This window comes from Saccopteryx bilineata, chromosome 5 (genome assembly GCF_036850765.1).
Source record: "Saccopteryx bilineata isolate mSacBil1 chromosome 5, mSacBil1_pri_phased_curated, whole genome shotgun sequence".
In the NCBI taxonomy this organism is placed as follows: Eukaryota; Metazoa; Chordata; class Mammalia; order Chiroptera; family Emballonuridae; genus Saccopteryx; species Saccopteryx bilineata.
The window spans coordinates 240,022,956-240,144,851 of record NC_089494.1 but is presented as its reverse complement, the minus strand read 5'-3'; the positions used below and the strand labels follow the sequence as shown (position 1 = coordinate 240,144,851).

The 121,896-nt window shown below is 39.8% G+C and overlaps 1 protein-coding gene and 1 long non-coding RNA gene across 5 annotated transcripts; one reads left to right on the top strand and one right to left on the bottom strand.

Annotated features, from left to right (window-relative positions):
- Positions 1 to 7,257: 7,257 nt before the first annotated feature.
- DTHD1 (death domain containing 1) lies at positions 7,258 to 65,495 on the top strand. 4 transcript variants are annotated; one of them, XM_066232440.1, is made up of 10 exons: positions 7,258 to 7,631; positions 9,619 to 10,237; positions 14,217 to 14,547; positions 17,854 to 17,970; positions 19,057 to 19,301; positions 34,599 to 34,763; positions 36,470 to 36,759; positions 42,290 to 42,534; positions 59,503 to 59,560; positions 64,016 to 65,495. In XM_066232440.1, the coding sequence occupies exons 1-10, from the start codon at positions 7,361 to 7,363 to the stop codon at positions 64,321 to 64,323; spliced, it is 2,649 nt and encodes an 882-aa protein (XP_066088537.1). In that variant the 5' UTR covers positions 7,258 to 7,360; the 3' UTR covers positions 64,324 to 65,495. The 4 variants fall into 4 exon arrangements, with proteins under 4 accessions (XP_066088537.1, XP_066088536.1, XP_066088539.1 ...); XM_066232439.1 differs by having other exon boundaries at positions 17,791 to 17,970; XM_066232442.1 differs by lacking the exon at positions 34,599 to 34,763 and having other exon boundaries at positions 17,791 to 17,970.
- Positions 65,496 to 68,010: 2,515 nt separating this feature from the next.
- On the bottom strand, positions 68,011 to 70,882 carry LOC136306144 (uncharacterized). The gene is made up of 3 exons (XR_010725611.1): positions 70,555 to 70,882; positions 70,360 to 70,469; positions 68,011 to 70,152 (listed from the first exon to the last, which is right to left on the bottom strand). It is a non-coding gene; the product is annotated as an uncharacterized lncRNA (long non-coding RNA).
- Positions 70,883 to 121,896: the final 51,014 nt, after the last annotated feature.

Below are 121,896 nucleotides of genomic sequence, written 5' to 3'. Positions count from 1 at the left end.
TAGAGTTCAATTTTTAAAACCTGTTTTTTAAAAATGCAAGACATTTGTGACTTTTGTAAGATGACTAGAAATTTGAACCCTGCCCAAGTATTTGATGATGTGAAGAAATTTTTTAAATTACATTTTTAGGAGACTAGTATGAGGAGTATTGTAAAAGAACATGTGGACTGTTTATTATATTTCATTATTGTCTTAATCATCAAACATTGGTTAACTGTCTGCTATATCCAGAACTCTGTGCTCCAGAGGAATTATTTGATATTGGGCCATAACTAGGTGGTAATTATTATATCTCTTTTTGAAGATTATACCCAGGCCATTTGACAACTTAAAAAAATGGGTTTTTTTATTATTTTTTTTTTAGATAGAGAGAAAGAGAAAGAGAGGGGAGAAGCGGGAAGCATCAACTTGTAGTCATTGCTTCCCATATGTGCCTCGATAAGGCAAGCCCAGGGTTTCGAACTAGTGACCGCAGCGTTCCAGGTAGACACTTTATCCATTGTGCCACCAGAGGTCAGGCCCCATTTGATGACTTTTAATTTTTTATTCTTGGATACTTGCCACCAAATTCCAAGCATTTTCAAGTGATAAATTACTCCTTATAAAGTTAATAGATTATGTGCTAGCTGTTCTGAAGTAACCTACATGATGTGAATATGTTGTGTCAATTTTAATATCTTCACCAAGGGACCTGTAGTAAGTGTTGAACATTTTGCCATAGTTCTTTCTTTTCTCTCTCTCTTTTTTTCCTTTTTCCTTCTTTCTTTTCAGAGAAAGGGAGAGAGGGGAAGAGAAAGAGAAGGAGGGAGGAAGGGGTGGGGAGAGAAGTATCAACTTGTTGCTCTACTTAGCTATGTATCCCACTGATTACATCTCGTACATGTGTTAACCAGGGATTGAACCAGCTCCCTCAGTTTGAGCCAGTGACCTGGGATCAAGCCAGTGACCTTGGCTTTCTAAGTGGAGACCTCGGTGCAACAGGTCAACCATCCAGCCACTGCGCCACCACCAGTTGGGCCATAGTTCTTTTTTAATATGTGTGTTTAGTCTGTATCAAGGTACGTAATACATGTATAGTGTTTTTAAAGAATCAAATATCAACAGATCCTTATTCTTTGATCTCCTCCCAACCCAAATACCCAAGTATCTGTCAGTCCCCTCCAGCCAAAGGTGCCAGGAACACAGCTACAATTGAACAGGATGGGCCTATTATGCAATTCAATGAGGAAAAATTTAAACTATGGGAAGCCATGAGGCATCTCAGTTAAAGAGTGTTAACTTATTACAGGACTGAACTTTGGTTGTGTGACTTTTGGGAAAGTTTTTTGCTCTGGATTGGATGCTGTTTAAAAGTGGAGATAATTATATGATAATCTCAAGAAATTGTAAATATGAGAGGGCTAGACTAGAAAGATTCTAAAGCTATGTTTGGTAAAAAGCATCCTTCATATGTATAGCTAGAACAGGAAGATATTCGGTAGTTGGAGGCTTGGACAGTGCTCAACTTTTATCTGTGTTCAGATGTAATTATAGAACGGTCTTCATTTTGCCTTGATCGATCATGGTCACTGAGTGACCTTGTCTGATGATGATGTTCTGTGAAATCTTTACATTTAGCAGGAGGACACTGGACTAGCTCCCAGAGGTGGGGAGTATCAATCACATGCAGTTGTTTAGCAGTTTCTCCTGACACCTACCTCCAGATTCCTAAATAATAAATAATAGTTTCTCTGTGTTTTTAAACATTTGACTTCCTACTGTTGAAATGAGCTTGTTGCTCTCATATCCATACTATTACCCCTGTACCCATCCTGGTAATAAACTTACACCACTAGTTTTAGTAAAAGTAATTACAGTATTTTTGTTATTATGGCTATGTAAATATTATGCATAGCAAGCCTAGTATACTATGATTATATAGCTTTTCCTTTAGAATTTAGTTCATCAGTTGTCTCACTTTATTGCATTTGCTCAGTTATCAATAATTCTTCCTAGAAATTGGTAATAGAATGGCAAAAGTCCTTGAAATGGTTAAGTAGCAGGTAGTTCTTCAGTCCTCCTGGGCCACTCAGATGACTGCTGTCATCTGGACCAGAGCTTTCAAGGCCCATGACATTGTTGTCACCTGGGACTTCCGTTTAGGTGTCTGATTTGCGTCTCTTCTTCACTGGATCTTTTATTTCCCAACTCTTTCTCTTGTGTTATTTTGTTGCTCTGTCAGGGTATATCCCTTAATGACTTCTTATACAAAGACACACAGGAGGCCCCTGTTTTGATATTTGCATACCTGAAAATGCCTTTTTTTCTCACTGCACAGTTGAAGGAGACTAAAGGGGAACTAGAATTCTAAATTAGAAAGAGATTTTTCTCAGAATATTGAAATCATAACTCTATTTTTTTCTAAGTCTTAGTGTTGTTGAGAAATCTAATACCTTCTGATTTAAATGTGATTTCCCCCCCTCTTTTTGGAAGGCTATTAGGATTTTTGTCCTTATTTTGAATATTCATGACACTATGACCAGCTATACTGTTCTTTTTCTCTTTGCATGTATTGTCGTAGGCCTTTTTAGTCTGGGACTTCAGGTCCGTCCATTCCAGGAAACCTTGTAATACTTTTTTTTTTTTTTTATAATTTCTTTCTTTTTTTTCTCTCTCTCTCTAGGACTCATATTAGTTGAGCATCTGGACTGAATTGTCAATACTATTAAGCTTTTTTCCTATTATCTCTTTGTCTTTTTGTTGGACCTCCTGGGAGATTTCCTTAACTGCTTCTTCCTACCCTTATACTAGTTTTAAAAAAAATTATGTTGTCATATTTTAATTACTGTGAGCTCTTTTTTATGGTCTGAAAGATTCTTTTTTTTTTTTTTTAAAAAAAAAAGAGAATGATTTTTTTAATTACTTTTTTTTTAGATTTTATTTATTTATTTTAGAGAGAGGTGGAAAAGGGGAAGAAGCTGGAAGCATCAACTCATAGTAGTTGCTTCCTATATGTGTTTTGACTGGAGAAGCCCATGGTTTTAAACAGGCAACCGCAGCATTTCAGGTTGACACTCTATTGCACCAATCACAGGTCAGACTAAGAATGTTGATTATAGCAGGACCAGGTGGTGGTGCAGTGGATAGAGCATTGGGCTGGGAAATGGAGGACCCAGATTCAAAACCCCAAAGTTGCTGGCTTAAGTATGGTCTCACCAGCTTTAGTGTAGGCTTACTAGCTTGAGCGCGGGGTCCCTGCCTTGAGGATGGAATCACAGACATGATCCCATGGTCACTGGCTTGAGCTCATAGGTTGCTGACTTAAAGCCCAAGGTCACTCGCTTTAGCCCAACATTGCCGGCTTGAGCAAGGGGTCACTTGGTCTGCTGTAGCCCCCACCTCCAGGTCAAGGCACATATGAGAAGGCAATCAATGAACAACTAAGGTGCCACAACGAAGAACTGATGCTTCTCATCTCTCTCCCCTTCTGTCTGTCTGTCCCTATCTGTCCCTCTCTCTGACTCTCTCTCTCTCTGTGTTAAGAAAAAAAAAAAAAGGAATGTTGATTATAGATTTATATGATATTTTCTTTTCTTCCTTTTGTTGGCTCTACTTTTTTTTTCAAGTCCTTTATTTGTGTTTCTTTACTCTCTAGCATTATATTAGAGGCGATCTCAAATGTCTGACCTCCTTAACTATTATACTGAAAAGTGAGATATTATCTTTGGAAGCTTTATGTACTTCGATTGAGCTTATGACAAGGGCTTGATTCACTGTCCATGATTGGGCTAGGGCAGGGCTTTTTGGGGTGGGGAACAGCGGGAGGAACACTAAACAGGTCACTACCAATAGGTTTTTCTCTTCTGGTGTAGAGTTAGTTACTCTAGAGAAGAAACCTCACATATTTTGCCTGAGATGTTAAACAAGTAACTATGCTACTTACTTGAATTTTGTCTTTACTCATTTTTTTACTTTTTAACATCAAGAAGAATGATTGTCTTTTCAACCACACAAAGTATGAGTATCAATGATCATAATAACTAGCAGCCATTAGCACTTGAAGGTGCTAATCAAATGTTGAACCCATCAAGATAAATTTTTGCAGTTAACTTCTGTGGGTATCACAAATCTTGACTGCAAATGTCAGTTCTTTCCGTGGTTAGTGACATCAGTTAATTGAAAAACAAGATGCAGGAACCTGCAGATGCTTGTTTTAACAAGTTAATGCAACGTAGCTTGTGCAAGATCTCATTTTGCAAATGTTACCATGTTCTTGGGAAGCCAGAGAGAGAACAAATTTAGACTTGAGGAAAACAAATGTTAATGAGGCTAAGGAGAAATATTTTGGTCCCCCCTCCCCGGCCCTGAGAAAGAATTTTCCTACATATCAAAAGGAAAAAAAAAAGTGCATTGGTCCAGTGATTTAGCATTACATTTTTTTCATAATTAAGTACTTAAAATGTACATAATGTACATTCTCCATTGATCTTGTCCACTTTTGGGGACTCCTGCACCTCCTACTTGCTGATGACAGTCAAATATGCCTATATGATTTTTCTTCTAAATTTCTAGCACATTTCATAAAACTTTCCTGAGTTATCACGAATTCAACAAATCAGAAATCAATCAAATGATGCAGTTGTTGAGGCCCTGGCCAGTTGGCTCAGTGGTAGAGTGTCGGCCTGGCGTGCAGGAGTCCTGGGTTTGATTCCTGGCCCGGGCACACAGGAGAAGAACCCATCTGCTTTTCCACCCCTCCCCCTATCCTTCCTCTCTGTCTCTCTCTTCCCCTCCCACAGCCAAGGCTCCATTGGAGTAAAATTGGTCCGGGCGCTGAAGATGGCTCTGTGGACTCTGCCTCAGGCGCTAGAATGGCTGTGATTGCAGCAGAGTGACGCCCCAGAGGGGCAGAACATCAACCCTGGTGGGCATGCCGGGTGGATCCTGGTCGGGCGCATGCAGGAGTCTGTCTGACTGCCTCCCCGTTTCCAACTTAAGAAGAAAAAAAAATTATGTAGTTGTTGAGCCTAAGGTTTCTCCTAAATTCCCCAACTCAATTAGTTGTTTTACCATCTGTCCAGTCACCTCAACTGAAAGTTTTAGTCATTGCCCACTACCAAGCACAGTCCTTGCACCAGCCGCCAGTAACTATTTGTCAGACAAATGAATAGCTGATGGTCCACGCTTTCCGTTCATCTCCCTCTCACTGATGACTCAGCAGGTTCTGTCCCCTCTCTCCTTCCAATCCGCTCTCTGTGCATCTCCTTCCCTGGTCTGTACTGTTACTGTTCTATGCAGGCCCCCCCGGCTCTTCACTCTTAACCATCTTAATCATCCCCATCCTTCCAGCAAAGGTCTGGCCATGTTTTAACTTGGTTCAAAAATACTTAGTTTCTCTTCTCTGTCGGCAAAAACGGAATCCCCACTCCTCTTCTTGACTCCCTGTAATTACTATACCCTTCCCTTGCCGCTTCCCTGACTCACTGACTGAACCCTCCTCCAAAGCCACCGGTGCTTGATCACTCTGTGTCATTTCACGCCTCCCTGCCTTCGAGCGTGTCATTTCCCACGCTGGGATGTTTCTTCCCTCCACTGTTAGCAGACTCAAATCCTGGTCATGCTTTAGCTCCTAATGCACATATCTCCCAGGCCTCCAATTAGTCCTCAAAGCTTTTGTAGTACTGTTTATTCATACTTCTGCTCTAGCGTTCAACACCGTCTGAGCTGTATTTTAATAATTGGTTCATGCGTCAGCCTCTCTTCAAAGTCCTAACAAATTCTAGGCCCAGCAAATTAGCTATACTAAATGACATAGAACATTTTTCAAACTGGTATAGAATAAAAACCATGTATACATTATTATTGAGAATCACAAATGTTTCAGGAGTTAAAAGAAAAAAAATTAAATTAAACCAGAGTCTTTTGCGTTGAGCAGAGGCTAAAAAGTATTAAAACAAAGTGAGTCATGATGTGATATGGACTCCTCCCATGACTCATTCATCTCAGCGAACTGAATGAATCGGGTCGCTGCAAAACTAGATTTCTCCTGGAGAATGCGCCCATGCTCACACATTAGCCACCCCTCCACACATTGCTCCTTCCCTTCGCTTTCACACTCTTCCCACCACAAGCCGCCTGGCAGTATTTAGACCGGTGGTGGCATGCATCCTTTATTCTTATTCACTAGGTTTGTGTTTCCCCATCCTGGTCTTCCAGATGTCACGAGTGTGGCTTCAAAAACACCAGGAATTCAGACGAGGTGACGAGGTGACGAGGTGATGCAACGCCTGGGGGAGGGAAGCGTTCCTGCCCCCCTTCACAAAACGTTCATTCCGTTCCAGTGCCTGGGACAGAACAGGAGCCTTCTGGAACGCTCTGCCCTCCTCCTGGCTCTGTGTTCTCCCTGATAGAAGAAGGGGTTGGAAAGGAGGCAGCCGGCCCTGCTGGGTTCCTCTGCAAACCCCATGTTCTTCTGGCATCAAGTCTTGCATTGCAATAATAATAATATGCCAACAGAGGGGCTGCGGTGGAGAGACCGTGCTGTATCTACACTTTAATTCTACATGGTAGTTCGGAGAAAGCCACTTTTCAGGTTGGCTTTCTTTGAGTGAAGGGGGATTTTATCCAATTAGGGGGAAATTATCAGAGAGTAAAGAAGCCAAGTCCAAGTACCTTATCTCAACCTGATTGCCGACGTGCCATGTAAGAAGGTACTAATTAACCTTACCTATCCAATGGTAACAGACCCTGCCCCAGCAAAGGGATACTTTTAACTCTGTATTATTTAAAAATTATAAACACATGCTACTTATAACCATAAAGACCCCGCAAGTAATCATATCCATGTTCAACATCTTATAGCCAATCTCATTTCATCTATACACAGCTCCAGCACTCTCAGATTATTCTGAAGAAATTCAAACACCATATTATTTCATTCCTGACTAAATTTTTAAGTATCACATAGGAATGTCATTAGTGGTACTGTTCACACAAGTTACCTTTGATAATAAACTTCTCGTCTTACCACGGAATCGGTATTTTGTTCCCTAGAAACTTGAAAATCCCGTGGGACCTCCATAGTGCCCTGTGTAAAACTTACCTGCGCAATAGGATGGTGTGAGCTCGCCCTGGCCCTGTGGTTAATCTGTTCTGTACACAATGACACCCAGGGTGCAGGAACGCCCCTCCTTTGGTCACCTAGTAACTTTTCACTGGTCAACAAGAAGCTGAATAAACTATTATGTTGCGGGAAAGTGCTTGGCTAGCAGACTTGGATCCTCTCCTAGATTTTAGGAGAAACAACCATCGCCAAGTTGGAATTTGCTAAACCTTTAGGCTTTGCTGGCAGGAAAGAGGCATTCCACTCTTGGGACATAAAATGGATACAGAAGATATGGGCTCAGGTAAACTAGGCCAAACATTGAAGCAGATTTGGAGACAAAACCTGATGCTGACGCAGGCACTGCTGGGCCATGAGCAGTGTGGAGGGGCTGGCGGGGCCCCCTGGGCAGCCACGGTGGTCTTCCTGGGTCAGGAGCTCAGCGGGGCCCTGCGTCAGCTCCTGGAGCTCACTGCCGGCACCCTGCGCTCCACCTGCCAGCAGCTGCACGCCCTGCTCGGCCAGGGGCACCTGTGCACCTGGACACAAGGCAAGTGTTTCTCTCATTCTCTCTTTCTCTAAGAACTCTTGATTGGGTGGCCACTCTGAGAGCGGTCAGGGAACACACAAAGGAGGCGATGGCAGAGTCTCTGTGCATAAGGAACAAATGACCTAATAGGGCAAAGATGAGACAAACACACTCATGCCAGGGAAATTGAGGCCATTTCCACTAGAAACATAAAAATAACGTGTGCCAAGGCTTCAGAACAGACAGGACCCCCTTTTTAGAGTAAGGATACAGGACTTCTGCTAAATAAATGTGATCTTTCGATGGAAGCTGAAGGAATGAATTGGATGGGTGCAGCCAGACATTGTGGAACTTAAAAGAGCATTCCAGGCAGAGGTATTATCTGCAGGGTCCCAGACTTAGAGGTAAGAAAATATCAGCTTACTTTGAGCCAGAACAAGCAGTCTTTCTATATTGGAAAATGATATTCTATTTTTAGACTTATTTGAATTTGAACTTATGAGTTGCACTAAAGACTAGAAAAACTAGGGTGAGCTGGGATATGGAATCAGACCCCCCTCACACAGACACACACACACACACACACACACACACACACACGAGTTCAGGTTCTCGGGGACAGGCCCAGTCATGAATGCTGAGAACACAGCACAAGGGAAACATGTTGCCTACTGAACATGATCTTAGACAACAGCTACTCTGGATAAGAAGGTGGGTGGCATTATGAACCCCAGTTCTAAATAATACAGTATCAAGGCACAAGGGCAGGTCTTATTAATCAGTAATCTAAGGCAGATAATTTTAAGAAATTTCATCTAGAGGGCAGTTAGCAAGCGTCTGGAAAAGCTGTCCAAAGACAGCAGACCCAGAGACCATCAGCTGGAACTCCCAGCCAGGATTCAAATCTCTGCAGTGAACTCAGTGTGCTCCTAGGCACCATATGAAGGCAAATAGTTATTCATAGGAAATGATAAGGACTCAGTTATCAGAACAGAAGGTCAAAAATAAACACAGATGCAAGACAGAAAAACAAGTTGTCAGAATTGGAGCCCAAAGTTAAGTCCAGACTAGTGAAAGGATGATTTATTGATGATTCTAAAAACACTGAGCTACGGGGCCTTAAATATCATAGTTCAGGCTTCAGAATTGAATTCTGAGGACTGGGGCATGGTTAAGCCCGCAAGACGGGCTCAGGTGACCTAAGCTGTGAGGAGAGGAGGAATGAGTAAGAGAATGGTAAGAAACGGAGATGAAGTGAGAGATGATTATGTCACATCAGATCATGGTGAGAGTCTACACTAGAGTGAAGAGGCTTCTTGCTTCTATTTAGTAGTTTTTCAGTAGCTGCTGCAGTTTCTAGTCAGAGAATCAGCATAATTAGAGATATTCTTTGAAAAACTCATCTGAAAATTGTCAGTGATCATAAGCTCAGCAGGGGAAATAGTGTAAACCTGATCCAATTCTCCTAACAGCAAACAAAATACTCCATCTAGCATCCACACCAGCAGAATAATGTTCTTAAGGTATGTCTATCCAAGTCTCATCTATAGTGCTGTGCTAAATTTTAGGCAAATAATTATAAATGGATATATGATAAACTATCATACATTGAAAGGAGAAAGAACAAGTCTCAAAATCACACCCAGTAAGGAATGACTAAGGGAGACGCTGACTTCAATTAAACAGTCTTATGGGGAGGTTGGAATATCTGTCTTCAAATATTCAAAGAATTTTCACAAGCAGAAAAGATTTAATTTACCTTTTTTTTTTTTTTACTGCATTAAGAAGCAATTTGTCCCCAATTCCCACACGTGTTAAAAGAATGACAGTTGTACAAATGACTTTACCGTCAGGAGGGAGATTGGTTTAAATGCCCACTAAGGACCTTGGCAGGCTTCTAAGGTTATCTTGTCATATACCTCGGTACATGTCAGCGGAGAAATATAATCTGGTTGAGTTTTGTATTTATTCTTTTTCTGTGTCTGTCTCTGTGTGTGTTTGTGCGTAGAAATGGTTACTTTCATAGACTGCCTCATGAAAATAAATGAATCTTTGGGGAGCACTGCTACACTTCTAAAGAAAGAAGAAAAGCAGATGTGTATTTTATGCGGCGTGCGTGATGAATGTGCTCCCCGGCAGACAATGTCTGCCATTCAGGATATCAAAGCAACAGACATTGCTGCCAGAGGGGAACAAAATGTCATAGAAACAGCTACTGTTTCTCTCGCCAATGGTGAGGGAGGTCATTACACAAACCAGGACCAGTTAAAGGAAAATGAAACGCACACAAGTTTGGAATCCAGGGAAAAAGAAAACAACACATCATTGAATGAAGATGTAACAGGGCAAGAAGAGTCCCAGGACAAAATGTTCTCAGATGATGCAGAAAATGGAGATGATAAACAAATAGAACACGGGACGACGGTGGAGACCACGAATGGCAACAGGCAGGAGATGCCTGACATCATCCAGACGACAGAAAGAGAAATTCAAGAGAGCTCAGAAGAGCAGAGAGGAGAGACGACCACATCCTCGATAACATGTGAGATGGCCGATAACTATGTGCATGGTCTTCTCCCCAGTGACTCAGAGAGTCTAAAGCAAAAAAGTAACATAATGGAGAAGGAGTAAGTAAATCCAATCAATGTGAAAGAGGCTTAGATACGCCTATGTGTGTGTGCGTTTCTGAAGTTAATATTCATAGTATTCATACATGAATCAAGTTTCATATATCCATTTCAAATCTCCAAAAGAAATTGTGGATCAGTAATTCAGTTTAAGTTACTCTTACAGAATTCTATATGGCCACTATTACTGTTTCTTAGAGCTTTAGGAAACAAATGTTTTAAATGCTTCTTTAAAGGAGAAAGGAATTGACTCTATGACAAAGTAGTTAAAATATATTATTGTCCAGGATAGGGACATGTAAAATCACTTTTTTTTTTCAAGTATAAAAAAGAAAAAATCGGGAGGCTGCAAAGTGTTCAAAATTTAGAAGAGAATTGTCCAACCTCAAGTTTATTTTATTTACATTAAGTAAATTCTGAGATTTATTTTATTTATAAATAATCATGAGTTCTCATCCCGTATTTATAGAACTCTAAGGGGATTATGGATAAGTTTTGGGAAAGTCTTACAATTGACTGTATATTTTCATACCTACTTACTCTCCCTGGTCCAGAGCTTTCATTGGATTCTCAAAGAAACTGTGACTTCAAAAAGTTTGAAAGACTGATCTTTTTTTAATAAATTACCTCATCTCTGCATTATAAGTGGGTAATTATCCCTATTTGTTCAAATAAAATATTCACAAGCCATATCTCCCAGCAAAAGCACCCTTAGAAAACAATGGAGAATAGAGAAAGAAATCATTGTTCTGGGAGTTAGACAGACTTACATTTTATCTCCTATTTTATTACAAACTAGTTCTCTGACTGGACATCTTGCTTTATTACTGAGCCCTGTTTTCTTCTTCATAGAAATTGTATATGCTTTCTGGGATGACTCGGTCAAGTCAAATGAGAAAATCATGCAAAGGGCCTAGCACCCTGCCACTTGGCAGAAGTTCACACTTAGCTACATGTTAGTGTGCTCACTGATTTCACCCCCAACAACCCTCACTTTCTTCCCCACACACCAACCTTCACTTATCCCCTCCCTGCCACGGTGTGTGATGCTCTTTAGGACAACACCACAAATGCATCTATGATCACATTTTGCTCCGTTTGACTTCAGCCATTTCATTTATAGAAGAGGTTGAGGTAGTTTATCTGGGAGGACCCTCCAGGTCTGAAAATACAATAAATTCTGTGGGTGCCCCAGAAGTACATGCAATGTATGAAAGACCTCCACGGTTTGAAAGAATTGCCGCCCCTGCAAAAGAACTACTGAAGTAGTCAGAAAGGGCTGCCAGTTTCACTTGAGAAAAACATGAATGCCTCGGATTCTCACATTCAGAAATGACTCAAAGCATCGCGAGTGAGTCATCCCTGAATCACTCCCTCTCACACCTCCTTTAGGTGTTTCCTAGTTACTGGTTTCCTCTTCGAGGCCTCCGGACCAATTGTGCTTGGCTAGCATATTTAAGAAGACTATTCTTTGCAACCCCTTAGGCTGGGAGGCCATCAAGCCACATAAAAGATGAGTGTCATAAACAAAAGCTAGCTCAAAATCTGTTGTGAATCCTCCCTAAATAGCTTTTTGAAAAAAGCCTTTCTCTTCTGGTGCAGTTGTCCTAGTGTGTACAGACTCAAAGGGAAGCAAAACTAAAATAAACCCATGTGATTATTTTAGCGGCTGGACCTGATCTATTCAATTAGGGTCAGGGCAATGGAAGCATTTACAGTTCTCCTCATCCTACTTAGTCTGTCGTTTGTAAGATCGTACAGAGATGGTTCCCAGGGCACAGAAGAGGGTCATTCTTGAAGTCATTGTTCAGAAGTCAAGTTCTTCATTCTTTTGCTGGGTTTCTTTTTTTTTTCATTTTATTTATTTTTATTTTAATTTATTGTGTTTACATAGATTCAAGTGTCCCATCAAATATATCTCCCTTCCCCCCACCCATGGTCCCCTTGATACCCCCTTAGCGCCCTCCCCCAGCGCCCTCCCCCTCCCTTCCAGGATTTGCTGTCCTGCTCTCTTTGTCTCTGTGTTATGTATACATAATTTCACTACTCCCTTTCCCCTCTCTGACCCCATCCTCTCTTCTTCCCTTTTCCCTCTGGTCCCTTTGACTGCGCCGCTGCTTCTATTCCGTTCCTTAGTTCACATGGTTCATCGATTCCTTGAAGTCATTCTTGAAGGCTGAGTTATGGTGTCCTGTACTAGAAAATTGTAGGGTGGTGGGCAAGGGGAAAGGTCACGTGATACACCAGGACCGGGAACTTGGCTAGAACCATCCCTTTGGAAAAAAAGCGACTGTCCATCAGCCAGTGAGATTTCACCACGTTATATTAGCTCGACAACCCTAGAGACCCTTTAAATATCTCCCACTTGGGTCACCCTATGCGACTTCCCTGGCCTCTGTGCTCAGGGCCAGGGAACCTTGTTGGGCGGGAAGCACTCTGTACTCAATAAAGCCTTTACTATTCCACACTCAGTGGCTATGGCCCCTTCCTTCTTCCTCCGTGGGGAAAAATACCTTACAAAAATGTTTATCATTTTCTGAATTACCATAATCACCATTATCAGAGAATATCTATACCAATGGGCTGGGTCACTTTCTACTCCTTCTAACTTATGAGTTCAAAATTATAAATATAAATAAATGATCCTCTCTGCAATTTCAACATATTTTTTTAGATTTCTATATTAAAGTGAACTATAAAGTTCAAGTTACTAATAACTGAAAAATAAAGACCTGATAATTTAAAAAATGGTTACTAATGCTGTATTTCATAAAGCTTCTCTAATTTCTCTTTGACATTGTCTATATTGCAATCATTTCACTGGCATAAAATGAGAAGTAGCAAGAAGAGGAGTAACTCAAGCTGGCAATTTTAATGTGGAGATCTAACATTTATAAGAAGTTTAAATATTTTTATCTCATTTAGTCTCCACACTATTGTGGATTAGATATTAGTTTTAGTATGTAATGCATAAAAAAATCAGGCCTTTGGAATGATTTGAGAAAGTATAATATTATATTAGGCAGTTTGAGCTTTTATGTTAATGATAGATTCAATTATTGACTCTACAACTTACCATCAGTGTAATCTTCAGCAAGTTAAAAATTTTAAAGCTCAGTTTACTGATCTGTAGAATGGTGACGATCTACCTGCTTGATCCCATAGAGTGAGGATTAAGTGGAGTAATGTACAGCCTAAAGCCTGGCCTATAGAAAGAGCTAAAACATTATCTATTTTAATAATTATTATTGATGTTTAAGGTCAAATAAATGGCAAGTGACTGATCTCAAATTTGAATTCAAATCTATAGGACTAAAATCTTTGGCAGAAGTGACCGTATACAGAGCAGGGGTAACACGAGTAATTAGAATAAGCTCTAGGTCAAATACGCTTTTGGACTGATTATTTGGGGATTGTAAATATTCTGTTTCCAATTACCTTGGTCAGTCATAAGTTCACCACACTTTTGTACCTTTCTCAGTTTTTCTTAAAAAAATGGAATTAACATCATCACTTGATCTAATGTGTTTAGACAATTCTACTACCAGATATATATTTGCTCCTCTCATAATTTAATAAACTATTAAGGTTTTAGTACTTGGTTTATTAAGAGAATTCAGCAATCTTCAAATTCATGTTGTGATGTGAACAAAACTGAGGAATGAATCAATCAATAATAGTAATAACAATATTAACATCTAACATATATAATACTGTGTTCTGGGCACAGATTTTTAGTTCCTCAGCATATTCTCACAGCCTTCCTATGAAATTGGTTATCATTTTATTACCATGTTATAGTTGAGGAAACTGAGGCACAGAGAGGTTGAGTATATTGTCCAAGGTAACAGAGTCAGTAAGTGGGAGAACTGAGATTCGCATGAAGACGATGTGAGCCTTGAACTTAGACTTCTATGTATTTAACCATTTAATACATAAATCAAATATTTGCAAAAATTATGTCATTTTCCCTCTGCAGGTATCTGGATGTGCTGAGTGATGATACAGGCCCTCAAGTGTCTTGTTACATCACGGCACCATCGTACCTTCTACAACATCTAGAATGCCGAATAACTAATAGCATGAGTTCTTTAATATTGAGTGATAATGAAGAGTTGGTCAGCAATGTCATCACTGTGGAGTGCTCAGATATGGAAAAGAAAATTCCATTTCCAATATGCATTGCAATTCCATTTACTGCACGTTACAGGGGAAGTTACAAAGACATCATGGTGAAAGTGTGTGATATAAACCTTCATTCAAGTTACCTAACCCCAAGTTCCCTGGAAGGAATGAGAGGCAGTTACACGGTTGGTAAACCATTGGCTTCCTCTACACTTGTTGATCAACTCTTAAGAATTGCTTCGACTACCAAATTGTAGTACAGATATAATTACTCATTGGTAACAAATGAAATGGTTGATAGATTTATCCTAGTACACTCACTTTTTTTTTTTTTTTGCCAGCCACAGAGATTAAAGAACAGAAATTATTGGCCAGATTTAAGGATTGAGAACTTGGGTTTAAGACACAGCAAATTTTATATTTTCACCTGGGAAACAGAAGCAACACCATGGCATATTTAGACTAGCTTTAGGCCAACATTTTTTTATTGTGATGGACCTCTGCAAAATTTAAGAATATTGGGATCCCCAGATGATAGTAGCTTTATTTTTATCATTTATGGGCTTGGAAAATACATTAAAAAGAACAACTGTGCATGTGTATGTATGCCTTGAGATAGTTATTAAGTCTATGAATCATGTCTAGTCCATTCATGGAGGACAGTGTAGGTGGCTGTTAGGATGTGAGTACTGAAGGATTCAAATGTGGTTCCTGTACTTTCTTGCCAGATGAACTTTGGCAAATTATGTAACCTTGCTAGACTCAGTTTCTTCATCTGAAAATGAACAAATAATAGTGTCAACTTGGTAGGGTCATTAGTATAAAATCAGAAAATACTATACACTTATGAATATAAATGAAAGCCTAAAAACACATATTAAGAGTTAAAAACAATCATTTTCCCAGGGTACACTTTACTGTAGAACTCCAGTACAGCTGTGGTCACAGATCTATATATTTTGAGGAAAGAATATACATAATTATCAAATGTAGCATAGATTTGATGGGAATGAAGGTTTAAGGTTCTTCTGTGGGCCACTGAATTTACTTTGAAACAATTTAAATACTTATATTTTAGCTTTATGTAAACTGTCAATATTTGAAGAGAAAGGCAGGGAATATGAGAAAATTCCATGCATACAACAAATTTTTTGCTATACATCTCTTTTTTTTCTGGGTTAGTCTGTTTTAAGTTACAAATAAGACTATATAGTTAAATATGAAAGCTAAGCCTGTTCTAATTATTTATTCCAATTCATGCAAATAATGCATTTTATATTTAGTCTGAGAAGGCTGTAAGTATAACAACTCTTGACTGGGGCTTTTTAATATTGGCCGTTCTGTCTGACTGTTGTAAAAGCAAGAAATTGCTCGGGCACATGTGTTTTTCACAAAATAGATTCACAAGACATTTAGCAGATGAATAATTAAAACAAAAGAGAGAGAGATGAGAGAGAGAGAGAGAGAGAGAGAGAGAGAATGTGAGAACCATTATCCACTGGAAAAAATAAAGGCATCTACTCTTATCTCTATAGTATTCCAATGGTTGTTACCCCTATTTTCAGTTTAAGACCATTTAAATTCTCGATTTTTAAAAAAAAATTTTATGTTGCTCATAAGACATTAAGAATGCTAATTCTGGAGTCAGAAAAACCAGCATCAGAACCCTGTTCATGACTACCCTTGATAAAAGCCCTTCCTGTTCCCTAGCAGCTGCCGAATATGTTTGACGTGCAGGACAACCAGCCCTGGTTCCCAAAACACCTTCCTTTCTTACGTCTCTTCATTTTGCCTCAAGCCAATTAGGAACAGTCATCATGTCCTGAATTTTACCACTGACAGATTCATGCAGTGATATTGTGAAATCTTTTCCTTAGTCAGTTTCCAAATGATAGATTATTTTGCATTGTGATCATCCCTGAAGTGTCTGTGTGTGTGTCTGCACGATTATCCACTCATGACAGGGCGGAGCCGGCTGGTGTTCAGGAAAGCCTGAATAGATCAAATTATTTCTCAGTCTTCCTTCTCATTTTAAGCTTTGGTTATTATCTGGGTCAATCATTTTTTTTTCCATTTATATACACTTCCTTTTTGTGTGGTGAAAGAAAAGCTCAAACATGTGCCTGCATACATATATATTATAAGTTTAAAAGTCACTATATTAAACACTATATTAAAAAAAGAAACACAGCCTGACCAGGTGGTGGCACAGTGGATAGAGTGTCACACTGGGATGTGGAGGACCCAGGTTCAAGACCCTGAGGTCGCCAGCTTGAGTGCGGGCTCATCTGGCTTGAGCAAAGCTCATCAGCTTGAGCCCAAGGTTGCTGGCTCGAACAAGGGGTCACTTGGTCTGCTGTAGCCTCCTGGTCAAAGCACATATGAGAAAGAATATACGAACAACTAAGGTGCTGAAATGAAGAATTGATGCTTCTCATCTCTCTCCCTTTCTGTCTGTCTGTCCCTATCTGTCCCTCTCTCTGACTCTCTCTCTCTGTCACAAAAAACAACTACAAAAAAACACAAACGTGTTTCTTTGTAGTAACTGTTCCTATTGCATGGGCAATGGTAGTAGAGAAAATGACTTTACTAAGAGATGATGAACTGTCAGAGGAAGAACATGCTCACAATTTAGGCGCTGTAGTGCGTATGTAAATTACCCAGTGAAATCTCCCTCTTTGAACTTCCTGCAGCAGAACTGAATCTTCTGGTTGGAGGCCAATATTTAAAGTCCATTCTGGCTAACAAGAGGAGAACAGGATTCCAGAAGTAATTCATATTTGTTAAAAGTGCTGAATGTGATTTAATGCCTATGTGGAAGCTAATGAACAAAACGAACAAGCAAAGTACAGACTCAGAGAGAGAATGCAGTCTGACAGCTGTCAAGGGTGGAAGCAGGGGGGCTGGGTGCGGGATGAAGGGAATGAGCAAAAAAGGGAAAGAGTAAACACTCATGGTCATGGACAACAGTGTGTGGTTTCTGGTGGGAGGGGAATGAGGGAGGTAGAAAAGGGGAAGCGGGATAAATGGTAATCAGTGGAGACTTGATTCGAGTGGTGAACACACAATCCTGTGTACAGATGTTGTGGAACCGTGCACCTGAAACCTGTATACTTTTGTATACCCAGTATCACCCCAATAAATTCAATAAAAAGGACAAACTACTGAATGTAATGGCCCATTATACATATACATGCTCTTTTTGGAATTTACTTTGTATTTTAAAATAATTGATTTTTTTTCTTTTCTATCAGGTAGCTCAAAATGGAGAGACTCCTAATTACCTTGGCTCTGTTGTGGGAGAATACAGGGACAGCGTATACAGTAGATAGTTTTTCACAGCCACAGAAAACCATCTGTGTACACTGTGTACTCCCAGAACAGAGCTGTGTTGATGTCCTTGTCTTAATGTCCTTCCATCCATATAGGGGACCTTTGCCGAAGTCAAAGTTTACAAGTTGGGCATCTTTTTGGTTGTGTCTTGTTTAAAGAGAGAGTCCTTCACAGTAACCAAGAAAGGCCTCACTCTCAAGCCCAGCATGGACTCCCGAATATCCGTGCATTGCCCTCCAGGAGTCTTCAGCTCACCAGTGCTTGTGCAATTAAAGGTAAATATTAAGCATTGGTGGTTTCCTTCTCATAGATTTTGTGGGTCATCAAACATGGCCCTAAAAGATGAAAAGGTACAAGTATTTAACAGAACAGTAAATGAATTCTTCTCTGATACTTTTAACAACCTAACCTATAGCACCGTGAGTAATAAAGCGATGAGTTGGAGCATACCGAATCTCATTTCAGGACTCTTCGCTTTATGTGAAAGGTTTTTCTAGCTAAGTTTTGTGTTGTTTTGTTTATGGCATTTGTTAACCAAGACATATGTTGAGTAGGATGAAAATGATGCTAGACATTGGACATTCATATGGTTCAAGATTTCCACTTGAGAGGTCAAAAAGAGGCTAGTCAAATAAAATATTTAAACAGTTGAAAATCTGGTTATATTTAATTATAAAATAGTCCTTTTGGGGGAAGGAATTTTTAAAGAATTCGATATATATCTGAACACTATTGGCCAGGTGAATAACGATGTATCAATGTACATGTCGGAAGACATATGTATATCCACAGGGTTCCCATCCTTCTGGCCTCAAGTCTCCCCTATGTGCTTCTGTTTCTTCCCAGGTAAAGAAGGAAAGTTGGGGGTGGGGACACACTATGGATAATTATTTCTATAAATATTCTTCAGAAACTTTGAAATTTTGCAATTATGTTAGCTATTTTTATTATTAGCCACTTTAATGTGAGAGGAAACACTGAAGTAAATAATAGTCTTGTTTTTCTAGTTTCCGTGGATCACTTGATCTAACCATAATTTTAATTAGAAAAATACGTAAAACATCTATTTTGTTTTCTAGGTCATTTTGTTGCCTACCATTAAGAGAGTTTCTCAGTTATTTATAACAAAGGACAGGGAACCTAGATTTAGAAAGACTGTAAAAGAGATGAAGAGCTGTGTGTGCTCTTTTATAAATTAATGCCGTGTTGATTCGGCCAACAATGTATTGAGAAATGTATTAAAACTATGATCCTTCAAATATTCAGAAAATTGGTTTAGAAACGTGCTGATACTTTGCATATCTTGCAATTAAAGTAAATATATATATATATTTTTTTGTTTTGTTTTGTTCTTTGGTTAGGTCCAACCAGTTGACCCATCTCTGGTGGCAAACCTGAAAACACAGCAGGATGCTTCCTACGCCGTCCTCTCCACCACCCCTCTGGTTCATGTCCAGCTCCCATCCACACATCCTTTCCAGAAGCCAGTCACTGTATTTCTACCTTGTTCTCCACACACTGAGAAAAGGAATTTGGGGCCTGCAATTGACCATAGAAGAACAGCTAGTACCATAACAAAAAGGATCGTACCTTTATATTTCAACCGGTGAGTTGGATCCTAATATCTCTAACTGATGTCATGGTAAACAAAGAAACTTGAGTGATTAAAAAGCACAATCAGATGTCCTATATTTAAATATCAATATTAAGATATTATGAAATAAAATGTGGATCTACAAAGGGTAATGATTTTAGTTGTAGTGGGCATAAAAGTATGCTATATGATACAACTGATACCAAAGAGGCAAAATTAATCCTGGCTTTCAAAGAATTTATGATATGGTTCCTTACAAAGTTGTGGTATGGAAATTTATTTTCTGTACTTAAGTGTGTTCTGTTAGTGGAGGAAAAAGATTAAACTGACCTCTTTCAACACATTACATTTGAGTCTGTATTTGTCATATAGGTGAATTCCTTCCTCTCTGAATGTTTAGAATTAAACAAAATCCCTACCAATAAGACATATATATACATATGTGTGCATATATATATATATATATATATATATATATATAGAGAGAGAGAGAGAGAGAGAGAGAGAGAGTTACCAGCCAGAAATAAAATTGGAAATGAAATGGTAACAACAAATAGGGTATACTGAATACAGTATGACAAGGTGGGATGAAAAGGGACCAAGGTGTGGTAAGAAATTATTTGAAGTGATGTAATTTAATAATTATAGGTACCATTAAAGAAGAAACCAAAAACAGCCATACAAGAAGAATTAATCAAAGACATAATGGACCTTAATTTTCTGATGTGAAAACCTTGAGTTAGAAAGTACTGAATGATTACTAAATAAAACTTATAGAAAAAACCATACTTAGACAAAACATAAAAAATTGAACTGTCTGTTTAAATAAAATGTAATTTTATCAGTATCCGTTCAGAAGAAGCACTTTAAGTAAGAAGAAATAATATCAGTCTAGCCTCATTCTCAATTTTTGCCACACTAAATACCAAAGGTAAAAGGACTAAAATCTTCAAAGTCTTGATGATGTTATATGTTAGGGTTATCACCCAACAATGGAGTTTTCTCTTTTTCTTATTAAATAGGGATCACAAAGTTGTACTACTCACATGTTCTTAACAAAATAAATAAATAGATAAAATTAATGAGCTGATATGATAAAGTAAAATTTAAGAGTTTTTTTAAAAATCTGGTATTGAATATAAATAATATAAAATCAAAAAGCAAAAATTTTATATAGCAAAGAGATAACAGAGAGAAAACAAGAAAATAGCCTGGTGACATTAGAGAAAATATGACATAAATAATATCAATTATATTATTAAATATAAATGAGTTAAATGTAATTTATTGATCATAATCTTTAATATTTTATATTCTGTATTTGGGATAATTTCCTTATATTTATTATATGACTTACCCACCAGTTTTTTAAACTGTTTATTTCAATTATTATAAATTCTCATTTCTAAAAGGCTACTGCTAAATTTTAAACTCTTTCTTTCCCAAGTTCCTCTGTTTTATTTTGTTTTTTCATTCGGCTTTCTATGTCTTTTCTCATTTCTTTAGTCATTGAAAATATGTTCATTTTATGATCACATCCAGATTACTTTATCATCTATTAGCATCATGATTATCTACAATAGTATGGTGTTATCTAGTACATTGTCTATCATGCTAATTCTGTTCTATCTTACACTTAGAAATTCATTTCCAAGTATTGGTTCTAATTTTTGATCAGATCAACTTTTCTTCACCACTCCCTCCCACCCAGAGCAGCTTTTGTGTGCCTCTTTGTTGATTACTTGCATTAGTGTTCAAAAAGACTTCAGTTCCTTTTGTTGTTTCTCATTTCATGGACAGTGCTGCCCTTTGGGATTCCAGTTTCATGACTTAGTTCCAGCTATCAGCTGAAGGCTGTATCTGATGTGCCTGAATATATGTTAAGTGCCAGCCCCACACACCTGGTGTGTGTGTGCGTGGTTCATAGGGTGGAGGAGGCTGACAAAGGTGGGAATATCCATAGAAACAGTTCTTTATGTTTCTGAGGAAGAGAAGAACATTCTAGCTTTTTGCGATTCTTTTCTACTCATCTCCACATCTAGGAGATTCCCCCCCCCCCTTAGATTTTTTTAGTTCTTCCAATGTGTGTGTGTGTGACATTTTGTTTAGCTTTCTTATGTAGTGTGAAAATGGCCATTTACCATCAATTCAATTTGTCAAAAAGTGCCAATTCTTTTTTCTTCTCTATTTCTTTGCCTTAGTACATCATCTCTCATCTAAAAAATTTCTTTTCTACCGTGTTTACCTGTCGTTCATTTTGTAAGTGACAGCTCAACTCTTTCCTCATCTGGCAAGATCTCTACACTCTCCAGGAGGGGCCTGTGCTCTTCGCTGCCAGCCCCATTCTTTGTGCACATCCACATCAGGCCATAGGAGTAGCAAGTTCTTTTTTTGTTTATCATCACTCAGCACAAGTATAACATAGTAGGTACTCAAAACATGTTAGGTGACCTCAAGAAATTATATATAAATTTTTAGAAATGTAAGTTGTATTATTAATTCCTCTATACTTTCGACAAAGCCAAATTGATGTAATATGCTCTATTATTATTAGTGCTAGATATGGCAAATGCATTTTCCCCATCCAGTAGAGCATGAAACAATCAAATGAGAATCTTTATCACTGTTTATGTTACACGCTCTCCTTCATGGGAAACATTGCTTTCGCCAGTGGAACATTTTTTATGGAAATAGAAATACAGTGAAGTAAACCATGCCTCATAATATAAAAAAGATAAAAACTAGTTGAGGCAAACACACAGTCTGACTATGAAAATTAAAGGTCTTCATTGCGGTACATTCCTGCATGTCTGAATGATGTCTGGAGAGAAGATGGAAGTCATTTAACTGTGAACTTGAGAAGATTTCCTGATAGTAACAAAAGGGGAAATTTATTAAATAAAAACATTCTACATTCTACAAGAAATATTTTAGTTAGATGAAAAAAGCAGCTCATGAAAAATAGTCCTTTCTATGTAATGCTATTGATTTGGGGGTTATTTTATTCTACTGTAACTTGTGAGTCACACAAAAAATATTTGTAAAATATGTGTCCAATTACATAATAATAAAATGGATAAACTGGTAAAGATATCACATAACTTAGGAAATTGGATATTATATATATAATTGCATCTCCTAACTTACGCCTCCCCTGTTCCATCTCCAGCCTCACTATGTCATTGCTCTTCATCCATACCAAGAGTTAACCAGTATTTAGAAATTTTGAATGGTTCTCTTGCTTATATTGATTTTACTTTTATTGCATATATTTTTATTGATCTCTATACAATGTCTTGTTTAAATTTGTACTTCATGAAAGTGAAAATAGTGTCTATTATGTACTGTATTATGGCCTTCCTTTTTCAGTTATAGTTCTGTGTATCCACTTTCATTTCTATATAATATTCTATTGAATAACTACATATATTATTGATCACATTTCCTATTGAGAACTATTTGGGTTCTTTCTTTTTTTTTTTTTTGCTAATACAAATAGTGCTGTTGTAACTATTCTTGATTTGAAGTATATTTAAGCAAGTACTTCTTTAGAGTAAATACCTAGAAAACTCATTGTTGAGTCATTGGGTACATACATGTTTGACTTTATAAGTTTTACAAACTGGTGGAACTAAATTACAATCTCTTACCATTGCTCCTCATCTTCTCCAGTCTTGTGTAGTGTCAGATATTATCACTTTGAAAATCTAATAGATGTGAAATGGATCTCATGTGGTTTTAATCCACACTGTTCTGATTACAATGAAAATGTCATCTTTCATAATTTCTTTTGTTAGACATTGCTGTTTTCTTATATCTGAAATATGTTATTTTCTTTGCTCATTTTGAATTTTTTTTACCTTGTTTAGTAGCATGTCCTGTATTCTGAATGCTAATCCTTTGTCAGTTTGTAGCCTTTATTTTCATATTTATATGTCAAATTTATTGTATTTTCTTTGAAGATTAGTGCTTTTTGTCTTAGTGCTATAATTTTCTACCTCCTGAAATTATAAAAATATATATCTTTATTATCATATATTTTTAAAGGTTTGAATTTTGTATGTCTTCAATTCATCTGAAATGGATTTTTACATACAGTGTAATGTCGGAATTTTTTTTTATGTGGATAACAGTTTCCCAGCATTGCTACTGAAAGTTTCTTTCTTTTTCTAACAATCTGTAATGCTTCTTCTGTCATGAGGGATACACGTGTTAACTAACTTTATTGTGGTAGTCATTTCACAATAAATACACTGTCAAATCATAACATTGTAGACCTTAAACTTATTCAGTGTTATATGTCAATTAATATTGATTAATCTTAAATTGTAAAAAATTGATCTTTATATCATTAAGAACTTCTGATTTTAAGTTACCAAAAACAAAACAAAACAAAACAAAACAAAAAAAAAAAACGGAGATGACGTCAGAGTAATGGCGGAGTAGGAAGCGATACCGATAAATCTCCCCCAAAACTCAACAAGATCTTCAACCAGAAACAGAAAAACCTATACTTGGAGCCTCCAGATGCTTTGCAATACACCCGAAGGTATGGTCGAGTGAAAAATTGGCTAAATATATAACAAAACCCCGAAGGAAATAGAAAGTAAGAAATGCTCCGCCTTCCTCACTAACCTAAACAGGGCGGCTTTCTCTGGTAACTGTGAATATAGAAACTGAGGTGGGCAAAGGGGGTGAATACATCCAGGCCGCACACAAACGGCCGAACCAGGCTGTGGCACGAAGATCCTAGCCGAGGAAAAACTGATCCTGTGGCAAGCCGGGCAATACAAGCTAACACTCGCGCCAAACCCAAACAAAGACAGACAAGCGGGGCAGCCATTTTACCCGTTCTCCTGGTTGGTGCGCAGTTAGTGGGCGAGAGATTTCTTCCTAAGCCCCCGAAGTGGGTGTCCGTGTTACCCCACAGAGAGGCAGGGTCAGAGGCCTTTCTGTGGGCCAAAAGCAGAATCTCTGGGCAGCCCCAGCGCCCTGGGAAAGCCGCGCACGGGAGGGAACAAGAACTAATTCCAATGGTGGAAATTTTCCGTGCTGGTGAGGGTTTCACTCAGAGGGAAACGCGGCCGGCCTCATATCCCTGTGTGCACGCAGATAGGAAGTGAGCGATTCCTCCGAGTGCCTCGGCAGTGCGCGCCCGTGTTATCGCACAGAGGGGCAGAGTCAGGGGCCTTTGTGTGGGCAAAAGCGGAATCTCGGGCCGCCCCAGCACCTTGCAAAAGCCGCGCACGGGGACGGAGCGAGAGCGAATTCCAACGCTGCAACTTTTCCATGCGGTTGGGGGTTTCACTCAGAGCATGAGACTGCTGGCCGGATATCCTGGTCTGCGCGTGCAGATAGTGAATGAGAGTTTCCTCCAAGTGCCCAGGAAGTGGGCGCCCGCCTGTGTTATCGGACAGAGTGGCAGAGCCAGAGGTCTTTGAGTGGGCGGAAACCCCGCCTGATTATGCTAGCAGCTCTGACTGACTGAGCCTTACCCAGAGCCCTGTGCTGAGTGGGAATAGAGTGGGGAGTTGCCAGCTCTTTGAACCTCTTACTATCTAGGCAGAGGCAGCAGCAACCCCATAGCTGGATTATCAGGCTACTAATTGAGGAAGGAAAGACTAGGAGAAAGGCTCCAGGAACACGGACTCTCTCACTGTTGGAGCCTATAAATTCTAATGAGCCTTGACTCCCAACGAGACTAAAGCACAATACATGACATTGCCATAGAGACTTATCAACTGCAAACCTCTACCTGAGCGTGCCAAAGGGGCAGAACCTGGGGTACAGAGTCACCGACCAGGAAGAGGGAGAGAAAAGAAAAAGCAAGAAGATAACCTCTCAAAATCAAGAATAATCTGCTGACTTTATAACCTATCCCATTTTATTATATTTGTTCGTTTGTTTCTCTTATCTTCATTCTTGATACTTTTTTTCCTCCTCCAATTTGGCCGATTAACTCTCTGCTGGTCTTACTCTCTCCTCTCCTTGAACTACACTACCCATAAGTGTTACATCTCCCATTATCTTTTTTCTCCTCTTCCTTTCTCTCTATGAGGGTTGCACTCCAAAACCCTTAACTCTCTCTCTCTCCTTTCTTTTTTCTTCTTTTAGTGGTTCCTTCTTTTTTTCTCTCTCTCTCTTTCTTTTCTCCCTCTATATTAGTTTCTTCCTTTCTCCTTTACATCACCTCTCATTCAAACCTCAATAACAAACAATTTATCTTATCTGGGACTCAAACTTATGTTTGTGGCATTTTGGGGTTTTTTTTACTTCACCTTTTTAACTCACTAGCAGTGCTCCCATCCCTGGCTTTCCATTTTATCTAGTTCTTGTTCCACTAAATACAATAGTATTTTTTTAATTTGTCCCCCCATTTTTCTGTTTTCCTCTTATTCCTCTCATCATAACTCTTAGACAACCAACACCTAAAAGTAAATCATTTTATTCTTGACCCAAATTTTTTCCTTATTTGCTTTTTGTGGGTCCATACCACCCCCCTTTTTTTTTTTGCCCCTTTATTACTTTCCCCCAATTCAGGCCCTCCACCACAGGCATTGTTTGTTATAATTCACAGTTCACCACAAGATTTTCTCAAGAAAAAGGGGAGAGGAGAGGAAAAAAGGAGGGAAGGAATAATTTCCTTTTTTTAAAAATCATTATTTTATTTTATTTTTATTTCATTATTAATTTTTTTTAAAAAAAAACAACTCTTTTTGAATTTTTATTTTTTTAACTTTTTATTCTTTATTAAATCTCATTAATACTATCAACAAAACCACCCTCAGATGCCATTAAGGAAGAGAAAATCGAATATCATGGATACAAAAGAAAGAGAGGTAACACAGCTAGATGAGGAAAAATCTATGGAGAAAAAATTTAATATATTGGAAACCTTGGAGCTAAATGACAGAGAATTCAAGATAGAAATTCTAAAAATCCTCCGAGATATACAAGAAAACACAGAAAGGCAATTTAGGGAGCTCAGAAAACAACTCAAAGAACACAAAGAATATATGTCCAAAGAAATTGAAACTATAAAAACAAATCAAACACAGATGAAAAACTCAATTCACGAGCTGAAAAACGAAGTAACAAGCTTAGCTAATAGAACAGGTCAGATAGAAGAGAGGATTAGTGAAATATAAGACAAGCAACTTGAGGCACAACAGAGAGAAGAAGAAAGAGACTCAAAAATTAAAAAAAATGAGATAGCCCTACAAGAATTATCTGACTCCATCAAAAAGAATAACATAAGAATAATAGGTATATCAGAGGGAGAAGAGAGAGAAAACGGAATGGAGAACATACTCAAACAAATAATAGATGAGAACTTCCCAAGCCTGTGGAAAGAACTAAAGCCCCAAATTCAAGAAGCAAACAGAACACTGAGTTTTCTTAACCCCAACAAACCTACTCCAAGGCATATCATAATGAAATTGACACAAACCAACAGCAAAGAAAAAATTCTCAAGGCAGCCAGGGAAAAGAAGAATACAACATATAAAGGAAGGCCCATTAGATTATCATCAGATTTCTCAGCAGAAACTCTACAAGCTAGAAGACAGTGGACCCCAATATTTAAAGTCCTGAAAGAGAGGAACTTTCAGCCACGAATACTATACCCATCAAAGCTATCCTTCAAATATGAAGGAGAAATAAAAACATTCACAGATACAGAAAAGATGAGGGAATTTATCATCAGAAAACCCCCACTCCAGGAATTACTAAAGGGGGTTCTCCAATCAGATACAAAGAACAAAAAAAAAACAGAGCCACAAGTAAAAGCTCCAAGAAGAACACAATAAAACCAAATTTAAACTGTGACAACAACAAAAAGAAAGAGGGGGAGAAGATGGAGGTTAACAGTAGCAAAGGACGATGGAGTGCAAAAGTACTCACAAAATAGTTCGCTACAATGAACAGGGTAGGGACCCTTTTCATTACTTAAAGGTAACCACCATTGAAAAAACCACCACAGAAGCACATGAGATAAAAAAAAATAGCAACAGAGGAAAGATGTATGGAATACAACCAAATAAAAACAAAAGATAGAAAAATGAAAGAGAAGGATCAAACAAGACACAAAACTAACAGAAAGCAGGATATAAAATGGCAATAGGGAACTCACAAGTATCAATAATTACACTAAATGTAAACGGATTAAACTCACCAATAAAAAGGCACAGAGTAGCAGAATGGATTAAAAAAGAAAATCCAACTGTATGCTGCCTACAGGAAACTCATCTAAGTAACAAGGATAAAAACAAATTCAAAGTGAAAGGCTGGAAAACAATACTCCAAGCAAATAACATCCAAAAAAAAGCAGGTGTAGCAATACTCATATCGGATAATGCTGACTACAAGACAGGAAAAGTACTCAGAGATAAAAATGGCCATTTCATAATGGCTAAGGGGACACTGAATCAAGAAGACATAACAATTCTTAATATATATGCACCAAACCAAGGAGCACCAAAATATATAAGACAGCTACTTATTGATCTTAAAACAAAAACTAACAAAAATACAATCATACTTGGAGACCTCAATAAACCGCTGACGGCTCTAGATCGGTCATCCAAACAGAGAATCAACAAAGACATAGTGGCCTTAAACAAAACACTAGAGCACCTGGATATGATAGACATCTACAGGACATTTCATCCCAAAGTGACTGAGTATACATTTTTCTCCAGTGTACATGGATCATTCTCAAGAATTGACCATATGTTGGGCCACAAAAACAACATCAGCAAATTCAGAAAAATTGAAGTTGTACCAAGCATATTTTCTGATCATAAAGCCTTGAAACTAGAATTCAACTGCAAAAAAGAGGAAAAAAATCCCACAAAAATGTGGAAACTAAACAACATACTTTTAAAAAATGAATGGGTCAAAGAAGAAATAAGTGCAGAGATCAAAAGATATATACAGACTAATGAAAATGACAATACGACATATCAGAATCTATGGGATGCAGCAAAAGCAGTGATAAGAGGGAAGTTCATATCACTTCAGGCATATATGAACAAACAAGAGAGAGCCCAAGTGAACCACTTAACTTCCCACCTTAAGGAACTAGAAAAAGAAGAACAAAGACAACCCAAAACTAGCCGAAGAAAGGAGATAATAAAAATCAGAGCAGAAATAAATGAATTAGAGAACAGAAAAACTATAGAAAAAATTAATAGAACAAGGAGCTGGTTCTTTGAAAAGATCAACAAAATTGACAAACCCTTAGCAAGACTTACCAAGGAAAAAAGAGAAAGAACTCATATAAACAAAATCCAAAATGAAAGAGGGGAAATCACCACGGACACCGTAGATATACAAAGAATTATTGTAGAATACTATGAAAAACTTTATGCCACTAAATTCAACAACCTAGAAGAAATGGATAAATTCCTAGAACAATACAACTTTCCTAGACTGAGTCAAGAAGAAGCAGAAAGCCTAAACAGACCTATCAGTAGAGAAGAAATAGAAAAAACTATTAAAAACCTCCCCAAAAATAAAAGTCCAGGCCCTGACGGCTATACCAGCGAATTTTATCAAACATTCAAAGAAGACTTGGTTCCTATTCTACTCAAAGTCTTCCAAAAAATTGAAGAAGAAGCAATACTTCCAAACACATTTTATGAGGCCAACATAACCCTCATACCAAAACCAGGCAAGGATGGCACAAAAAAAGAAAACTACAGACCAATATCTCTAATGAATACAGATGCTAAAATACTAAACAAAATACTAGCAAATCGAATACAACAACATATTAAAAAAATAATACATCATGATCAAGTGGGATTCATCCCAGAATCTCAAGGATGGTTCAACATACGTAAAACGGTTAATGTAATACACCATATCAACAAAACAAAGAACAAAAACCACATGATCTTATCAATAGACGCAGAAAAGGCTTTCGATAAAATACAACACAATTTTATGTTTAAGACTCTCAACAAAATGGGTATAGAAGGAAAATATCTCAACATGATAAAGGCCATATATGATAAACCATCAGCTAACATCATATTAAATGGCACTAAACTGAAGGCTTTCCCCCTTAAATCAGGAACAAGACAGGGTTGTCCACTCTCTCCACTCTTATTTAATGTGGTACTAGAGGTTCTAGCCAGAGCAATCAGACAAGACAAAGAAATAAAAGGCATCCATATCGGAAAAGAAGAAGTAAAGGTATCACTTTTTGCAGATGATATGATCCTATACATCGAAAACCCCAAAGAATCCACAAAAAGTCTACTAGAAACAATAAGCCAATACAGTAAGGTCGCAGGATACAAAATTAACATACAGAAGTCAATAGCCTTTCTATATGCCAACAATGAAACAACTGAGAAGGAACTCAAAAGAATAATCCCCTTCACGATTGCAACAAAAAAAATAAAATACTTAGGAATAAACATAACAAAGAATGTAAAGGACTTATATAATGAAAACTATAAACCATTTTTAAGGGAAATTGAAAAAGATATAATGAGATGGAAGAATATACCTTGTTCTTGGCTAGGAAGAATAAATATAATCAAGATGGCTATATTACCCAAAGCAATATACAAATTTAATGCAATTCCCATCAAAATTCCAATGACACTTTTTAAAGAAATAGAGCAAAAAATCATCAGATTTATATGGAACTATAAAAAACCCCGAATAGCCAAAGCAATCCTAAAGAAAAAGAATGAAGCTGGGGGCATTACAATACCTGACTTCAAACTATATTATAGGGCCACGACAATCAAAACAGCATGGTATTGGCAGAAAAATAGACACTCAGACCAATGGAACAGAATAGAAAGTCCAGAAATAAAACCACATATATATAGTCAAATAATTTTTGATAAATGGGCCAAGAACACACAATGGAGAAAAGAAAGCCTCTTCAATAAATGGTGCTGGGAAAACTGGAAAGCCACATGCAAAAGAATGAAACTGGACTACAGTCTCTCCCCCTGTACAAAAATTAACTCAAAATGGATCAAAGATCTAAACATAAGACCTGAAACAATTAAGTACATAGAAGAAGACATAGGTACTCAACTCATGGACCTGGGTTTTAAAGAGCATTTTATGAATTTGACTCCAATGGCAAGAGAAGTGAAGGCAAAAATTAATGAATGGGACTACATCAGACTAAGAAGTTTTTGCTCAGCAAGAGAAATTGATAACAAAATAAACAGAAAGCCAACTAAATGGGAAATGATATTTTCAAACAACAGCTCAGATAAGGGCCTAATATCCAAAATATACAAAGAACTCATAAAACTCAACAACAAACAAACAAACAATCCCATAAAAAAATGGGAAGAGGATATGAACAGACACTTCTCCCAGGAAGAAATACAAATGGCCAACAGATATATGAAAAGATGCTCATCTTCTTTAGCTATTAGAGAAATGCAAATCAAAACGGCAATGAGATACCACCTCACACCTGTTCGATTAGCTATTATTAGCAAGACAGGTAATAGCAAATGTTGGAGAGGCTGTGGAGAAAAAGGAACCCTCATCCACTGTTGGTGGGAATGTAAAGTAGTACAACCATTATGGAAGAAAGTATGGTGGTTCCTCAAAAAACTGAAAATAGAACTACCTTATGACCCAGCAATCCCTCTACTGGGTATATACCCCCAAAACTCAGAAACATTGATACATAAAGATACATGCAGCCCCATGTTTATTGCAGCATTGTTCACAGTGGCCAGGACATGGAAACAACCAAAAAGCCTGTCAATAGATGACTGGATAAAGAAGATGTGGCACATATACACTATGGAATACTACTCAGCCATAAGAAATGATGATATCGGAACATTTACAGCAAAATGGTGGGAACTTGATAACATGATATGAAGCGAAATAAGTAAATCAGAAAAAACCAGGAACTGCATTATTCCATACGTAGGTGGGACATAAAAGTGAAACTGAGAGACATTGATAAGGGTGTGGTGGTTACGGGGGGGAGGGGGGAATGGGAGAGGGAAAGGGGGAGGGGGAGGGGCACAGAGAGAACAAGATAGAGGGTGACGGAGGACAATCTGACTTTGGGTGATGGGTATGCAACATGATTGAACGACAAGATACCCTGGACTTGTTATCTTTGAATATATGTATCCTGATTTATTGATGTCACCCCATTAAAAAAATAAAATTATTAAAAAAAAAAAAAAACCCAAATCCAGCGATGTTTAAAAATGGAATTCTTTGTTGCATATGACTTAACTCTCTGGGGACATATTTGTCTTTATATATTTCTTGCACCAGCGTGAACCTAGTCTCTCACTTCTCGGTCTTCCTCTTACCAATTCCATTTGCTCTCATGCTCATGGCTCATGCTGCAATGTACTGCATCTTCATAATTCCAAGATTAGTGGAAAAGAGGAAGTTCTTTTCCCCAAAAACTAATATAAAGACCTAGAGAGTTACTCTAATTCTAAATCCCATCAGTTCACAAACCCATTGGTGAACAGACCACTGGGACTTCAAGGAAGATGTACTATACAGGTCAGGTTAGCCTAGGTAGGGCATGGCCCCAAAAACCTAGTATCCCAAGGGCTTTGGAATAACAGCCTTTATGTCTCACACAAACTATGTGGCCATCAAAGGCATACTGCTGCTTCCTTTTTTAAAATTATTTTATTTAGTCATTGGAGGAGAGGCAGAGACAGACTCTTGCATGCATCCCAACCAGGATCCACCGGCAAGCCCGCTAGGGGGTGATGTTCTGCCCAGCTGAGCAACCGGATGGCATTTTTATTTTTTAGCACCTAAAGCCATTTTTTTAACACCTGAGGTGGAGGCCATGGAGCCATCCTCAGCGCTTGGGGCCAACTCATTCCAATCGAGCCATGGCTGCAGGAGTGGGGGCAGAGAAGGGAGAGAGAGTATGAGGGGAGGGGTAGAGAAGCAGATGGGCGCTTCTCCTGTGTGCCCTGGCTGGTAACACAGAACATCCACAGGAGCAGGCTGCTTCTTGATCATCCTCACTCCCGGACTTGCTGTAGAGGCCAACCACTGTGGCTTTCATGATGGCAGCAGTAAGAGTTTGGATAGACCCATATTAGCAGTTAAATGCTTGCTTCACCTCATGGTGAAATATATTTTCTTTGCTCACTATTCATTAACCAGATCTAGTCACAAGCCCCACTCTCAACTACTGGTTCAAGGAAGTGCAACTGTATCACATACTTAGAATGGGGTAAAATTTGATTTTTTGGCAAAGAGCATTAATAAATGCCAAATGTATTATTTGGCTCAAGTTATTTACCTGTAGGCCTGGGAGTAGAGTCGGTTCTACTGACTACAGTTGAGAATGTGTAAGTCTCCACAAAAAATTTAGTCTATTGGTAGAAAAATATAAGAGTTGCTATCAGAAAACAGACAAGCAATATTACATTTAATTTAGTCAGTTTCTAGTAAATGACCAAAGTTTTGGGTTCTGTATGAGCATATCTTATCTTCTCGTATTAATAAATTATTAACTTCAAGAGTTTTACACCAGAAGCACAAAACTGAACATGGTTTTCCCCCATCCTGATTTTACTCTGGTTGGTCTCCTGAAGGAATCAACACAGTCTAAAGTTTTTAGAGTGGGCATTTTAAATCTAGTTCAGTTGCTAATTTATAGGTCACAGACAGCTCAGCTTGTGACACTAAGGTGGCTTTCAACTCATAACTAATTCTATTAAAAAATAAAGATGTGTGAATCACACTTAGGTTTTCATTTTTAGCACCTAGCTAGAATGATGCTGTTCCCTTGTGGGTTGCAGCATCCTGGATTTTTGTTTTCTGGGTTTTTTTTCCCTGCAAAATGTTCAGTATCACGGTTTTTTCTTCCTTTAGTTGTGAGGAACAGATATCCATTTAAGTGAATTCAAGAAGAGAGGACTGTTGTAAGTCTGCAACAGGCAATCTATGCTTTCTCCATCTCTAGGGCTACATTAATAATTTTCATCTTCATTTTTTCCATTCTCTTTTGTTTTACCTGCCCAATTTTATTATTTTTTTTTAGAAACTGAGAGACAATCAGAAAGAGGGATAGACAGGGACAGACAGACAGGAACGGAGAGATGAGAAGCATCAGTCATCAGTTTTTGTTGCAACACCTTAGTTGTTCATTGATTGCCTTGACCGCGGGCCTTCAGCAGACCGAGTAACCCCTTGCTCAAGTCAGCGACCTTGGGTCCAAGCTGGTGAGTTTTTCTCAAACCAGATGAGCCCACGCTCAAGCTGGAGACCTCGGGGTCTCGAACCTGGGTCCTCCACGTCCCAGTCTGACGCTCTATCCACTGCACCACTGCCTGGTCAGGCTTATTTTCTTTCTTAATGATCTTTCTGCTTATCCACTGCATGGCCCAGGGCACTGCATCCAGAGTACAATGACTAGTTACAATCTCTGGGCCTTTTACTTAGTCACATTCCAAAGAAAAAGAATCAAATTAATTGGCTGCCGGAAATTGGTCTACTGTTAGTCAAATAAGCTTGGGGGTGGGGGGAGAGTATCCCATGGTACATACAACTGCTTCCTTCACGGCTTTTGGGTGGGATCAATTAAGCAAGAAAGAGAATTGTACAAGAAAGCTAATTGGCTATGTTTGCTGTAGGAATTAGGATGCAAATATTAATAGCACTTATGGTTACAATTATAAACACTTTAAATATTAACTTATTTAATCCTAAAGTGCAGATACTATGATTAATCTTGTATTATAGATAAGAAAACTGAGATGCAGAGAGATTAAAACCTCGCCTATGGCCATGCAGTTGTTAAGAAGGAGAGTCACCCAAGATTTGAAAGTAGGAGCCTTGTTCCCAAGTCTGTAGTCTTACCCATTATGCAACACTACTGCTCTTGGCTATCCTAAAGCATCCACATTGACATCAGAGAGTTTATTAATGCTCTGGGGGTATTTCTTCAATTCTTTTGTCAGTAGGAAAATGCTTCTCATTCTCCAAAGCTCATCTCCAATATCAGTACTTTCACTTTGAGAGCTTCTTTGAGCACCTTCCTTCTGCTGCTATACCACCGTGTACATCCCCTTAATTACCACAGGGATTATCTTGTCCTGTAATTGAATAACATTGTAATACTGTGAGATTCTGTAGTGCAAGGGTGACATATTTCTTATCTTTGTATTCCTGATGCATAGCATAATTAGTGGCACATGCTATATACTTAATGAATTGTTATTAAATTATTCACTTAATGAAAAATGTAAGTGCATTAAATTATTTATGCTATACAATTTTTTTAAAATCAATTTCTCTTCTGCTATGATTACATAGGACAAAAAGTGCTTCCATAAGGAAACCTGGGAACAATGCTTGTGAATCTTTCAAATTACTGGGATTCAGAAGCCGAGACAGTGGTTGGTTTGGGCTTGATGATGTTGTGGTGCGAACCGTGCAGAATGGCTTGATATCATTTGAATTGTGTGAACACTTAGAGAGGTAATGCTATAGTAAACCATACAAGTTGATAAAATTATACCCTGATGAGTTATTACTGGTGTTTATAGAAACGGGATCGTAGGATTACATTTTTATTTTTCAGATAGGAATATGAATAGTCCCTCAGGGTGTATTTAAAATGCAGACCAGAACTGACATGAATATACTATCTCTAATTTCATTTCTAATAACTTAATAACTGCTTTTGGAAACCACTCATAACTTAGATTTATTTTTTACAAGTTTCTTCTAACTCCAAAATAGTTTTAAAATAGCACCCTCATTTCTGAAATTCCATGACGATCCTAATTAACTGTTCGTATTATGCTCATCTCATAACTATGTAGATATAAACTGAATGTGTTATTTCAGTGTCCTCATTTTGCATTCTCATTTCCATGTTTTCTAGACAGCTTATTACGAGAGGAGTTCTAGACAGTTTTAAGGTTCAGGAGGAGTAGACATTCACAAAGAGAGGGCGATCAGAGGTGGAAGGGTGGTCTTTGTTTCATAATGGAACATCGTGTATCTACGATTGTCTTGATTCAGGTTCCTGGAAAAAGAGCCTAAGATGTAATGCAAGTAATTTATTGAAAGATGGCCTTTAGGTGAACCCTGAAAGGGAGTGAAAGATGCTGGGAGGGCAAGGGAAGCAGCTGGGAACATCTACGGCTTCCGCTGAAGTTTCGCATCAGCCTGATACCTCGGCAGGGCTCTGCGGTGTGAATGCCAAGGCGTCTGGCTTCACAGCCCAGCCCGTCCTTGTCTGTGGGCATGGCAATGCCCTGGAGTGCGGGCTCCTGCTGGGCAGTTATCTAGAGAAGACTTGGGGGACAGGTGGTCCCAACAAGGCAAGGAGTCAGTATTAAATTAATGGGCTGCCAAAATCAAGTATCAAAAACTGGGAGACTTAAATAACAGAAATTTATTGTCTCTCAGGTCTGGACACTAGAAGTTCAAAATCAAGGTGTGGTTAGCAAGGTTCATTCCCTCTGAGTCTGTGGTGAAAGTGTTTGTTCTAAGGCTTTCTTTGTGGCTTGTAGATTGCTGTTGCTATGATCACCTGGTAGTCTCTCTGTACGCACATCTCTGTGCCCAAATTTCCCCTCTTTATGACACCAGTCGTAGCGGGTTGGGGCCCACCCTAATGACCTCACACTAACTTCACCTCTGTAAAGATCCTATCTCCAAATAAGGTCACACTGTGAGGTACTGGTATTAGGACTTCAACACATGGACTTGGGTAGAGAGGACGCAATTCAACCCCATCACAGGATTCTTCATAACCATCCTTAGCACAGATGACAGAAAATACTTCAACCCCCAGTTAATCATGATATGCCATCATAGTCTGTGTCTTCTTGCTCATCAATGGGTTATTTTGATCACCATTCCCTTCTATATTTTGAAGTAATACTCTTTAGTGATGCTCATTAAAATATAATTTAAAATACACTGCCATAGTTAGAGCCAAGCCAAGACTACAAAATTTCTTTAAGAATTTCTGTTCTAGAATTTGGTTTGATCTGAGCTGATTTCCTGACTGCCAAGAGTTTCGTAAAAGCCATTCGGGCATCTAACTAGTTGGTCATCAGAATGCCTGATTTGAAAGGAAATGGAGGATAGTGGCTTTCTTGATATTATTAGTTCTCGATGGTCTTTTCGAGACTGTTTCCCTTAGGTCTTGCCTCTGCTCTTCCATGCAGGTTCATTGTGCTCCACTTGTCTTCCATGGTGGACAACAGCTATTTGGTTTCTTTTGTGAAATCTTTGGAGGAAGCCATGCTCAGCACCAGCGCCTGCGTTGTACTGTATTACCAGAAAGACAAGCCGCACAGAGCAGTTATTTTAGTGGTGCCTTCTAAAGACTTGAGCCAGGTGCTTAGGAGTCTGCGCTCGGAAGCTGTCAGTGGTCCTCCAGAGCCGTCTCGCCATTTCCAAGTGAGAGAAGGAGAACAGCTGCTGTTAAGGTTTACTGGAAACATATTTGCTTCAAGTAAGTATAAAGACTTCAGAAGGAGTTTGTTAACTTTTATTACTAAGGAAAACCTCTGAGGACGGGGGGGAGGGCTTTTGAAAAGCAAGAAGAGAAAGAGACTTACCTACTTCTTTCTTCCCGGTCTCCCTCTTTGCGTTGAAGGGGAGGCCTATTCCTTTGTGGGTGGACTCTAAGCGATACTCTTATGGAAAGTCTGCTCTGTATTTACTGTCTGATTCTGTGGTTGGATCCTCTCTTTCCTGCGTCAAAGCGGTAGCCTCCTATATACTTCCCTGCTTCCACTATTAGTCACGGGAAATCTATTTCCATATAGTAACAACAGTGATTTCTTAAAAATATGACTAGTATGGTATTACTCTCCTGATTAAACTCTTATAATTACCTCCTTTTCTACTTAAAACCGTCACCAAAGTCTTGTTGTAAACAAACAATCTAGACGAGGGTCAGTGGACTCCTAAGAGACGTGTAGATAGAACTATACTTCAGTACAATGGCCTTATTTATAATTCCGTTTACTTCATCTTGTATAGTTAGAAGACTGCTCTGAGAAGGAATAAACAGGCCTCACTGAGCTCCACAAGGATCCACAACACGAACGCGGTCGTGGAGCTCTGATCCGGGTAGAACAGCCCTGCTTCCTTCTCATCCCTGTATTGATCTTGTGCTTTTTGTTTCCATTATAAATCTTACCACAACTTGGAATTATCGTCCTTATCTATCTGTTTATTTATGTTTCATTCATATGCTCATGTTCTTCACCAGAATGTATATTTCGTGAGGGCAATGGCTGTGTTTTCTTGCTGTTTACCCAAGTCTAGAATAGCACCTGCTACATCAAAGGCCATCGATAAATGTGACGATGCTGAGAAAAACAGGGCGAGCGAATCTGAAGGCGGGCAGGAGAGCTGGGAGAAGGGAGGGAATACACGAGAAAGAAGAGAGGAAAGGAAATGAGAAGAAAGCGAAGAAGAAGACAAAGGAGAACACAGCTAAGTGAGAGAAGAGAGAAAAAGATTTGGGGGGAGCTGCCATTATAGCAATTTCCTTTTTATTCACTCAACCCTTTCCCTTCTCTAGCTCCTTTCTTTGAGGTGAGATAGAATCTAACAGTATGTATATGAAGATGAGGTGTGAGGGAGAATGTGGGTGGCTCTATGGGGATTTCTGGACCAGGAGTCTTGCAATAGACTTGATGTTAATAGTCTCGGTTCATTTATAAATGAATATAGATCCCATTTCTATTTAATGATGTCCATTTTCTCTCGGCTTCTGGAGATTACTGCCAGCCCCACGGGCGCCTTGTCGCTGCAGACACGCCACAGCAGCTTGCCGCGGAGGCTGCCCTTTTCCTGGTGTCTCTGAAGTAAGTGAGACCGAAACTGTTCCAGTTTGAAGCGTCTCTTCCACTTTCACATTCAGAGTCTCAGCTCGTTGAGTCAGGCGACAGGACTTAGTGAGTGAGCGTCAGGAGAGGATGTCAGGAGAGAAAGGGAAGGGAGAGGAGAGGGAGGAAGGAAGGGTGGAAGAGACCCTTTCCTACTTGGCTGCTGGAGCAGAAACCATGGTGTCCACCCTGGGACAATCTCTCTGAGAAGAGATAGTCAAAAACTGGAAGTGTCCCACCCAAATGAATGATGCAAATGACTTTCCTGTAATCCTTGGGACAGCAGCTGTGTTTACTGACTCTCCTAACCAGCAGTGAGTTACTGTGCTTACAGGCAGCAGTGGTGAGTGTACAGTTGCTTGTAATGGGAGGGGGCACATGCTAAAGTAAGAATGCCTGAAAACAGCTGGCGAGGGAACAATTTCCCCGAATAAGGAACTGAGAAGAACTCATCTTCACTCAAGGAAAGTGAGTCAGGCAGGATGCCAGGATCATTTCTGCTTTGCCTTTCCTAGAAACCTGTGCTCAACTCTGGGGCCTCACTGGGGTTTTTCTCCATGTAAAGGGAGCAAGGAGTAAAGATTGATACTCATCCTTGCAGCAGGGCCTGGGTCCTTTCTGTGAATCTCAGACATGATGTCGAAGGCTGTCTGCCTGCAGGTTTTTCTCCCCACCCATCCCCTCCCCACTTGCAATTGTCTCCGACTGTACCTTCATATCTCACCTGGATGAATGTTCAGAGAGGCCTTCCCTATCTTTCTTGATTATGTCAGTCCTTATTTGTCTCCTTCAGAGCCTACGTGCTTCACTTTCGTGGACCTTGCCATAGATACAATCTTCTATTTATTCATTTAATTGTTTGACCATTGACAGTTTCTCTGACTATAGGCTCGTGGAGGGAGGGTCTGTCTTGTTGGCAAGCAACACTCAATCCCAGCACTTCGGGTGGTGCCTGAAAGCTGGAAGGACTTTACTGAGTATTTGTTGGAGAATGAAGACAAAACCTTGGGAAAGGACTTACCATAATAGCATTGTGAGATCAAGTGTTTACAATTTTAATAAATTTAGATGATGGCTCTCTGAGAAATGTCAAAATCTCTACATTCATTACATAGAGTAGAGATGATTCCTTTGAGTGAGGACAAAGGGACAAGGACTTTATTTCTAGCTCTAAGAGAAAAAAGGTACTCTTCTCTTGGTTTTTATATTGACCTTGGCATTTTTCTGGATACAAGATAAAGTATGCTTTCATTATCTAGGTCAGAGCTGTTAATTCAACACTTGAGCTTTTTATTGAATAACATGAAAACCCCCAGTGCTTACAAAATCCAGAAAGTCCTGGGAAATGGGCAAAGTTTTATATGATGATACTAACATCGCACGTATCACCTAGTAATGCCCGAAAGAGGTCTGTGTGTGCCAAAGGTGCCCCAAGTGCCCCTTTGTCCCAGGGAAGGAACTTTCTCAGATACATAGGTAAGATGTTAAAACAACTGCCTTTGCTTTCAGTCAACCAAACGTCCCTTTCCTATATATGATATATTGTATTCTGTGGGGAGAGACAGAGAAGGAGCAAGCAACTGACTAAAACATCCAGTCTAACAACGTGAATAGTACTGTACAGGAGAATCAAGCAAGGACAGGATAGAGGGTCTCAGAGGCAATGCCGGAGTGGACATTTTAAATAGACTTATCAGGGAAGAACTTTCGGAGAAGGGGGCCTTTAAACGGAGACGAAGGGGGGAAAATAAAATAGAGATAAGAGAGCAGGCCATAACCCCATCTCAGGAAAATGTGCTTTAGGGAGAAAGGTTACAGTCACGAAAGAACTGAGGCAGACACATGCCGGGGGATGTCTGAGGACCTGCAAGGAAGGTGCAGAGGCTGGGTGAGGGGGTGCAGGAGGAAGTCAGAGCAGATGAGGTGGATACTGATCAGGCCTTGAAGTCCTTTGCAAGGACGTTGCTTTTTATTCTAAGTGATGTAGGGAGCCAGGAAATGTGTGGACAGAGGAGTCATGTGATCTGAGTTAGATTATAAGTGTGTTGAGAATAGATTGTGTAAGGCAAGTGGAGAAGTAGGGAGACTGGTTCGTCAGTCAGTGTGATAAACCATGTGAAGAATGACGAAGGTTTTGGGGCAGAGGTGGTGCAGATGGGAGGGAATACAGAGATACTCTGAGCCGGTGCTTCTCACAGGACTCTTCCGGCTCCCCAAATTCCTAGCTTCACCTCCTTGTCTTCCTTTCCTAAGCATTTCTAGGTCATCAGTGAAAAATATTCTAATACCCATGAATGACAAGAAATGTATTGCTATTAGAAATATCTAATAACCTATAAATGATGAATAAATTGTAAATAGTGCAATTTCTTTATGCTATACTTGTTTTTTTATTACTTTTGGGGGACAAGGGAATCTTCAGAATAGGGTGTCATGTCTTGACAACAGTGAAATTCTAACTTTTAAGAAATCTACATGCTTTCTATGTGTAACACTAAGATCATACTACTTATTACTAGTAAATACTCAGCAACTTCATTCCTATTTTACATATTCATGTGACTCTTAGAGATTTGCATCACAGATCTTTATTTTTGAAAGTTAACTGGCAATAGGAGGTAGATCAGTTTTAGATATAAATTAAACCAATGTAGATCTCACTCTGTTTTGTTCAAGTAGCCAAGTTGTCTCTAAAATACAGGCTTACGCAAAGGGACGTATTCCTACACCTGTCACAACCCAGAGTGACTCTGATTCTAGGTTTCATTGTACTTCAGAAATTTATCAAAACAACCTTTGAGCAGTCGCAGTAGGGACAGGAGTATTGGTGTTGCTTCCAGCTCTCACCGAACTCCTACTTCTCTGGGCAAAATGGGCAGTCAGTCATCTTTCAGGCAGCTAGGGGCTGAAGGAAGTTGCAATTTAAATAGAAAACTTTCTTATTAACATTTCTCTAAAAAATTTAAGTGGGTTGTTGTTGTTTTTTTTTTGTCATACAAACATTCTGCTTCTTATTACATGCTGTCATTTATCGAGCACTTATTATATGCAGGGCTTTGTGTCAAAGGCTTTATCCATATTATCTTGCTTTCTTCCCAGAACAAACCTAGAAGGTAAGTTACATTTCTCCTGTTTCATAGATGAGAATGGTAAGTAAAGTGCTCAGAGGCATGGAAGAACTGGTAAATATTACAGTGTGAATAAGCAGCAGAGGCTGGACTTGGAGCTATATCTTCATGTCAGAAACATATTATAGCTGCTACGTTATACCTCCCTTTTCAGTTTTGCTAAGGGCTATGCAGACACGCCTTGGGGAGCACAGTTGTGTCTGTTTTACTATTGCTGTGACAAAGTAAAATCTCCGGATTGTCATGGTAAAACCCCTATGGGTGAAAGGTTATGTTTACCAAAGCTTCATTATTTCCAGTTGGGAGGACACATCATTGTTTTGGGGGGAATTCACCAGGTTTAAATAGAAACTCCAGTAACATGAATCCAGTAACTATTTCCTTTAGAAATTCCAGAATAGCACTGACTACTTCTGAGACTGTAGAAATATATATTTTCTGTCTGCAATACCCAACAACACAGCTACTAGAGAAATCTGGCTAGTGAACATTTGAAACGGGGTTAGAAGTGACTAAGGAAGTGAATTTTAATTTTAATTAATTTTAACTTTAATTTAAAAACTGTATGTTGCTAGCGGCACTCACAGAGGAGAGTGCAGGTCTAGAATGTCATTATGAGGTCATGATAGTGTTCAATATTATGATATAGTTAGGGGAAAGCGAAAAATAATTCCAGAAAAGTGAAAATAATTTTTAAACACAAAAAGAGCTGAACATGTCCCATAGATTCCTGTTATAGCAAAATGAAATGGAATAGAAAAAGAAAAGGAAAGACTACTAGCTATAGAAGCAGCCAGACCAGTTGGTCATTATAGGTGAGAAACCCTTAGAGTGATCTGCACAGTCTCAGGGCCTATTGCTGCTGCTTTGTCAGGATGTGTTTTGACAAGGAGCAATGACACCAAAAAAAAGCTTTAATTACATTAAAAATTGTATGATTATTTGGATTTTTAAAAATTAAGACCAAGTAGCATATCTTAATAGTAACAAATGCATTCTACTTACTTCCCTGTAGGCAACGGGAAGGATTATGGAAAAGACTACAAGCTTATTTTCCACTTACAAAAAAAACCCAGGCTGGAACTCCAACTCAAGGAGGTGGATGAATTCGGGAACTACAGCTGCTCTCATTATAAGGGCACCATTGTGGTTTATAAAGTACCTAAAGGAAAGGCAGCCCACAAGTTGGATCAATCGCTCATACTTAATGAGAACCATTTTCAGTTGCCAGTTTGCAAATTACCATTGAGATTGCCAAAGGTGAGTTATTTTACTTCCCTCGTTACCATATTTTGTTAATTCTTTACAATGCTCTACCACAATAGAAACTTTGGGCATATGGTAGTTGAAGTGAAAAGGAAAGGTGGCAATAGAGTTGACAATGAAGGAGTGGGTAGCTACACTTTCAGAGTGGCAGAATACATATCAGGTCCACTTCCATATCAAATTTCTAACAGAAACAATTCAAGTTGATTTGATCCCGACAGCACATTGTTAATGACTATAGGACTAATGTCATCCATTTTCTGTAACTGCATCTGAGTGACTAGATCATTTATGAAAACATTGAATATATTTTAGAGCAAAACTCTTTGAGGAAAAATTGTGTGGTGAGCAGGAAAATGACATCAAATATTTTCATCAAGGATTTCCAAATCCTGCACACTGGTTTTGAGCGTTAATTAGCCTTATTTAAAATTCTATAATTGACCCCAGCTGGTTGGCTCATTGGATAGAGCGTCAGCCCAGCATGCAGACATCCTGGGCTTGATCCCCAGTCAGGGCACAGATGAGAAGTGACCATCTGTTTCTCTCTGTCTCCCTCTCCCCTTTCTTTCTCTCTTCCCCTCCCACAGCCAGTGGCTCAGTTGGTTTGAGCATCGGCCCCAGACGGGGTTTGCTGAGTGGGTCCTGGTTGGGGTGCCTGCGGGAGTCTGCCTCTCTATCTCCCCTCCTCCCACTTAAAAAAATTATTATCGGGACAGTATGATCAAATTGTTTTTCCTAACATATCAAACAACACATAATTTTATTGCCGTATATATTATTTCTTTTAGTGACCCATGACTTAATATTTCTAAATTACATTATTAATGAAAAAATAACTGAAAATTTTTTTTTTACCATTCTAGAAGAAAAACAAATTTATTCTTTAAAGATGCCAAAATGATTTTTCACTATTTTTTTTCATTACATGTTATGAGTAGCAAGAATTTATTTTCTGTGGGGTTAGATTTTTGTACTATTTTAAAGAAATTGTCAAGTAAGTAATTACTGTGAGAAATATTGACTGAACTTCAGTCAATATTCAGAATATTCAGAATAGGGGTATGTGCTATTCAAAAGTAGGGTATGTGCTATGCTAGAGAGTACGGTAACTACAGAACTATAAAAGATAATCCCAGCCCTAACACCGCCTTGTCCTTAATGGGAGCCACTATCCACGTGTGTCTGTGGAACACTGGGAATATGGCCAGTCCATATTGAGGTATGCTGTATGTGAAATACATACTGGATTTTGAAGATTCAGTTCAAAAAAATATAAAATATTTCATTAATAATTTATTTATATTAATTACATAGTAAACTATAATAATTTGGTTATGGGATTAAATATTATTAAAATTAATCTCACCTGTTTTTTTAAAAAAATGTATGTGACTAAAATAAAATAAATTCTTATGTGTCTCAAACTGTATTTCTGTGGGACAGCATTGCTCTAAATGACTTGCAATCTAGCAGAGTATGCACAATAATGATACAAAGTCACCTTGTTAGATAGTAACTGATTAAACTGATGGAATAAACAGCAGTACTAATAGTTGTTCAGTGGAGAGAAAGCTAAAATCAGTAGAAGTTTCATGGTGGTTATGGCGTTTTATCTGAACCTTGTAAATTAGTAGAAAGTTGGCCATTGGAAAGGAAGGTAAAAATTTCTTAGGGTGAGGAAATGGTATGGATTTGAGTGGAGGTAGAAGGCAGAGCTTAGCAAGAATTCACAATCCATATAACCATTATAGTAATTTCTAATGTGCCAAAAGTCTTCCAAGAACTGTACATACAGTATGACTAAATCCTCACAAAAATCTAATGAGCCATTATCACTGTTCTCATTTTAAAGCAAATTGAGGCATAGAAATTTTAGGTAGCTTGCCTGTGGTCTCCCCACAGCTAAGTAAATGTCAGAGCTAGGATTCTAACCCAGAATATCTGCTTCCCACATATCCAATTACTGTGTGCTGTAGCCTCTTTGGCAGTTCAAACTTGGATTCTTAGGGATGGATTTTAGGACAGCCAGGTTCACACTTGAAGCCATAATGATAAAACATATCTATCACGCTTTAGTGTAGAGGTGATATTAAAATTATTTAACAAATGATATGACATGGGTTCTGGTCATTCAAACAGAAAATAGCCATTTGAGCAGAAGTGCAGGGTTCTTAGAGATATTAACTTTTTTGTTATTTTTTGAAAGGTTTTTTAAAAATTAAATTTACTGGAGTAACATTGGTTAGTAACATTATACAATATTCAGGTGTACAAAATTATAATACATCTATATACTATACAGTGTGTTCACCATTCAAAGTCTAGTGAGATGTTCTGTCTTTACTTACTGGTTTGCGGGAAATCCTCGGGTCCTTGGGCAGCCTGTGTAGGCTGGCGGAGTCCATTAAGCCACCAGTACTGAAAATTCTATTTGACGAACAGTACAGCTATCTAGGCGTCCACCCACTCTCAATTTTCCCTCTGTTCCCTTTCCTGTCCATCTGAGGGCTTCTGCCCTGCTGCTTCCTGTGCGTGGGGCTCTCTTCTCTCAGACACAGGGCCAGTTATCCCTCGGGCCTCAGATATCACCTCCTTGTCCTGAGGTTCCCATCTCCTTATCTAAAGTCACTCTTCAACACACTCCCCTTTTAAAACTTACCTAGTCATATTTACCACGAATTTAAACTGTTTAAATTATTAGATTTGTGTTCATTTATTTTCTATTTGTGTTTGCTCCCTGAGAAAGCAAGCTTCATGAGTGAAAAGCCTTGCCTACCCTCGTTGTTTCTGTAGAGATTAGAACAGTATATAAATATAAATACAAATATAAATATATATATACAAAGTATATAACTGTATATACATAGTTCATATAATACACACACACACACACACATATATGTTTGACACATTAAAAGTGTCAGCTTTTTTTTTGTCTTGCCCAAGCAATTGTTCCCTCCTTGAGGGTGACAGCACCCTGGCCGGGAATGCGTGCCATCAACTGTGCAGGCACATCCACTATCCTGCCAGTTTGTCAGTGCCACACATATACATGTGCTTGATAAATATTTGTCAATGATCAGATGAATGAAACAATTCTCCAAACCTTAAAATTGTCCAATCCTGGCTGGGTAGTTCAGTGGATAGAGTGTCATCCCAGCACACCAAGGTTGCAGCTTTGATCCCCAGTCAGGGCACATCAGAGAGGTGATCACTGAATGCACAATTAAATGGAACAACCAGGTGGGATGATGCATTGATGATTCTCTCTCTCTCTTCTCTTCCTTTCTCAAATCAATAGGAAAAAAAAAAACCACCTTAAAATTGTCCATCCTTGACATTGATAATCTTGAAACTATAAGGGCCTGTTTAAAAAAATACGTTTGAAACATCTGCTGCCTTTCATAAGTGAATCTGCACCACCTGTCCTGGCCTCTTCTCCCAGCTGGGCGGGGCTTTCCCGAGTCACTCTGTGGCTCTTTCTTGTGCCCACACACAGGCTGTTCAGTAAGTTTCTTGAGGTTGAGAGAGAACCTGTGGCTATAGAAATGTTTCCTTCCCTTCTTTTCAAACTAACATACCTAAGTGAGAATCAAAACTATGATCTTTAGTTTTGGGAGAGCAGATTTCTTCCATAAGATTCAGAATTTTTAAAAAATCAACCTCAGCAACCTCGGCTAGGCAGTATGAAAATGGGCTGTTTCTGAGGAAATGAATGTAGCCTTTTTATATAGAGCTTGGCATTAGTGAATACTACATTATGCATTCATTTATACATATCGCATAAATTAGGTGCAGTCATTTCTCAAAATTAACAGTGCTTTCCACCCAGAAGTCGTAAATGCTCCTATGTATGTATTTAGATCTAAACACAAACACATTCATATACACATACATATAGGATGGAATGTTAATACACTATATCTGATTCCCAAAGATGTGAAAACATACCACCCATTACTTCATGCTCATGAGGATCTCTGGGTATCTTATCCTTCAGCCTCCACACTCTATTTATTCATATATTAATTCATTTGACAAACACTGCTTGTATTCCATGGGCAAGACATACGTGGTGTTCCTGTATGTATGGTCTCATTCTTCCCTTGCCTTTCTACAGACTGTTCTCAACTCAGAGGGCAGAGAGAGCCTCCAAACCGCTGGGTCATTTCCTGCCTTTCCTCCAACCCCTGCAGTGGCTCCTGGCTTCACTCACAGGGAAACACTCTATATGAAGTTGGCCCCCACTGTCTCTAGGACCTTCTTTCCTATACTCTTCACTTATTGAACTCTAGCCACCAGGACTCCCTTACTGTTCTTCTTGGAACTTGCCAAACATGCATCTGCTTTAGGTCTTTTGTTAGTGGTTCCTCGCTGCTTGGAATGTTCTCCCTCCATAGATAGCTGCATGGCTGACACGATGACCCCCTTCAACCCTTTCCTCTTCTCCAAAGCCATCCCTGATTATCTTACCGCCGTCTACTCCTACCCACACTCCCGATCTTTTTAACTCGCTCTGATTTTTTTTTCTTTCTGCTAAAGCATCATCACCTTTTAACATGTATTTCCTCATTGGTTAGGTTTACTTAGAAAACCCTCCCCTCCACAACAAGGACACAAACTCCTGGAGCGCAGGGCCCTTCATATGTTTGGTTCATTGCCGAATCGCAAGGACCTCAAATAGAGCCTGGCATATGTTAGGTGCTCAGTCAATGTTGGTTGAGTGAGTGAATGAATTCATAGAGAAAGCTTGCACCTTCAATACCAATAGTATGAAGAGGAAAGTGAAAAGGGTCGAAAGGACCATAATTTAGCATCAGAGTGTTGACAGAATCGGCAAAGTACACATACAAATGGGACTTCACCATGGAGGTGCCTTCTGGGCTGGGAAGCAGCGGTGACAGGAAGCCCATGGGCATGTGTGGCCAGCAGAGCACAGCGGTGGGGCGAACAGCAAGTACCCAGACAGGGCTCGGCGGGAGCTTCTAGCCCAGCACTCCAAGAGACCATCGTGCAAATGCGCGTGTGAGGGGCAGAGAGGGGTGACAAGGTGTGGAAGAAAAAAGAGGGTCCTGGTGACAGTTCACATTTCAAAGTGATCTTCTGAAGATGGTCACGTAATCAGTATATGTGAAAATGTCTGGCTGAACAGAACAATGATTTGCCTCTAAATCCTTCCTAAGTTGTGCTTCAAACTTCCTCCTTTTACCAAACATTCGAGTAAACTGGCTTCCTGCTGTGTCTGTGTGTGCTTTGGCGGAAGCAAGGCAAGTTTCAGAACTCTCAAAGATTTTTTTTAGGTGGAAGGAAGTCATGTGTGTGCTTCTGAAATAATGCAACATAAGGAACTGTCTGTGCCATTTGGTCACTTGTGCTTGAGTTGTGACTGTCTTTTACACTTCCCATCTGCTCGGAGGCTCTGCCTGGGGGGAGAGCAGGGCTCTGGGGCTGGTGGCTGTTCCTGCCGGTGTCTGTTGGAGGCTGCAGTCCCCAGGCATACCTAACTGACATATTTATGTGAGCCTTCTGCTGACCCAGGTTTTGTTTAGCCTGCACTTCCCTTTTTTAAAAATTGAACTCATGACATGTGACTTCTAGTAAATAATGATACTGCTCATACACGTACTTTCTCGCCACATTAAATAACTTGCTGTGTCAGAGGGAGGAAGCAGGCAGGGGCTGGTGCGACATTGATTTCATCAGAATCACCACCGTCTCACCACTTGGGACATTTCATCGCCATCTCCCTGCCTTGCTAGGGATGATTTTTTTCTTCTATATGATATATTTTTAAAAACCATGTAAAATACCAAAGAACAATCTTGACTAAATAAATGAAAAGATTCTGAGCTATTGAAAATTTTATATTCACACTTTGATTCTACTTAGGGTTCTTAGTCATAATAATTTACAAAATTATCTTAAGGTTCAAGAAAGAAGTGGGATTTATTACCCTGCTGCTGGTTGTTAAGAAAGCAGATTAGAAAAGGCATATACTGGCCTGGCTGGTGGGCTCAATGGTAGAGTGTTGACCCAGCATTTGAAAGTCCTGGGTTCAATTTCCAGTTAGGACACACAGGAGAAGTGACCATCTGCTTTTCCACACCTCCCTCTTTTCCCCTCTTCCCCTCCGAGACTTGGCTTGAATGGTTCAAGCAAAGTTGGCCCTGGGTGCTGAGGATGGCTCCATCGCTTCATCTCAGGCACTAAAATAGTTTGATTGCCAAGCAATGGAGCAGTAGCCCAAATAGGCAGAACATCGCCCTGTAGGGGGCTTGCTGGGTGGATCCCCATCTGGGCACATGCAAGAGTCTGTCTCTGCCTCCTTGCCTCTCACTTAATAAAAAAAGAAAGAAGGAGAGAAAGAAAGAAGAAAGAAAGAAGGAGAGAAAGTAAGAAGAAAGAAAGAAAGAAAGAAAGGGCAGAAGGAAGAAAGGAAGGAAGGAAGGAAGGAAGGAAGGAAGGAAGGAAGGAAGGAAGGAAGGAAGGAAGGAAAGGAGGGAGGGAGGGAGGGAGGGAGGGAGGGAGGAAGGAAGGAAGGAAGGAAGGAAGGAAGGAAGGAAGAAAGAAAGAAAGAAAGAAAGAAAGAAAGAAAGAAAGAAAGAAAGAAAGAAAGAAAGAAAAGGCATATATCTTTAAAAAAAACCCTAAGAGAAATGGTGTGCATGTATGCATATGTGTGCGTGTGGGGAGGGGGAAGAGTGAACTTAATTATGACTTTAAATTTTTCTGTAACTTAGTTTCATGCTTTCTCTACTAGAGTTAATTCCAATAATATGTATGTTGTTTCATGCTCCTCCCCCTGCCAACAATAGAGGAAAGTCAGGAGAGTCTTGGTAAGTAGAGAGCATGTCAAGGTTTTTGTTTCAGTTCTGGCTCTCCTTGGCTCTTCCTTGATGCCTTCCAGGCCTGCAGTCTGACCTTCCTCTAAGCCATCAGAATGACCTTTAGAGACCCAGTTTTGATCTTGTCACTGAAAAATTGACTTTATCTGGCACATGACATGTGAAAGGCAGAATATGAGCCAAACTGGTTCAGTCAGCAATGGGATCCTCAGTCTTAATTTGGAAAGTGTTGTGCCCACTAATTTTAATCAGAAGAGAATCTTTCTCTTCTTCCCCTTCCTTCCTTTTTATCTTCTCTTTCCTTTTCCTTTTTCTTCTCTCCTCTTCTTCTCTTGCCCCCTCATCAATTCCCCTGACTCTTCTCTCCCGCCCTTCACCCCTCTTCTCCTCCCTTCACCCTCGTCCTGCTCCTCTTGTCAGCCTCCTCCTCCTTCTGCCTCTTGCACTCTGTCCATGAAGGGGGAGGTTTTCTCTGCTCAGTGGGCAGTATAACAAAACCAGAAATTGTGCACTCTGCTGTCATGCGGCTTTCAATAATTCTTTAACAGAAAAAGCACCTGTATTCTTGCCTGTATGAGAAACTGAGAAAAGGTAATTGATATTTGTATTTCTTCTCTTAAAATTGTAACATTTAAAAGTAAACGATGATGTTCATCAATTCAAACAATTTTCTAGTTCATAAACTCCAACTGTTTTCTCTCTTTTTTTTTGTAGATTTATCAGTCAACATGTCAATTAACAAATACTAATTAAGTACCTATTATATGAGATATTATATAGAGCCTAAATAATGAGTAATACATGTCTAAGTCCTAGCTTTCAAGGAAATTACAATCCAGTTTGAGAAATAAAGTATAAACACTTTAAAAGTTATAAAACAATGTAAGAGATAATATAACAATACAGCAAACCAGGAACTGATGATTAATTGCAAATGAATGACCAAGATGGTGAGTACTAGGGCATTTCAGAGAACAGGGTGATTCCTGAGGGCTGAGGCAGCCTGTGGCCATGTCACAGAACAGCACAGATGTAGAGACTATCTAGTTTCTGAAGGGGAAGAGAGAAAAAGGCAGTGGGTTCCACACAAAGTGATGGTATGAGTTGGAACTTTGAGTTAGCAAGGCACAGAGGTTTCAAGAAATGACAATGGCCTGACCAGGTGGTGGCGCAGTGAATAGAGCATCAGACTGGGATGAGGAGGACCCAGGTGTGAGACCCCGAGGTCGCCAGCTTGAGCGCGGGTTCATCTGGTTTGAGTAAAGCTCACCAGCTTGGATCTAAGGTCGCTGGCTCGAGCAAGGGGTTACTCAGTCTGCTGTAGTCCCACGGTCAAGGTACATATGAGAAAGAAATCAACGAACAACTAAGGTGTCGCAACGAAAAACTAATGATTGATGCTTCTCATCTCTCTTCATTCCTGTCTGTCTGTCCCTATCTATCCCTCTCTCTGACTCTCTGTCTCTGTAAAAAAAAAAAAAAAAAAAAAAAAAAAAAGAAGAAGAAGAAAAAAAAAGAAAAAGAAATGACAATGAATAGACCTGTGTGGCTTAACTGAAAGATTCGGAAATATTAGATTGGAAATGAATTGGGGAAAGATTATGGAGGGCTTTGACCGCTTTGTTTATATCTACCAAATATCTCTGTGAAATTGTTACAGGTGGGGCTTTCTGTCCAAATATGTCAAAAGGATGTGGCATTTCATGATATAGAGATCATGTGCAAGGCAGAGATTCAAATCAGAGATCCTCAGCACATGAGTAAACAAAAACATCTCTCAGCCACTGGTATTCTTGGTATGTGTATGGCTGTACCTGAGGATAGGGAAGTGGACATTTAGTTCATGTATAAGTAGGCTTTTCTTTTATTCTATAAGTAATAGCAAGCCATTGGTAAATTTGGACCAGGCAGGTTACAGGATCAAATTTTGTTAGCAATATCACTGTGGCAGGCTATCAGGGTAAGTTAGAAAGAGGTGAGCATAGTAGTATAATAAGGGTGAGTGAAGGCGTCATGGAAAGGATGGTGATGGACCGATCTGAGACCATGGCAGTAAGGAGGCTAAGCAGGGAACAGAGCTGGAGAGAGATTTAACTTTGGGACCAACTAGACTTGGTGATAGTGTGAATGCGTGTGGGGGTCAGAGAGTAGGAAGACATTGGGAGATAGAGAAAGCTGTGAGAGGGGGCTTCCTAGGGTGGCCCCCTGGATATAGCATAATGTTTTATCAAATTTACTTTGGAATCGTGTTTAAACTTGCATTTCATTTTTTTTTTTGTATTTTTCCGAAGTTAAAAGCAGGGAGGCAGTCAGACAGACTCCCACTTGTGCCTGACCGGGATCCACCCGGCATGCCCACCAGGGGGCGATGCTCTGCCCATTTGGGGTGTTGCTCCATTTCAACTGGAGCCAGTCTAACGCCTGAGGCAGAGGCCATGGAGCCATCCTCAGCACCCAGACCAACTTTGCTCCAATGGAGCCTTGGCTGCAGGAGGGGAAGAGAGAGACAGAGAGGAAGGAGAGGGGGAAGGGTGGAGAAGCAGATGGGTGCTTCTCCTGTGTGCCTTGGCTGGGAATCGAACCTGGGATTTCCACATGCCAGCCGATGCTCTACTGCTGAGCCAACCGGCCAGGGCCTGCATTTCATCTTTATTCCTCCAAATATTGCCCTACCCAGTACATAGATAATCACCATTTTCTCTTCACCAGCCCCCTTTTCTGCTCTAGGTCTCAAAACTGATGGGGTGGTTTATCTCAAAAACAAATAAATATGATTTATCACTCTTCTAAAACTCAGTTGGCACTTTATATGCATTGATCAAAGTCCAAGCCATTTACCCTGTTATAAGGCCCCTCCTAACTCCTATATTTTACCCCCCAAACCCTGTTACATGCTACTTACCTAACTTATTTGGCACCTGACCTCTTGAGGGCTCACTTCTTGTGCACATTATGCTCTTACTCTCCTCAGAGACTGTTTTTACAGGTGGCCTTGTGACAGCACGGACCTCAGCCTTAGTGCTCCTGTCACCTTTTTGGAAGAAGCCTTTACATTAACCAGGCAGCATTGGGTACGGCTCTGAAACTAAAACCAAACACTTTGAGTTTGTATGCCTGTATGGCCTGTTATAATTTTTATTTCTATAATAATTTTAATGGTAGTAATAAGTAACATTTATTAAGTTATCCTTGCTAGTGACTTGATAAAGCACTTACACATATTAACTCATTGGCCACAGAGGCAGGTGGCTGAAGAAACTGAGGCACAGAGAGATTTGTTCAGGGACAAACAGGTAGAGAAAGGTCAAGCTACTGTGTGAACCAAGGTGGTCTGACTCCAGTGGTGGGACTCCTAACATTATTAGCCCTGCTGTTGCCTTTTGTGATGGTCCCTCGGTGCTGCGAGCATAGCTTGTTCAAGTCAAGCATCGCTCCTATGCATTCAGTAATGTTGATTTAATTCATAAATAAGTGTGTGCTGGGGAGTTGTTGAGCAGTTGGAGGTGGAGTCAGTACTAATGAGAGGTGTCCCTATGCCCTTCCCATGCTGGCAGCTACCCTGGGCAGGAGCTCTTTACGCCTCCAAAGCAGTGATACGTGGGCATTGCACGCACAGTAGCAAGACCGGGCAGGGGTGGCTACCCAGGCTTCTTCCAGCAGCATTCGTACCACCCTTTCTGTCTGTAAAGCTGTTTCTGTCTGTAATCCAAAAGTGTGGAAATAAAACAAAAGTTGAGGATATATTTTAAAGCATTAGAATATTCTAGAAAGAATTATGTTCCAAGTTCAATAGGCACCTTGACAAGTCTTCAGGATCAACTAAAACTCGTTGGGATTTCAATTTAAAAGGAGAACAATACAGAGAGGAGGTGGAAGTTTGTGCAAGTTCTAACAGTGCTAAGCATCTTTGATTTGTTGAGCTGCGTTTAAAATCAATAGCATCTCCCCGCGCATGGCTGCATTTATGGAGCAAAGGCACGGGCCTTTGCCAGCACTGCTTGGAACAATGAGCAAAATTTTAAGCATATTAACAATAGTCAACACTTTGACAGTGCTTACTAAATTCCATGCATGTTTGAAGTGGTTTATCTGTTTCAGACTGCTTTTAATGACTTCTTTACTGACCCATGTATGTTCTGGATAAATTTCCCGAAGTGTCCAGGTTCTTACTCATGCAGTATCTGCCATTGTTCCCGTCCTTCTGTCTGACCCAGACCTTGAGTCACCTGGGGGGCTCCTGACTTATTCTATCTGCTTACCAGGGACCTAAACTTTCTCCTTTTGTGACTAACTTTTCCAGAGGTCAAGAAGTATTAAAGGTAATTTCCCCTTGACAAAGATAGAGATCTGCATTCTGTTAGGAATTAGGAGCAGCCTGATTACATGTTTAAAAAACCCCCTAAATTTCTAGAGTTATCTCCGAGTGAGACCACATTGGATCAGCTCTTCTGGCTTTCAACGTAGTTCCTATTTCTTTTTCCACAGTAATCTTACTTCTCTGTGGGTTCATGCTGGTCTTCAGATCTAGGTGGAAGCACTTGGCCACGGGTTTCTGTGCAAGCCTTCAGGAGGTTGTACACTGAGTGTGCAATTAGAATAAACCCCTGACAGAAACAACAGGATATTGATAGCTAATGCCGCTGCCTTTTCATTGATTTATTTGGAAGTTTCGTTTTTCTGTTCTTTTTTTTTTTGTGGTGCATTTGTGTAGAAATTTTCAAAGGCATACTAAAATAGAGAAAGTCTACAATGAACCTACACAGACCCGCTCACCCATCATTTTCTGCAATCTTATTTTATCTAATACCCCTGCATTTGTTTGAGTATTTTAAAGCACAGCTGCTATATCCCTTTACTTGTAAATGTTTCTTTAAGAGATAAGAACTGGCCCTGGCCAGTTGGCTCAGCGGTAGAGCGTCAGCCTAGCGTTCGGAGGACCCGGGTTCGATTCCCGGCCAGGGCACACAGGAGAAGCGCCCATTTGCTTCTCCACCCCTCCGCCGTGCTTTCCTCTCTGTCTCTCTCTTCCCCTCCCGCAGCCAAGGCTCCATTGGAGCAGAGATGGCCCGGGCGCTGGGGATGGCTCTGTGGCCTCTGCCTCAGGCCTAGAGTGGCTCTGGTCGCAACATGGCGACACCCAGGATGGGCAGAGCATCGCCCCCTGGTGGGCAGAGCGTCGCCCCTGGTGGGCGTGCCGGGTGGATCCCGGTCGGGCACATGCGGGCGTCTGTCTGACTGTCTCTCCCCGTTTCCAGCTTCAGAAAAATGAAAAAATGAAAAAAAAAAAAAGAAAAAAAAAAAAAAAGAGATAAGAACTGAATTAGCTAATATTATTTAATAGTATCTGCCATTTGGGCATGTTCTATATTCACCAACTTCTTTTTTTCTTTTTATCATTAATTTGTTTTTAAAAAGAAAAATAAACAAGGTCCTAAAAAATGCCTACAGGCTACATTTGTGAGTCTCTGCTACCATTTGTTGAACTCTGAGTAGGTTACATCCTTTACAGACATTATCTCAGTCTACCCTCCTGTCATACTTCAGAGGTAGGAAACATCACCTCTGCTTCACCGGTCAGAGAGTTTAGTAAGAATGTCCAGCTGGCTTGCCTCAGTGTGCATGACTTCACAAGACAAAGCCTGTATGTACTCGGACCCAGACTTCAAGGTCATTCCTCTTGCATGCTGTTCTATCTCCTTTCCTTTCTTGAGCAGGTCAGATCCTTGCTTACTTTATGTCTGCCACTCAACTCTGTGTCGTATTACTTCTCATACCCTCTGTCCCTTCAGGGTGTCTGCCAATCTAAATTCAATCTGAAGTTGAATATTTCCCTTACCACAGGTTAGTTAGGTGCTGATAAACCCCCAGTAGGTGAGGCTTTGCTCAAATCTCTTCTTCTGAAGGCAGACCTTGTCAAGAAGAACAGAATGCTCTGGTATATTTTAAAATGGTTCCATTTGCCTTTTTCCTGCAAGAGGCCCAAGGGGATATTTTTTCAGATACTCTTTTTTTTTTTTTTTTTTGTATTTTTCTGAAACTGGAAACGGAGAGAGACAGTCAGACAGACTCCCGCATGCACCCGACTGGGATCCACCCGGCACGCCCACCAGGGGGCGACGCTCTGCCCACCAGGGGGCGATCTCTGCCCCCTCTGGGGGGTTGCTCTGTCGCGACCAGAGCCACTCTAGCGCCTGGGGCAGAGGCCAAGGAGCCATCCCCAGCGCCCGGGCCAACTTTGCTCCAATGGAGCCTTGGCTGCGGGAGGGGAAGAGAGAGACAGAGAGGAAGGAGAGGGGGAGGGGTGGAGAAGCAGATGGGCGCCTCTCCTGTGTGCCCTGGCCGGGAATCGAACCCGGGACCTCTGCATGCCAGGCGGACACTCTACCACTGAGCAACCGGCCAGGGCTTTTCAGATACTCTTAAGAACCTGGTTGAGCTCCTAGAGGTGAAATTCACAAAAGTGTGGGATCATCCTGGACTGGGTTCCCTGGAGTTTTTAACTCTCAGACTTGTATGAGCACCGAGCCTCCAGCAATTTGTCAATTACAATTCAGGTTTCCTTACCCTGGTTTCTGGGGTGGTCAGTGCTGTGGGATTCTGCTCTGGAAAGTTGAAGAAAGTTCTCTGGATTTGCCTGTCAGTCTTCTTCAGTTTGGGGCGGAGGTTTGCCCTGTGACCTTCTCTTACAGATATAATGAGAGTTGTAGATTTTTTTTTAGTTTGTTCAGCCTTTTACTTCTTTTGGGGCAGAGTGGCAACTTCCAGCTCCTTTACATGCCTTACTCGAAACCAGAAGTTTAGCCAAGTTCACACTAGTTTGTCCTCACTCTATACTGACCGAAGACTTTCTTTTATTCGTAATTATATTGGATCCTATCTGCAGCCCAAATGTTTTATGCTCACATTAATCTTTGGACCAGATTATTTCTTTGGTCATTATGCTAACTTCTTTACAATGGGATTTTATAGAATTTGAACATTATAAAGACTGAGAATATAAATGTTTACTATTATGATGCAATAAAGAAATTCAAGTTAAGCAAATGGCAACCATTACTTAGTTAAAGAGGCCTCTATACAAAATCAGTGGAAAATACAGAATATAGTAAGCAGTGAAAACCGGTAGTTAGTCATGGTATCTAAAAGGCTTATGGTAAAATCCAGGTTAAAGATTCACAGAAATATACTGATTATATATACTGCCTTGATCTATTATTATTCATGCTGCTTTTATTTGTATATCATCTAACTACAAAAGAAGTGACCTATTTTATCAGAAAAATCTACAATAAGTGGGTGGAGGTGAGAAGAATGTGGAGGTTAAGGCTACAATATAATACAATATTATAATAATTACTTGTGAAGTTCTCTTTATGCATAAGTGCTTTAGGGTAAATGATACAAAATAATCACATCAGCATGACACTTTTTGTTATTGATCGCATTGCACTGACACTTAGGTGTAATTCAGTGTGGCATTGATGGAGCTCCAAGTGTTATAAAGTCCTTAGCACCTTGCTACACAAAGAGTGGTTCTGCAGTAGACACCAAAGAACAGGTAGGCAAGTAGAAATTAAAGAGGAATGTTCTACCACTTATTATTTCTATAGCTGCTAAATGACAATAGTATCATTGTGGGTGCCCTTGAAATTAGTGAGCACTCGAGTTACAGTTTAAAATAGGATATTGCTATCGGATTCAAAGATATAATTTTATGGCATTATTTCCTCTTAGCACTTTAAGATATGTGTAAAATTGTGAGACTCATCAAGATAAAAGCAGTTTATATCAGAGACATAATCAACCTTCCTTCAGTAAATAGTGGAACCTGAAAAGATACAACAGATTAGGACCTTTGGATTGCGACAGGAAAAGTAGGGAATGATTAGAGCCCGTCCCACCAAGGAGGTCAGCCAGGGAACTACAGGCAGACACTGGGACTCTATGGGAGGAGCGCTGCATTGGACAAGCAGAAGCTTTCTGCTCTGGCTTGAAACCTTCCCTGAATGAGCGCCAGTGAGATTTAAAAGTAGCGTGCAAGGCAAAAATACTGCACAAGTAAAAATCCAGCAATCCAAAAGGAAAGAAGGGAAAGGGAAAAGTCATTGAAAATTCCCGATGAAGACGCTTCATGTGAGACAAGCACAGTGCCCGGAAATCTAGATCAGGGCTTTCTGGCTCTGCCACAATCCACTGCTTCTATGGCTGCGTGCCAGATGAAGGACTTGGCTTGAATTTTCATGCTTGTGAAAAAACACATATACTTAAATATATACCAGAATCGCTCTGAATGCATCAAGATGCTATGAGATATCTCTGAAGATAAAAAAGAAATGACTGAGAGAGGGAATTATTTATACAAAGGAAAGAAAACCTGCAATGTGTATCTCTTGACTTCGACCATGTCTACTCCATATGCCCTTTGATGGGAATGATAGAATTTGCTGCACTATTTAAATTGGTATTTTTCTCATTTTTTAAAAAGAGTTTCAAGCACATAGTTGATGTCTTGAAAATTCTATGCATTTATTTTGCAGGGCGACAGTGTTAGTGTATTTGAACTTCAGTCATTCTTATGTTATTTCTTAATTGCCTCCCATTAAAACTTCTTGATGAAAATTTTATATACCTGTTTTATGTAATGTCTATGACAAAAATACCTACAAAATGGTATTCAGATTTAATCAACTTGTGTTGAGTGCTCATGATGATTTAGACCGTGTCCTATGCATTAGCAGAGAAAATTTACATCCTTCTTGTATCATCACTGTAAAGTCAGCTATTTTAAAAAAAACAATATATTTTGAAATAATTATAGATTCACAGGAAGTTGTAAAAAATATAGTATGGACAAGTCCTGTATAGTCCTCACCCAGTTTTCCTCAGTGGTTACCCCTTATATAACTACAGTATGACACCCAAAGCAGAAGTCGTCATTGATACAATGTGTATGTATATGTCTGTGTCATGTTATCACATGTGAAATTGGGGTAACCACTGCACCCAAGATACAGAGCTGTTCTGTCCCCACAGAGATCTCCCTGTGTGCTCCTGTGGTCATCCCCTGCCATCCCTAACACGTGGCCATCATTCATCTGTTCTACATCTTTATAATTCTCTCATTTAGAATGTGATGTAAATGGAATCATGGAACTGGTGACTTTTTTGAAACTGGAGTTTTTCCCTCAGCATAATTCCCAGGCCCATGCAAATGGGTGCATTATCTATGACTTGTCCTTTTTATTAGTGAATAGAGCCCGTAGTGTGGCTGTCCCATACTTCATTCACCTAAAGCAGAACATTCCAGTTGTTTTCAGGATTTTTGGCTGTTACAAGGAAGGCTGCTACAAACATTTGTGTACAGCCTTTTGTGATATGTGTTTTTTAAAAATCTGTATAAATCACATTTCAGAGCCGAAATGGAGAAGGTAAGTTGTCTAGAGCACAGAACAGGTCTCCAAACCCAGATGTTCTTACTTTAGCTCCTGTGCTGTTTCCGGTGGTCCCAGATTAAATGAAGAACAAACTGATCTGCAGACAGTGAAGAAAAGTAACAATTCTATATTCGAGTACTTCTTGATATAAAATATTAGTTTTAGAATTATATTTGCTCAAAGACTTGATTGTTTACAGCATCACGTGTGCTCATTTATTTGCTCATTTATTCACTAAAACTAAAACTATTGTTTTAAGGCCCATCAAGTCCCAGGCCCTGTGCGTTATGTGGAAATAGGTGTTGCCCCATGAGGGCATTTCCAAAATACTAGGTTTGTAGCATAGAGGTAGCTTGCTCTATGTTTGCTGGTTTTAATAGTTTCATTGTTCCATTGTATTTGGAACAATGTTCACTCACAGATAATGTGACTGCTACAATATATTTAAATGTGTATTCTTAAGTTTTAATTTTCTGAAAGATTTGGGTTCATGTATTTCACCATATCTCAGGAAAGCACCTACTGAACATGAATGCACAAATACACAATCTCATTTTGCAAGGTATGCAATTCATTACTTCTTCAAATAGGGGTGGGGTTGAGATGGATTTTTATTGGTAGTGTTCACAAATTAATGATTTTTTTTACTTATTCTGTGTCTCCCCCCCCCCCACCCATAGCATGAAAAGTTAATCAACCGGCCACAGAGTACCAAAAGAATTTCCACAGATCCTCTAGGTAAGTGTTCTCATTACAGGGGTGCTTTTTTTCTCTTATGTTTTATAATTTATATGAATTATTTTATTAAAAAAAGAATAGAAAACTTTGCAATTAAACAATCATTCAGTTTACCAGCCTAATAAATGTTTGCCTTTGGAAGTCATGCATGTTTAAGTAAAAACATACTCAAATATAGACATAATGAAAACTTTATTAAAATCTACAAGAAATATGAACCCTAGTAAGTATTATTTTACTACGATAACTAGTAATTGCTTAGGCTGCTGATAACTAGTAAATAGGCCACTGAAGTTTATTCTGAAATGTTGACTATTAATTGTGAGTCTTAAACTATGATCATTTCAAATCTATATCTGAGGGTACTAGATTTTAAATGGAGATATACTGGCACAAAATCACAAAGGAAACCTGTGATATTTGGTTGTGATTATGCATAAATCAATCATATAACAATGATACAAATTTCAGGGTAGAATTTGACACTTCTATTCTATTTAAGCCTTTGAAGCAATTCATTTTGTGATGTTAATAGGTATTACTGCGATAACTTATTGGACAATTAATTGGTCTTCAAAAGACATGCATGAGTGTGTTCTGCTACCATGTCAGACCCAGCACTGAGGGCAAAGCATTCCTTTCAGGGGTTCCTGTTATGGGTTTCTACAGAAAATGTGCAGGCTTTCCTGAATTACATTAGAAGAAAACAGGATGGAAATAAACCTTAGTGTTATATATCCTCTGAGAAGCAATACAACTCTTTTCAAAGAGAGAACAGGTGAAACAGAAAAATCAAAATAAAAAACATCAAAGCAATGCCCCCCCAATAAAAAAAAACCCAAAACAGCAGCAATAGATGAAAGCCAAGCCAGTTTGTTCGCTTTTGACGACCTTGATATTCAAATACGAGCCTTCTCACTACCACTGTCACAGCCCCCAGAGAGCACAGGAAAGGTCGTTACACTATGTGGTCTTGCAAAACCTATGCCATCTGAGCCACTGCGGGAAGGATGATGGCAACTGAGCTTAGAGCAGGATTAAACTATAAAGAGCTTTAAATTTTAAATGCTAAGTGAGGAAGCTTAGACCATAGTTTATAAGAGATTTATCAGCAAGGAGCAAACACAGATTAGACTGAAAATGTACCTTTATTAGTTGTGTGGGAGACTAAAGTTAGTCAAAACTGATGACAGGGATATGGACCAGAACCCTGGCCCCTGAGACTCTCCAGAAAAGAGAGGTTGGTCATGATTAAAATTGAGGCAGTAAGACAGAAAATGGGGGAAATATCTGAGACACATTTAAAGTTAGAACCAGTAAGACTTGGATACAGGGGATAGGAAATCAGCTTTGAGAAATTGAATAATATTACATGTTTTTGACTTACTCAACTGAGTGGTCACATTAACTAAAATTGTTGATAGAGTAAAGGATTAGGAGGTGAGAGGGAAAGGGCGGAGTCGATTTCAATTTGAGAAATATAGAGTTTGAGTTGGCTGTGGTATTTCCTAGTAAGGATAATTAGGAGGCAAATACTATGCCAGGATTTAGGAAAACAAAACCACAGATGAAGATAGAGTAAATCTGGGCTATTTCACAAAGAGGAGTTGGTTAAGGCAGTTAGAGCTGATGAATTTATTGAGGGGAGAGGAAAGAAATAGAAGAGGCATGCGCTAGGGAGCAGTCGGACAGCCGTATCATGGGGAAGAGCCCAGGCAGAGCAGAGAGACTCACGTGGCTGGAGAGGGAAGAGGAGAGCCTGGGCTGGCCGTGGCCCCCACGGGGAGGAGTGAAACGCCTTGTGAAATCAGAGCAGGTGCACACTGAGAATCAGCTGTTGTAAGTAATAATAGGGAAGGCTTGGTGAAGATTGGAAAGTCAACAGAGTTTTAAAAAGAGAATCCTTAAAGCAAGGATTTAAGAAATGAGTTGGTAGTGAACTCGAGGCATCAAGTTTACATTCGTCAATCAATAATATTGTAGTAACTATGCATGGTGAGGTGGGTACTGGAAATATCAAGGGGAGGGTGGTTTTGTTGTTTTATTTTTAATTCAGTGAGATGAGGGGAGGCAGAGACAGACTCCCACATGCCCCCTGACTGGAATCTACCTGACAAGCCCACTAGGGGTCATTGATCCATTGCTCAGCAATTGAGCACTTCTTAGTGCTTGAGGCAGAGGCCATGGAGCCATACTCAGCACCTGGGCAAACCCACTCCAATCAAGCCATGGATGCAGAGCGAGAGAGAGAGAGAAAGAGAGAGAGAGAGAGAGAAGCGAGAGGGGGAGGAGTGGAGAAGCAGATGGGCGCTTCTCCTGTGTGCCCTGACCGGGAATCGAACCCAGGACATTCACATGCCAGGCCAATGCTCTACCACTGAGCCAACCAGCCAGGGCCTGGGGGGAGGAGGCTTTGTAAAGTACATGATACAAAATAACATTGAAAGTAAAAAAAAAAAAAGAAAGATAATAAAATAAAGCTCCTTGTCCTTCAGCTCCAGGAAAAAAAAAAGAAAGATTTTCTGGGAAAGGGAGGGAAGCAAGAGTTCAGTAGTTTGACAGAGTAGCAGGGAGAGAGAGGAGCTGGGGCGTGAGGAGCACGCCAGACCCGGTGGTGGGAGGAGCTGCGGGAGCAGGTGTGGAAGGAAATCACTGGATGGAAAACACTGTGGGGGATGGGATCTGGCAAACAAGAGGGTGAGATTTTGTAAGAAAATGATTTTGAAATGGAAACGAGGTTATGAGGACTCAGGTCAGAGGGCTTTGGGTGAAGCAGGAGAAACACAATGGCTGAGGGACACAGTGAGCTTGAGTTTGGGGCTGACGGATGGTAGAAGAGACTGGGGTCACTGATCTGGAAAAGTTCACAGTGAGTTCAAGAAAAAGATTTCTAATGGATTGGCAAGCTGCTAAGGGCTCAAATGTTCTGAGAAGCATCGAGTTGTGGTTCCCATTCAGCACAGGTTTGTAACCCTGGGCAGCTTAATGGTAATTAAATGCAGTCTGAGAATGAGATTGGGGATTGACAAATTGGGAACAATGGAAGATAAAGAGGACAACAGAGTTTAAGGAAGATGCCAGACCTTCTCTGATGTACAGAGTTGGTCCCTAGGAGCAGCGTGCGAATCCCAGCGGGGATGACTGAACAACTGGGGGCATCAAAGGAATGACGATATTAGTGATGGGCAAGCAGAATATAAAGCAGGAGCAATGGCACAGAGGCTGCGGGAGCTTGGGAGGCACCGGAGGGCAGGGAGAGAGAAGCTGAGGCCTTGGAGGTGGAGTGACTGGTTGATGATGAAATGTGAGACTTGGCCATGAGAGTTAGTTTCTACGATGGAGTCACACCCAGGTCATTGATGTTGACAAGATTAAGGAACTACATGGTCAGCGATGGTCCTGATGATCAGCACAGTGGCTGAACAGAGGACATGGACAGGGAGAGGAGGGCCTATCCTTGTAGCATGGACATCAGAATCAATACACCTCACGATGGGAGCGGAGTGACAATGGAGAGTATAGGTGTGTTCGCCCTATTTCCTGAGTAGCCTTCACAGAGGAGTAGAATGATTCATTCACACTGCAAAACCAGGTGCGATGTGTGTGAGTAGGCAGGTGGAGGAATACTGAGTACGAGGTGGCAGACAGCCTTTGTTCACACCAGACGGCGGAGAACGGGGTGGGGCAGAGCAGGAGAGCGGGCAGAAGGGGCTGCGATGCCGGCTGGTGCTGGTGTGTGGACGGACCGACAGACGGGAGGGCTGGGGGTTTCACTGAGGGTGACAGGCCCGAGTGACACAGTGGAGAAAATAACAGAATAATGAATCCTGAGCCCAGGTGCTAGGAGTCACACGGTAAGGGAAGAGGTATGTTGAACATATAGAATGTATTCAGAGGAGATGTTTGTGGTTCTAAAAAGTAGTTCAGAAACCAGGGGAAACGGTGCGAAGGACAGTCCAGAGAACTGCTCTTTGGGGACTGGACCTGGGCGAGTTTGTGTGCATCTGCAGTTGGGGGTGTGTGAGAGTTGTCCAGCTGCTTCTATAATTTATGCATCAGATCAGTACTAATTAAAGGGAAGTATTTTTTGAACCTACAGATATCCTTGACCATAAGTACTACTCGAAATAGGGTTGAGAGTGTGTTCAATTGCCACGTTTTGCACCCACCCTAATCCCGACTGAGTAGCCTGTCTAGGGCAGAGCCTAGAAACCATTCCGCAAGCCCTTGGGGCTCTCAGGGAGGTTAACATTTGAGAAGCATTGCCGACCCTCTGCAATTAGGTGTCCCCTCAGGATAAGACTCCAGAACTTCCAAGGCTCTCAACCGTCCACCTGGGTGGCCCCAAATCTTTCTGCTGCTCAGGGGACAGGCCAGAGAGCACGCGGGTTTCCTGGGCACAGGTGCGGAGGGTTAGGAGAGGGAAGGCGCCCTGAGCCGTGTCCGTGCCCCCAGGAGCGCGGTGGGAGGAGCTGCTCTCCTGGCTGGCGGCGGAGCTGACCCAGGACAGCGCCGGGAGCCTCTCGGCCTCGCTGCCCCTGCGCCGCAGCGCCCTTCAGCTCATCCAGCTGAAGAACCCAGGTGACCTCCCACAGCAGGTCCACGAGCTTCTGAGCTTCTGGAAGAAATCACTCCCCAATTCCACCGATAAACTGCGCCTTCTGGCTCGTCATCTCCGCAAGATCGGCAGGAATGACCTTTCCGAAGAGCTCAAGGTCAAGTGGGAAAATCAAGTGTCTGCAGACCCCCCAGCCGTGGCTTGACGCAGCAGAGTAAATAAAAAGCCTGAGGTGGGGGGTGGGGCTCTTCCTTTGGGATCGTGCTTGGTTGTAAGATTGTTTCTGTCAACGTTTTCCCAGCGACTTCGGAGTGTTGTGGTTGGGAGTGCAACTGTGTGATAGACGTGCTATTGAGACAAGAGGGGAAGCGCGAATCAGACAATAAAAGGCGTTCCTAGGTTGCAGGGCTCCTTTGTGGTTCAAGGATGCATATTCTGCAAGCGGGACTGTCTTGGGCCCAGGCAACAAACTTACAGCATTTGTAATAGAGTGTGCTCTGTTCACACTCTAATAGCTGAGGTAGCTTTCTAAGTGTCAAGAGAAGATGTGATATCCAGACTCCCTCTTTTTATTGTTATCTACAACAGCAATGTCGATAACAACACACCCTTATCTATCTACATAAAAGTAAAATAGCTCTCCAGGATTCCAGGCAACTAGTTCTCATTATGTGCATATAGTGGAGCCCACAGGTGACAAGGCGGAATAAGGTGAGCTGCAGAGAACTGATATGGATGAAAGTAAATCACTGTCAGAAAACAAACTCCAAGTAAGTTAAAAATAGAGTAACACTTCAGCCATTTACAGCCACAAACTTCTAATAAGAGGTAGCCCGGGCTAGGGAAACCCTTCTATTTTATTATGAGGGGGACGAGGCAAGTGCAGAAAAAAGGCAGGATTAGTGGAAGAATCAGGGCCCTTTCACCTACTGAGGAAGAAAACTGCTTTTCAATCAGTCTGAGAGAAACCTTATTACATAAGCCCTATATATATATGCTCTTGGTTAAAAAAAAAAAGTGAAAAACTCCACAAAACTAACAGAAAAAAAATAGTAATTATCAAAGCCCCTCCATCATTGATAATCCCTGTTAATGTCTAATGTATGAGCTCTGAGACTTTGCAAAGCCTAAGGCCCTTTTGCTCCCTGAAACAGCATGAAATGAATGGGACATTACATTAGTTTTACCAATTTATTAATGCAAATCCATCAGGGCCTTGGCCTTTAAGCAACAGTAGTGGTTAGTTTCAATTACCGAATAATTAGAAATTAGTGAAATTACATGAAAAATTAAACATTTATATGGTCTGGAAATTTAAAGTCAAGATTTCCTTCTATAAACTAAGCAGGGACTTACTTAGATATCTTGTTGGTGATATATATAAAAAGGGGATTCTAGCCTGACCAGGCAGTGGTGCAGTGGATAGAGTGTCGGACTGAGATGCGGAGGACCCAGGTTCGAGACCCTGAGGTTGCCAGCTTGAGCACGGGTTCATCTGGTTTGAGCAAAGCTCACCAACTTGGACACAAGGTCACTGGCTCGAGCAAGGGGTTACTCGGTCCGCTGAAGACCCACGGTCAAGGCACATATGAGAAAGCAATCAATGAACAACTAAGGTGTCGCAACAAAGAACTAATAATTGATGCTTCTCATCTCTCTGTTTCTGCCTGTCTGTCCTTATCTGTCCCTCTTTCTGACTCTCTATCTCTGTTAAAAAAATAAAATAAAATAAAAATAAAAAGGGGATTCTTCTTTTCAAACACCTTTCAATTAAGAGACATTTACAAGTCAAGATTTTCATGATTTTTACAGAAAGTACAATATTTTGCAAGTATTTTTGGAATGAAGAAACCAATTGAAATGTTCATTGTTTTTCTGACAACATGATAACAAAAAAAAGTAAAGAAAATAAAATTCTCTTCTTTCTAATACTAGGGATTACTGTTATAAACATTTTTGTTGTGTTTTCTTTCAATGTTTCTTTTTTTTTTTTCCTGGAAGGACTTGTTTCTAGTTCCATGCATATAGATGTATAAAGTCGCACTCCCCTGTGTGCTGACATGCACACACACTACCACACAGGGGCCCCTTCACACATATCACCCACTCCCTTACTAGACCATCTCACATCCCCTCTGCATGCCCTCACACCCCCACAAGCATGCTCACTCGTACACACACACACCCATACCCCCTACACTTCTAACATCCTTAAACACATGTAATCCCCTTTACACATACAAACACACACATCCACCTGCACACCCTCACAGGCATGCATATTCTATCACACACATGCCCTCAAGTACACGCCACTCCTACCTCTTGCACACAAGCACACTTATTCACGTACAACCATCCAGACTAAAAAAATGCATATATTATTGCAATAGTAAAAAAAAAAAATAAAGGTAACACCTCCTCTGCCCTAGGTAATCAAAGGAATCAGTCCCATACACGGCATGAGCCCACGTGCTCAGTACGTCACCCACACCCCCACCTTGGTCCACCCTGTTCTTTGTTTGCAGGGCTGACCACAGGGACCACATCAGCCATGCCTCTGGTTTCTCGCAGGTTTGGGGTAATGGAGATTGGGATGGGGGAGGGAAGGAGTTAGACTATTCCTTTTCTTCGCCCCTTTGAATTGACCATGGCCAGGCTGTGTCCCTCAGCCAGAGGTCACTGCTTCTCACCTCTCTCTGCAGTCCCTCCTGCGTTTTGTGTAGGTCTGGGGTAGTAACAGCTCTATTGCCACGCTATCCTTTGTGGTTCCTCTATACTCTGCCCCCTTTGAAGACAGAGCCTCCTCTAAGTATCTTAATTTGAGTGTATATGTTTCGTATGGAGACCCTGACTGGTACTTCTCATTGCAACTTACACATATATATATTTTTAGATGAGGTCATATCTTATATATACAGTTTAAAACATTGCTGTATTTTATTATATCATGAGCATTTTCCAATGTTTTTGAATGTTTTAATAGCTGCATGAAATTCCATTTTATGGCACTGACCTATTAATTTAGTATTACCTATTTTTGAAATTTTGGAAATGGAATGATACAGTATACTTTTTTTATGTCTGGCTTTTTTTAATTCATGTTGTTAAAATTCATCCATGTTGTTTGGCAATAGTTTGTTCCTTCTTATTAATACATAATATTCCACTATATGCATATATTAAACATTGCATGGCTATTTCACTGTAGGTAGCATTTCAGTAGATTTCAGTTTGCAGTTATTATAGAGTTTTTATGAACATCTGCACATGCCTTTTAGTAAACATATATTTATTTCTTCTAAGTATATATTATATCTAAGAGAATTTAGTTATCCTAATTATCTTAACTTTCTCCCTCTTATCATATATGCAGGTAATTTCCTTCTTTTCACAAAAATAATACTGCAGTGACCACTTTTCTACCTAGGTATATGAATTATTGTTTCATTAAAATAAACTTTTAAAAATGAGATTACTTGCTAGGAACATTTTTAAGACCCTTGGTACACATTGCCAAATTGTCATTTTATATTCTAATCATTAGGTGATAAAGATTCTCAACAGAACAGTATTTTCAAATATATATATATAAAATGAATGAACTCGAAGCACATAACATGAAATTCTACCTCCTGGGTAAGCCTGAACTGTCTTCAATTGCTCTATTGAGGAAAGAAGGTATTGAATTAAATCTTTTACTCTACTAATGAAAAGTATATTTCCTCTACTAATGAAGAGTGCATTTCCTATACTAATGAAGAGTGTATTGACATGACCATTTCAAAAAGTATCAGAAAGAAAAAATACATAGCAGACATGTGGACAGATTTCCAGAATGTCAGAGAGCCTTTGGTATAAAAAAAATAAATCCCAACAAAAGCATGTTGAATTCATTTATTCATGGATATATATTGAACACAAACTCTGGGTCGGGCTATCTGTTCAATGCCGGGAGAACAAAAGCAAGAAACAGACCCCTGCGTTATGTTTTCTGTTTAAAGGAAGAGTGAACGAGATCATGCTGTTCATTGCCCGTAATGAACACGGCTCTTGATGCTTAGTTCTTCACAAGTATCCACTCATTTCATTCTCTGACCTTCTTGTGAGGTAGATATACGGCCTCATTTTATAAGAGAAGAAAATAGACATTGGAGAAATTGAGTGCCTTGCCTAAAATCACAAGTAAGCAACATAGCCAGGATTCAAATGTATGCTTCTACCAGATTAAGGAGAAAGAAGGAAATGAATATAGTTCTTTTTTTCCCCCATTATTCTAACTTTCTATATTTCTAGTTCTCATTTTGCAAAACAACATTTCTAATTCATATCATTGGTGCAAATAGATGTTGGTTTTGAGGATGGGGACGGGGAAGTGACAAGAGCTAGGAGGGGAGCGCAATGTGGACATCATTGATATTTGTCCCAGCTCAATTAGTTACATGCTCTCTTAGACTTATTTAAGAGAATGACAGATTAGGGCACTATTGAAAATTAACCTAACATAAAATGGTGGTGCAAAATATGTGTATATATATATTTCTGTATCACCATATATATATAATATATATTATATATATACACAGACATATGGCAATTATATATATGTGTGTGTCTCTCTCTATATATATATTATATTTCTTTTTTTCAGCAGTTATCCGTAGTCATCAATAATTAGAGCTACTTTGCCGCAGCTTGACTACTCAGGCATATCAAGAACCCTTCAAAACAGTAGCTGCAAAATAGGACCTTTTAGCAAGTAACTACCTTGGACCTCGTTACTGAGGTGCCTGCTCTTATACTGGAGGGTAAGAATGGTTTTACTATATATACCACTAATCTATGTATCTTGAATAACAACAATTTCATTAATAGAAAGCCCTTATAACTACCATTTTGCTAATTATTAAGCACCAAATTTTATAGGTAAACTAGATATATATTATTCTAATTAACAAAACCTGTGATATTAAACCACAGTTATCTTCATCAAATGCTTACCATATTTAGAGTGTAAATTTTTTATTAGAGCAATTGATTATTCCTTAAAAATGTAGCTTAAATGAACACATACATAATATCACATTGTATATTCTGAAATATTTTAGAGTAAATTAGAAGTACTGTACCAACAAAATAAGTTAGATAGACATTGATGGCTGTATAATTCAATTTTTAAAATACCCCAAATTTGGTGGAGAAAGTTCTATTTTTATAACTTAAGAAATGTTTCTAAATGGAGGTGTTATTAGCATTTTCAATGAGATATTTCTCAATGGCGCCTACATTGCAGGGCACTCAGCATCCCTTACTTCTGTCCTCCATTGTGGTAAGTGTGAGAAACAAAATTCCTTCTAAGCCCTGGCTGGCTGGCTCAGCGGTAGAGCATTGGCCTGGTGTGTGGAAGTCCTGGGTTCGATTCCCAGTCAGGGCACATAGGAGAAGCACCCATCTGCTTCTCCACCCCTCCCCCTCTCCTTCCTCTCTGTCTCTCTTCCCCTCCCTCAATCAAGGCTCCATTGGAGCAAAGTTGGCCCAGGCACTAAGGACAGCTTCACTGCCTCTGCCTCAGGCACTAGAATGGCTCTGATTGCAGCGGAGCAACCCTTCAGAGGGGCTGAGCATCGTCCCCAGGTGGGCATGCTGGGTGGATCCCAGTTGGGCGCATGCCGGAGTCTGTCTGACTGCCTCCCCGCTTCTAACTTCAGAAAAAATACAAAAAAAAAAATTCCTTCTACATATTGCTAGCTATGAGACGGAGGGCTAGGAGAGCACAGAAATGCTACAACTGGATTTCAGAACAGAGTGCCACAGACCTTAAGGAAGGGTGATGGGTAAACAAGTGTTGTTTTCAGGTTTGCTGGCTTGTACTGGGGCAGCGCCGTGAGCGTACAGTCTACGGAAGGCTGCGGGTCCTTGTCTTCCAGGGGGCAGATTGCAAACTGTGGACTGACTTCCTGCCTGGGAGGGGCCACTGTTTGCGATTGTTTGCTGGAGAAGTGGTTTTCCCCCCAGCCTGTTTTTCCTGGAGAAACTAGAGAAAGAGAGAGAGAGAGGGGGGGGGGGGGGGCTGAGGGGCTTGGGAGCCCTGAGATTTCGGCCTGGCCTGTTTTGGCTGAAGAGTGCTGAGGCTGGTGGGGGCCTAGGAGTCCGGGAGAGTCTGGAGAGAGAAAGAGAAGTGGTCTTCCCTGCCTGCTTGCTTGTCCGCCCTTATGAGACTTTAGTAAACTGAACGGCTCACCATTATCTGGCTCCACAGTTCCTTTACCGTCTGCCCGAATCCAGTGTGAACCTGCGTGGCCACGGCCTCTGGCCGTACAGAGGGTGTTGAGAATCCGTGTTTCAGTCAACCTTTGGTTTGAAGCAAGGCATAACATAATGGGGGAAGAAAAAATTAAGAGAAACGAAGAACATAATAAGCAAAAGAGGGCCTTACCTTAAACTCTGCAACACTGTCACTGTTTGCAAGAAAAGCCAACTGCTGACTTGCCCAGAAATAGTCTCAGTGAGGAATCCCCTCTGAGTTATTGAAATGAAGCAGCAGAATTCACTTTCCCTAAAACAAAGAGACTTTCAGCAGAATTCACTTTCTATAAAACAAAGAGACTTTCAGCACTTTTTCTAAAAGACTCTCTACTGGCCTTGAGGCTGGTTTTGCAGGTTGTGGCCTTGGGCTAGTACTACGAGGTTGCAGGTGTTCCCAGAATGTTTCTTCCTGAATTAGTCCTACAGATAAGCATTGTAAATGAGCTTGTTTTACTGCTTCGTTTTACTGCTAGGCTCCCCTTGTTCCCCAGTCCCCGATCACTGTGTAATTCTGTCTTTAAAAGCTAACTTCCAACTGTTTGGGGCCACATGATTTGAGTGACTGAGGTCTCCCTGCAGTTGCCGGCTTTAAAATAAAGACTCCTTAATTTGGCTATTTAATTGTTTGGCAAAAATCTGTTTCTTCCTGTTCCAATAAAACATTATAACCCAGACTGTAGTATGCAACGAGAAGTTTGTCCAAGGTACAGAGCAGGCCATTTGAGGTTGGAAGAGCAATAGTTCAGAAGATAAGGGAAATAACAGGTAAGGCCGAAACAGTGGCTACGGCAGGTAGAAGGCCAAGGGCTGCTGCCATCGTGGCCATTCACATGAAGGGTCTCATTGAATTCGGGCAGATGGAACAGCGGAGGTGGAGGATGGCGGGCCATTCTGTTTGTTGGTGTCTCACCAAGACAAGTAAGTCACAAGAAAGCCAAGGAGGGCAAGGGATCAGGGAGGAAAAGGAAATCCTACTCCACCTCTCAGTGGTGGGGGCAGAATCTCTCTTCCTCTTCTGCTCTTTCCTTTCAAAACTTTCTGGCGCGAAAATGTCTGCTCCAGCAAACATTAGCAAAATAATGGCCCTTCCCAAGCAGGAAGGTAATCTGCAATTTCACAGACCCACATATACCTGGTGCTGCCCAGCCCCCAATGCAAACTGTAAGTGAGCAAACATAAAAATCATAGTTTGTAGACTTACTTGACCAACATGTGGTTCTCCTGTTTCCCCGCAGCTGAGCCAAGCACGGCTTCTGTGAGCTGACCTCATCAGCATGGCCCTGTGCCTTGTCTAGGTGCTTTGACAGATGTCACTTTATTTAATTCTCAACTAACTACTGGTCCCAGGTTTCCTCCACTGGCACTTCTGATCCACCACTCTGCATTTATTGTATAACATAGTACATACTTTACTTTTCTTGTTTTTCTTATTTTCCAAGCAAGAGGAGGGGAAGTAGAGAGATGAGAGACAGATTCCCACATGTGTCCTGATTGGGATCCACCCAACAACCCCCATCTGGGCTTGATGCTCTGCCCATCCAGGGCCATGCTGGCAACCAAACTACTTTTAGCACCAGAGGTGGAGGCTCCATGGAGCCATCCTCAGTGCCCCAAACCAATGGAGCCATGGCTGTGGGAAGGGGGAGAGAGAGAGAGAAAGAAAGAGGGAGAGAGAGAAGGTGGAGGAGGAGGGGGGAGAAGCAGATGCTCACTTTACCTGTGTGCCCTGACTGGGAATTGGAATCGGGGCATCCACATGCCAGCCAATGCTCTACCGTTGAGCCAGCTGGCCAGGGCACACTTGACATTTTAATGATGGTTATTATTTACTCTTTTGGAACCCCCCACCTGCATGCTATGTGAGGGTCCAGGAGCTTGTGCCTTATGTTTATTGATGCAGTCCTATCACTTAGAACTCTGCTCGGCACTCACAAATGTTTCTTTTGTTACCCTTACTTTACAAATGAGAAAACTACATCTTGGAGTTACAGGGATACCCACCCAGTGCTAGACCTGGATCAGAACCTAGATGATTCTGGTTTTTTTGTGGGGTTTTTTTGATGATTCTGTTTTTAAAGTTGTTTTTCTTCTTCCGAATTTCTGCCCCTGGGTTTTTACCCCTCTACCCCAGTCCTCTCTCTTCCATAACCTTAGGTCATGTTTTCCCAGTTCCCTGAACACCCAAGACTGGTTCAATGTTTACGGCACCCATTCCTAAGCCAAGTGTTAGCGGTTTTTTTTTTAAGTTAGACCACTTTTTAAAAATTATTGATTGATTTTAGAGAGAAAGAAAGAGACAGGAACATAGGTCTGTTCCTGTATGAGCCCTGACTGGGCATCAGAACCAGCAATCTCTGTGCTTCAGGAGAGTGTTCTAACCAATGGAGCTATTTGGCCAGAGCTGAGTTACAGCACTTTATACTCTGTTGGAATCTCCTATTTAACTGTTTTTCTCCAAGCAGTGTGTAAGTTTCTTGCGGACAGACTGATTTTCATTCATCACCCAGTTTCCAGGACCCTAACACAGGACCTAGAACATTGCTAGGCACCTAATAAATCTTTGTTGAATTGATGCATGAGTAACATCTACGTGCTCACATGCTAGGACGCCTTTTCCTGTCCCATCTTCCTTCTGGAAACAACCCTGAGGTTATGTTAGTAAAGGTAACAACTGGCTCAGGCTGCAAACATCTGCCTTGCCACTTAAAAGGCTGGAATGAAGCCAGCTGCAAAGTTAATAGGATTTACTATTTCTCCCCAAAACACACTGTGAGTGTAAAGTGTCCCCTTCTTTGAGTGACTGCTGCTTTCTTTACACACTGAAGAACTTTGTTTTTCAAAACCACAGGCTGTCAGAAACTTTGTTCTTGGAAATCACATCAGTAAGAAAGCAATATGCTTCTCTTGTTCAAATCACACTGACATGGAAAAGCAGTCTTGATTGGCAACCCAACAGGCAGAACTTCTGAGAAAGGGTTTCTGAATACAACAGTGCACATCCATGTCAACACTATGTCCCTAAAAAAGCAGGGCTCCGGGTCCACTTGGCAGTGCAGACCTGAAGTTGATCCCTTTACACAGCCCAGTTTTCCTTTAAGCCCATCCAAACACAACTCCACCCAACTCCTATGTCTTAAAATAACTCTGCCTTCGCCTTTGTTTAGTGAGACATCACTGTTCCTTTGTCAATCATTCTCATTGCAGTCAATAAACATGACCTTGTTGAACCCGAGGGGTGTCCCCGTTGGCCTCAAACCGACTGGGCTTAGACACCCTTGCTTGTGTGCTCTCTAACTCAGTGGTTCTCAACTTGGCTACAGGCTAGACTCAGCAGGGGGTGCCTGGGCTGTTTTTGAGAAATTCTGACTGAAGTACTGTAGGGTGGGTTCTGGGAATAAGATATTTAAAGCTCCCCAGGTGATCCCACAGCCTGGTCTAAGAATTATTCCTCTAGCCAAATGGACCCAGAAAAAACCCTGAAATGGGTAGCCTAAGAACCCCAAGACGCCAATTCAAAAGAATACACGTACCTCTATACTCATTGCAGCGTTTTTTACAATAGCCATAATCTGGAAAAGCTGTGGTTCCTTTTTACACAGCAGAATACTACTCAGCCTTTTTTAAAAAAAAGGGAAATCTTACCTTTCTGTGAACCTGGAGATCATTATGCTAAGTAAAATAAGCCAGTCAGAGGAAGACAAATACCATATAATCTCACTTATATGTGGAATCTTATTTTTATTTTTTTATTATTTTTATTTTTTTACGGAGACAGAGAGAGAGAGTCAGAGAGGGATAGACAGGGACAGACAGGAACAGAGAGAGATGAGAAGCATCAATCATCAGTTTTTTGTTGCAACACCTTAGTTGTTCATTGATTGCTTTCTCATGTGTGCCTTGACTGTGGGCCTTCAGCAGACTGAGTAACCTCTTGCTCAAGCCAGCGACCTTGAGTCCAAGCTGGTGAGCTTTTTTGCTCAAACCAGATGAGCCCGCACTTAAGCTGGCGACCTCGGGGTCTCTAACCTAGGTCCTCTGCATCCCAGTCCGATGCTCTATACACTGCGCCACCGCCTGGTCAGGCTATATGTGGAATCTAAGGAACAAAATAAACTGATGAACAAAGTAGAGACATAGACATGGGCACATGGAACAGACAGACAGCTTTCAGAGGGAGGATTGGGGGGCTGGATGATAGAAGGCGAAGGGATTAAGCAAAAACACACACACACACACATATATCGATATAACACATAGACACAGAGGAGTGTGGTGAGAGTTCTAGGTGGGCAAAGCGGGGGAAATGGGGACGGAAAGAGACTTGCAGGGTGGTGGGCACACAATACAGCATGCAGATGATGTTTTACTGAGTTGTACACTTAGAACCCGTATTGCTTTGTGAAGCAATGTCACCTCAATAAACTCAGTTAAAAATCAGTTTTATACGACCACAACTCAGTTCTCTAAGTCAGAAACTTTGGCTCTAGACCTGAGGAATCTGAAATCTTAGTGAATACCTCAGTGATGCTTGTCCACATGCAAGTTATAGGGGGCTGCCTACTTCCTGTCCAAAGCACTTTGTCTACTTTATTTTTATTTTTCATCGTTACCACAGAACCAAGTAACGCAAGAGAGAAACAGAAGGGAACAGAGCAAGCCCTGTAATGTGATGAATACAAGAGGCTTTTTTTTTTCTCTTAGTTTATAGTTGTCTTTTGAGACAATTTATCTGTTCACAAGATTATGCAGGGTGGGGTCTGGAGCTAAGGCCAGGAATTGAGATAATAACAGGGGAACCAAATATAGAGTTTTATTAATCTCTCTTAAGAAGAATAGCTTGCCACAATCACAAAGATAAACTGACTTCCCTGGGAACTGATTATTGTATATTTTTAATCTGGTCCCATTAATAGACTATATAGCCAATCATACACTGTAAGTTAATATATTTTTATTTTGTCTCATTTTAAAGAGCAAAATTATGTTCCATTGCATTTTTGTATGCTATAATTTTTTTGTTGTTGTATTTTTCTGAAGCTGGAAACGGGGAGAGACAGTCAGACAGACTCCCGCATGCGCCCGACTGGGACCCACTCAGCACGCCCACCAGGGGCAACGCTCTGCCCACCAGGGGGCGATGCTCTGCCCCTCCGGGGCATCACTCTGCTGCAACCAGAGCCACTCTAGTGCCTGGGGCAGAGGCCAAGGAGCCATCCCCAGCGCCCGGGCCATCTTTGCTCCAGTGGAGCCTTAGTTGCGGGAGGGGAAGAGAGAGACAGAGAGGAAGGAGGAGGTGGGGGTGGAGAAGCAAATGGGCGCTTCTCCTATGTGCCCTGGCCGGGAATCGAACCCGGGTCTCCCGCACGCCAGGCCGACGCTCTACCGCTGAGCCAACTGGCCAGGGCCCTATATGCTATAATTTTTAAAAATGCATTGTATAATGTTCCATTCCTTTTAGACTTTTTTTTTTCACAATATACACATACACTGAAGGCCTCTGAAGTCGAGTGGCCCCGGTCCTGTTCCACCTGAAAGGCCCTGCCTGTGCCAGGCAAGCTGGCATTTTTCTTTAAAAAGTCACTGCAAATGCCCACCTGCTACCACAAGGGGGTATCTGTGTCTCAGATAAAATTAAGGAAGCATTCAATACTACAGAGAAATTCCCTTATGTTTTCAGAGAAATGTTTCTACATGATTTTTTTTTTAAATTATGAAGTTATCTTAGAGTCCTTAACCATAATTTGACCTATGGTTAATATATTGTTAAAGTAATAAGACATGATTTTGTGGCTAGTATTCTGAAATGTCTAATTCCCTATTGACAAGTACAAACTGCTGTCTATCCAGGTTTTTATGTTACATTGTACATTCTGCTTCTTCAGTGAAAACAGTAGAGATAATAATGCAATCTACTTTTACTCACTGAAGCTGCTGTGGGAAGTTTCTTTGAAATTGTCTGAAAGCATAAATTGAGATTTTAAACTCTGGACAGTACTAAAGAATAAGTGTACTTCTGACTCATCTCACTTTCCAATAAATGCTATTGACCGGTGTGGTTTCTAAAGCATTACTTTTTTATTTTTAAAAGGTTCTGAATGGAATATGGCTATGTTCCTCAACAAATAAAAATGGCTAACATACATAAAAATAGACTTCTGAACTATTTAAAAATAATCAATATTTCTCAGAATATTATTTTTTTTTGTGTTTTACTAAAATAACATATTTTCTGAGATAAATGATGAAAGAAGCTGAATATTTTCCCTTCCACAAAGCTTCACAAAACACAGACCAAGGACATTGGAGTGGCAATAAAGCAACCCTGAACATAAAGCAAACAGGAGCAGCACAACTGAGAACAGCAGAGTATACAGAGATGACCACCAAAATTAGATCAAGCACATTAAAATACTCTGCTCCCCTTTCTGAGGGGAACATACCTGCCTATCACTATGGTGTTACCCTTGGTCATACGATTTAGGGTACCCAGGAACACCTGTGTGCCATGTTTGAGCAGAAGCTTTACAAGCCATTGAGTAGTAGTCTGCCATGCTTCTTTTCTCTCTGCTTTGAGACCAGCAATGTCCCTCTGAAGGCTGTCCCATCAGCCTGGATCCTGGAACATGGAACAGATCCATGACCTATTTGTGACACATAGCATGAAAAATATATATGAAAAATGTGGGTTGTTTTTTTTTACTTGCTGTCATTCTATTTTTCTGATTGATACAGTTAATTTACCAAGCACAAGGAAGAAAACACTAAAATTGTCTCTTAATGTTTTTAGGCTTTAAAACACGGAGTAGAGCCATGGGCTCTATAAATAAGGCAAAAAGGAGGAAAAGTAGTCAAAAGGGCAGCAGAATCACGGTTGATGTTAACAGCAGACTGCTACAGCAAATGGGGGAAATTAAGTCATTATGAAATGACAAACCCAGGTATTACCGCTGTAAAAAAAATCTAATACTAGATACAACTTTACTAAATGTCACATGTGCCGAGCTTTTCTCGTATCATTTCCTTCAATTAGATGTTATTATTTTTCTTTTTTAGATGACAGGTTTTTAAATGTTAATTTCTTTCATTTATTTATTCCCTGCTAATTTATTCACTTATTTATAATTCAATTGGGTATTTATTAAGCACCTGTTACATACCAGTTGATAAAGTTAGGCTTTTAAACCCTTTTCCACCAGATTTCCCAACCTATGTTCTCACTACCCCATAGAACCGTGTGGCAGGCACAATTCTAAGATTACCTCCAAGATTTCCCACCCCAATATACCCTGAACAATTCCCTGGACTATGAATACATTTCATTTAACTCACAGGATTAGATTACACTACATGACACAATTGATTTTATTTTATTTATTTTTTAAATCATTTTTAAAATTTTATTTATTTATTTTTAGAGAGGAGAGAGAGACAGAGAGGGAGAGAGAGGAGAGAGAGACAGAGAGAGAGAAGGGGGGGGAGGAGCTGGAAGCATCAACTCCCATATGTGCCTTGACCAGGCAAGCCCAGGGTTTCGAACCGGCGACCTCAGCATTTCCAGGTCGATGCTTTATCCACTGCGCCACCACAGTTCAGGCGACACAATTGATTTTAGATAAGGAGATTATTCAAGTGGACCTGACCTAATGGTATAAGCTGGTTTCAGAAGAAGTTAGAATTGAAGTATGAGAAAGATTTGAGACAAGAAAGCTCTCCATTCCTGAGATAGAGGGGCAAGAGCAGCCTCTGGAAAGAGACGAAGTCCTGATGACAGCTAGCAGGGTAATAGGGACATCAGTCCCATAAGCAACCAACAGGAAATGAATTCTGCCAACAGCCTGATGGAAGAGTGGCCCTAGTGATACCTCCAGATGAGGACACAGCTGGCAAATACCTTGAATTCAGCCTTTGAGACTAAGCTGGTGCAAAGGACTAGCTAAAATTTGCCAGGCACCTGAGACCCATATAGGTCTTTTTCAAATTACTAATATGTGAGCATCTGTTACACAGCAATAGAAAAAAAAAAAGACAACTAAGTCATTCTCCTTTAAGCTGACAACTCTGAGTCATTAATAAATGTGTAATTAATTTATGCTTAGAATTATTTGCTTAAAAAAGTAGAAATGTATGACTATAGCGTTTAAGAATGTGTTCAGTCAATAAAGAGCAAGGCAAAAGGAAAAAGAAAATGCTATGAGGAATAATTATAATATAGACTGCTAATTTTCATCCTGAATCCAGAGTTTATGATTATATTTTCTATGATTTCATGACCTCTGAAGTCCCTTCTTTTCAAAGTTATTCTACGGATTTTGTTAATTTTTCCAAACATGCTAATTGAGTTATTTGTTGAATCTAGGCAAATGTTTGTGGCAGTAGTGATCAACCCAATATGTGACTTTGAACATGAAATATTTCTCAGGACCATGAGTCATTTAACTTAAACATTTCCATAAAAAAATTGTTAGGCCTATAAAGTCTCCGCAGCAGTTGAACTAGACTTCTTTATTATTTTCTTTCTGTGAGACTTGGAGGTCTATTCAAAAGCTTTTCCATGAGAATAGTGTGAACAAATATATGAGCACTTCCATTATCATGGTCTTTTATTTCAATGCACACATTTCTTACAGTAACCTTGACTCTCCTCATGTATTATTTTTCTCTGCTCTTATTGGGTATCATAGGTTAAATATTCTTTGAGTATTTAACATATTTTTGACAGGTCCCCATAAATTTTGTACAAGATAGTTTTATTTTATTTAATTTCAGTATTCTTCTGTAGCAATTGCTTCATGAATAATTTTAATATTTTTCTATTTATGAAATGTCATTTAAATAAAATACATGGGAAATAAATGACCTTTATTTTAAGAGAATTTATTTTTCTTATTTTAAGATCTGTGTGAAATGTTACTTGGTATTACTAGAGGGGTTTGGACAACAGGTTTTATAAAAGTGTTTAAGCAACGTGATCTTGAAAGTTTGTTAAATTCACAGATATAACAATTAGGCACAAAAGCAACAAGCTGTTCATCCAACCCACAGCTTTATGAAATAAAATCTTGCCGTGAGAAATTATTCTAAGCTTCCCAAGTATAACAGATCTTCTAGCATCTCCCTTGAAGTGAGCTGCATTATTCATTAGTATTTACAGTCAGAACGCTTCCTTTCATGTTCAATTTCCTTTTCTTTCATTTTAACTGTTACATTGAATTACATGTCTCCATTCAAGAAAATAATCTGTTTCTTTTTTATTCTTCTTATATATTTAAGAACATCATTACCTTTGGATTCAATAAATTATTTCAATTAATGTCTCAAGTTGTCTTCCTTAAATAATTGTTCATGTCTTGTCTGTTTGGGACTTGCCTGTTTTGAATAATATGTAAAGAAAGAAGTTAAACTGCCACTTGTCATCGTTAAATAGAATACTGTAGTCAGCTCCGAGGAAGTTATTTACCTGATTTATAAAATCTTACAGAGGAATGACTGTCTTTTGGAAAAGAGTCAGGATTAGAGTATGTAAAAACTACAAATATGGGCTGTGTCATATGTGAAAGTATCAGTATTAGATTGTGCATCAGATGTCCAGAGTGTCCATCCAGTTCAGGATCTGAAACTAACTTTTGGCTTTTTGCATGTCCCTTAACATCCCTATCTCATTTCTTTTTCAATTAAAGGTGAAGAGTTGGATATATTTGGGAAACCACATATACCATGTCCGTCAAGTCATGGTGCACTTCTGACCGGTCACAGGAAAGCAACAAAAGATGATAGAAATGTGAAATCTGCACCAAATAAAAGGAAAACCCTCCCAGTTTCATACCTATTCAGTGCAGTTCGATGTGGGCTCACACACAGACTTTTTAGGGCTCCTTAGGTAGCTATCCCGTATAGCCTCTACAGACTTGTCACTGACTGATGGCCTACCAGAACGGGGTTTCTCCACCAAACTGCCGGTTTCCTTCAACTGCTTATCCCACTGAGTAATGTTATTCCTATGTGGTGGTGTTTCATTATAAATGCCCCTATATTCACATTGCACTTTGGTCACAGATTTGAATTTAGCGAGCCACAGAACACACTGAACTTTCCTCTGTACCGTCCACATCTCGACTGACATGGCCATGGACTGCTCTGCTGTATACACGGTGTTACATCATCATCTGCGCATGCGCACATGCTGCCACATCATCCTACAGAAACTGGGAGGGTTTTACTTTTCTTGGGTGCAGATTTCACATTTCTATCGTCTTTTGTTGCTTTCCTGTGACCAGTCAAAAGTGCACCATGACTTTACGGACAGGCTGTACTTCACGAGGGTTGTTATTCTTCTTCCATCCCTACATACATTCATACATCATAGCTGATAATGACACAATTCATTCATTCATATATATTCAAATTCAATCAAGACCTCACTCTTAAACTAAGCAATTTTCAATATACTAATTTACACTGGAGTCATTGTTTAACATGTAACAATATGCCACTTCTGGAATAGATGGTCTGTAAATCCTCTTTTATTTTTCTAGTATTCAATAAAATTTATAAAGTGAGAGAGAGAGAAAGAGAGAGAAACAGGAAGAGAGAGAGAGAGAGAGGAGAGGCATCAATTCGTAGCTATTCTACTTTAGTTGTTACTGATTGCTTTTCATATGTGCCTTGACCAGGTTGTTCCAGCTAAGCCAGTGATCCCTTGCTTAAGCCAGCAACCTTGAGCTCAAGACAATAAACTTGGGGCTCAAACCAGTGACCTTGGGATCATGCTAATGATCCCACACTCAGGTTGGCAACCCTGTACACAAGCTGGCAAGCCCACACTGAAGCTGGATAAGCTCACATTCAGGATGGCCCCCTCAGGTTTCAAACCTGACATCTCAGCATCCCAGGTCCACGCTCGGCCACCCTGTGCCACCGCCGGTCATGCTAGTGTTCAATAATTTCTGCATCCGTCTTCCTGTTCAGGGGATTTTTCACGAACTCTAAGAAGGTTCCATTTTGCTCCAGCCCTTTCCTCAATGCAAGAAGCACTGTGTTTTTGAGTAGAACAGACTGCTGGACAGCGGCTCCCAAACATGTGTGCACAGCAGCACCTTGAGAAACATGAATTGTTGGGTTTCACCACCAGTTACTGGTTGAGCAGGTCTGGGGTAGGACCTGCGAACTTGTATTTCTAACAAGTTTCCAGGTGATTGTGACATTTCTGGTCATGCATCACATGAGAACCATGGCTCTCTAGAAGAACATTCTTTAAATTCCTGAACCTAGAGTTCATTAACCTTAAAGGTGTCTATGGATAGATTTCAGAGAGTTTGTAAAAAAAAAAGATGGGTTAAAAAATTGCTTCTATACGTTTACTCCAAATGTAGGCAACAGAAAACAGAAATATTAGTAGCATCTAACTTTGTCACAATAAAAATAAGAGATATTTTCATAATACTATTCACTTGTTTCAGCTATTTTGAAATATATTTTATGCACGCTACTACTTTGACATGATACTGTTCTTTTTCTTTCATTCGATTTTATTTTGAGTTAGTCAAAAACACATATTAATATATCTTAATTAAAATATATATTATTGCCTGTGTTTCAATACAATTTCTCCTTTGTAATTTTATATTAAACATGAAAAACATCATTCTGAATAGAATTTACAGGATTCCTCTATCTGCCGGAAGGACCCATGCCAGGAGTCATGAACTCCCTTCGCTGAGGATGGGTGTAATAAAGACTTAAAGATCAAGTCATTTTCCACCTACCAGGACCATCCTGGTTGTGCAAACACCATCAAAGAACAGACCTGGAGGTGCTGGGTGAAATTTATCTTGCATTACCTTTGTACCTGACCAGGTAAACATCTAACTACAGGACTGGAGAAGTGAAAGTATACTACATTAAAATTTACTTTTTCCTGTCATTTTGCTATTCTAAATGGCACTAGAGTGGGCTACACGCTGACACATTTTTTTTTGTGTGTGTATTTTTCTGAAGCTGGAAACCGGGAGAGACAGTCAGACAGACTCCCGTATGCGCCCGACCGGGATCCACCCGGCACGCCCACCAGGGGCAACGCTCTGCCCACCAGGGGGCGATGCTCTGCCCCTCCAGGGCGTCGCTCTGCCTCGACCAGAGCCACTCTAGTGCCTGGGGCAGAGGCCAAGGAGCTATCCCCAGTGTCCGGGCCATCCCTGCTCCAATGGAGCCTTGGCTGCGGGAGGGGAAGAGAGAGACAGAGAGGAAGGAGAGGGGGGGGGTGGAGAAGAAAATGGGCGCCTCTCCTATGTGCCCTGGCTGGGATTCGAACCCGGGTCTCCCGCACGCCAGGCTGACGCTCTACTACTGAGCCAACCGGCCAGGGCCACGCTGACACATTTTTTAGTTTATGAGTACAAAGGGTCTCAAAAAGTGATGGTGGTGGTGGTGTCCCTGAAACTCTTTCAGTGGCTCTGAGAAGAGGTAAAAACTGTAACACAGCTCACATGAGACTGGCCATTTTCATTCTCACTCTCTTATTAGCATGCAGTGAAGTTTCCCAGAGGCTACATGATGTATGACAAATAAATGTGAAAGCAGAATGGACTCCAGCTGGTTTTATCAAACTAGATATTAAAAAGATTTGCAAAAAAAAATCAAACAATACCACTCTTCTCTCTTTTGGGGGGGAGGGGGATAGAATTATTTTTAATAAAAAATATGTTATTTGTGTTAACATATAATGGATTTATAATTTTATCTTAAAAAGAAATTAATCAATACACATTTCAAAAAATGTCTGTTTTAATTTATAGTTTGGTAAATATAGCTACCTATTACCAGCACTTTAATGTCTTCCATTTTTAACAGCAGAACGGGGTCTTGAACATGAAAGCTTTTCCCTTAGAGAATTTATAGCCCAAGGAATATAATTATTAACATACCAAAATTCTATTAGTGACTGTGTACTCTTGCCAAGTCTTGAAGCAAGCACATAAAAATGGGCTTTTCCTTGGGAATGGACTACGACGACCTGTATTGAAAGGAGCTAATGTGAAAAACAAAGAGAATAGATCAAATAGGGAACATGAGTGATTCTTAAAAGTTCTTTTTAAAGGTCTAATAGATTTAAGGAATGACATGGCTAAATGCAGACAGGTTGGAGTGTACAGGCTGAGTTAGTGGCCACACCGGTGGCATGTGACAGCATGACAGGATGCTTCCCTCCCCTCCAAGCCTCCTTTACCTGCTTGGCATTTTATTATGAGAAGGAATAAGACGAAGTACAAAGACTCTATACAAGAAACACGCAGGGTAAAATTCTCAGTGTAGTATGAATCATTGCTCTTAGGTCATTATCTTGGGCCCGGGGACATCCACGTGCCTGAAAAGCCAGGCAGGGAATGTAGATGTGTCAAGTTCCCAAGACAATGGACCATGTGGGACTATGAGCTGGACGGGACTACATTCAGATGCTGACCAAGTTAAAGAGGCCCTGGCTACGGTCCTCCCACAGGGCAACTGATATTTACAATCTGTCCCTTAGAGGAAGCTGTGATAGAGAGTGGAGAAGAAGGTGATATGAAGGAAATGCAAGCCGGAAAAGAGCAGAGAGGTCAATACAACCCTTACTGACTTCAAAATAGTGTATTTGGTTAAGCATTGATGAATCTAAATCATAACTATGGGTGAAAATAGTGTCTGTCCTTTCATATAAAAGCAGACAGCTTCTGTAAAAAGTCAAAATATGTCAAACTTTGTACTCTTTCTAAATTCCTCCTGCAAGCAGATGAATATCATTTATTTTCTGAGAAAAGGAACACATTACCTAAAAAGTACATTTATATAGATTAATTGGTATAATTAGTTCATAAGGCTCCCATAAATCATTATCAAATGAATGGTCACATTAATCAAATGACCACTAGACTTATTGATCAGTTGCAAACACTAGCAGCCCCATCCCCAAAGAAGCTACTAGTTATGTCCAATTATTAGTAACTGGTAATATAGCTTGGGCAGTTGATCAGCAAAATACGGAATTTCTCTATTTCATTCATTTTTATTTTCCAAGTGCTGAGGGCAGTAACACATAATTGGTACTCAATAAATATTTAATGAATAAATGGATTAATTTGGCTTAGGGTATAAGACAAAATTTAACATAATCTGGTTTATATAATAAATTGATTAGTTACATACTGATAAGTGCATAGGTAGGGAGAGATTTAGAGCATCCTCGTCAATAAAGGGAGGGCTTTAGAATATTTATACTAATGCTCAGTCCTGGTCTCACACTCACTCTTGTCAGTGAATTGTCTGTCTATAGGTTGGCTTTGCCTGTGGTTATAGCATATTAGCCTTTACATGTAACAGATGAGAAAAAAAATTTCACCCAAAATGAATGATCAAAACCTTCCCCTCACAGTATTTGGGCCATCTGAATATATCCTAATGACCAAGAGGAGGCCAGGGACACTCCCGGTGACAAGGATAAAGCAATCAACAACATTCACCCACACGAAGGCTGAGAGTACCATCTCCTTCCCCTTCATGCTCTGTACCCTCAGGGCCCAGCCTTGGGTGAGAAACTCACTTTCCTCCTGTACTTCAACGTTAATTAAGGCATTTCCCTCCATTCCACTATGGTTATTTCACCTGAAGCAGAACGAATAGGTTAAACAAATTGTTCTTCACTTTATGAAACTCAAAAACAGTGGCTGCCGATCCTGGCTGATAATCAGGATCATTGTTGAGTTTTCTAAAATTTCAATTTCAGATTCCTGGGCCCATGGCTGGGGATTCCAGTTCACCAGGTTGCTCAGGTAATTCTGACAATCAGGATTTAGGTAATTGCTATGAAGCACTACAGAAACGTGTGGTACAATATTTGAAACTAGAGAGTTTGTATTGGACTTGACACTCATTGTTAACAACATTGGGTACTTGTCTTTGTTTTCTCTCAAATTGTACATAGCATGCACTCAACACACTGGATTGGGTTTGTTTCACACAACATCATAAAGGAGAGGGGAGGGGCTTGGGGCCAGCTCATTTGGAAGGTTCTCTTAGAGCCTGAGCCTGCTTTTGGGAACTGAGGGGTCTGTGCCTCACATTTCACCAGGAAACCACCCTGTACATTATTATGGGGCACAGGAATGCTCAGGACGATAGGTCAGCCTTCTGCTCAGATTAAAGTCTTTATTTCACTGACACCAATGAAAATATTTCTAGTGTAATATTTGACATTCGCACAAATTCCTTATCAAATAAAGTTAGAAGAGAAGAAGAGACTCAAGGTAGCTTAAAAGTTCAATATTGCTTCTGGAGATGAGATAACAAACTGAGCAGTGAACAGGCGAGCACATATTTTCCACTATTATAAATTATATTAAACCTTGTGCTTTCCTTTCACAGTGTAAAAGTCAACAAGCGATTTTTATTTAGGCCTATATCAAGATGAGTTAAATCTTCATAAGGATAGTATTAGCAATTTGGTAAGAGTAGACTTTATTTGTACATTCCCTTTAGTATAGAAAATGAATAATAAATGAGCACATAAATACATATATTTTATAAAAATATTCCCAGTCTGGGTAATTTGATTTTGTCATGTGAATTATAAACTTGCCTTCTTTTGGAAATCTGAGGTACAGTTTTATGGGTACTGTTGGATAAATGTGTTTGTAAAATTTGTATTTTTTGAGTTTGCTCACTTTTATTGTTAAAAATGGCACTGGGCAGCCACGTGTGTGCTTGCCCTCAGAGCAGGGCAGCTGATTGCGAATTGTGGATTGCATTCCTGCTTGGGAGGGGCCCCTGTTTTGCTAATGTTTGCTAGAGGAGGGGTCTGTGTAGGCCCCGGCAGTTCTGCAGGGAGAGCAGAGAGAATGCAGAGTGCTGAAGAAGAAGCCAGTTTTGCAGAGAGAGAGAGAAGGTGTGCAGATGGGGAACCAGAGCTGAGAGGCTTTGCGAGCTCTGCTGAGACTGGTGGGGCCTTTGATTCTAGGAGGAACCGGAGAAGATTCTCCTGGTTGTGGAACTGGAGAATGCGTCAATGGCTTTGGGAGCTCTGAATGACAGGGAAGTGGTCTTCCCTGTGTGTTTGCTCATCGGCTGGGGCAAGACTTTAATAAATGAAATGGCCCACCCCACTGTTTCTTTAACATCTGCCCAAATCCAATGAGAACATGCCTGGCCACTATAGTGGCAGCCCCTGGCCATACAGGTATTAATTAGGGAAAACTCACTTTGTAACAGTTTTCCAATTTGGGAAGTTACCTCTGTCTAACTTTTGCCAATAATTTAATCAATTGTTCAAATTAATGAACTCCTCAGCCAATAATGCACAGGAACTCTTTAGGGGGTACTTAATATCTACACTTCCTAAAGTTAACACTTACCATTTATTGCAATTTATTAAGTGTCTGTGTTGGTACCAGAAAGTAGTTTGCTTAAAGGGAAAATTTGTGTGAGTTCTAATTTCAACTCTATTCAATAAACAATGTACACCAATTAAAAGCAATTAAATCTATGTTTCCCCACCCAACATATGAAATATAACAAGTTGGAGGTGGAAAAAATTTTAGAAATCAATGTGATGTTACACCTTTAGTTTGCACATGGAAAGATGAAATCTCAGAGCGCTTGAAGAACTGTCCCTAGGCTCTGCACCTAGTCATTGGCACAGCAGCGGCGGAACACGGATGTTTGCTCTCTAGTCCATTTATCTTCTGTACAGTAGCATTTTTAAAGACTGACACTTACAATGCTGGTAGTAAACTAGATGATTCCAGGGGATTATGGATAAATACTAAACAGTTATTATGCAGTTATTTTACAATGCATTGGGAACTTCTGGCTCCTGCTTAGGATAGAAAAGTCCAGAAAAGGCACTGCTTTTACTCTAACAACTAGAAAAAGCAAAATGTATTCATTTCCTTGAGTCTATCAGAGAAATGGGGTTGCAGGTCCGCCAACTAACCTGAAGTCCAAGGAACGGCAGGAAAGACACAGGCCGTCTGCACTGACCCACATGAAATACCACAGGCAGAAATGGCTCGTCCTTGCGAGTCGGTAGGAAGCATTTAGCTAAATAGTCTCCTGAAAGGTTGCTACAAGTGAAATGTGGGCAAGTGTGAGAGTACAGAGCCATTAGGAGCGGAGGGCACGGGGGCTTTTCACCCACTCAGACTCTCCTTCACGGCTTTGCACTGGATACTACAGCACGATTGGGAAGAGGTGAGAAAACAGATAAGGATTCCCTCAAGGTGCAGGTATGGAGAGGGGGAGGGGCCACTACCAGGGGAAGGCGGAGAGTCCACCAGGGTTTCTCCGCATAGGAAAATATAAAAGCCGTATGTTACAGGGGAAGGGTGGCAAATCTTGCCACACCCAGGTTACCGATCAAGACTCACTGTGGCTTGGCACAAAGGAAAAGGACAACACTGTTTACATCCTGGCAGGAGCAGGAAATCTGGGCCCAGACCGAAAGAGATCTCCTACCACTGCGGGAGGGCAAGGATCTCTGAAAGGCCTGAGACATAGTGACACAGTCTGCAGAGGACAGCCTCGATCAAGGCATCGCTGGACTGTGCCCTCCTTCTACCACCTGATTAGCAACCACTCTGTAACAAGCAGCAAGTACCAACCATGGAGAGAAAGCTTCTCTGGCCCTCTCCCAGTAGCTCAGTTGGTTAAAGCGTCCTCCCAACATGCCGAGGTTGTGTGTTCAATCCCTGGTCTGGGCACGTACAAATCAACCAATTAATGCATAAATAAGTGGAATAACAAACTGACGTTTCTCTCCCCCCCCTTCCCCTTTCTCACTTCCTCCCTTCCTTCCTCTCTTCCTAAAAGTTGAAAGAAAGAAAGAGAAAGAAAGAAGGAAGGAAAGAGAGAGAGAGAGAAAGAGAAAGAAAGAAAGAAAGAAAGAGAAAGAAAGAAAGAGAAAGAAAGAGAGAAAGCCTTTCTGAAGCACAGGTGCATAGGAAGAGCTACAGCTGAGGGCAGGACAGGACCATTGTGAAAAGTCCTGCAGCAGAACAGCCCTCCCCACAAGCACAAGGTAATACTAGAAAACACTGTAGCCAGCAATGCACTGAAAATGTAAAAACCTCCCCTTCTCCCACACTAAAACACTAGCAGAAGAAGAGGTGTGCCCACTTCCAGGCATAAATAGTAATTATTTCAGTCTCTACTGTCCTATACACAATGTTAAACTTTCAACAAAAATTATAAGACACACAAAGAAGAAAAAAAGACATGCTGTCAATGTAAAAAGCAATAGATAAAGTTATGTTCACATGTAAACCAGATATTAGAATTATCGGATAATTTTTAAATAACCATGATTAATATGCTAAAGGCTCTAGTGAGAAAGTTGAACAATATGGATGAATAGATGGAGAATTTCAACAGACAGAGGGAAACTATAGGAAGAAGTCAAATGGAAATGCTAAATATAAAATTTGAGAAACAAAGGTAAGAATGTCTTCCGTGGGCTCATCAGGAGCTGAGGATAGAATCAGTGAACTTAAAATATATAGAATTTACCCGCACTGAAACGCCAAAAGAAAAGAGTGAAATATAAATTAGAAAAATATAAAAAGTTCACCAAAAGTGTGATCTGAATTCTGCTAGTTATGTGAGGTGGAAGTGAAGAATTTGTTAACATCAACAGAGCTGAGTCATTGACAGTATGTAATCTTGATACCATATGATGAGAATGGGTACTTGGGCTCTATGGTCTTTCTCACTAAAACCTATAAACCCAATTTAATCAGGAGAAAAACATTAGACAAATCCCAGTGGAGAGACACTACAAAATACCTGCTTCCTACTTGCCCAAAGTGTCCATGTTATCGAAAACAAAGTCTGAGAAACTGGTACAGCCAAGAGGAGCCTAGGGTGATGTGATGACTAAATGTAATATAGTAACATGAACGGGACCTTGAAATATAAAAAAGACATAAAGTAAAAACTAAAACAAAAATACCAATAAATTATGTCCTTTAAGTTAATAATAATATATCGGTGTTAGTTCATTAATTGTAGCAAATGCATCAGACCGCTATTGTAAGGTTTTAATAATAGAGGAAATCAGGTGTGGGGCATACGGGAATTGTGTACAATCTTTACAATTTTCCTACAAATCTAAAACTGTTCTAAAATAAAATATTTATTTGAAAATAAAAAAATTTACTTTAAATCTTATTTAGATAATTATACAATTATTATGCAAAAATGACAAAAATTGTGAAGATGGTATGGGAACACTTAACTTAAAACAGTTAAGTGATCATACTATGCCATGCTATTTGAAATTTATTTGAGAAAATTCTGAATTTTCTGGTCCTGGGTCTAACATTTTTACTTAATTTCTTTATGGTTTTTTATATTCTATAGCAGGGGTAATTAACCTTTTTATACCTACCACCCGCGTTTGTATCTCTGTTAGTAGTAACATTTTCTAACCTCCCACCAGTTTCACAGTAATGGTGATTTATAAAGTAGGGAAGTAACTTTACTTTATAAAATTTATAAAGCAGAGTTACAGTAAGTTAAAGCATATAATAATAATTACTTACTAAGTACTTATGTCAGATTTTCACTAAGTTTGGCAGAATAAATCTTTATAAAACAACTTACTATAGTTAAATCTATCTTTTTATTTATACTTTGGTTGCTCCGTTATCGCCCACCATGAAAGCTGGAATGTCCACAAGTGGGCGGTAGGGATCAGGTTGCCTACCACTGTTCTATAGTTCTCCCTGGCCGGGTGGCTCAGTGGACAAAGCCTCCACATGACATGCCAGTGATCGTGGATTCAACCCCCCCTCTCCATCAGAGCACGTATGAGAAATGATCAATGAGTACACAACTAAATGGTACAACTAAGTGGAATGAATTGATGCTTCTCTCTCTCTCACTCCCTTCCTCTCTCAAATCAGTGGAGATATATTATGTAGCTCAACAATGTAACGTTCCCTCTGGTTGGAAGCTTCAGGAGTGCAGAGCATATGCCTTTCTTCAAAGCCCTTGGAGTCCTGTATGATGGTGTCCAGAGTGGATATAGTAAAGCGTTTATTCACCAGATCAACTTGTACGATGATGAATATGTCTTTGTACTTTAATTTTTTGTCAATAATTTCTCTCAAGTAGTGTTGCAAAGTCCAGATTATTGCTATATTTTCTGAGTGACTCTAACATTTTGATCCTTGATAATCCCAAAATTATCTCAGGCATTTTTTATTGTGATCACTTAGATTATCTTATATTGAGGTCAAGGTGGGTGAACCTCTTGATTTCTGCCAGTTCTCAACAAATCTGCTTAGAGCTGAGAGAGCAAATAGGCAGCATTTTACAGGCCAGTTCCTATCCATCTGCGGTGATGCCCAGATCTGTCCGGAGGATTCTGAGGCCCCGAGTGCCATGACCAGTTTGACCAGTTTAAGGGTGAAGGAGAGAGAAGGATGATGCTACAGTGGCTCAGGGTCCACGCATCTGGCAAATTCAAATTGAAGCCAACTGTTTGACACTAATAAATGTTACCACTCTCATACGGGGCCTCTAAAAGCCTGAAAGAAATTGCATATTGAAGTATATAGATTTCTATGAGCAAATCCTGGCATTTTGGCAGCTTCCGGCTGGCAGGTGGCAGGGTAGGCAAGAGGGATTACTGGCTTCTTTCAGTTCTTGCCAAAAAGAAGGTTATTAAATTTACCTAATTGTGAGGCTGCTTTTTTATTTTTTGGCAGTTTTCCATATATTTTCACTAAAATCTTTTCTAAAACATGCATGAAACGCCATTTTAAGACAAAAGTTGTGAGTGTATTATATTACCATTATTTTACTACTTAAGGAAAAGGACAATACATTCAGATGATCATAGAGGTAAAAAGTTTGGTTTTATAGCATAAGATTTATTGTTGTTGTTGTTGGAAGAAAAAAGACCAAAAGGCAATCTATCAAATTTAAAATGTTTCTCAGTTAGTTTGGCAATTACCCCCAGCCTGATTCCCTGGAGAGCACTAACTCATCATATAAGCCAGTTTAAACATGGTTCATCTCAACTGAGGCCAGAGGCGGTCAATCACCGTCCTATTTCACCTCACCTGCCACCTGCTTATTCCTGGCTGAGAAAGACGCTGCTGTGACCACCAACCAGGTGCGACTTTTTGAAGGGTTTTTAGAATTTTCACATATAGGAAGTGTTTCCAGAATGTTAATTAAAGAAGCAAACTTTCCATTGCATCACTTAGCAGCTAGATTATAAAGTCTTTGAGAACTGGACAAATCCTTTATTTATCTTTACATCTCTGGGACCTAGATCAAATGAGATTGTTCCCCCTGTTGAGGGCTACTTGGCCCTGGTATATGCAAGTACCTTCCACCCGTTCATCTCTCTCTCCATCTATCCACCCATCACATTAATCAACAGACATTTATTGAGCATCTATTATTAATAGTCTTCAAGAAAAGAACACATCACTTTTTGTCCTCAGGACGATCACACTCTAGTGTGGAAGAATTATAATATAAAACCTCTATTTCAGTTTTCTATAGATAGATCAGAAGTGCAATTAGTGCCCACCCACTGTTCAAGGGAAAAATTTATTTCAGTATTAAAAATAATATATTTATCTGATTCTAAGACTCACATTTCAGCATTTCTAAAATTAACACATCACTTGAATTGATTTTTTACTTTCTATTTTAAAAACTTATTTTCAATTATACTTGACATACAATATTATATTAGTTCCAGGTAAACAACAGAGTGATTAGACACATATACTTTACCAAGTGACCCTTTGTTCAGTCGGGTACCCATCTGACACCACACAGTTATTACAATGTTAACTATATTCCTCAGATGTACTTTACATTCCCACACCTTTTTTCTTTTGAAGAGTAAAAAATCTAAATGTCATTGCTTTATAAAAAAACATCATTTCAGAGCAGGCTTATCCTGTAAGTTGGTAGTCAAAGTACAAGTAATTTATGGCTGACTCTACAGGGCCCTGCGGTTGAATGATGATTGCCGCGCCAAAGGAAGCACCGAAATCAATGCGAAGGCGAGGCCGGTAAGGAAAGGAGTGAGCGCGCCCTGAGATCGGCTGAAGCGTTGAGACTGATGGATGTGCTTCTTGCTTTGGAGAAGGACACCCATTCTATCATTTTCTTTTTCTTAGTAGAAATATCTGTTCCATTCATTAATCTGACAACTGAACACCAGAGACATACTTGAAGATACATCCATCTTTCTCTGGACTCTTCAGAGATACTTTCCCTGGCAGCTGAGAAGTCAGCAATTGTACACTGGTGACATTGGGCCATGAGCAATGACAGTAACAGGGGCAAAGCCAAGCCTGCTGCACACAGCTTGCAAGCATCCCCGGGAAAGTACTGGGCTTCATTCACCGGCCACAGCCTGGGCTCCCAGGGCACTCTGCTCGCCCGCAACCCGGGAAGTCCTCACCTGGATGTGTTCGGCATAATTGAGTCGGTGGATAGATGAAAGATTTGGGATATTTTTTCTCTCTGAGAAAAACATCAAAAGAAAATATGAGGGCCCTGGCCGGCTGGATCAGTGGTAGAGCGTCGGCCTGGCATGCAGGAGACCTGGGTTCGATTCCCGGCCAGGGCATACAGGAGAGGCGCCCATCTGCTTCTCCACCCCTCCCCCTCTCCTTCTTCTCTGTCTCTCTCTTCCCCTCCCGCAGCCAAGGCTCCATGGAAGCAAAGTTGGACTGGTCGCTGAGGATGGCTCCGTGGCCTCTGCCTCAGGCGCTAGAATGGTTCTGGTTGCAACAGAGCAATGCCCCAGATGGGCAGAGCATCGCCCCCTGGTGGGCGTGCCGGGCGGATCCTGGTCGGGCACATGCAGGAGTCTGTCTGACTGCCTCCCCGTTTCCAACTTCAGGAAAAAAAAAAGAAGAAAATATGAGGTAGTGGCCATCCCTTTTGAGCAGCTGTGTGTTTTTTCCAATGGAGATCATTTCAGTCGTTTATTCATGATTGGTTTTCATTAAATTCGTTGTTGGCTACCAACCAGCTCAGAGTCAGCTATATGCTAGATGCTGTGGCTGCAACAACTTGAACAAGTTCCTTTTTCGTGAGAAGCTCTCATTCATTACTTCTTTTATTTATTATTTATATATTTTATTTGAATGTCTACTCAGTGTTAAATACTATGCTAGGATCTGAGGACATAATTGTAAACAAAAGCAGACAAGGCCAGGTACCTTGTTGTTTTGGAGTTTTTCTTCTAATACGGCTCTGAGAATACTAATAAAATCCACTGGGTTCTCTGTCGGTGGCCTGGGGGTGGCAGAGCAGGACAGCACATTCTATTTGAACCAAAGAGTCAGGGGGAGAAGGAAGGGAGAAGCCTGTGGACCCCAGGGAAGAGGAACTGGAGTTCATCTTTGCCTTACAATACAGGCTGGTAAATAAACTGACTAAGCTGATGTATGTTTAAAGCAAAATGAGTCTTAGAAGGTACAATTACAGATTTAACTGATGAAAAATTTACAGAAATAGTAATGAATAGTTACCCTTCTTTGTCAGTTTACTGTTTTCAGGACACTTTTCCATGTTGAAATGACACAACACAGGACAGAACCAGACAGACTAAAGGGGAAGACAACAGTGACACAGCTGGCTGGGGTTTTTGACGTGGAAACCCCCGTCCTACAGACTGTCTTGTTCTCTGACATGTGGCATCTCAAAAAATCTGGGCAGAAGGTTAGAACTTAGGTACATTTATTATACCCTGCTAGTAGAGGATAAGATATTTTTTTAAAAGAAAATTTTAAAATAGGTTTTAAATAGAAGACACGCCAAGAAATTGACATGAGGAAAACCAAACAATGGCTTATTCTCATGGTTGTTTTTCTGATTATTTTTTTCTATCTTAAGAAAAACTGGAAAGTGTGGTGTAAGGTGACCGAAATGCAAACCTTGTGTGGGGTTGAAAGGGCAAAATTCGAAATAGGAGGAAAGGTTAGTCCAAGTGCTTTCCTCACTATCCCCCAAATGACATCTACAGCGCCGGCCTGTTGCACACGCTAATTATTTCTACCTGGAATAAACCCTTCCCTTCAGACCTCTAGCTAAACAAAATATTTCTCCAGTCTCCCCTTCTTCATGGCTTTTCCAATCACGGTGCTCTTCTCTGAACTCAGTAAGTGTGCCTCGGTCACCCATTTCTCTGTTCAACCACATGCTGCCTTGTGAGTCTGTTCAAGCGTCCAGATAAGCCCAAGATATAGTCACTTATGCTAAGCCCCATATAACTTAAACCAGAATTTAACTCAATTTCCGTGTTTGGCTCTCCCAGGAAAGAAAGACCTGGCCCAACCAATCAGTGCTTGTTTGCTCAGCCCAAATTACCTGGCCCAGATCCGAGACTTGTCATTGCTCCACACAAGGAAAGTCAGCCCGCTGGACCCAGCAGCATGAGCCCAGTGGAACTTCCTTGTTCTTGCCCACTTTGGTCTGTAACATTCCCTTGCTTTGTACACCCCTTCGAAGCTCTGTTTTATTTTCTAGACTGGGTGCTTCCTGATTCATGAATTATTGAATAACACCAATCAGATCTTTTAAAATTGTATGATGGTTAGACATTTCCTTTAACATTCCTTAGCCCTTTCAGTTGTTTATATCTCATATTTTCCCCACTTTATTCATAAACTTGAGGAATCAGGGATGCCTCTCCCACATACTTCTCTATCCATCATGGAAACTAGGCAGAGAATTAACATCCGAGGCACCCGATGGCCTCAGGGGCTCAGGAAGTACTCCGACATTTGGATCCAGTGGATCTGGGGTCAGCTGGAGCAGCAAGCCAACTTGCAGATCCCATCGGGGCCTCACACATCTTTTTGTCTCATCCCGGCTTCTTTTTTGAATCATTTTTTTTTTTATTTTGTAATTATTTGTTGAACAATTAAATAAGTGATTGAGTGAATTGTGTGTCCCAACTGGCAGTCTTGTTCTGGCAGATAGGGAATAGTTTGGGTACTTGAGATGAGAAAAATCTCTGGGGAATCTTAGGTTTGAAGGCTTGGAGACATCAAGTAACTTCTCTCGCCTCTTGAGGAACACACAAAATGTTGTAACTTAGTCTTCGCTAGTCTAGATAATACTTTGTCAGAACAGAGAAGAGTATTGTCTTTTAGTTCCTGCGGCCCCTCCGTCATGTTCCACTCATGTCTTTATTGAGAGGAATATACTCCAAATGAACTAGTTTTTTTTCTCTCTTCCAAGGCTATCCTGCATGACCTTTTACTCCAACTTCACTGTCTTAAGCTTTATAATCTTGTAGTTACTAGAAAATTCTAATAACAGTATATCCCCAAACTCGGTTGGTACAAAGTAGAAGTAGCACAAGCACTGCCAAGTTTAAAGAAAGTTTATCTTTCTTTAAAATTTCAGAAGGCTTATGAGCCCCTTGATGCCTTTTAGAATAAATATTATGAACATAGCTACATGTCGCTCGGGAAGAAAACTAGTGCTCTAAACCTTTAAATAAAAGCTGAATGCATGGGGATTTGCATTGATCACGGTGTACATGGAAATCTAATGCTTGAGTTTACTGAGATAAGGAATATTTTTTCTCCCAAGATTAATGGAAAAGATACAAACATGAAAACAATGGTTAATGTTTATCAAGTACTTGCATTTTCTAATCCCTTTACATATTTTATCTCTGTTGATTCTCACAAATACCCCAATGAATACTACTTTTTGTTGCCATTATATGGGTAAGAACTGAGATATAAAGAAGTTAAGTATGTTCCTGAAAGCCACATAATTAGTAAATTGCAGAGTCAGGACTCAAATCCAATATTCTGACTCTGGAATTCCTGCTCTAAATTCTGGTAGCAGAAACTTTTTTTTTTCTTTCTGGCTCGTAAGAGCTGATTACTAAATTTTCAGGAATTTTGTAATACACTTGTTATTGTGCTCCTAGCTTGAAATTGGCCATCATGAGTGTTATCCATAGAATAATGACTTCCCAAAATTGTCAATGTCCTAATACCTGGGATTTGTAAATATAATACTTTACAACGCAAAAGGGACTCGTAGGTATAATTATGATTAAGGACTTTGGGAGGATTATCCAGGATTATCCAGGTGTATCAATCTAATCACAGGAATCCTTAACAGTGAAGAACCTTCCCCCCAACTGTAGTCAGAGAAGTACATGTAAACATAATACAGAGTCAGAGACACAGTGTGAGAAGGAAGTTGTATGGCAGAGACAGAAATCTAGAGTTTAGTGGGAATCTTTACACTACAGAAAACAGCAAATGGTATAAATTGGCTTTTATATTTTATTTCCTGGAAAGATAGTTTATAACCAGAACATCTCTGCTCTTAAGCAGTATACTATGCAATATTCTATTTAATAGATGAAGAAATAGAAACATAGAGAAGTTAAGTAATTTATCCAAAAGGTAGAATAGAGATTCAATTGTCTTTATAAAAATGCTTGTTGTAGTTGATATATAAGCTTGTTTTTAATGTTTGCAATAACCAGGAAGTTTAATTTACTACTTTAGTGATGTACCATGTATTTAGGATAAATATATTTAAGTAAAATTCTTCTCTATCACAGCACATCTCTTTAGGGTTTCCTGTTTTTCCTGACTACACCTAAGTGCATATCACTGTGTTTCTGAGAAATAAGATTACATCTAAGAATATATAGGCCAGGGGTCCCCAAACTACGGCCCGCGGGCCGCATGCAGTCCCCTGAGGCCATTTATCTGGCTCCGCCGCACTTCTGGAAGGGGCACCTCTTTCATTGGTGGTCAGTGAGAGGAGCATAGGATGCAGACACAAAGCGTGGCATCGCTCACGTACAGTACTACTTCCGGTGATGCGGGACGCATGCATCATGGCTCTGGAAGTACATCATATCACTTGTTACGGCTAGCAGTGACAAATATGAAACCGGACATTGACCATCTCATTGGACAAAAGCAAGCCCATAGTTCCCATTGAAATACTGGTCAGTTTGTTGATTTAAATTTACTTGTTCTTTATTTTAAATATTGTATTTGTTCCCATTTTGTTTTTTTACTTTAAAATAAGATATGTGCAGTGTGCATAGAAATTTGTTCATAGTTTTTTTTATAGTTCGACCCTCCAATGGTCTGAGAGACAGTGAACTGGCCCCCTGTGTAAAACATTTGGAGAACCCTGATATAGGCCATTTAAATAAAATAAAGAATCAATGATTATTCATTCATCTACCCATCCATCCATCTTTTAAACAATAATCCAGTTAACTTCTTCAATTTAATAAGTCCTTATTGATGAGCTACTATAGATATGTTCTGTTCTACATATTCAGTTATTAGTGGAAAAAACAGCAAAAAAAAAAAGAAAGAAAACCAAAACCCCCGAAACTACCATGATCTCATAGAGCTCAAGTTCTAATGGAGCAATACACAACAATAACCCCAGGAGCAAAATATTGATAGGGAGGGTAGGGACTTTCACACAACTAGATATTGTCACTTTAGGAGAGTCCATGCCCTTGTAAACTCCTGGCATTTCATTCTGTTCTTACCTCTCATGCTACCCATGCCCTTCTTTTACTTCTTCTCCTGTATACAAAGTGGGTCTCCTTTGGAAAGGTATCTTTAAAGGTCCTGGCAAATAACAATAGGGTTCAATAAAGAGCCATTATTGCAGCCATCACTTCAAGAAGCAAGATTAAAGCTATGGGAAAGGCAAAGGATGGTGGGAACACTCAGAAACTATTAATGAAAAGTTTCTAAACCCCAAAAGGAGAGCCGCTAGATAGGAATTGTGCTCATGGGGAGACAGGTCCTGCCAAACATGCAGCACCCAACCTGGGAGGAAGGAAGGAGAAACACCATATATCATACCTTCTGTCATCTGTTCTGCTTGTGACCCCATCAGCCAGTCCAACCAGAAGCCAACCAGAGCCAGGTATGCAATCTGTGATGGTCAACGCCAGGGAGCAGAGATGGACTGGATCTGGATGGTCATAGACTGGATAGCAGGTAAATGGAGAGTTATCAGCATAAAAATAATTCAAATTAGGATGCAAATGAAGAACATATTATTTGTATATTAATAAAGGACTAGCACATAAACTAATTATATAATCACCTAATAGTAAAACTTAAAGTAAAGTTAAAAAATATTTTTGGCTGATGATGGCTATCTCTTGACCCTGAGATTACTATTGATCTTTTTTTTTTTAAAATTAAATGTATTGGGATGACAATGGTTGATAAGATTATATAGATTCAATTGTACAGTTCTGTGATTCATCTTTGGTATATTGCATTGTGCACCTACCACCCAAAGTCATTTTTCATCGTGGTGTCAACCCTGCCACAGACTTTCTGTGTTATTAAAACTCACTGCAGCCTTCAGTCCTTCCCTAACTTCAAGAATTATTCACGTTGGCTCATTTGCTGATTCGAAGTTGCCCTAGTGCTCAGGGAAATAATCAGCTGTACAAGATGAGGAGGTTAGGTTCTCCCAAGTAGACTGGCATTTATCCTCTAATTTATTAGTGCTTATTTGTGTAAAATGAAACCTTGTGATTTAAAGAATGGATCTTTTGAAACACTTTGGGTGAAAGGAAGCCTTCCAGTCCTGTAAACATTGGGTAGCCTTCGGAAAGTCATCCACTGATGTATTTGGTAAAAGAAAAAAAAAAAAAAGAGTTTTTCCATCATGTACACCTTTAGCCAGCAGATGTCATGCAAAGTCCTGTGCATGTGTTTTTCTTCTTATTGCTGCCAGGAGATGAACAACAGTGGAAGAAGTTCAAGAAAAAATTCTAGTAACACCAAGAATTATTTCTGTCTTTTTTGAGAAAAAAATAGCAAGCTTTTTTTTTTTTTTTAATAAAAAAATAGCTTAAATTTTGATATGTTTGAGGGGAAGGGAAGAATCATATATTTAATATATTGGGGAGAAAAGAAACAGAGAAGTAATCAGATATTCTCATATTTGGAACATAATCTTAAGAAACAATTATTTTAATTATTTTCCACTGGTATTCTAGTCCTCGTAATTTAGAGATTGTTCTGTTTCTTAATGTATGGAGGTCAGATCAGATTAAGAAGGCCTTTCAAATGTGAGGGTGATCTGGCTGTGACATCTGTCACCCCATTGATCGCCAGGGTTGATTTGGCTGATCTGGCTGGCTGGGCGGGTGTCCCCTTCCTCCCTCACCGCTCCATGTGCGTCCCTCCCGAGGCTGCGCGCTCAGCTTGGTTTAGGAGGACGACCTTCCCTGCTAGAGGAGAGGACCGTTCTTTGGTCAAGGGTATACGAGTAGCTGCGCTCCCCTGCTAGAACCTCCAAACAAGTCTGAAGGCCTTTCACTGGCATTGATTTTGTTCCTTTGATCAATGGCCTGCGGTGTTTTAAAACTAAATCATATAAATTTATGACACAGTACTCCATCCAGACTGAAGAAATGCTATTATTTTGGTCTAAACCTTCTTATATCTTACTGCAATACATTTTTCATTTCCTGCTGCATGAACACGGGGATGTTTTGATACTGGATCCTACTTTGTTCATTCTGAATAAATAAGACCCCTGCAGGTATGTTTTGTACATTTTTTTCCCTTTCCTGTCAGCTGCATCATTCACAATCTTTTCATTACCCAGATATTTTCATCAATTTACTATTGTGCACCATAAATGGCAAAAAGCCTTTGTAGATTCAAGGCTTAGCAAAAGGCTAAGTTGTCCCCCCACCACCTCCATGTTGGCTATGATGCTGAGTATTTGCACCCACTTCACTTGTTTCCTTAAGTTGCTGGAAGCAATTTACATGCCCTTCCTCTTACTCTTTGTTTGTTCAGATGTTGGTTGATTTCCCTTATGCGTGGTAAGGGGATTCCTGTTTATGCCTTGGGAGAGTTCCTGTTGTTTGCCTCAGTTGTGTAACTTTGTAACAAGGACTTCCTTGATTTGCATATGACTATATAATAAAGCAAACTGGGGCTATGAGGCGCTCAGATGCTGCCATCAGCATTGAAGAGTCCTCCCAACCTCAGCCTTTTTTCTTAATAAGTCTCTTTTCTTAATTCCACACCATTCTCACTCAAAACCCAGAATTAGGAGCCGTCCTGGTTTGCGGCAATTTATTATTATCTTTTTCTTTCAGATCCCTAACAATTTAGTAGACTCACTGGGCTAAATATTGGGTATTGTGGTGCCCTATTGGCCATCTCTTAAATATTTGGGAAAAACACAATGCATCACTATAATCTAATATATGTGATTATGTTTTCATTCAAGCTAATTTGGAACACACAATTTATACCCAGTGGGTTAATGAACCAATTATGGAAGAACAAAGGTTTCATGCTAAGTTGGTAGCAATTGTTGATGTCAAATGTTTAGAATGATAAGTTTTAAATTTTTTTTTTTTTTGCATTATCCAGAACTTCAGAGTTACAGACCATTTATGAGTCAGGATTCCTCAGAGAAACAGAACCAATAGGATGTATATACAGAGAGATGTATTATAACACTTGACCATGCATTTTTGGAGACTGTTATATCCTAATATCTACATTCAGCATGGTGGAGACAAGGAGAGTGATGGTATACTTTCAGTCCAGGTACAGAGGACAGACAACTGGAAGACCCAATGGTGTAGGCGTGGCCCAAAGGGCTTCAGGCTTGAGACTCAGGAAATGGTGATGTTTCTTTCTAGTCTGAAGGCAGGAAAAAGCCAATGTCCTAGCTAGAAGGCCTTTATACAGGAGGAACTTGCCATTAATCAAAGGTAGCTTTTTTTGTTCTTTTCAGGCCTAAATAGAACAACTGATTGGGTGGGACACAGCCATACTGAGGGCAATCTGCTTTACTCGGTCTTTCAATTTCAATATTAAGCTCATTCTTAAACATCACAGAAACACCCAAATAATGTTTAATCAAATATATGTGCATCAGTAAACTTGACACATAAACTATTTTAGATCATAAGACATTTCATGGCCCTTTGTTCCGTTTCCTCATTGCAAAATAAAGCATTTCTTCTAGAACAGTGGTTTCGCAACTTCAAAATGAACTAGATATCTAAAACATAGATTTATGTTGTATAAATTGAGATACACCGAATCAGACTTTCTCTTGATGAACTGGGCCCAGGAATGAAGTCATTCTGCAAATTGATGGCTGGGATTCTGCAAGCTATATTTCTCCATCGTCCACTGGTTTCTTACCATTCCATCTAATACTGTACAGTTCACTAGAAGGAGGCTGGAATGTAGAAGGAAGATAGAGGGCTTTCTTCGCCATTTGCTTTCTGTTCCTGTCAGCATCTCTCTAGTAATGACCCTTTTGCCCTGAAAGAAATAGTTGATTCTAGCCTTCAGTTTTTGCTGGTCCTTTCAGAACCAGCCTCATTCTGACTCCTGAGAGCCCCTACCTCAGAGTTCTGGGTCCCAGATCTCTGGGCCCTTCATTTGCTCCTCTGAGGCATCCAGGCTGATGAGCAATGGCCCTTCTGAGCAACGAGACCAACCATTCTGGGACCTCTCTGAACTCCGGAGGTCCCAACACCAGATGAGCAGTGCTCTGTCTTCAGATGTCTGAGCCACAGTTCCATGGCCACTCCTCTCAGCTCCTAGGTTCTGATCATCCCAAGCCCCATTGCATTTGTTTCTCCCAGTGGCAGATGTAGTAGCTGCTTCCTGCTACTACTATCTACTATTTTGCTTGTTAGTTTGTTTTTAAGCGAGAGACAGAGACAGACGGACAAACAGGAAGGAAGAGATATGTGAAGTATCAATTCCTAGTTGCATCACTTTAGTTGTTTATTCATTGTTTTTATTTTTATTTATTTATTTATTTTATTCATTGTTTTTATATATGTGCCTTGGCCAGAGAGCTCCAACTGAGCCAGTGACCTCTTGCTCAAGCCAGCAACCTTGGGCTCAAGCCAATGAACTTGGGCTTAAACCAGAGAACATGGGGTCATATCTATGATCCCACGCTCAAGCCAGCGACCCCATGCACAAGCTGGTGAGTCCCCATTCAAGCCAGATGAGCCCACGCTCAAACTGGTGACCTCAGAGTTTCAAACCTGGGTCTTCACATCCCAGGTCGATGCTCTATCTATTGAGCCACCACCTGGTCAGGCTCTATGGACTACTTTTTTTTTTTTTTTGTATTTTTTTGAAGTGAGAAGCTGGGCAGTAGAGAGACAGACTCCTGCATGTACTCAACGGGGATTCACCCAGCATGCCCACCAGGGGGCAATGCTCTGCTCATCTGGGGCATTGCTCCTCTGCAACTGGAGCCATTCTAACACCTAAGGCAGAGGCCATGGAGCCATCCTCAGCATCCTGGCCAAACTTTGCTCCAGTGGAGCCTTGGCTACAGGAGGGGAAGAGAGAGAGAGAAAGGAGAGGGAGAAGGGTGGAGAAGCAGATGGGTACTTCTCCTGTGTGCCTTGGCTGGAAATCGAACCTGGGACTTTCACATGCTGGGCTGATGCTCTACCACTGAGCAAACTGGCCAGGGCCTCTACTAACTACTTTTAACCTTAAAATTGCCTTTCTCTGACCTTCAGCACCTGCTTCACCATTTCCACACCAAATGTTCTCTCTCGAACAACTCAGTGCAGTCTGTGTCTCCTGACTGATACCCTCCTGCAGCAATTCCGGGAATGTCTACGTGACGAGCTGTCCATCGCAGAAAGAGCAGGCACAAAGCCCTCAGAGCAGAAACATGCCTGCAGTGCCTGAGGGAAGGAACAGCGAGGAAATGAGAGGCAAGTAGTTAGAGATATCAAAAAGACCAGATTATGTATGGCCTTAAAATTTATAGGAAAAAAACCCCAACTTTGGCTTTTGAGTGCTAAAGGAAGCCACTAAAGCCACTCTTCTTTTTTTTAAAATAAATTTTTATTAATGTTAATGGGATGACATTAATATTTCAGGGTACATATAATCAAAGAAAACATGTCTAGGTTATCTTGTCATTAAATTATGTTGCATACCCCTCACCCAGAGTCAGATTGTCCTCCGTCACCCTCTGTCTAGTTTTCTCTGTGCCCCTCCCCCTCCCCCTAACTCTCTCCCTCCCTCCCTCCTGCGTCCTCCCTCCCCCCACCCCTGGTAACCACCACTCTCTTGTCCATGTCTCTTAGTCTCGTTTTTATGTTCCACCAATGTATGGAATCATGTAGTTCTTGTTTTTTTCTGATTTACTTATTTCACTCCTTATAATGTTATCAAGATCCCACCATTTTGCTGTAAATAATCTGATGTCATCATTTCTTATGGCTGAGTAGTATTCCATAGTGTATATGTGCCACATCTTCTTTATCCAGTCTTCTATTGAAGGGCTTTTGGGTTGTTTCCATGTCTTGGCCACTGTGAACAGTGCTGCAATGAACATGGGGCTACATGTGTCTTTACGTATCAATGATTCTGAGGTTTTGGGGTATATACCCAGTAGAGGGATTGCTGGGTCATAAGGTAGTTCTATTTGCAGTTTTTTGAGGAACCACCATACTTTCCTCCATAATGGTTGTACTACTTTACATTCCCACCAACAGTGTATGAGGGTTCCTTTTTCTCCACAGCCTCTCCAACACTTGCTATTACCCGTCTTGTTGATAATAGCTAATCTAACAGGGGTGAGGTGGTATCTCATTGTAGTTTTGATTTGCATTTCTCTAATAACTAATGAAGCTGAGCATCTTTTTATATATCTGTTGGCCATTTGTATTTCTTCCTGGGAGAAGTGCCTGTTCATGTCCTCTTCCCATTTTTTTATTGGATTGCTTGTTTGTTTGTTGTTGAGTTTTATGAGTTCTTTGTAAATTTTGGATATTAGGCCCTTATCTGAGCTATTGTTTGAAAATATCAGTTCCCATTTAGTTGGCTGTCTGTTTATTTTGATATCGGTTACTCTTGCTGAGCAAAAACTTTTTATTCTGATGTAGTCCCATTCATTTATCTTTGCCTTCACTTCTCTTGCCATTGGAGTCAAGTTCATAAAATGTTCTTTAAAACCCAGGTCCATGATTTTAGTACCTATGTCTTCTTCTATGTACTTTATTGTTTCAGATCTTATATTTAGGTCTTTGATCCATTTTGAATTAATTTTAGTACACGGGGACAGGCTGTAGTCGAGTTTCATTCTTTTGCATGTGGCTTTCCAGTTTTCCCAACACCATTTGTTGAAGAGGCTTTCTTTTCTCCATTTTGCGTTGTTGGCCCCCTTATCAAAGATTATTTGACCATATATATGTGGTTTTATTTCTGGGCTTTCTATTCTGTTCCATTGGTCTGAGTGTCTATTTTTCTGCCAATACCATACAGTTTTGATTATTGTGGCCCTATAATATAGTTTAAAGTCAGGTATTGTAATGCCCCCAGCTTCATTCTTTTTCCTTAGGATTGCTTTAGCTATTTGGGGTTTTTTATAGTTCCATATAAATCTTATTTTTTGTTCCATTTCTTTAAAAAATGTCATAGGAATTTTGATGGGAATTGCATTAAATTTATATATTACTTTGGGTAATATGGCCATTTAAATTATATTTATTCTTCCTATCCAAGAACAAGGAATATTTTTCCATCTCATTGTGTCTTTTTCTATTTCTCTTAGCAATGTCTTGTAGTTTTCGTTATATAGGTCCTTTACATTCTTTGTTATGTTTATTCCTAGGTATTTTATTTTTTTTTGTTGCAATCGTGAAGGGGATTATTTTTTTGAGTTCGTTTTCTAATATTTCATTGTTGGCATATAGAAAGGCTATGGACTTTTGTATGTTGATTTTGTATCCTGCGACCTTACTGTATTGGTTTATTGTTTCTAGTAATTTTTTTGTGGAGTCCTTTGGGTTTTCGATGTATAGGATCATATCATCAGCAAAAAGTGATACCTTTACTTCTTCTTTTCCGATATGGATGCCTTTTATTTCTTTGTCTTGTCTGATTGCTCTGGCCAGAACTTCTAGCACCACGTTAAATAAGAGTGGAGAGAGTGGACAACCCTGTCTTGTTCCTGATTTAAGGTGGAAATTCCTCAGTTTTACGCCATTTAATATGATGTTGGCTGATGGTTTATCATATATGGCCTTTATCATGTTGAGATATTTTCCTTCTATACCCATTTTGTTGAGAGTCTTAAACATAAAATTGTGTTGTATTTTATCAAAAGCCTTTTCTGCGTCTATTGATAAGATCATGTGGTTTTTGTTCTTTGTTTTGTTGATATGGTGTATTACGTTAACCGTTTTACGTATGTTGAACCATCCTTGAGATTCTGGGATGAATCCCACTTGATCATGATGTATTATTTTTTTAATATATTGTTGTATTCGATTTGCTAGTATTTTGTTTAGTATTTTAACATCTGTATTCATTAGAGATATTGGTCTGTAGTTTTCTTTCTTTGTGCCATCCTTGCCTGGTTTTGGTATGAGGGTTATGTTGGCCTCATAAAATGTGTTTGGAAGTATTGCTTCTTCTTCAATTTTTTGGAAGACTTTGAGTAGAATAGGAACCAAGTCTTCTTTGAATGTTTGATAGAATTCACTAGTATAACCGTCTGGGCCTGGACTTTTATTTTTGGGGAGGTTTTTAATAGTTTTTTCTATTTCCTCCCTGCTGATTGGTCTGTTTAGGTTTTCTGCTTCTTCATGACTCAGTTTAGGAAGGTTGTATTGTTCTAGGAATTTATCCATTTCTTCTAGATTGTTGTATTTGGTGGCATATAGTTTTTCATAGTATTCTACAATAATTCTTTGTATATCTATGATGTCTGTGGTGATTTCTCCTCTTTCATTTTGGATTTTATTTATTTGAGTCCTGTGTCTTTTTTCCTTGGTGAGTCTTGCCAAGGGTTTGTCGATTTTGTTGATCTTTTCAAAGAACCAGCTCCTTGTTTTATTGATTTTTTCTATAGTTTTTCTGTTCTCTATTTCATTTATTTCTGCTCTGATTTTTATTATCTCCTTTCTTCGGCTGGTTTTGGGTTGTCTTTGTTCTTCTTTTTCTAGCTCCTTAAGGTGTGAAGTTAAGTGGTTTACTTCACCTCTCTCTTGTTTGTTCATATAGGCCTGAAGTGATATGAACTTTCCTCTTATTACTGCTTTTGCTGCATCCCAGAGATTCTGATATGTCGTATTTTCATTTTCATTTGTCTATATATATCTTTTGATCTCTGCACTTATTTCTTCTTTGACCCATTCATTTTTTAGAAGTATATTGTTTAGTTTCCATAATTTTGTGGGTTTTTCCTCCTCTTTTTTACAGTTGAATTCTAGTTTCAAGGCTTTATGATCAGAGAATATGCTTGGTACAATTTCAATTTTTCTAAATTTGCTGATATTGTCTTTGTGGCCCAACATATGGTCAATTCTTGAGAATGTTCCATGTACACTAGAGAAAAATGTATACTCTGTTGCTTTGGGATGAAGTGTCCTGTAGATGTCTATCATATCCAGGTGTTGTAGTATTTCGTTTAAGGCCACTATATCTTTATTGATTCTCTGTTTGGATGACCGATCTAGAGCCATCAGCGGTGTATTGAGGTCTCCAAGTATGATTGTATTTTTGTCAGTTTTTGTTTTAAGGTCAATAAGTAGCTGTCTTATATATTTTGGTGCTCCTTGGTTTGGTGCATATATATTAAGGATTGTTATGTCTTCTTGATTCAGTGTCCCCTTAATCATTATGAAATGACCATTTTTGTCTCTGAGTACTTTTTTTGTCTTGTAGTCAGCATTATCAGATATGAGTATTGCTACACCTGCTTTTTTTTGGGTGTTGTTTGCTTGGAGTAGCCACTCTTCTTTAAGGAGAGGGGTGACCTGATGAGAATTTTGTTTGAAAAGTATCCTTTTTGCTGCTATATTTAAAACATATTTGGAAAAACAAAAACAGGGATATCAGTTGGGAGTCAACTGTAAACCTCTGGTAAGAGATGATTTCTTTTTATCAGGGTAGTGGAGCTACCTGATAAGACTATTATTAACTACAGACTATGAATAAATTTTCATTGTAGAATCAACAAGATTTGCCATAAATTAGATAAAGGAAGTAAAAATTCATCAAAAATGACTTCATGGTTTTGGCCTGTGCAACTGGAGTAATGAAGTGACTATTAACAGACATAGAGGTGTCACCATTCTGTTGGTGTTGGGGACAGCCAGCATGTTGTTTTCAACATGTTAAACTTCATCAGTGTTTTTTTTTTAAGATTTTAAATATTTATTTTAGAGAAGAGAGAGAGAGAGAGAGAGAGAGAGAGAGAGGAGAGGAGAGGAGAGGGTGGAAGAGCAGGAAGCATCAACTTCCATAGGTGTCTTGACCAGGCAAGCCCAGGGTTTTGAACCAGCAACCTCAGCATTCCAGGTCAATGCTTTATCCACTGTGCCACCACAGGTCAGGCCAGTTTCAGATGTTTATTAGACATCTCAGGTGTTAAGTAGACAGGGTATATGTAGGTCTGAAGTTCAAAGCAGAGATCCAAGATAGAAATATAAATGTGAGAAACCTTAGAATATAGATGATATTTAAAAGTCACACATGTGACTGGATAAAATAATCTAAGGGGTACAGATAGGATAGAGAAGAGGTGTAGGAATGGTGACACTCAGAGACAGAGTGGATGAGAAGGAACTGTTAAAAATGACTGAGGACCCAGAAAGGCAGAAGGGATACTAGGAGAAGGGTTTCCTGGAAGCCAGTGATGGAAAGGTTTCCAGGTGGAGATAGCACAAACTGGCAGAGGTTGCTGAGATGAAGACTGAACACAGTGGCTTTCACAATAAGAAGGTCACTGAGAACAATGATAAAGAACAATTTCTGTGGATGTACAGCTGGAAGTCCATTCAGAGTGAGATGAAGGAGAACAGAAGTAGATAAATCATAGTCAGAGAGTGTAGACAACTTTTTCAAGTTATTTTCTTCCTCCCTTTTTCTTTCTTTTCTCTCTCTTTCTTTCTTTCTTTCTCTCTTTCTTTTTCTTTCTCTCTCTCTTTATTTCTCTTTCTTTTCTTTTCTTCTTCCCTCCCTCATACCCTCTCCCTCCCTCCCTATTCCCCTCCCTCCTTAATCTGTAATATAAATTGATGAGAGAAATAGGATGGTAACTAAAGTGGAAAGGACGATTGAGAAAGTTTTTAAAAGATGATAGGAAAAAAACAAACCCCAGCCTATCTGTGTGTTTCCACTAGAGAGGAAAACTTGATGCACTTCATCTAGGGCATAGGTAGAGAGATTTGCTTTAGATACACAAACAATTTAGCTATAGTATTTTTAAGTCATAAAACATATTATTTCATTTCCTCTAATCCAAAATCCACAATTTCTTAACTTTGCCTTCAAGGTTGAGTATGACCTGCCACACTGACCTCCAGCCAGACTGACCTCCTTTTTGTGTCTTGAGCATATCAAGATTTTTGTTGCCTCAGGACATTTTCACTTGTTTCCTCTGCTCGGTAAACTATTCTCTTGGGCTTTTATTGGCTTTCTCTGTCACATATTTTAAGTCTCAGTTACATATTCTTTTTTTCAGAGACTCCCTTCCTGATATCCTTATATAAAACATGTGCTGTGTAATTACTGCATATCATTATGCCCTGTTTAATAGCACTTATCACAATTTCTAACCATCCAGTAAATACTTGTTTACTTGCTCATGATCTTTCTCCCCAAACAAAATATAAGTTCTAGCTATATCTTCAACACCAAGAAAGTGTGAGGCTCACACAGGTGGCCAAAAAATTATGTCTGTGACATAAATAAATTGATATTAATTTAATAATAAAAACCTCAGTGTCTCAGAGTTCTCCAGACCTCTAGGGTGTTCACTACTTTTAATATGCATGCAACAATAATCTGAGCTCCCTGTTGTGTAATTGCAGGAGGTCTATTTCTTTTCCCAAGTGGTTCTGAGATTACTCTGCATGCACCTAGAAAGTCACACGTGCTTGCCACGTCTTCCTCTCCCTCACAGATAATTTCCGGCTGTCTCATCACCACCGTCTCATTCCTGAACACACTTCATTCTGAAACATGGACACAGGCCCCTAATCACAGACAGAGCAATGCTTTCATGCCTAAGATTTTACTAACTCTTGGGATGGGGATAAACATAGTGTTGGTAATGCAATCACATATTATGCACTTGAGAACTAGATTATATGTATGTTCATATATTTATATTCATTTAATGATCCCACCAATTCTATGATATAGGTATTTCTGTTATCCCCATTTTCTATTTCAGTTTCCCAAAGACATGTAACTAAGAAGTGATTAACCCAGGATTGCCTCCCAGGCAAATTTGGCTGTAGAGTTCATTCTTTTAGACAGACAGTAACCGTGACGTAGAAAAGGTTAAAGCTGGCTATCTGATAACCTTCTTCCTTTAATGCATTGGCCATTCTCTTTGAGTTCTCCCACTAGCCTAGTCTCTCAGCTGATGACTTATTTCCATATTACTGGGACTTGATTTTCTTTGGGATAAAGTTATTGTTTCTCAACTTTTTATTCACCCTTACTACTTGCCCTTCGCCAGAGAAAAATCAATATATCTTCATGGCATAAAAAATCTCTGCAAAGACTAATGCAACTCAAAATAAAAAGTCTTCTACATGATTAAATATGCATCAACAGCTTGGTCTGAAGTAGTAGATTCTCATTTCTCCCCTGCCTTACGTGCATGTCTAAAGAGTTACCAAAGAGATCCATATAAGAGCAAATGGAGGATGCTGGCATTCACCCCAGAATTTAGAAATGGCTGTGGCCTTTAAAATGGCATACTTTTATTTCCACTTTAGAGGCAAGACACTGCAAGGGTTACATGAAACAAAAATGGCATTTGCTACTCTTAGGAGCTAACAGAAAAAAGGAAACAGCATGACACGTGACTCTGAATGTTACAAAGTAGCCTCTGAGAGCTGGGAAATAACATTTTGTTCACCAGAGATACACTAGCTACAAAGCACAGGGCAGAAGTAAAAGTCAAAACTGACCCCCATAAACCTTTAAGAGAGCATTTATGTGACGAGTTTTATGGGAAAATGCTATTAAGCAATGAGGACACAGGCCCCTAACATATTTCTCTAAACATACTTCTCTAGCTGTATTTAGGGTCTGTGTCCTTACTGCTGAGTCTCATGGCTAAACATAGGATGCAGAGACCTCCTGGTATATTGGAAACCCAAGAGCAAAACTGTCTTCCCTAAACATTTTGAAGGTGGTGTATGCCTAAGTGGGTTGAAGATTAAAAAGAAAATATCCTGTCTCTATGAATATTGTACACCTCAGGACATTACATTTAAAGCAAATATAAGAACAGCAATACAAGCAGCTGCCATTAGTTAATCAATTGCTCATATAAAAGTTTACTAAGCAAGGCCAGGAGCTGAGGATCTAGCAATGAACAAAGCAGATAAAAATCCATGCCTTCAAAAAAAAAAAAAAATCCATGCCTTCCTGGAGTTTATGCTTATGAAGTACTTACTCTGTGCCAGACGTTATTGAGTTTTATAGATATTTATTATTGTTATTTTTCATAACAATGTTGAGGTGCTTTCTCTTTTGGAAAACATTGTACAATTATTCCATGAAAAGAGTGAGGCTTAGAATGACTAAGCCACTAATCAGGATTCCAGGCACCAATAATAAGGGAGTTGAGTTGTGGACCCAGGACTGCCTCATTCCAAAGTCTAGAGGTCTGATGCTTGTAAATACTGATTGTGTTACCTACGTCCTATTAAAGCCATTTGTGTCCTGTGAAGTCTGTGGCCCTCTCCCACTAAACACAGGCTGCCAGTTTGGCTTCGTTTCCTCTGCTCTATCCATAGGTATTTCCACTGCATAATAGATTTAGTCTAAAAGTATATTTGTTGATCCCACTCAAGCATATACATAAACATAGTAGCACCATTAGTGCTTATTATATTCTCATAAGAGCATTTATAAAACTCCAATTTGTAGGAACCTCACTAATATATCATTATCAGATCCATTCAGTTGTCTAATAAAAGATGTATTCCAATACTCAACTGGCCAGAGGTGTGTTCTAGTCAAGACCTGCCGCAGGGAGTGTGAAATTTCAAGCACAAACACGTTTCATAGCTTTATCTGAGTTTTAAAGAAACGGAGCATAAACAGGACATTCGCTGTAGAAAAACTGGCTAGGCTGGAAGTTACACTTCCTCTATGTGTCCAAATTAGAGTTGATCTAAAGAACTTGTGTGTATTTGAGATACAGACGCAAAGCCGGGTCCATTATTTTCTGCTTTTGCCGACTCTATATGGTGACAGACATACACAGAGGTGCTTGCTCCGGTCAGGTAATTCCTCCAGAGTCTGGGCCATGTTGACCAACAGTGACCTCAGGTTCGTCCCAGACACTTGTCCGTGGACTCAATGATTCAGTAGCTACTCAAAGGCTTATCAGAAACTAGCCTTTCATGGTTCTACATCTATGACTGGTATGACATCACTTCTCTAATCAACTGGTTGATGACTCAATCTTGGATCCAACTCCTTCTCTAGACCTGTGTTTTCCAACAATGTGTCAGGTCTACCTCCCAGGATAACTCACTTATTCCAGAACACTCAAACGGACACTTCTCCACTGATAGAACCTAGCTGGCTTCAACAAAAGGTGAATCTTATTTCCAGATAATTGTCTCTATTTCAAAGAGATATCTGCATTCTCCATGTTTACTGAAGCATTATTTACAATAGCTAAAACATGTGTCTATCAATAAATGAATGTATAAAGGAATTCTGAGATATCTATAGACATAGATGTAGATATAGATGATACAGATATAGATAGATATAGATATCTCAGAATGGAGTACTATTCAGCAGTAAATAATGAAGGAATTACTGCCATTTGTGACAACATCAGTGCCCTTGAGGGCATTATGCTAAGTGAAATGAGTCAGACAGAAAAAGATAAATACCATATGGTCCCACTTATATTTCGAATCTAAAAAAGCTAAATTCATAGAAACAGAAAGTTGAACGGTAGTTGCTAGGGGATGGATGGTAGGGAGAATGGGAAGTCTGGTCAAGGGGTATGCACTTCTAGTGTTAAGATGAATAAGTTCTGGGGATACAATATACAGCATAATGACTGTAGTTAATAATATTGTACTATATAGTTGAAAGTTGCTAAGAGACTAGACCTTAAATGTTGTCAAAACACACACACACACACACACACACACACACACACACACACACACACGGTAATTATGAAAAAAAGTCCTATTGGGAAAGTTAATATATCATACATGACTTGGTATTTTAGTGCCTCATACCATTGATTTTAACAAGCAGTGGCCTGAAAATGACAATGTGAGGAATGACAAGTCTGCCCCAAATCCTTAAATTTGATTTTGTATGTAACACAAAAGATAAAAAATTATTAACAAATCTTTACTCCTTTTTTTTACTTAAATTATTGCTGTTGAACATAAAACATTATTTCTTTATAATTAAATCAACCATGAATTGTTTATGTAACTGTCTGAGGCTAATAAGTCAAGATATATTGTGGTTCCTAGTAAACTGAGAAAAAAATCATTTATTAGTTATGATTTTAAAAGGGTAAAAACACTGTTGGAGGTCATTCTGAAATATACATTTTGACTCACAGAACTACATAATTTATATCAATAATTTCTAATGGTACTATTTTTATTTAATGTGTATATTAGCTTTTATGAGCATGTTGGGAAATATTATAAATTGCATTTCCCATAAAATAAAGCTGTATTTTATAGTACTTTGCTTCATGCCTTTTAAGTCCATTACCAGATAGGTAGCTGATCCATTTATCTATCTAACATCTATCTATGTATCTATCTATGTATCTATGTATCTATGTATCTATCTATCATCTATCATCTATCATCTATCATCTTTTCTTCTTTCCCAAGTGTGTGTGGGGGGAGATAGAGAGACAGACTCTAACATGCACTTCGATCAGGATCCACCCAGCAAGCCCTGTCTGGGGCCATTGCTCTGCCCATCTGAGGCCTTGCTCATAACCAAGCTGGTTTTAGTGTCTGAGGTAGAGGTTTGAAGGAGCTGTCCTCAGTGCCCAGGGCCAATGTTCTCAAATCAACTGAGCCATAGCTATGGGAGGAGAAGAGAGAGAGAGAGAGAGAGAGAGAGTAATAGAGAGGGGGGGTAGGGATAGGGGGAAGAGTGGAGAACCAGATGTTCGCTTCTCCTGTGTGCCCCTACTGGGAATCAAACCTAGGACATTCACATATCAGTAGACGCTCTACCATTGAGCCAACCAGCCAGGGCCTTGTTTATTTTTTAAAATAAACTTTCCATTATCAAACAGTTTGGACTTATGTAAAAGTTGAGAATAGAGAGAATTCTTATATAAGTCAGGCCATTTCCTCCCATTATCAACATCTCATATGATGCATTTATTAGAATTAATTAACCAATATAGACATGTTAAATAAAACCCATAATTTATTCAGAATTCCTAACTTTTAACCTGATATCACTTTTCTGTTCTTGGGTTTTATCCAAAACAACACAATACATTTTGTGGTCATGTTACCTGAGGCTCCTCTTGGCTGTGACAGGCTCTAAGACTTTCTTTGATTTTGATGACAGTTTTGGGGAGGTACTGGTCAACAAAATTGGGGAACAAAATTTTTGTTGCATCCACAAAAACACATGTTCTTACCTAATTCGAGTGAGCTGATCTCAAATCTGACATTAGTTTTTCTCTGTAAGCTACAGTTTTTTTTCAATTCAAGATTTTAGGTTTTCATCTTATTGTAAAATTTTCAGCATTTAGATTAACATAATGAAATAGAATGTCTTCTTGGGCATCATCTTTGTGAAAATATAATAATTTATATAATGCAGTAAATAAACTAATGTACTAAAATATATAATTGCATCAGAATTTGTCTACAATTTGAAGTAGAGCATATTAAAACACTTATTTTAATCATAAAATTTGTGCAAAACTTATTTAAATTCTATTCAGGCAAAAATTTGCGTTTATAGCTCTTGCGTTTGTGTTCTTGTTGAGGACAATTTCGTTTGATGCTCCAGCAGTAGTCTGCTCATCACTAACAGCTCCAAGATTTTTGGGAAACTTATCAAGATGACTGTTCAGGAAGTGAATCTTAACGCTCATGTTACATCCAATGTCACGGAAAGCCAACAGCAACCGTTGAACCAGAAGTTCATAGTTTTCTGCTTTTTTGTTGCCAAGAAAGTTCTTTGTAACTGCCAAAAAAGACTGCTGTGCTACTTTCTCCTCCTTATTCATCTTTCTGAAAAATTCTTTGTCATGTATAAGGGTTCAAATTTGAGGTCCATCGAATACACCTGCTTTTATCTTCTCAAAAGACAAGGCAGAAGACTACCGGCGGCGATGACTATGGGAGGCAGAGGAGAACAGAAGCTCCATCTCCACACATGCTGCAGATGGCTTTTCCAGTCTACCTGAATCATTACCAGCTAGAAGCAGCGGTCATTGGGACTTGGACGTGAGCTGCAAAGTATAGAATTGTGACAATTCCAGTGCCATGCGGACTTTTCCTGGATGTGGACTTTTCCTGGACTCCTGCTCCTTGTGACAGCTCCTAACAGACTGAACTGGGGTTGGGTTGCATTTTTCAGGGATTTGGAATGGTTTTGGTGCCAACTGGACTTGGTGAACATGTTAAGGACACTACTCTTTTATGGATTCTTGTATATTGGCCAAGAGTTTGCTTAAAGGCCTTAATCATAGAAGAATGGATAAAGAAGATGTGGCACATATACACTATGGTATACTACTCAGCCATAAGAAATGATGACATTGGATCATTTACAACAAAATGGTGGGATCTTGATAAAACTATATGGAGTGAAATAAGTAAATCAGAAAAAAACAAGAACTGCATGATTCCATACATTGGTGGGACATAAAAATGAGAATAAGAGACATGGACAAGAGTGTGGTGGTTGGGGGGGGGGAGGGAATGAAGGAGAGGGGGAGGGGCACATAGAAAACTAGATAGAAGGTGACAGAGAACAATCTGACTTTGGGTGATGGGTATGCAACATAATTGAATGACAAGATAACCTGGACATGTTTTCTTTGAATATTTGTACCCTGATTTATTGATGTCACCCCATTAAAATTAATAAATATTTATTTATATAAAAAAAGACAAGGCAGGAAAAGCAGAAATAATATGTAGAAAGCATTCACTTTCTCTATTCAAAGCCTGAACAAACTGCTTCATTAAGCCAAGTTTGATGTGAAGTGGGGGGAAAATGACCCTGTCTCGATTAACTACAGGTTCGTTCACAACATTTTGCATCCCTACTTCTAGAGCTTCACATTTCGGCCACTCCTTCTGTGTCCAGTGTTTCTCCTGAGCTCAGCTGTCCCACAAACACAGAAAGCAAGGATTCTTCGTGAAACCTCTCTGTTGTCCTAGCGGGAAATTTACCATTTTACGATCCATACAAATGATCCACTTATGCTCCTCATACTTCAGAAAGTCGAGGACAATTTTTATGTCATTGTAATTTTCTCACAGATGAGTTGAATAACCAATTGGAACAGCTGCATAAACATTACCGTTGTGTAGGAGAACCCATTTCAGACTCCATTTAGAGCTGTCAAGAACTAGCTGCCATTCTGTTGGACTGTAAGTGGTAACACCTAGCTGGCTGAGAAGACTACTGATATCATGACAGTAAACAAAGTGTTTGTCTTCAGAAAAAAGTCCACAAAAATTTGTTCATGCTTTCTGAAATGGGATACTTTAGCTGACCGGTGAAATATATTCTTTTCTTGAAGCCTGGAGGCTAATAACTCAGCTGCTTCCTTTGATAGGCCTAAATCTCTTACTAAGTCATTCAATTCAGGTTGGCTAAACTGCTGAGGGGTTAATGACTGCTTGGCATCAGAAGAAGACCCTTCAGATTCTATAACCATTTCCTCATGCATCTTATCAAAATACACTTGATCACCATGTTCACTTTCTTCATCCTTAGAAGAAATAAAACCATTGAAAACTGGAACCGGGAGTGTCTCAGAGTGTGGGATAGGTCGTATTGCTGAAGGAATATTAGGATATGCAATCATATGCTGTTTTTTCTTGCTGATGCCCTTTGTATGGATCAGACAGAAATAACAGTCACTGCTGTGGTCCTTAGGTTTATGCCAAACCATGGGAATACCAAAAGGCATTCCTTTGCATTTTCCTTTTGTCCAGTCACAAAGCATTTCCTCATAATTATGACACACAAAATGAGGAGCCCAATTCTTGTCTTGATCTCCAGGGGGAACTTGAAAATAGGCAATATATGCACGTGTCACAAATGATAAAATATTGCACCTTTGACGTTGAAGGGTGTAACAGCCACATATATAACAGACGGTATCAGAATTATTCTTATATTTACACCTACTCGAATAAGCCATGATTCAATCTTAAAACAAAATAAGAGGGTGTTTTATCAGATAATTCTTTACATTTAAAAACAACTACAATTATGTAAAAGTGATGTTTGTAAAACATTAATTACCTTGTGGTTATGTTCAATCCAAGAGTCGTTGCCCTTTAACTCCAATTTAAAAACCAATGCATGCCATTAACTGTAACAAAAGAAATTAAAATTGCATAAAAACTAGAGCATGCACCAAAAAATGGATTTCAGATTTGAAATCAGTGATGCAGATATATATATAGAATAAGTCCTAAAACCTCATGCAACAGAAAATGAAAAAAAAAATTGTTCCCCAGTGTATTTTGTAGAATGTTCCATAACTAGGTATGTTTGTCATGATGAGACTGGGCTTCGGGGTTTTCATGAAGAAAGCCACAGAGGTAAGTTGCTCTTTCAGCATATCTAATTAGGGGTACATACTATCAACACTAGCCATCACTGTCAATGCTAACCCTGACCTGGCTGAGATGGTGTTTTTCTGGTCTCTTCACTGTAAAGTTACTTGTTCTTTCCTCTTTCCACATTCTATTATTTGAAAGGAAGTTGTTATATTAGTTTCCTGAGGCTGCCGTAACTGGCTATTTTAAACATAAAAAAAATTTGCCTCAGCGTTCGGAAGTCAAGAAAGTCAGAGATGAAGATGTTGGTAGGGTGGGCTTCGCCTGAGGGTGAGGAGGAGGGGGAATCCGCTCCATGCCTCTCTCTCGGCTTCTGGTGGGTTGCCGACATCTTTGGAGTTTTTTGGTTTATACATGCATCGCCCAGATCTCTGCCTTCATGGATGCCTGGTATTCCTTTCTGTGTCCAAATTTCTGATTTATAAGGACACCAGTCTCACTGGATTAGAGGCCACGCTACTCCAGGATGGCTTTATCTTAACTGATTACATCTGCAATGATGCTACTCCTTAATAAAGTCAAATCCAGAGGTACTGGGAGCTAGGACTGCACATATGAAGTTTGGAGGGGGCACAATTCAATCTTTAATGGCTGCTATGCTAACCCTGACCTGGCTGAGATAGTGTTTTTCTGGTCTTTTCACTGTAAAGTTACTTGTTCTTTCCTCTTTCCACATTCTATTATTTGAAAGGAAGTTGTCATATTAGTTCCCCACTTAAAGAATGGGGAACTATTGTCTACCTGATTTATTGATATTGATATGATATGATATGAACTCACTGGTACTTTATGCTTTGGGTTAAAATTCAATGCTACTTTATTTTGTTGTTTAGCTTTGGTCATTTAGAGCTCTTTCATTTGGCTCCTATGTCCCTTTAAAATATTCTCGTCAACATAGTTTTTATTTTTAAAAAACAGTATTTTAGCACTTCCTTACTTTCTGACATTACACAATGCTCCAGTCTTACCTTGAATAATTCCTGCCCAGTATTAATATCAACCCTTTCTTCAAGGGTCCAAGGAGCCTTGGCACTATTCTCTAGAGAATGGCATTAGCAACTAAGATCAGGGCACTATTTCTAGGCTCTTTCAGCTGACAAAGTGAGGAAATATATGTGTACATACCATCCTGTGTATATACATATATCTGCATGTATTTCCATGTGTCAACGTTTGAATCTATCTTAAGCTAACCCAGTTCACGTTAATGTCTCCAACCTAATCCCCTTGCTTATCTGTAACCTCCCACTGCACAGCGGGAAACCTGGCCCCTGCCACTCACTGTGTATTCACCTTAACTGTTCAATTCGAGTACAAATTTATAGCTGGTTTTCATTAATTTTTTTAAAAAGTTATTTTATTTTACTTATTGATTTTTGGAGGAAGGAGAGAAAGAGGGAGAATGAGAAAGAGGGGGGAGAAGCAGGAAGCATCTACTTGTAGTAGTTGCTTCCTATATGTGCCTTGATCAGGCAAGCCCAGGGATTTGAACCAGTGACCTCAGAGTTCCAGGTCAATGCTGTATCCACTGTACCACCACAAGTCAGGCTCACTGACTTTTTATTTATTTATTTTTTTATTCATTTTAGAGAGGAGAGGGAGAAACAGAGAGAGAGAGAGTGAGAGAGGAGAGACAGAGAGAGAGAAGGGGGGCAGGAGCTGGAAGCATCAACTCCCATATGTGCCTTGACCAGGCAAGCCCAGGGTTTCAAACTGGCGACCTCAGCATTTTCAGGTCGACGCTTTATCCACTGCACCACCACAGGTCAGGCTCACTGGCTTTTAATCTATAGAATTATTAAAGTATAAATATTTAGAAACAAATCATAACTATTTAAATATTCAAATATTGCACAAAGTAATGATTTACATTTCCTAAAAATAAGCTGTAGACTAAATTGATAAAATATAATATCTTTTCTGGATCATTGTTAATAAGAACAGTACTATTACTAAAGTATAATTTATTGTTTCTTCTAAAAATTATTTAGATTGTATATATTCAGTTGTAGAGAGAGAGGAGAGAAAGAGAGAGAAAGAGAAGGGGGGAGGAGCAGGAAGCATCAACTCACATATGTTCCTTGACCAGGCAAACCCAGGGTTTCGAACCTGTGACCTCAGCGTTCCAGGTTGGTGCTTTATTCACTGTGCGACCACAGGTCAGGCAGAACTGACTTTCTGTTTAATGAAATATGTTAAGATATGCATTAGTTATTAGACCAATTAGAATAATTGATACAGACATCAACTTTATGTTTCCTTAGAGTAGTAAATTATATATGAAGTTTATATAATCCCCCCATATATATGTATATATATTCTCTCTCTCTACATGTATGTATTCATAACCTCTATGTAAATACATACTGATACTCAAAACATCCAAAAATTTCATTATGGACATTTCAGAAATAGTGAAAGATTTATTGAGTTAAGGTGACCTAAAATAGAAATTAGATATAAAGGTAAAAGCTGAAAGATATTTTTAATATAGTAAATGTCTCTGATTAGAGAAAGGGAAGGGAGATCCTGGTCTCAGAGGTTTATATTGGTGAAGTTACAACCATCTCAAACATATCAAAATGTAAAGTTTTCTGTGTTCATCATGTGCTATTGTATTTTGTCTGCCCTTTATATAATAAATTTGTATAGACTGACCTGTGGGGGAGCAGTAGACAGAGCGTTGACCTGGAATGCTGAGGTCACCAGTTCAAAACCTCGGGCTTGCCCAGACAAGGCACATAGGAGAATCAACTATTATGAGTTGATGCTTCCTGCTCCTCCTCCAGCCCTTTCTCTCTCTTTCTCTCTCACTGCTCTGTCTAAAATCAATCAATAAAATATATTTTTTTAAAAAGGCAAATGCTTATTTCTCATTTAAAAAAAGAAAAAAAAAAGGCCCTGGCTGAATAGCTTGGTTGGTTAGAGCATTGTCCCAAAGCACAGAGGTTGCTGGTTCGATTCCCAGTCAGGGCACATACAGGAACAGATGGATGTTCCCGTCTCTCTCTCCCTTCCTCTTTCTCTAAAATCAATAAAAATAAACATAAAAACAAAAAATATATAATAAATATGGTATAGCATCTATCAATAGTGTTTTTCTTTCTCTTTTCCTTTCAGTTATAAATTTAGTTATAATTACAAAATCCTGCTTGCTTCAAGGCAAAGAAAAACATTGAGTAAGTATGGGGAAAGCACCGGAAATTGCGTTATAAACAAGTGCAGTAATATACAAAATGCATAAATTCTCCACACTGGTTGTCTACAGATTTGGATTGAAATTTATCATCAGTCAGTGTTTCTGAGACACCTTTTTGGCACTGCTTTGGAGTCTCTGAGCCTCAGCTGTCTCTCGTCCCGGCTGCCACTGAGGGGCCTGCTCAGCGTGGACTTGGCCTGACCTCACGCAGGTACACCATGACAGCTCTGGACCTGAGCCCGCACCCCCACCTCCCACCCTGCGGCTCCTCTTGCTGTTGATCTGGGACCATTACTGTAAAATCTCATCACTGTCATTGTTAAAGGAACAAGGTAGTCTTTCCCTTTTCAAACTTTCATCCCTGATGCCATTTTCCCTGCTACTGCTCTTTTCTTAGGAAACTCTTATGCTTCTGTCTATTTATTGTGTAATGGGGTGTTGGGCAGATAAAATGTATTATGCTCACTTTGTTAAAGATTACGCTGCCCACGAGGAGGCCGTCGCCCAGGTGATATTAATGTGTGTTGAGAATCCTTGTAGCCTGGGGCTTGGTTTTGGGATTAAGCCTTTCCCACCCTTTTTTGATGTGGGGTGGTACAATCCAATCATGCCTCAGAGAAGTGATTGTATTAGAGACTTCCCTATTTTGTATATTGGATTAAGAGTTTGGATTTCTACACTATAAAATGGGGACAGAGCGGGAGCTTGCTCTCTTGGTTCCTGGGATGATAGCATGAGAGAGCAGAGGGAGCAGAGCAGAGAGCAGCGGAAAGAGGCCATGTGGCCAGGAGAAGCAGCCAAGATGGCGGAGTGCTGAGTGAGATGCCAGTTTGTGCAGAGCTTGTATCTGGGATAAGGAAGGAGATGGAAAACTGAGGAGAATAAGGCTGGTGAGCTAGAAACCTTTGATTCTAGGAAACTCGGATAAGTCAGTAGCTTTGTGAGCACTGAATGTGAGTGGGTTTTGGAGCCCAGTGTGTGTTTTTACTTGCCCGCTGGGTGCAAGCTAGAATTAAAGACTATGGCCCACCAGTTTGTGGCTCCGTTGTTTCTTTACCGACTGTCCGAATCCAATGCGAACCTGCATGGGCTGGGCTGCTTTGATAGTGGCAGCCGTGCCTACTGGCTTTACATGGGGCAAGCACCAGACACCGGACGGGGTCCTATCACATGTGAGCCTCTGGGTCTTCCAGTGAGAGAATATGGTAATTCATGACAACATCAACAGAGTTGGTGTTAACATTGTTTAAAGCTTCTTCATCCTAAGAGTTGGAGATGAGTCCTGGCCAAGTAACTCAGTTGGTTAGAGTATCATCCCAATGCACCAAGGTTGTGTGTTTGACCCTTCAGTCAGGGCACATACAAGAATCAACCAATGAATGCATAAA

Coding starts and splice junctions, on each gene's coding strand:
- DTHD1 (XM_066232439.1), top strand. CDS start 7,361: ATGGATACAGAAGATATGGGCTCAGGTAAACTAGGCCAAACATTGAAG. Junction 34,764..36,469: donor TTGTGTGAACACTTAGAGAG/GTAATGCTATAG, acceptor TCTTCCATGCAG/GTTCATTGTGCTCCACTTGT. Junction 36,760..42,289: donor TGGAAACATATTTGCTTCAA/GTAAGTATAAAG, acceptor ACTTCCCTGTAG/GCAACGGGAAGGATTATGGA.